This window comes from Melopsittacus undulatus, chromosome 6, assembly GCF_012275295.1.
Source record: "Melopsittacus undulatus isolate bMelUnd1 chromosome 6, bMelUnd1.mat.Z, whole genome shotgun sequence".
NCBI classification, from domain to species: domain Eukaryota; kingdom Metazoa; phylum Chordata; class Aves; order Psittaciformes; family Psittaculidae; genus Melopsittacus; species Melopsittacus undulatus.
Window position 1 is genome coordinate 68,770,052 of NC_047532.1, and position 125,153 is coordinate 68,895,204.

The 125,153-nt window shown below is 43.6% G+C and overlaps 4 protein-coding genes across 11 annotated transcripts; 2 read left to right on the plus strand and 2 right to left on the minus strand.

The window, feature by feature from the left end:
• Window positions 1–12,497: 12,497 nt before the first annotated feature.
• On the plus strand, window positions 12,498–37,247 carry KLHL24 (kelch like family member 24). 4 transcript variants are annotated; one of them, XM_031053074.2, is made up of 8 exons: window positions 12,498–12,646; window positions 16,868–16,980; window positions 21,011–21,998; window positions 26,863–27,047; window positions 28,239–28,357; window positions 29,115–29,303; window positions 29,724–29,912; window positions 31,095–37,247. In XM_031053074.2, exons 3-8 carry the CDS (start codon window positions 21,079–21,081, stop codon window positions 31,293–31,295), a joined length of 1,803 nt encoding a protein of 600 aa, XP_030908934.1. In that variant the 5' UTR covers window positions 12,498–12,646; window positions 16,868–16,980; window positions 21,011–21,078; the 3' UTR covers window positions 31,296–37,247. The 4 variants fall into 4 exon arrangements, with proteins under 4 accessions (XP_030908934.1, XP_005154010.1, XP_033919525.1 ...); XM_034063634.1 differs by lacking the exon at window positions 12,498–12,646 and adding an exon at window positions 14,527–14,718; XM_005153953.4 differs by lacking the exons at window positions 12,498–12,646; window positions 16,868–16,980 and adding an exon at window positions 13,467–14,192.
• A 2,635-nt stretch (window positions 37,248–39,882) lies between these two features.
• YEATS2 (YEATS domain containing 2) lies at window positions 39,883–89,589 on the plus strand. 5 transcript variants are annotated; one of them, XM_034063699.1, is made up of 31 exons: window positions 39,883–39,898; window positions 40,916–41,025; window positions 44,060–44,157; window positions 44,273–44,365; window positions 46,974–47,216; window positions 49,399–49,514; window positions 50,537–50,698; window positions 52,332–52,443; window positions 53,870–53,914; window positions 54,932–55,118; window positions 56,755–56,994; window positions 58,817–58,975; window positions 61,350–61,453; window positions 63,353–63,460; window positions 64,478–64,651; window positions 65,858–66,116; window positions 66,852–67,013; window positions 68,560–68,672; window positions 69,734–69,889; window positions 70,558–70,731; window positions 72,045–72,243; window positions 74,829–74,960; window positions 75,220–75,309; window positions 76,294–76,405; window positions 77,570–77,643; window positions 78,312–78,391; window positions 79,366–79,567; window positions 82,181–82,407; window positions 83,545–83,619; window positions 85,043–85,116; window positions 86,494–89,589. In XM_034063699.1, exons 2-31 carry the CDS (start codon window positions 40,926–40,928, stop codon window positions 86,600–86,602), a joined length of 4,179 nt encoding a protein of 1,392 aa, XP_033919590.1. In that variant the 5' UTR covers window positions 39,883–39,898; window positions 40,916–40,925; the 3' UTR covers window positions 86,603–89,589. The 5 variants fall into 5 exon arrangements, 4 of the variants coding, with proteins under 4 accessions (XP_033919590.1, XP_033919591.1, XP_033919593.1 ...); XM_034063700.1 differs by having other exon boundaries at window positions 63,356–63,460; XM_031053127.2 differs by lacking the exons at window positions 39,883–39,898; window positions 40,916–41,025 and adding an exon at window positions 42,211–42,230.
• A 2,904-nt stretch (window positions 89,590–92,493) lies between these two features.
• Window positions 92,494–103,137, minus strand: MAP6D1 (MAP6 domain containing 1). The gene is made up of 3 exons (XM_034064130.1): window positions 102,653–103,137; window positions 95,838–95,955; window positions 92,494–93,416 (listed from the first exon to the last, which is right to left on the minus strand). The coding sequence occupies exons 1-3, from the start codon at window positions 103,135–103,137 to the stop codon at window positions 93,339–93,341; spliced, it is 681 nt and encodes a 226-aa protein (XP_033920021.1). The 3' UTR covers window positions 92,494–93,338.
• Window positions 103,138–108,008: 4,871 nt separating this feature from the next.
• On the minus strand, window positions 108,009–120,201 carry PARL (presenilin associated rhomboid like). Its single transcript, XM_005153950.3, has 10 exons — window positions 120,002–120,201; window positions 119,723–119,921; window positions 119,444–119,584; window positions 117,355–117,403; window positions 115,342–115,437; window positions 113,812–113,961; window positions 113,298–113,368; window positions 112,067–112,168; window positions 110,139–110,236; window positions 108,009–108,386 (listed from the first exon to the last, which is right to left on the minus strand). The coding sequence occupies exons 1-10, from the start codon at window positions 120,046–120,048 to the stop codon at window positions 108,269–108,271; spliced, it is 1,071 nt and encodes a 356-aa protein (XP_005154007.2). The 5' UTR covers window positions 120,049–120,201; the 3' UTR covers window positions 108,009–108,268.
• Between the last annotated feature and the right edge of the window lie 4,952 nt (window positions 120,202–125,153).

Genomic DNA, 125,153 nt, shown 5'->3' on the forward strand with positions numbered 1-125,153 from the left:
CACCATTAACTCTGGCTAATAGTGGAAGCTAAAGGAGAGAGCTTAGGGAATGCTGGGGATGCTGCAGGGGTGGACCCTGCAGCATGACAGGAGCATACAGAGCACAGGGCTGAAGGCTTTGCTGTCACCTGAGACTGAACAGGCTCTACTTGGACCTCACCTAGATGAGAAGCTGACCCAAACTGACTGAGATAATAACCCACACAGCCTATTGAAAGTAACAGAGTAGATCCCCTGGCTTGCTTAGGAAACTCTCATGCTGCAGAATTAGAGAAGCACACCCCCTCTCTCCCCTTGAGAGGAACACAGGGCTAACCTCTAACCTTGGTAGCTTGAGTGCTAACCAACCTTGCCCTTGTGATACTTCTTGGAATCCTCATTTGGCCAGTCCTCATTGGTTTATAGTGTGTTTGGTTTGCTTTTGTCTCCAGCTTGCGTAGCTGAACTCACAGTGTTATGGGAAACTTGCCTTAGACGAGGGAGGTGAAAGCAGCATTCAGAGAGAGACAGATTTAAAGGTGTTTTGTATAGGATAGGATGATCAAGGAGAAGGAAAGCAAAAATTCCTCCTCCTGCTTTCTGCCACCTCCTTGTAATGGGTTTTTCCTCAATTTGTGTAGTCTGTTCAGCACTTTGGCTTCTTCCTTTCCCAGCTGATGTGTTCCTGCTACCTTTTATGCTAGCTTTTGCTAATGGATGTTTCCTTTTTGAAAGCCAGTCCCACCTTTCCACCAAGGAATGCCATCAGAAAATGAAGAAACCCCCTCAAAAATATCAGGTGTGCTTTTAAAATCACAATATTTTAACCTTATCTTGGGTCAGGTTCTCCTTGTTTATATTGTTATGACTTTTGACCTTGGGGAATTCATCTTATCAGGCTTTTCTCTGATGGTGAGAAGCTTCATATTTGCTTTGTCTGTTTAAGTGAAAGCTGAGATTCAGCAGCGATCACTTGATTGCAGTTACTGCCGCTTTAAACAAAGCATTAATAGTTGCAAAAGCTGAAGTAAGGTTATACTGGCTGTGAGTGCTGGGAACGGAAGTCCTGCAGTAACTAGGTCGGTTGGTAGCTGTGGTATTGTCAGCCTGCTACCCATTAACTGCACTGTAAAAAGGACCTCAGTGGCTCAAGCAAGTGTTGACTACTAGTAGCAGTGATCACTATCTGCAGTCTGCCTCCTTCTGTGCTGTTGCCAACCCATATGATGTGGTTTTAACCCTTTTCCTGCCAAGCACCTCTCCTCCTTTCTTCTTTTGTTGGTCTGTTTTTATTGGGCTGCTTAGTATTTACAGAATGCCTTGCTCAGGGTTGAATCTCCAAATGTAGTAGTTAGTTTCATTATCCAGGCAAGTACCAGGCCAGTGCTGAGCTGAATATTGGGTCTTTGCAAGTATAAGGGAACAAACCCAATATCAGGGAGCTGCTTCTTTGAGCTGCTCCATCACCCAAGACTGCAGCAGCAATGTTATTCAACTCTGGGGTGAATCCAGCTTGTTACTTCATGGGAGCAGCTTCCAAATACATTCTTCTTTTTGGTCTTTAGAAACTTGTCCTGGCTGCACTTCTACTGTTTTCGTTATAGAAATGAACCACTCAATCTGGTAAGAGCTGAAGGCTTGTCTGTTCATGACCTCTTCATCTCTTGTCTTTAGCATATACATACTGCATCGATCTAATGTGGATTCTGTACCAGCTTGAGATAACTGGCTGGAATTACGAGCTATATAATGTATGTACACCACTTCTGTGACATAGTAAGTTTACATAGCTGTGTAACATCACAGACTACTGCTGGTACATGTGTCTTGTTGATGTTTGGTAAGCTGAATTCAGAAACTTCTTTGCATCTTGCCCTGACCTTGTTACCGCTGCATCCATTGGTCATGCTCCACACTTAAATGTTGATCTGTAGCAAACACCAGGTCAATTTCAAATGTCTGTTCTTGGAACCAGCGTTTCATCACTGAGGCATTTCAGTACTGTAAAACTTGACGATGCCCAGGCTGGCCAGACGTCCTGGTTCTCATCTCAGAGAGTGAAAGATTCAGGCAGTCCCTTGAAAGAGTCATGGAAATAGGGCCATGATTAAAAGGAGGGCCAAAAGACATCACACCTGGGACACCCACCAACACTGGAGCAAGGGCAAGGGCCTGAAGTATTCTTAAAACAAAGGCAGAAACATAGAAATCTGTTTCTGACAGTTTTGTCAGTTGTTTGGCTTCCCACAGTCCTGGTGCTTTAGCTAACAGAGTCCTTATGAATTGAGTGAGTCTGAGAGGGACCAGAAAAGAAACATGGGAGCAGGTACCTGCCTCAAGGAAGGAGGGTTTACAAACTGAGAAAGAAGATGCTGAGCCAGCCTGGCATCACATTGGGATCTGGAAACTTACTGGAGTAATTTGCTGAACTTGCAGATGGCAATGACTTCGTATTTCTGACCTGGAAGGAAACTCTCCCGTGAGAGTCCTGTCACTACAGATCTCCCACAGCATGCCTCCTTGCTGTCTTCTTCCTCTCATTCCAGACCATGTCCATTTTACAACCACTTATGTGTGATCCATGACCAAACAGCTGCTGCTGGCCATTCCACCTTATACTACCCTCAGTGCTGCAAAAATCATCACCAGAGCTACCTAGGGGCAAGCAGATAAATTGCAAAGCTGATGCCACCCAGCAACAAGTGGACAGCTACATCTTCAGACCTCAGCACACTTCAAGGCAGTGATGGAAGGGAGCATTCTTTTGTGGCCTGCTTAAAGGTGATAGCTTCCAACAGGAGGAGGACACAACAGCAGGAGTCTTGGGAAGTTTCTTAGGTCTACCTGAAGTCGCAACACTGCTGTCACTTCCACTGTGCAACTCAATAAATGCTGCAGAAAAAGCCCTACAATGCAGAGGACTCTGCTGGGGGGCACAGCCAACTGCTCAATTCAGAGGTGGTTCCTTTTTGTGGAAACAGATGGAGACAGAGTTGGGGAAGTAGAGAGCTGGGAATAGAAATAGGGACAGCTGAACACATGGACTCACCTAACCATGAGCTATTTTCTAGCATCATGCAAAGTAAGATAGCTTAGACCCAAGGTAATCTTGACAACCCTGGAAAGCTGCTGGATTTTCATCTGCGTTTTCAGTACATTGTGATAATATTCACTAGCTCAAAATAGCATATTCTTATTTTAGCTATGGGGGAAACAAATGGGATTTTTGTTTTTGAAAATACATCCAGAATTTGTGGATCAGATTTTCAATGAATTACAAATTGCCACATTTGTTTCATCCCAGTTGTGCTCCCTCTTCTGAACCAGCACCACCTTCCATTTCAAAAACTACTCCTTGAGTTCTCTTATATCCCTCCCTCTGGGTAGCTGCAGTTGTTCAAAGTCATCAAGCAACCATGATCACTCTGCTAGTGCTGCGTTTATTGTCTTCCCCACTTTGCTCTCAGACTGTTTTTACTTGTATTTCAAGTCACTGGTGTATTTCTGGAATAACTGCTGCTTCCGTGTATTGTTTTATAGGGGTAGTGAGATAGGCAGGCATGCTAACAATCCAGATGGGTGACTCCAAACTGTGCTTTCACCTTATATAAAAGAGAGATCCCAGCTGACCAAACTGTAAATGACAGATTATTTGGGTTCCGTATTCAAAGTCCGGTTGTTATGCTAATCCTATTACTCCCATGTGTGTTATTGGCTATAGAGGTCAGTGAGCTTTAAACCTGACATGTGAATGGGCCAGTTGAGCTTGAGAAATCTTTGATCCCCTGCTCATAGGCTTTTGAGGGAGTGGTGGAGGAAGACTACTATTTAAATAAGTGTTTATTCTATTTGAAGAAGCTGAATTGCAGTCTGGGGGTGCAGTAGGGTCACTCCCAAAGCTGCAGGCAGAACAAGCTGAGACATCCCTTACTGCTGTATTTTAAGACATTAGAGCCGAAGATGAGATGCACCCAAATGAAACTGGATGGACTGAAGCCTAGGGGTGGGGCTGAAAGTAAAACCCCTAAGAAATGTGGTAGGTGCAGGCCATGGTAGTGGATGAGCTCTGTTCCCCATTCAGAATAGTCTTTCCTTCTCCATCCACATCTTACATTACTACAGTTTCTTCCTGACAGTTTACTTCATGAGATCAGACAAGCACTTCCCCTTTTGCCCCCTCAAGATGGTCAGCTTTTGAAACAAAATAGCAGCAGTTATTTCCTTTCCCTGATGTACACAAACAGGAAAGGAAATGTGATTCGGAATGTTAAGTTTCTCCTAGGAGAGAAGTGCCCCATTTTCTTGTAACTTAGTCCTGAATTGCTCTCCCAAGAGATTTTGCCAATGTTACTCACAAAGGGGTTTTGTCATCAGCATCAGACTCCCTCCTGCTTCAGTTTATGTAAGTAACAAGATGCTTGGGTCACTTGTCTAGCACTGGCTGCTGTGCCACCCATTTGAATTTAAAAGCATCTTCTCAGTATTATTAGTTAATGGCTGTTTATGCACAAATAATTCTTCCTCTAAGTAAATTATACCTCTGATCTCATAAGTGGACACAAAAAAACAGGCCCATGCTAGAAGAAGTAAAGCCTGTTGTCCTCAGTGATATTTTAATCTTGCATTCTTTGTGCACCTCCATCTTCTGCTGCAGGCAGGCTCTGGTGTCCAGCATGCCAAAGTAAGAAACACAGCCTCGGTAAGAGGCAGCAGTGCTATAGTTCAGGCACCTGTTGCAAGGTCTGATAAAACATGAACCACCACGGTAGCTCCTGAAATGAAGGAGAGCTGTTCTGCTCGGCAAGAGCTGAGAAATGGAGAAGACTGCCCTTTATAGTGAATTAGGTTGAGTTCTGTGCTTTAGTGGATGCTTGATGTTAGTGGGCGGTAGGGACACGGTTGGACCAAAACTTCAGTTCTTGAGTTTGTTCATATGGGTAGTATCCCTGTGCAATGCTGGCAGAGTGACACCAAACCATGAGAAATAAATCTCCTCTCAGATCTTACTGAATGTAAGGCAATGCTGACTTCTATTTTTCATTGAGGCTTGTTGATCTCCGCCAGTTCTGTGCACATACCTGACAGATGAGTTCACACTCCAACTGACGCTCAGAGCTGTGACTGAATTTTGCTTTGGTTTCTGGACTGCCCAAAGCTTAGAAATGCTGTCCCCAGGATAAGTGTGCTCCTTACATTCCTTGTGATGGGCATTTGCTAGTTTGCAACACAGATTTCCTTCTCGGGTTGTAAAGACGCTCCACCTATCACTTGGGAAGGCCAGAAGAAGAAAAGCCAATACATTCATCCATGTGCTCTGTATCCACACTACTTGATGACTATGTTCCCAGTTCCTTTGTTTTCTTCTCTTCAGGACCAGGTCTATCAGATTAGAAACCCTCACTGGACCCACAGCAACAGAAAATGTTCAAGTGAAGCCCTGTCTAAACAGGCTGAAGCCAAATAAGGTTTTATTGTAACAGGGGAAGGAAGCAGAACACTTAACAAAAGGGAGCTAACGTGTGTGGTGCATGCAGAGCATCAGTCAGTTCTTTGGACCACTGTGCGAGATGGTTCCTGCTGCTGGCTGATGTGGGGTCATTTACCAGCTTGTCTAATCATCCGAAAAACAAGGATGCCATTGGCAAATATTGCTGTTCTTGGAACTCGAGTTTTTCACTGGAAAACCCCAAATGGATGGAATTAATGCTTGTGTATCCCTTTCTGACAGCACAGAACCAGTCAGCTCCTCCTGACAGGCAACTCTGAAAGCTCAGCCTTGCTCGGTCTGGGAGAAAGAAGCAAACCAGATAGAAGCAGTGGTGTGTGCTTTCAGTAAGTGTATATGAGAAATACAGCAGAAATGCAGCAGAAATGTGTATGTTTTCAATAAATAAATGCATAACTCGGTTTTGATGGCGAGAAGAATGGCGGATGTCTGACGAACCTGAATGTTAGCTTGAGAAAACAGATTACAGTGTGCAGCTGGTTCCACCTCACGGTTACAGCAGCTGAAGTCTCAGCAAGTTTTAACATACAGTTAGATATAAAATACAGTGTACTTAAAATACAGAGCTTCTGCAGGGTGTCTTCATTGTCTCTTTTGCAAGAAATCTAAACCTACGTGAAACTGGTCTTTAGCCCATTGGACATAAGTTAGATAGGAAGAGTCTTTAACCTTAACTCTGTACAGTGTGAGCCAGGAACATGAATGAGCCCAAATCCACAGCTTCCAGTTACCTGCAGCCCATGGAGGATTTAGATTGAACAGTTTGTTAGCAAAGTAGCTGAGCAGGTGGGAAGGTACCAATCTAAGCAGAGATTCTGCTGCAGAAATGTACATGTTGTCCATTATTGCCAGTAGTAAAAACTGTCATTGCATTTTACATCACTGAATCATGAATGACCTAAAGTTGGGAACGGTGTAGGTGAGTTGTTAATAGCCTTATGCAAATAAAGGTATTGTGTGAAGTGCAATGATTTAAAACAGAAAAAGAGGAAGTGCTGAAGAAGTTGTAGTATTTCCTCTTGAGGAAGGGAAATTATCTGAGTGTGCTTTAACTGCCTGTGTACCAAACCTGAAGGTGTTCTGCTCTTGGGAGCCTGTGCCTTTGCTAGTTGAGTTTTTAAGCTGATCAGAGGAAGTCTAACACAGCCATAGCTTTCTGTCTATGGAGATAGCAGGTTCCTAGCAGCTGTGGCCAGGAAAGCTTATTATAATTTTGGAGGTGAGCCCTCATTTTCCCATGGGATGTAGGCCAGGCAGCACCACACTCCATACGGATCCATGCACCAGGCTCTGCTCTGCCCAGGCTCCTGGGGAGCACCCATGCTGGTGTCCCTGCAGTCTCCCACTGACCACACTGCGGGTGGGTGCTCAGGGGTGCCCAAAGGCTCTTCAGATGGATGCAACAAGACCTGCTCACATCCACTTCAGCTTCACTTGCCAGCAGGCAGCCCGCATCAGGAGTATGTGGAGCCAGCCCCGGCCCTGCCATGCGGTGGTTTCCCAAGGAGAGCAGCGTGCAGGGAAAGGCTCACTCTCAATACTGACATTCCCCGAGAGGATAAAGCATGGCTGAGGCAGAGCTTGGCGCTGGCAGGCGGTGCTGTGAAAGCTCCTCGGTAGCTGTCAGGTCCGGGGCTGTGCAATCCGTCAGGGAAGCTGTCTGGAATGTAGGGCATTGGGACAGCTGCACCAGGTCAGGCCAGGAGCTCGGGAACACCGCAACGCTCAGAGTTTGGAAAGGGTGACAGATACGTGTGCTGGCTGGTACCAGAGCCAGGAGGTGGAGCCCAGCCGCATGGCTGCCTTAAGGGTTACCCAGTATAACCAGAGAGAGGTGCATCTGACCATGTGTGGAACGTTGGAGTGCAAAACCGGAGAAAGAGGGGACCAAAGGCATCCTAAGACTTGAGAAAGCAGGTAACTTAAGAGTTCATCACTTCTCACGTTAGAGTTTGATCTTTGGGAATGATACTTTATTTCTTCTGTCAATTGGTATCAATTTTCCTATGAAAAAGAGAAAGGGGGAATTTTAATATTCTGGTGTAATTCCTGTATCTTCCCTGGAGAAAAATAGAAGAGCTTCAGAATGTTGTACTCGTGTTAGTATGATCATGTGTTAGAAAAAGAGATGGGCACTATTAGGTATATCTAATTTTAAGGGAAAAAATAGGGATAATAGAAATATAGAAAAATATAAAGAAATGAGACCTGTATTTGCCTTTTTATTGTTTCCTGTCTACAATAACAACCTGGTCCTCATTTCAGTTCTCCCCCTTTAAGAATGCAAAATAATGTTTCCTATACATAAAAATGTTAATGAAAACAGCCAAGGAAGCCCATTATACCATATGTAATACATGTTCCATTTTTAGCTCAAGGTTTGGTACCATATTGATGGATGCCAGGGAAGTCTAATAACCAGCTTTGGCAGGACAAAGCTATATGTTTGTTATAAGAAGCTAACCAGTATTAGTTTTAAAGTCATTTCTATCTAGTGATACAGGTCATGATACTATAGGGAAGGCTGAGCATCAAAAAGTAAGCTGCAGATTTCACATTGCTTTCTTGGCAATGTGTTGATTTAGCTACTGCATTGGAACCTGCAAACCTCCATTAAGTGTGTGTTCCTGGGATTACTTTAGTACCGTTTTCTCTCCTGGATTCCTATGACAAATCTCTGTTCAGTACCACGGATCTGAAGTTGCTTTAGTCTGGTTTAGCATTTCAATAGAGCCAAGACCTTTCCTTAGAGAAGCATGCAACTCTTTTCCATAGGGGTATTTCAGGCCCAGAAACATTCCCATTTTAGACCACACAGCAGGTGCTCAAAAGCTGTTTACAGTGGACAGGGTGTCGGGGTTGTTGTGCTGGGATGGGGTTCTGGGAGCTGCTCCAGAGCAGCTGTATTGGCACAGCAGCTGCTTCCAATTCCCTTCCTGACTCTCCATGCCCAAGGCAGTGACCACTTTTGGACAAGGCAGCAGCATGCAGGCTGGGAACACTGGGCTGCTGAGTCCCATCAGTAATTTCTGGATAGCAGAGAGCTTTTTTTGCCAGCTGTCCTTATGGCATCCCATGATTTCTCCATCATTTGTAAGCTAGGTCCTGCTTTGTACTGCAGTGCTGGTAGTGGAGGAGCAGCTGCATGTGTCTTAGGGTGTTGGTACTGTGATACTCAACGTATCTGGTTCAAGCAGCAGAGGAGGAAGAAACCATGGAACTACTCCTGGATTAACTTTACCTGATGAAGCTTTGCTGATGACCAAAGGGAAAGGGTAGCCAAAATCACAGTGGTAAAAGTCATCTGGAGATTTGGCCAAGCATCACCCCAAAGGCAGGAGACCAGTGTGAGGACCTCCCTGGCATGCAGGATGGCATTCCTGCAGCTGGAAGCTTGCTGTCCCACAGCCACTACTAGGGATAGCAAGGATACTAGTCATGGAATCCCAGACTGCTTTGGATTGGAAGGGACCTTAAAGCTCATCCAGTTCCAATCCCCTGCCATAGGCAGGACACCACAGGGTTGCTCCAAGCCCCTGTGTCCAACCTGGTCCTTGAACACTGCCAGGGATGGGGCAGCCACAGCTTCTTTGGGCAACCATTCCTCAGCCTGTTGCCATAGGGGTGTGTACTGCACAGGTGTGTAGCTGGTAGCACGAATCTGCAAGCCTGGAGGTCACTGCAGCTTTGCAAGTCTTGAGATTCCCAAAACTGGGAGTGTGACATGCACATGCAGTTCAGAACAGCATTTGTCTGAAACCTGCCTTGTTCTCTGCTGCACTGGGAGACAGTCCCTTGAGTTGGAGGAAGGATTTATTTAGCTTGTGAAATGCCTGAAGGTCTCAGAGGTGAAGAGGAGGAATGCTCCTGCCTATTAATTGGTGCTGGCATTGGCAGACTGAGGAGAGAGCTATTAAGTGTGGCTGAAGGGCAGAGCTGGAGCTCTGCAGTAGTGAGGCACTGAGGGAAGGCCTGTGGTGTAGGTGTGTGTGAGAGCACACTGTTGTGAGAGAACACTTAATGCGAGCAGTGGTGGGGCTGCGGTTGGGCTTGAGGTTACAGGGCTGTGTGGGAACAGGGTGATAACACCACGTAGGCTCAGGGAGCTGTTTTTACAGGTACCTGCCTCACTCTTCTGCTCAGTTACTGATGGCATGTGTGCTCTGCCTGCCATCCCGCAAGAACAGCTCCCTTCAAGGCTTTGCCTCTGGCCAAGAGCTCAAACAACTTACAGTTCTTTATTTCTTGTTTCTCCCCAAAGAGAATCAGAATCCCAGACTGGTTTGGGTTGGAAGGTACCTTAAAGCTCATCCAGTTCCAACCCCTGCCACATGCACAGACACCTTCCACTGGAGCAGGTTGCTCCAAGCCCCTGTGTCCAACCTGGCCTTGAACACTACCAGGGATAGAAGAATCAGACAAACATCAGCAGGCTCCGTCTCTATGTCCCCTGCCCCAGTGTTTAGGCATTGTTTTCATGGTGTCTCCATACTGTGAGTGCTGTGAAAAAAGAAACAGTTCAGTGTTTATAGCAGCAGTGATGCAATGTTCATTCCTCTCAGCTCTGCAATTACACTCCCAGAGTTGTCTCCCAGGCCTGGGAGATGGGAGATACTGGGTGGAAAAACTGAACATGTGCTTTCTGCACAGGAGCACTATTGGCATGGGCCTTGTTTTGAGGAGCTAACAGTGGTGAATGGCTACTGGGATGAGTGGGATTTGTATGGGCTAGGAACATGGGCTGGCCAAGCGAGGACTGCGGTGTACAGGAGGATCTGCAATGCTGATTGCAGGGCTGAATTAACAAACAGGTTATTGGTGTTTGCCAGGTGGCTTCTGTGCATACTGTTATCCCAGGGTCTCCCCAGTGGAGCAGGAGTGAGCAGGGAGCATGGAGGTAGCACAGCACCCAGCCTGGAACTGGGCATGTAAGACTAGTGTGGTGACTGGCTACAGAGGATGCCCCATGTCACTGCCCATGGCAGGGGCTGCACTCATCCTTGCTGCCTCACTGCTGCAGACAGGAACCCACTACTGGCCTGAGCAAAGGGTTAGGATGTGCAGCATGTGGGGCCACAGGAAAGAGGATCTACACAGTCTGGCCAGGAGGCAGTGGGCATAGAAGAGGTTGTACTGGTTTGCCAAGTCCCTTTGCTATGCAAGTGCCCGCGCAGCAATCTGTGTTGCAGATGACATTTCCTGGTGTGGTTCCCATTTCAAACAGGTGATGGGAAGAAGAGAGGCTGAAAGGGACGGGCCCTGGAAAAGTGCCTCAACCCTAAATGCTTGTACCTGCTGATTATCCCAGCAGAGCAGCTGAAGACAAGGTGACCCACAGGGCTTTTGGCAGGATGATGGTGAAAGTCTGTTCGGGTTTTAGCAAGTTTGGATGTGTTCTCAGTATTTCATCACATGAAGAGGCTTTGCTCTACTTTCATCCTCATCTAAATCCAGCCTCTCCTTTCTAATGCTATTTCCATAAGACCTCTTCCTTTTCACTTACTGTACCTCAGCATTTTCCTGGCATACTCAAAAAGCAAATTCCTCAACTGTTCTTCCTCACAATTTTCACCACTCCGTACTCACTATTCTTTGTAATCCTGCTGAATGGCTTCTGTCACTATGCTCTGTGCTTGCTTGCATCAGGACAGGGCTTGGAGCAACCTGCTCTAGTGGAAGGTGTCTCTGCCCATGGCACGGGGTTGGAACTGGGTGAGCTTTAAGGTCTCTTCCAACCAGGACCATTCAATGACTCTGATTCTATGTTGTCACTCAACAACACCTCTTTCTTTTTGGAGCTTTCTGACCATTAACACCTTTGCTAGCAGCTTCACAAGCTGTTCTCCCTCCTTGTGCTGAGGATTTGTCTCATCTCTGCTCCATTCCTTGCACAGCTTTTCATGATATTCCTTATGTTGCTCATTCATTGTCAGCCATTAGCCTCCACTCATCCTTGCCTTGACTCACGTGTCTAAATTCCCTCTTTTACCTGGCAATACAATCCCTGTGTTCCATTCGGGATTTCTGATGCTGCTCACTGTTTAATGCTGCTCTCTCTGATCAGCCACCAGGGTAAGGGACTTGGTGCTCAGCCATCCTCTCCCTTTGTATTCTTCTTCACCTTCCTGCTCTTGGTTCTGCAGTTCACCCCCAGCTCTTCCTTCAGCTCTGAGCCCTTCCCTGGGCTGGTTAGGGTAGGTGTAATAGCTACTAAACCAAATCATGGACTTGCTCTGTTTCCTGTGTGTGTGAACTACTTGAAACTCGTTTGGGTTTCATTAAAGTGCAGTAAGGGGTTACAACGCTGCACAACTCCCCGGAGCACATTGGCACATGGCTTCCTGAAACAGTGGATGTGTGTCTCTGAAGGAGCGCAGTGCACACTGCACCGCTGATGAGAAGCACCCGACGTGGTGCTCAAACTCAGCACCACCAGAAGCACATGCACTGGCACCGGTGGGTGCATGCCAATGTCTTCACACAGGCTGCTAATTTTAGGGTTTAGCCTTTCCAGTGCCCCGGAGATGCTTCCAAACCCTCCAGAACCACTGACCTCTTCAGAAAACATTGGCCTAAATGCTTTACAAGTGCTTTACATTGTTAAAAAAGCATTAATGAAGCTTTATGGAAATGAGTAATCTTTAATAATCGGCTTCGGCTTCTCGGGCAGCGCACAACTGCTTATTTTGGGAGAAATGCTTGGTGCAGCTTGAGAACCAACAGCCAATCCCCCTGCCAGCAGGGGAATGAACACCAGAAGGATGTAGTAGCTCCTCAAGTATCCCTAATTTCAGACATCCTCGGTGACGCTGGCTTTCTGAACTGGAAGTGCCTGGCTGTGACTGCACGCGTACATGTGCACCTTATGAAACAATTGATTGCTCAATGAGCATTTCTAATGAGTGTTTTCCTTTTAAATGCTCCATTTGCCCTCTTCACAGGAGGCATTTTTGCCATGTGCAGTTTTTATTGGGGTAAACATAGTCCCTTCAGGTAGCTCCCTCAAGCCTACTTCAGAGGTATCCTGCCCCTCTTCTCACGTTCTCCCTTCCCAGGACTCATTCCTTGAATCCCTTATGTTTTCTGAAGTGAAATCTATAGTCATATTGACCCCAAGGGTTACAGGCTCAAAGGACCAGGGCAGAGGAGAGAATGTATCAGGTAAGAGGTCTATTTTAAGCACAACGTTTTTTCTTAGGCCATATACTGACCAGATTTAATGTCTTTGTAACAATCAAGACTTCAGCTTATTAATCATGCTTATATTGAGTTATCGCAGCACAGCTGCACCACAGGATGTCAAGGGTTTATCTTTGCTGCTGATGTTGTTTGGGGTCCTTCTTGCTTTCCCAGGCAGAGGATGAAAAATGGACTGAATGGTGTCACCTCTAAATCTGTGAAGTTTTGAGTCTTCACTTGGCAGGAGAATGGTTGAAGGTTCCGATTGTTTATGATCTTTGTGGAAATAATTCACATTCCAAAACCAACTGACATTTCCAGTCTGTTTCCAGAAACTTTGCCTTTTAATTGCTAATTCTGACTGTTTTGTGAAGCTGGAATTTACCTGACCCCAGGGACAGGCAGAGCTGGTTTAGACTAGGAAAATCTGAGACTGGTTTGCTCCAGAAAGGATCAATCCTGCAGTCCTGAGCACCTCTGGAAGTGTTCACAAGCTGTGTAGACAAGGCCCTCAGTGGCTTGGGTTAGTGGTGGCCTTGGCAGTGCTGAGGCAAGGTTGGACTTTATGCTCTTAAAGGTCTTTTCCAACCTCATTGATTCTATGATTCTTGATATACTACTACACAATGTAAAGAGCAATGTGACCTACTGCACAGAGCACAAGGCTGTGCATGCTTCCCAGGGAGGGCCTAAGGAGGCAAAAGGAGGAACATCCCGAGGCCAGAAGACTGTGTGGGTTAATGGAATCATGGAACAGTTTGGGGTGGAAGGGGCCTCCAAAGGTTATCCAGTCCAACTCCCTGCAATGATCAGGGACATCTTCAACTAGATCAGGTTGCTCAGAACCACATCCAGTCTGGCCCTGAATGTCTTCAGGGGTGGCACATCTAAAAAGTGAGGATATATCATGCCTGGGATTGATACCTAACACTTAGGAGAGCGAAGTAGGTGGTGGATAATAAGGAATTGGCGGTTCCTCCTTTCCCTCAGCAGTAAGGCGCAGGAGGGAGAGTCATCCTTCTAGGAAGGAGAATGCTGCTGGTTACCTGCCTACCCGAGCTCCACGACACTGAACAAGGCCTCATTTAGCACCCGGTAATGAAGTTAATTCCAGCAGGCACGTCCGTGCCCTCTCCACGCTGCCCCTCGTTATGGACTCGCGAGTTTGCTGGTGCTAAAGGGCAGAGCAGAAATAAATTTCCATACTGCAGGCATGTTCCACCAGCCCGTGCCGGAGCGCGGGCTGGCGTCCAAGTGCTTTGGGTATGAAGTGAATCTGAGCTCCGGGACAGGCTCAGACCTGCTCTTCAGATTGCACCGCGATGACAACAGGGTCCTGCTTTTCCATGCGCAGTTGACCGGCTGCCACCGCTGCGACCTGCACCCTGAGCACCCCGGCTGGAGCTAACGTTGGCTGCCTGTGTTTGGCAGGGACGGGGGAGCTCCACTTTGTGCTGCTGCTGAACAGAAGCTGGCAAAGGTTTGTTGGTTGGGAGCTCGATACAAACCAGGGGAAGCCGTGGCTCAGGTAGGTAACGATGCTCTTGCGAATGGTGTTTTTGTGTGCAATAGTTCCCTAGTTCCGGTCAGACAGACTGAACAGCTGCACAGCGACACGACGCATTATTTACTGTAGGGCACAGGTCTGGCGGGGAGGGTTCGGTTGGGCGCACCAAGGGGGTGGTGTTACCGCTGTAGCTGCCACCGCAGCGCACGGCCCCCTCCTCACGCTAAGCCCCTGGAGTGCACGGTGAGGAACGCAGGCTGCCTCCTCCGTGAGTGCCCGGTTCCGGGCCGCCCCGGGCGGGACTACAGCTCCCAGCGCCGCGCGGAGCCGCCGTGACATCATGTGCTGTGGCTCGGCGGTCACATGCCCCGCCGGCCGCTTTGTTTTGAGCGGCGCTGGCAGCGCGACCGGCCGCGGCGGAGAGGCCTGAGCGCACCGCACCGGATCGCTCCGCTCCGCTCTCCCACCGACGCGACGCGACCTGACCCGACCCGACCCCCGGGCGGAGGCTGCTGCGGGCGCAGCGCGGAGGGGTCCGTTCCCGGCTGTGAGTGCGGGGCTGGGCCAGCAGCACCGCGGGGAGGGGCGCGGGGCTCCGCCGAGGCGCGGCTGTTGTGGGGCTGGCTGGGACCGTTACGTGCCGCGGTGGGGACGGCGCGTCCCTGCCGGACAGCGCGGGGCGACCGCTGCCGCGGCGGGGAAGGGCGGTTGGTAGCGCCGGTGCCCCGGAACCTGTCGGCTGATGTTGTGCATCCCCCCACTGCGTTCGAGCAGCGGGGCACAGCGCGGCGCTCCGGCCGGTCCCGGCCGAGCGGGGCTGGGGGTGCCGGTACCGGTGGCGCCGGTACCAGTGGCCGTGCCCCCCCCCCCCCCCCGTCCCGCGGCGGTTTCGTAACACGGCGCTACCCCGTGCCCCTTCGGTCCCCCCCCCCGGACGGCGGCATTGGGGGCCCTGCGGGCGCGGATTGGTTGGGGCGGTGCGGGGAGGCGGGGCCGCGGCTCGGCACCGCCCGGGGATTGGGCAGGGCGGGGGCGGGGGGGCTGCTGTCGCTAGGGCGGCTCGGGGTGAAGGTGAGCTGGAGGGCGCGCGTGCGCGCGGAGGCACCGGGCCCGGAGCCGGTGGCACTGCGCATGTGCGCTCTCTAATCGAGGGGGGGACATCCCCGGGAGAGGGGGTGTCGTATTAGTGCGCTGGGTTCGAATCCGGGTCCCGTCCTGGTGCGGCCTCCGGCCTCTGTCCCGTGGGTGCGGAGCGCCCGGGTTCGTCCTTGTGGTGGCTGTGAGGCTGTGGTGCTGCAGCACCGGGTACGGCCCGGCCTCGGCGGTGCCCGCGGTGCAGTCGGTGTGTGCCGTGTACGGTGTTTCCCCCGGCTGCGAGCCGCGACCCGCCGGTGCGGCCGCTTCCAGCCTCGCCACTAGCGGAGCGGGAAAGGGGCGGGCAGTACCCTCCGAGCTGGTCGGGGTCGCTGGTTTGGCCTGGGGAGTGCTTTGGGATTGTATTTAGTTTGGATGAGGCGTTGTTCCCTTATATAGCAGAAAGGGGCAGCAGCATGCTGGGAATGCTTTGGGATAAAGCTGTAGGAATAGGACCCTTGGGGAGGCTCCCACATGGCTACATGTCCAGAACCCCATTCCTTTAGGCAGAGGCAATGTCCCGGGGTCGGGCCGCCAGCCTGACCTATGAGGTCTGTGTTCTGCCTTTCGTGAGTGCGTGTAGAGCTGACAGCGATGTCCCCTCCGCACAGCACAAGGACGGCACGCAGGGCTCGTGCGCTTTCCCCTCGAGTGCGGGCACAACCTTTCCACTTGCAGGGAAGTCACCTACGGGCTTGTACACAGTTTAGAGCTGGTCTTTTTGCTGCTGTTTTTGTGTGGTTTTACATCATAATCATGAGTATCACTTCCGAATCAGTTCCTGTTTTTGCGGGGTGGCTTTTTGAGGGCTTTTTCTGTGTGTCATTAACTCGATTACTGCTGAATTTTGGCATTCAGTTTGTTTGTTTGTTCTAATCGTAGTGTTGTTAAACGTTAAACAGCTTCTACAATGCAATGAACTCCTTATTGTGTCAGTCACCTTAGTCGTTTTGATTTCTTGTTTCCCAGTTAATATTCTTAAAGACTTCATCTTAAAGGCATTCAAATCCTCAATTTCTATTGTAAATCTGGACCATCTCTTTAAAACCAACAACTTTATGGTCTTTTTTTTTCCTATCACAACAAAAGGAGAAGTAAAGGCTGTGCTTGTGGCTGGTGGAGGGAAAGGTTATGGGAGATTTTCCTCCTCCCCTCTCTTTAAAAGAAAACAACAAGAGCACGTGTTGTGGTTCAGCCAGTGCATTGCAGTAGATACAACTGGGAGTTTGTTTTCGCTGACTCTTGCGGTAACCCAGACATCTGAGATGAAGCACATCTGCAGACCCTGTTATCTGAAATCACACCAGAATTACTTAGAATAGGCTAAACCTGAGCTGCAGTTCCCACGCTTCAGAATGAGAATACCCTTTATTTAGTAAGTTCAGGTGTGTTATCTTGGGGGTGCTGTTATGGATATCGTACAGCTAATAGATTTGACTGCTCTGCAGGCCCCGCCATGCCAGCGGTGTCCCTGGTGCCATGAGGGTGCTGGGTTTTGCCAGTGGCTCCTGCCCTTTCCGGGGCAGCGGTCTGTTCTAGCACCTTCTTTTCTCCCTTTGCAGACAGTCAGCAGTGCGGCCACACCACACAACTGCCTGTGCTGACGTGACGTGGCAGCGGGCACGGGGTGGAAGCTACCTCCACTGGCAGCAGCAGAAGCCCAGCTCAGCCTCAGGTATCACAGAATGGTTTGGGTTGAAAGGGACCTTAAAGCTCATCTGGTTCCAACCCCCTGCCACAGGGAGGGACACCTCCCACTAGAGCAGGTTGCTCCAAGCCCCTGTGTCCAACCTGGCCTTGAACACTGCCAGGGATGGGGCAGCCACAGCTTCTCTGGGTACCCTGTGCCAGCGCCTCAGCACCCTCCCAGGGAAGAATTTACTGTCTAATTTTAATCTACCCTCTGTCAAGTTAAAGCCATTCCCTCTTTTCCTATCACCACCTGCCCTTGTCAAAAGCCCCTCTCCAGGTTTCCTGTAGCCCCTTTAGGCACTGGTCATACTCTTAAGGTCTCCCCTTCAGGAGCCTTCTCTTCTCCAGGCTGACCCAGCCCAGCTCTCTCAGCCTGGCTCCAGAGCAGAGCTGCTCCAGGCCTCGGCAGCACTTCCATGGCCTCCTCTGGACTTGCTCCAGCAGCTCCACGTCCCCCTTGTGTTGTCCCTCAGCTGGATGCAGGACTGCAGCTGGGGGGGCCTCAGCAGAGTGGGGTAGAGGAGGAGAATCCCCTCCTTCAACCTGCTGCTGGTCACGCTCCGGGGATGCAGCCTGGCTTGTACTTGTGAGACTACCCCCTGAGGGTGAGCTTTACAGTGGAGCTCTGTGCACCTGATGACTCCTGCACAACCTGATAGCCAATGGTCTTGCCCTGACCCTGGTTGTGTGTTTCCTCTGCTGCTTTCCAAGAGTTCTGCTAACAGGCCAGAGGAGTTCTGTGGCATGCAAGTGACAGGAAAACAGCTTTACCAGAAAGCTGCTAGCTGTGTCCAGAGCTGTGGATGATAGGAGAGGGGTAAGATACATGAGGATGTTGTAGGAGGAGGAAGGAGGAATTTAGAGTACATAAACGTAAATTGCATAGGTTTTACTGATGGAAGGAGATAGAGCAGGTATTTTACAGATCTCATTTACTGGCCTGTGAACTGGGCTCTTAGGTTATTTCTGAGGAACATCTTGAGCAGACAAGCCTACAACAGTATAGATTAAGGACATGGAGGAACCTGATCTTCTGGTGCGTACAGCTTAGTTTTGAGATGTGTAGGTAATGTTGGAGTTGTGTCTGCATTTGTAAATAAGTGTTAAAACCTGTTGATAGAAAGTGTGTTTTGCTTTTTCTTCCCAGTTTTTTGTTTGCATGGGGAGACTCTCTGATTTGTATAAGGTCTGTCCTTGCTGACCTTCTCTCAGGCAAGTGATCCAGTGCACTTTGTGGGGTTTTGATATAATAATTCCCATTAGTTGTTTGGGGGGAAAACCTGACTGTTTCTCTTTCGCTTCATTTAATTTACTGATGAGATCTCAAATGTGAGAGTGTCTGATTGATGCTCTATAGTGCAGACCTGTTGGCGTGTGTAAGCACCTTCAGATGCACACAGAGAAGGCGCAGGCAGGTACATCTTCCTCTGTGTGTTTCCTTCCTTTACACTCTAAACATTCGACTTCAGGCACAGATTGCCCTCTGCCTTTCCAGAGTTGAGGCTGAACCATGGGGCAGGCAGCTGGCAGTGGCTGCCAGAGCAAGGTTTGCCAGAAGGCCCTATCACATGTATGTCTGATAGAGCCAAACGTGCAGTGGTGTTACTGATTTTTTTACCAGTTACTTTGGTCCAGCAAACCTACAGAAGTAATTTATTGTAGACAGAAACCAAAGCATCGTATATTCAAAAGCAGTAATTTTTGTGGTAGAGTGTGATTCTTTTTCCTTTCCACTCTCTGCTTTGTGAATTTGCAGTATTTATCCTCTTGATCTGTTTTTTCTGTGGATTTTTTTAGTTCCCCATTTCTTTAATCCTTTGGGAGATTAAAAAAATAAAAAAATCACTTGCTGACCACTGATTTTGTGCTGTTCCAAGCACCAAGAGACTTTGCTTTCTTCAGTGAGCAGGCTTAAGCCAGAGCCTTTATTTCTGTTTATTAGTGATTGCATCATGTTGTGTCTTCTCAAGTCTTAACATCTCACATAATAAGAAAGATCTCATGTTGAAGGCCTTTATTTTTCACTTGGTTGCTGTGTTTTGCCCTTTTATGCAACATGTCAGCATCTTGTTTCTGATTTCAGGCTAACTTTGCTTTGGAAAAGCTCCATTAGTTTTAATGGCATTCTTCTGATTTAAATCTGTGACACTGGAATCAAGCCTTTAGTGTTTATATTTTCATTATTATATTTCCCTCTTCTACTGCTGGTGCTCTGTTTCTGCCAAGTAGTGTGGAATTAAATTGCAGATAAAGTTCACCGTAAGGGTTAGAGTGTTGAAGCTGGTGAGGAGGTGGTGGTTGTTGTTGTTGGTTTTGGTTTTCGTCTAGCTTGCGTCATTCCAGGATAGAATGGTTGTGAAATGCGCTGGATAGAGTATCAGCTACTGATAGACTGTCTATTTCTGCCTCTTTAAAATCTCTCTTAAGCAATCAGTTATTAGATAGGCTCATTGCAGCAGTGTTTTCCAGGCATCCAAGTGACAACTGATCTGTTTTAATGACAGTTAAGTATTTTGTAGGGTAAATGAGCCATACCAAACACCTACCTTGTAAATATGCTTAAGGAAATTTATATGGAAAATGATGGCTTTAAACCCTCTTTTCTCAATGAGTAAATGTACAGCACACACGCTGTTCTCTTGCTCTTGATTAAGATGGTGCCTTTTAAAGCTGCTGTGTAAAAAACCTGTTTAAAAAAAGCCTGCTCATTGTGTTCTATATTAAGCGATGATGTAGGCAGACTTGGATGGGATAATTGCAGACCTAAAGATGCTAGCACGTCAGGAAATGGCATTGCTGAGAGGAGCTGATGTTTACTGACTGTATAAGTGGGGAATGAGGGAAATTGAACACAGCTTTGCAGAAGCATGACAAAAACTTCCATAAACTTTAAAGCAATTCCGTGCATGTCCTTCTAAGACACACAAATAAATATGACTTGCATCTGGAATGATACCTGTGTCAGCCTCACTGTATTTTGGTGGATGTCCATTTTAAAGCTCAGGAGAGGTAAAAAGCCCTGTTGCTGCTAGATTGGTGGCTCACATCTCCACTAACATGCACTCTCTGCCAAGTCAGCTGCATTTCCTTCACTTATGGACTTCAATATCAGCATGTGCTAACATTTGAGTACTTGATTTTGGCAGTGTCAGTGCTCTGATAAATGTAAACATGTCTTTGTGTGCAGGGGAGAACATTGTACACTTGTATGTGAAACTGTAAAGTGTTTGAGCAAACCTTCTGCCAGTAATTATTTGCTAGTAATACTGTGGAAAACAGAAACTTTTCCTGTCCTCAGTAAGTTGCCTTTGGTTCTTATTTCCAGTAGTTTTACACAGACAAATGCAATTCTTCTTTCATTCTGTTTTGGGCGCTAGCAGTTTACATTAACCTTTCATTGAATTTTAGGCTATTGGGGAACTCATTTTTAGATGCTGGGATGAACAGGTGAAAACTTAGACAAGGTTATTAATTGAGATAACTGAATGTTACTGAACACTTAACATTGTAACCTTTCATATTTATATATATTGGAAGCGGTGATTTTTGTTATACCTGAACTTTTACTTTGGAGGTTTCGGTCTCCTGTTCCTTTCCCCCTTTTGGAGTAGTGCTGTTACACTTGTACTTAAAGGCTCCAGCCGAAATTTTCTCATTTGGAAAGAGAAAAACCCAACCTCTCGTTCTTTATCCAGGAAATCCTTGGCTTCTGTCAGTTAGGTGACCTCCCGGAGTGGAGATCACAGTTGGGTTTTTATCTTGAACACTAATCAAGTAGTGCAGGGACATTCAGAACTCGCCATCCAGAACACGTGTTCTATGGGTATCCTTTGCGATTAACGTGTAGCTGAACATTGTCCTGTGCAAGGTCATTTTCCCTGTGATACAGTGTCAGCTCTAATAAAGGCCAAAAATAGTCACAGCTCATAGTGACCAAACGAGTGTTTTGTCTAATTCTCATGATGAAATTAAGGCTGTACCAGACTGAGTACTGAAGTGTTTTAATTTTTCAGACCGTAGCACTGTGAAGGAGAAGCTCTGCAAATATTTCTCAATGACTCTATAGCCAACTGATGTAACAATGGTACTAATATTGGGACGCAGACTGAATAGAGAGGATAGTGGGATACGAGATTCCCCTGCCACCAAGCGGAAAGTGTTTGAAATGGACCCAAAGTCGTTGTCAGGCCCTGAGTTTTTCGACTTCTCCTCGGGATCATCCCATGCCGAAAGCATTCTCCAGATCTTCAATGAATTCCGAGACAGCCGGTTGTTCACAGATGTTATTATCTGCGTGGAAGGAAGGGAGTTTCCCTGCCACCGAGCCGTTCTCTCAGCCTGCAGCAGTTACTTCAGAGCTATGTTCTGCAATGACCACAGGGAGAGCAGGGAGATGCTGGTGGAGATAAATGGCATTCTTGCTGAAGCTATGGATTGCTTTTTGCAGTATGTATACACGGGCAAGGTGAAAATCACTACAGAGAACGTGCAGTATCTCTTTGAAACATCAAGTCTCTTTCAGATCAGCGTTCTGCGTGACGCCTGCGCCAAGTTCCTGGAAGAACAGCTGGATCCTTGCAATTGCCTGGGCATCCAGCGCTTTGCAGATGCACACTCGCTCAAGACTCTGTTCACCAAGTGCAGAAACTTTGCCCTTCAGACATTTGAGGATGTGTCCCAGCATGAAGAATTCCTCGAGCTGGGGAAGGATGAGCTTATCGATTACATTTGCAGCGATGAATTGGTGATCAGTAAGGAGGAGATGGTGTTTGAAGCTGTCATGCGCTGGGTGTACCGGGCGGTCGAGTTGCGAAGGCCAGTGTTACATGAACTTCTGACGCATGTCAGGCTCCCGTTGTTACACCCAAACTACTTTGTTCAGACTGTGGAAGTGGACCAGCTGATTCAGAACTCCCCAGAGTGCTATCAGCTGCTGCATGAAGCCAGGCGATACCATATCCTTGGAAATGAGATGATGTCTCCCAGAACTAGGCCACGCAGGTGAGGAATTTTCTCTCTCTCCCTTATTTCTGTAGCAGAAGGAAGTAGTTTGCTGTACAGATGTTTGATAGATACACACCCAGAAACAAAAATCTCTTGCAAATGATCCGGAGCCACTGCAGTTACACTTCTGTACGTGAGTGTTTTTGCACAGATTATTGCCATGAAATAAAAGACTGTTTGGGTAAGTGAACTCATATTGCCTTGCACATAAAATACTCTCTAAAGGTTCTTGTTTGCTAGGTGAGATCTGAAGGTAGTTTGTACAACTGCAGTGACTTGAAAATAACTGACTGTGCTATAGCAGGTAAACATCCCATTGTCAAACCTTCTTTTTATAACAAAGTCATGGAAGTATACAGCGTGCTATAAAGGATGGGGATAGATAGAGCATTCACTTGCTACATCACAGACACCTTACAAATGGAATAGTACAGGGATTTGTAATAGAAAACAGACAGCAGAACAACAGGTTCTTTGCTGAAGAAACTAAATCTTGCATTTTTACAGAATTACAGAACAGTTCCTGCAATTTCATGCTTATTCTATGACATTTTAATAATTCAGAATTGCTGCGACTTAATAACGTGTTACACAAATGGGTGTCTGAGGTTGTAAGAAGAAACGAGGAAGAGTCCATTAGTGGCATTTATGAGGAATGGTGGTTGCAATTCATTTCTTCTCCTGGAAATGTCTTCCCCCAGCCTTACCTTTCCCAGCCTGTCATGAAGGCTGACATGAGAGCTGGTTTATTGTTAACTCCAGCTGATTTGAGCTGTAGTTATAAAATCATGTGTTACACTAAGGTGATGCAATGAACTGAGACAGACAGATTGTGTTAAGAGTTACTCTTTGTTTACTCTTAGTCATGTGTGGTTGCTGTACAGTCACTGTGCAGGGAACCTTTATTTTTTTTGGCATGTGTTAAAGGCTTGCTTATAGGGGGAAAAAAATTACTTGGTGAGCATTTGCCCCATTAGTGGCTTTCCAGTCTTAAGTCCTGCTGTGAGAGAGGTTCTCAAGCTCCTTGCAGCCCGGCTGCCAGGTTCTCTAAGCTGTACGCTGCCATGGAGGGTCTTTGGAAACTTGTGGTTCATGGCAGTTTGGTACACTGGTAGTTTTGAAGAACATTTCATACCCTGAGTGTGGGCCTTGGGGAGGGAGTTCAGACCAAAGACCTCCTTGTTTTATGAGCAATGGGAGGGGGGCTGTATCTTGTGTGGGCATCTCATGTGGTGCTTGTTCTATGCATATTACTCTGTGATAAAGAAAGCAAATCCTCTAAGACCTAACAGCTTTGTCCAAGTGCATGGTGTGTGTGTACTTGAGAATCTCAGCAGCCTCAGGGTAGTGTTCTAGGTTGTAGATTAAGTACCTTGCCTAATGCAGGGGATTTCTGAAGCTGGGGAGGGGAGGAGTTGGTTTCAGAGTTTGTGGGGTTTGTTTGCTTTACTGCCAAGCTTATTAAACTGCACTGTGATTCCAGTAGGCAGGAACAAGAGAAGTAATTTACAAAGAGAAAAACTGGCTGACCTCCCAGCAGGAATTTTTTCCCCTTTCTATATTACATTCATTGAATAGTTGTTTGTCATTTGTTTCTGTTGCCTGGTTGTTTCTGTTGCCTATAGCAAAAGAGATCGTGTTTTAAAATAGTTACCAGGTCCCCTTCCCCCATATTGTCCTCAAGCCTTTCCTAGGCATTTCTGGGGGGCTATGGGGAGGAGCAGACACTCAAGCTCTTTTCCTTCTTTCTTGCCTTCCTTAATTTCTTTTTGTATATAAACTGTTGCTAAAAGGAGTCAGGCTGCAGGATCAGGAATTCCCACACCAGTGGTTTTACTGTTTCAATTGTGATTGCCTGTGTGAGTATGTGCGTACCTCCAGGTGAAACAGGTTCTAACCAATTGCTTCAGAAGAACAGTGTGGAATGCAATTTGTAGTTGGTTTTTATTTTGTTTTTCCTTTCTGAAGCTGGTGAAGAATTCCCTGAAGTAAATCAACGTTTAAAATGCATTTCAAAGGTTGCCTGCTTTCTCTCTTCCCACTAGGCATGTCTGTCTGAAAGACCTTTTCATTTACTTACAATGACTTAGTGACATCTTGAGGTTGTCTCTCATGCGCCTTTTAAGTCTGTCTTGTCCCCTGCTGCTTGTATTGCATGGCACATCTCCAAGCTGAGATCAAGCAGTGAGCAATAACACATTTCCATACACAAAACAAAATAAGCTCTTCCTACTGTGTGCTTTGAATTATCTCCAGATTTTCATGTACCTGTGAATTCTTCAGTCACACAGTTTCTGTTAAGCTGTCTGGTAACAATATGTGAGTGTTCTCTTCAGTTAATTAGAAGTTACTACATTTATTCATTCTAATGCATCCTTTTCTGTTATAATGTAGCCCCTTGGCTTTAATGTAGTCCCTTATTCCCCCCTCCCCCCAAGGCGATGAGTGTTTATTTCACTTTATAATCTGTCTTTACTCCATTTCTCCATTTACTGCCCAAAAGTGACCTAAAAAATAGTAGTGATTTACCAGAGTTCCTGAAATTTGTCTCCCAGATTTAAAATGTTTTTGAATGCAATGTGTCTGAACTATACTGCAAGTACTTCTGTCCAGCTGACACTGTGCTGGCTGGCATTCTCACCTCCTCTGTAGGTCTGCATGTAACTCAGGACCCCGTGGAAACCTGCTCTTAGGAGTGCAGGGGATTATATGGTATTGTGGGTTGTCTTCCACCCCACCCCCCTTTTCTATTTTGTGCATCTTTTACTGAGAGGAGAGTGTCTCCTGGAATCTGTCTGGTGCCTGTTTTAGCTCACCTCTGTTATTCTGTTCACACCATTTCTTTGGAGGGCTGCAAGGAGGACTTTTATTATGCACCCTCTGTTGTTCACAAACAATGCTTTGAAATTAACCTTAAACCCTGCAGAGTGCAAGGCTCCTTCAAGGAAACCTAACAGAGAAAATGTTTCTTAACGATACAGTTAGATAGGGACAAAAATGATGCGGAAAAGTTTTGGTTTTCTGTGGCTTTGAAGTACTGTACTAAATGAATATTTTCTTTAAAGAGCAAAACTCCCTCATAGCAATGAATGGAGCTGTCTCCAGTCAAAGATTTTGGGTTAATTTAGTGTTAAAATACAGGTTGATAATCTGGTACAGTAAGCTTTTCCATAAGCAATGGAGGCTTTGATTCTAATCTAGAAAGGAATAAACAGTTTTCCTCCATACATACAGTTAGCTGACATATCTGGGCTTGCTTTTAAGGCAAATTGAGATGACTACCTTGCTTTTAAGGAAATTCTTTTCCTGAGTGATGCTTTCTGGCACAGGAACTTCCCGTCTCTTATCCTTTGAGAGATTCTTTTCAGAGTTGTTCCTCACAAAAGCAAAAACCAGTAACAGTAAAGACATAGAAACCAGGAAGGAGCATGACTTGAGAGCTGAGCAGCTGAAGAGAGTGTTTCTTCTGACTAGTTCAGGCACGTGAGTATGCTTCCTCGATTACCTGTCTTCGTTTGTGTAAGCTTACATTGTCATTTAGCATAGCCTTTGCCTATTTAAAATACTTTGAGTAGAAATAGATATGGTATATTTAAATCATGGTAGTGACCAGGAGATACAGAAGGGCTAACTGGTTTTATTCCTGATGTTTCAAACCAGGGAAATATCATCGGGATTTGTAAGTTAATATGTGCATTAGCTCCCATTAGGAAATTTGAGGATGGATCGTGCAACTTTTACAACAAATGCTGTCATAATTTCGGTTTGGTTTGCGGTTGGGTTTGGGTTTGTTGGGAGTTTTTTTGGGTGAAGGGGAGTGGGGAGAGAACCGCAGTACTTAGCAATATGATGAATAAGATCATACACTGGAATCAAAGTTGAAGCAGAACACAACAAAAAGGTTTACCAAAAATAAGATTAATCTTGCATTCAGTTTTACTTAATTTCAAGCAGTCCTTGAAATAGCTGTATCAGTGCAAAATCCTTTCTGCTGAATGCCCTAAAAAGACAGGATTTTGACAAACGGTTGCTAGACATTATAAATTTGAGAGGAGGAATGAAAGTTGGTCATAGTTTGATTGCATGTCAAAGATGATTAATTCTCTACATTCAAATGGGGATTAACATAATGAGTTCTGTTATTGCTGTGAATACAGATTATGTATAATGCAGAAGCATCGAGTTACTAGAAGGAGACTGAGTGTGGAATATAATTTAAAGGCTTATTTTTGTACATTGCAGACTAATGCTTAATTTTTTCATACAGAGTTTTAGGGTTTGTTTTAGGCTTAAATTCTTATTTCAGCTTTCCTTAATGTTTTCTTCTGTCACTGCACTTTTTCACCTTTTTAACTGTGCATTGGCTCTAAAGTCTCTTTTCCCTTATTTTGGTTATTAAATGCCTTTTTTTTCAGCCAGTAAAGAACTTAAACCTTTTAAAACTGAATATTTAAGCAATGTAAAGCCCTATGAACTATGTGATTGAGAAGGGTTCATGGGGACTGGTTTCATTGTGACTGCTCACCTCGCCTCACTCTCTGGCCTCACTTGAACTCTGTTTCTGGTACCTCTAGGTACACAGTCAAAGGAAAAGTATTTCTAGAGTAAGGGTTTTCTGTAATTATTTGATTTTCACACAGGATGTTGTGCAATGCAATTCCACCACTTACAGCACCTTTCTGTGTGGTAACCTGCTGTGTAATGAGACAGCTGGAAACAGTCAAAACCTCTCTTTGCTAAATAACTCTTTTTTTGCTGTAGAAGTTAATTCTAAATAATAAGCTTTCCAAACAGTGGTGTTTGGCCTCCATGTACTACTAAATATCCTCTACATCTGGGTTTTCTGTGTTCACTTTTCTAGATCAACCGGTTATTCTGAGGTGATAGTTGTTGTTGGAGGCTGTGAACGAGTTGGAGGGTTCAATTTGCCATATACTGAGTGCTACGACCCTGTAACAGGAGAGTGGAAGTCACTGGCTAAACTTCCAGAGTTTACCAAGTCTGAGTATGCAGTGTGTGCCCTGCGGAATGATATTCTTGTTTCAGGTGAATAATCCTAAAAACATTCAAGGCTTTGTCTTTTCTTTGCTACATCTTTTGTTTTGTTATCTCTTTGTAAATAGTGTTACAGATCTTTGTAATATGAGCTTCCAGCAGCTCGACTGAAAGTCACTTTGTCAGTGGTGAGCACCAGCCCCAAACCAAACTCTCTATATACTATCTGTAGACTATAAACCGTGTTTTCTGGGACTTTTGCTTGGTATTAATTGACAGGTTTTAGAGCTGATTCCAGGATACCAACTGTATTTAAGGAGACAAGTTTCTGCTCCTTAACTGCACTGCTTTAAAATATACTAACAGCCTGTTTGCAACAACAGTTGGAAAAATCTGAAGCCACAAATCCCAAGCAGTCTTTTCCCAGCAGCATTCTCTTTGGTACAAAACATGTTGGATTCTGGTTAAACCACCAGGTGTCTGGGAACAGCACAGCAGTGGTATGTTCCTGCTGATTTGCTTCTATCATATGTATTCCCAGACTCCAAAATTAAAACAGTTTAAGCTTCTTCTCATGGTGGGAATGTAAAATGGAGTTGGGGATCATTTATACCAGCCTTTTAGGGTGAAATGAGCAATAGCTGTAGTTTTTAAACATCTCTCATCCTGCCTTTTGGCTAGGGTAAATTTATAGGGTTTAGCTGATGGTTTACACACCAAGCTCCATGTGTCAAACAGAGAAATTGTCTCCTCAGATGTGTAGTACCTGTGTCATTTGAACAAACTGTAAAACCATGGAGATCACAGAATCATAGAGTCATAGAATAGTTAGAGTTGGAAAAGACCTCAAGATCATCTAGTTCCAATCCCCCTGCCATGGGCAGGGACACCTCACACTAAACCAAGATGTACACATGAACCAAATAGAGGAACAGATGGGGTTATGGACGTGCCATGAGGCAACACAAACAGTTAAAGAATTCCGATCTCAAGAAATAATCAGAAGGGATCTTAGCATGTTTCTGGGAGAGGCACACATGAGTAAAATAACTTGCTGTATGTTCTCATGTTTAAAATCCACTGAAACTGAATTTTTTCAATCAGTTTTATGAACATAGATCTTTATTTTACATAAAAAAGACATGAAGTTTTCATTGCCTGATCTACAGAGGTATGTTAATAGTTAAAATATCTCATTCAATAGTGAATTTACTGAAATTGGTATATTTTTTGTTTTCCAAGGTGGAAGAATCAACAGCCGGGATGTTTGGATTTATAACTCTCAACTTAACATTTGGATCAGAGTTGCCTCCTTAAATAAAGGCAGATGGCGTCATAAAATGGCTGTTCTTCTTGGTAAAGTAAGTGTATTAATAATGGTTTTATAGTGGGGATGTTTGTATGTAACAAAACAGTGGAGCAAACATATATATGTATTCAGCACTACTTAGTATGACTGTGTCTTGACATAAAACCACTAGCTGGGATCAGCTGCCCATGGGATTCTGTTAATGAAAGTTAGGGAAGATGTGGTAACCCTTGCTATGTGTGGTTAGGGAAGCCTGTGGTATCCCTTGGACTTCTGAAAGGTGAGACTTGCAGCTGATGCAAACAAAGGGAAGAAGGTAAAAAAAATAAGGTCTGCTTCTTGAATATGAGAGAAGCAACAGGAAAGTAAAGTTTGCAGACCGAAAGGAAGAAATAGTCCTCTGAGCAAGTAAGAAAAAGGCAAAACTCAGAAAGGCAGAGGTAAATTCAGATGGATTCTTGCTGTTGCTGAATTTAATACATAAAAGAGAAATGCAGAGAAGTGCCTTTTTTAACAAGTGGCATTCGAATAGGAAGTTTCTAGCTCACTATTAAAAGTACTTTGGACATGTGTTTGCAATGCCATTGCACACATGACTGAATGGAACTCTCCAGAGAGTCTTTACCTATTATTTTTAGACAATACCCTTCATCCTTCTCCTGTGTATAAATTAAAAATAAGAGGAAAGTGTTCCTTCACAAACCTAGAAACATTAATGGTTCTTGCAGCTTTAAATTTAATTAAATTTCATCTTTAAATGTAATAACTACTCTAAAAATGAAATTATAATTTTCACAATTTTTCATTAGGTGTATGTTGTTGGAGGATATGATGGGCAAAACCGCCTCAGCAGTGTGGAGTGTTATGATTCGTTTTCTAATCGATGGACAGAGGTGGCTCCCCTTAAAGAAGCTGTGAGCTCTCCAGCTGTCACCAGCTGTGTTGGCAAACTCTTTGTGATTGGGGGTGGTCCCGATGACAACACGTGTTCTGACAAGGTGAGTTAACTGTTTTATTGCTACTTTTATCTATGGTAAACAGTATTGCTGGTTTAAAAACATATCAGAGAGAGATCTAACTTTTCTGTTGAATGAGTATGGAACTACAGTGATACAAAAAACAACAGTAGAAAATGTTAACTCAGTAGGGTGCTTCTACTGTGGTCTTCCTCATGGGTACTCTCATTGGCTGCACCAGTTCTGTGAATTTTTAAACTTGAATGTTAGGAAAATAATGTTGAACATAGTGCGTGTGTAGATGTTATTGATATATAGACCTATATTTATATTACCTTGATTTTCATGGGGGGATATTGCCCACCAGCTATCACTGCTTTGGGCCTCCTTGTATAACTCTGGGTTTGCCAGGTCAGTTTTTGAGTTCTGGTTTTAATCTGAAATGCATGTATTTACTTTCAGGTTCAGTCTTATGATCCTGATACTAATACTTGGTTGCTCCGTGCAACTATCCCCATTGCAAAAAGATGTATTACGGCTGTGTCTTTAAACAATCTGATCTATGTTGCTGGTGGGCTTACCAAAGCAATATACTGCTATGATCCAATTGAGGACTACTGGATGCATGTACAGAATACATTCAGCAGACAGGTAATTAACACTAAAGGCCTGCAGACATCTGAAAGGTATTTTTTTACATAAGTATCTTGGCATGAAATGAGTATACTTGTTTAACTCTATTAAAATGGCATCTGATTCCATTCTTGCTATACCTCATCTATGTAATTGAAGCCCATGCAGAAGAGGAAGTTTCTAAACTAGCAGCATTCAGCTGGCTGTCACTGTTAGCAAGTCCAGGCTTCTTGTTTGAGAGCTGTTACTGTTGGAGAACAGTGTAATGGATGACATTTTAATTGTATAAAATCCCTCTCTGTCAAGTTCTACTGCATGTTTTAGTTTAGACTGAGGATAGTAATGTCCATATAATCGACTAGAGCCTTTCATGCAAAAAGTACTGAGGCTGTTTTTACAGTGTGAGGAAAACCCCACTATATAGCACAGAGTGTCTGACTTCAGTAGCAAGAGCAGTATCACTTCCACACATGGAACACTGAGTAGAATTTAAAGCTGTGTCCCCATGGTAGTGAAGTGTGTACCTAGCTAGTTTTCCTGATATTTTTAAAACATCTATCCCATGCTCTATGGTGTCCACCTTAACAGAAAGGCCTTCTTGCTGGCCATCCCTCTATTTCTCTGGTTTGGTTTGTGTTCTGTATTTAACAGAAGATTTTTCCATGCCTGCTTTTAAGGAAGAAACAAAATCCTATCTCTTTGCTTCAAGCAAGACATAGGGCTGTCTTTTTCTTATGCACTCTTTTCTTAGTCATAACTCTTTTCCTCTCCCGTGTTTGCATCCCTCTTCGTTATCTGTTACTTCTCTGAGGTACCTCTCCTTATTACCATTTTTTGCATTAATACTACTTACCGTGGTCTCTCTTTTGAAAACTTTTGTTCTCTTTTCCTTTCCTTTTCTCAAATGTTTTAACTGGTAAATGCAGAGTTCAGCTGTATTCCATTGTATCTCTTGTCTGAGCTATGTGTAGTGAAGGTCTAGACATGAAATAGTCTTTTCTGAGGAACTGTGCTTCTGATCTCCCCAATTACTGCAGAAAAATAGGATTTTCTGCATTGCCCCTTCCAGGAGGGAACAGTATAGGCCAGTCTGTTTACAAATGTAGTCACAATGCAGTCCTTCTGCACTGGGGTAGACATGCAGGGATTGAGGTCTTGCTGTTTAAATAATCATGTATTTCTTTGTGTATTTTGAAACAGGAGAACTGTGGCATGTCTGTGTGTAACGGAAAAATCTATATCCTTGGTGGAAGACGAGAAAATGGTGAAGCCACAGACACTATTCTTTGTTATGACCCTGCGACGGGCATTATCACAGGAGTAGCAGCCATGCCCAGGCCAGTATCGTATCATGGCTGTGTGACGATTCATAGATATAATGAAAAAGGCTTTAAACTGTAGTTTTTTTTTCTTGGAAAAGAAGAAGATGGCACGAATTAAAACAGTGGTCTGCTGCAAGACAGACTTTTTAAAGATTCCTGGAGTGGGAGAATGTCCTTTCCCTGCCTAAGTGTCATACGAAAATTATATCCTGTGCCTTTAGAAAAAGAGTTAATGTAACTTGCAAAACAAGTCTGCAAATCTATCCTGTAACCAGAGTTCAGTTACATCTACTGTGGGCTCTGATGCAAGAGCAGTAACAATACATTGTACTAATGTTCAGAAAGCTTGCCTTATGTGTGCTTAGTAATTAAAATCTTGGAAGCTTTTTGGGGAAAGTGCCTTCACAAGCATTTGTGCCTGTGTCCTAAGAAGTGTTATCTGCAAGGTGTTTCAGGTTCTGCTAATTGGAAAAATACACAGGCAAGTAAATTCCAAAGAATCATCTAAGATAACTACCTACAATTTAAAAACTTATGTAATTATTGTTCATATGCACAGCATTCTTACAAGCAGATCACTTGTCTTAACTGAGTAGATTTTATGTCAGGTCATGCATGGTTTGGAATTTAAACAAACAAAACCAAACGGTGTGGGACAGAATCTTTGAGGAATGCATTTTTTCGAAGAAGAAGCTGGTTGTTTAGTAAGCCACTGCAACTTACTGCAGTAACAGTCATGTACCTAGCACTATGGTCCTTATTTGTTGTGTTACTAAGCATTCATCAGAACTACAAGGCTACATGACATGGAAAACTAGTGACCGTTGGGGTGTAGGCACACATCTGTGCAGCAAGTCTGGAATCCCAGTTTTTAACTTTCTGAATAGTAATGGCTGAAGTCTGAAAGTTACTGGGTTTGCTCTTGGCTCACTGCAAAGTGTCTCTAAACTATTCAAGAAATAAAGGATCATGACCTCTGGATTCTACTACTTTTTTGAATCATATTGTAAATTGCCTCATGATAGACGTAGGGAATGGGGTTGCATCCTACAGCTTACAAATTGGTCTTTCGGATAGCTCATCTGCTGAGATGGCAGAGTACCTGCCAAATATTTCTTGGCCTTTCTTCAGACAATCACTCTAGCACAGGTAAACTATTGTATAAGCTGCTTGGCCACAGATAAAGAAGTTCTGGCAAGGTCCCTCCTGTCACCAGAAAAAATATCTGTGGACATGTCCACATAGCCATATGAGGAAACTCCCACATAACATGTTTTGGGTAATTTTGAAGCTTCAGAAGTGCCTGTATTTTGACATGCACACACACACACCCTTTTTTTTAAGTAAATGTTTTTGGTTCTTTTTAAGTCCTCCCTAGGTTTCTGTACTAGGTCTCTTTATTTCCAGTACACAGTTGTGTAGTTGAGGCACAAGTTCATAAAAACTGAAATAGCACTTGAGAGTTGGAAAATGAATAGGATTGTCTGTGTACCAATTTCCTGTTAATCACCAAAATCCTCAGGAACTGCTTTTCAAAGGAATTCTGAGGACACCAGCCAGTAGGGAAGAGTTGGTCAGTGCCAGGGCAGAAGGCAAACATAAGGTCCTTGCAGAGACAGCCCTAGCCTCAGGGTTCTGGTCTCCATGCTTGCTCAGGATGGTGAAAACAAGCACCATCTCTGGAACGTTGTTTGTTCCACTGGACTATCCTCATCTGTTTGTTCAGAGTATTTCTTCATGAGATGGAAATTCTGATCCTCAGTGAAGCTGTGCCAAACTGGGAGTCATCACTTTGAGTAACATATGGCCGTGACTTTTAAAGAGCACTGGGAACTGCACTTAGTGATGCATTAACTTGTAACCTCAGGAAAGGACACAAACTTCAGTTTCTGGCTGAATACCAAATGTTGCTTTGTATATGTTAAGAATACTGATAAAATACAAATCTCTGCGTATCAGTGATGTAATTAGGAATTCAGTCTCTGAGCATGTACATTCACATTGCCCTAAAAAGAAAGTCCCTTGGGAATATAAGACAAATGAATCTGATTAATTAATCTTTTTCTAGATTTCTTGTGTTTCTGCTCACCAAATGTTACTTTGAAAAGGTAATTTCACTACCTGTGAATAAGGTCCGTTGATAGCAATGGTAATTGCCCAGTAACTGATACTGTATACTAACACTGTATATAACTTGTGCCATCATTGTAAATGAACACGTAAAAAATTACAGGAGCACTTAATTAGAGATGCAATTTGAAAAATGCTCTCCTTTGATTCTCATCTTGTTTGTATTAAGACTTGTGATGTTGATTGTCATGCTACTGTTTTGAAACATTCTTTATTCTGTAGGTGTAGAACAATGTCATTTATGTATAGGTATCTTTCAGTTAATCTTGTTTATAATACTGCACTACTCTGTAAATAGCAAGATACTGCTTTCCATGGGTTTTAAGATTTATAGTTTAGTTGCCTATTCTTAACAATTTATATACCATTACCTATTATTTTGAAAATGATAGTGTTTAATGAACCAGCAAATGCAGAAATGTAGCTGTAGAAGAAAACTTTGCTTAGAATTCTTGAGAACCTGTATTCAATGCTGAACAGTTAGATGTGTGGAGCATTGCTAAAGTGGCAGTTATTCATGCAATGATTTCTTTGCTTGTTAACTCTGTAAATAATTTGCACTTACAGCCTGCTGTGTTAGAAAAGTTATTTTTAGAGGCACTAGAAAAGAACAATTCACCTTTGGTGTAATGAAAATGTACCATTTTTCTAAGAAGGATGCGTTAATTTGGGAGTTGCATTCCTGAGCCACCCATTTTCTAATGCATTTCACTTGGATAGAGATTAATTCAAAGATTTAAACTCTCACTGTTGTGCATATCTAACTGCTTAAAGTTCATGGGCTTGAGCAGCAAGTTGTGTGGTTTCTGGTTGTGGGTTTTGGGGTGGGGTTTTTTTTTGTTTTGCCTAGGAGAGAAACTTATTAATGCCATCTAGTATAATCAAAAGATTTTCATCATAAATGGTAATAGGTTTGGTATCTATGAAGTAGAGATACCTGCACAAAGATGTAACTTCAGTCTAACTATACATGGGCTCAAGTATCTCCAAAGTCACACCCAAAAATTACCTCTTAAGCATTTCACTCTGTAAAAGAAATGAGAGTAAATGTTTTTCTTCTCCATTTTGATGTGCACTTCATGAATTACATCCTTCTGTTCCTAGCAGTATGATGTTAATTGAAAAGAAAGTTGATGCTTCCTTGCAGCATGACTTTTAGAAGGTTCTGAATAGATAACTTCAGGACTGTATTACAATGCAGTGTATAGCCGCCTGCTTTTAGATATACCATGTATTCCCTCATTTTACAGCCATCAAGCGTGTAACATTGCTTGGTAATCATTTAGTTTTCCCTGTAGGCTCCCTTCTTGGTAATGCTTCAGTAGACATAACTTGTGGAATCTCTTCCACTTGTACCATCAGATGATCAATTTTATACTATGTGCCTGGTATGCATTTTGAGGATTAGGCACTGTGCTTGCCACTATAGCACCAAAGGTCCAGAGCTGTAGCATTTGTTTTGTTTTAGTTGGCACCAATGCAGTTCCTGTCAAAGATTGCTTTTGTTTCTACTCTCTGCAGCAGATACCTTTAATGCAGATTGTTGACATGGACCCTTACTATAGTCAAACTTTCTAATGATATTTTTAGCACTGCAAATTTTTGAGAGAGATTGATGTAGGAAGAGGAGGAGCTCACCTTGACAGAGATTCAGAGGAAGCTATGGTCACCTGTGCTTGATACCAAGGACACTGCTGACTGCTCCAGCTTCTTCCTCAAAATAGTTGAGCTCACCACGTTATCTTAGATTATCTCAGATTATCTCAATTTATCCTGCTTTTGTTTCATTTGAGCTGCAAGGACAAAACAAGATGCAGTCCCACTCCCTGTGACCTCAGGTTTCCCTCCTGCCCAAGGCACAGTGGTGAGCTGGAGCTGTTGCTCTCAGTGGGTAGGCAGAGCTGTGAACTTAGTTCAGGTCCGAAGAGAGACGCAAAAGAGAAACTCATTGGGGTGGGATGAGATATGACACTGTGTGTCTGGGCTTTGTGCATTTGGCTGGGCTTGCTGAAACCAAGATGTTCTGGATGCTCGGAAGTCTGCAATTCCAATTTGAAACTCAGGTGGTAAAAATACTTCATATTGTCTACACTGAACTAAGTTGAAGCAATAAAGGTACATATATGTTCATGGTCTTCTAGTGACAATGTTAAGGAAAGGCAGAGGTTAATTTTTCCTAATTGTCCAACTAGGGAAGTATATGTGGATTTGTTGGTTTGTTGTTATTTTCTACCACTGAAGATGGCAAAAGCCAATTCTAGAGCATTAAGAAACTCACAAGACTTTGCACTGTGAGGCAAAATGAGTATTTTCATCTGAATGTAGTCTCATGCACACAAGAAAGTACAAATGAAATGGTTTGTTGTGCCTGGTTAAAGAAATCTGAGCAACATATGCTCATAAAAGGCGTCTACAATGCAAGATGAGATTTTTAAGCAGAAATGTGCTATCTGATTGGAGGCCAGGCAGTAATTTTAACACGCCTAGCACACAAGTTTCCTCTGTGTTGCATTATTTCAGGTGACATTAATAAAAATGCATCTGACTGTCAGTTCATTATGACCGTGTCAGTGTTGTTGAGCATTGCCACAACAGTCAACAGCCTCCTACCAACCTCAGACCAGATGTTCTTTGCTCACTGGCTGTCTTCCCTAACTAACATTACACATAAAGTATACAGTCCTTACTTAAGGACTTGTATTTACAGGGACATTTCTTTTTTTCTACGGTAATGCTCTAGTCCATGATCATATGTTTATGTGTGACTATCTGTGCATATGAATAATTCTGACATCCTTTTCTGATAGTGCTGTTATAAGTAATGCACATAAATGCTCCTCTGTACAGCATGTTGATAATGTAATTATGGCTTACTTTATATTATTAGTTCCAAAGAAAATACTGTGTGTTAATTTTGAAAAGACCTGTGCCTTGAATTCACCTTCTATTTTTATCTATTGTGAAAAAGAGCTTGGATTACTTCTCCCAATTTTTGTTGTCATTACTAGGATCAGTCTTACTGTCCAGACTCTCAGTGTCCTTCTAAGAGAAATAAATCTTACCATTTGCTAACCGTAATAGTTAAAACCTCTTGTTTAGAATGTGCCTAGAATGCTTCCATTATTACAGGCTGTGGCAGATTTAGACTAGGGAAATCAGTGTTTGTCTCTTCCTATTCTTTGTTTTCAGTTGCAGAGGATTGAAGTTTAGTCTTTGACTTCCTGTCCTTAACATGTACAGTTTCTTGTTTTAGTCAGCAGCCTCTACACTCTTTCTGAACACTCTGACTTGTTGAACCTCTTGTTCAATACACATAATATGAAGCAATAATATGGTGCAGCATGACAATAAGGAAATCAAGAGACTTGAATGTAATGTATTATTACCAATTTCATCTGTGTAAATGCTGGACCTGTGAGTCATTCTCCTCATGGCGCACCTGTGCAATTTGGAGTTGGATTAATAGGAGCTACTTGGACATGGAAAGAGAGTTTACCTCCTGAACTGTTACTCCTATGATATCTTCACCTGAAATCATTTTTTGATTTTCCTTTTTGCTGAGGAAAACAGCATTTTGTTATTCCTTGACAGTTCCTTTATTTAATGAAACATAAAAGGCATAGTTCTTCAAAGAGCTGATACTGTCTTCAAGAGCAACCTGGTGCAGCACAAAGGACATTTGAATAAAAAAAGTGCAGACCACTTACTGTGTGCCAGATTCAGTGTAACGTTATCTCACATATAACATTAAGGTCTTCAGATTGTGCTGTCAGTAGGAAAGTGATTTTGTAATGTAGCACAATTGCATTAACACCTGTTATATTTAAATATATTTCTTGCATAAATCTTTGAAAGTTTTTTAAAGTTCAGTGTACCTAATAAACATTTGCCTTTTGAATAGTTCACTGTGGTTTTTTTTAGGTTATGAGGAGTTCCAGAGTGGGGCTTGGTGATGCAAGGAAGAAACTGTTTCCTCTGGATCATTTAACTTGCTGGATCCTGCCCCATTGCAGTCTCTGTATCTGCCCATTCTTCTGTCTCACAGTCAAGGTGTTTTCCCTGCTCATCTTTCTGTCCTCGGCATGGAACTTACTATTGATATGACTAAAGGCCAGCTAGAGGCTGTGAGGTGGCAGAATGAACTGATAAGGAAAACGGGAAAAGTGATAAAGCAGGGAAGTGGGATGTGAAATACTGGCTAGGCCTGGGTAGTAGGATGGGAAAAGGATGTGAATGGACTTGAAAGACAAAACTGGTGTGGGAAATCAGGAAAAGGTAACATAAAACTAGGAAGGTTACTGGCAACAATACAGGTTGGGAAGAATCCTATACAACATCCCCCTAAATTTTGGTACTTGGCCATCTTGAGTTTCTACTTGCTGACAGCAGAGTAAGGGTTCAGACTGTGATGGCGTGATACTACCACAGTTGAACTGATGGAAAAAAAGTATTTGGTTTAATACCCCATTTTTAGAGATTACATCCATCCTTCATGTATTTTTCTAGCTGTACTCCTGGCTAGTAAGCAAGAGTACTTGCTTGTAATGTGTGTTCTGCATCTCAGACTCAGAATTTGCCCTTCACATAATCCTAGTCTTGCCTTCTTCCCCAAAACATTTCTTTTAGATACTATTCAATACAGCCTCCATAGCTTTGCCCTGTAGCCCACTGAAATGTGATCTGTATTACAAGTCTACTCCCCATGTGAGGTATTCAGCCATGGGGTGTTCTGGGTATACCAAAATAAAACAAGACCCTGATATTCAGTATAGTGTTTTTCTCTCTGACAAAAAAGAAATTGGTACAAGGAAAGAGCAGCTCTTAATAGAAATGGTACCAGGCATTCTTCATTTTAATATAACTTAAATGGACATTATGATCCTGCGTCATGTTCCATGTTCTGCAGCTTTGAGATGCAGAAAACTGAAGTAGCTTCACTAGTTTCAACAGTTTGAAACCTACCCCCAGAGAGATGAGAGTCTGTATGCTGTACTTCTGAGATGAGAGTCTGTATGCTGTACTTCTGAGATGAGAGTCTGTATGCTGTACTTCTGAGATGAGAGTCTGTATGCTGTACTTCTGAGATCTGTGGTGTTTTTCAAATACCTTCTATCATGAAATAAAATTTGGCAAGCCAAGTGTCTGCTGCAGTTCTACAGTGTGGCCAGGCTCATTTACAGCAACCAAGCAGCTCTTGCTGCAGTGCCCCAAGTATGTTATGACCAAGTTCAGTGCTTACAGAAGTTCATTTTCCTGAAAGAAGTAATATTGCCTAAAAGGGAATCCACAGACTGCAAAGCAATGGAAATAGTTTTGAGGGCTGGAAGCCCACCTTAAGGTATTTTAAGTTTTAAACATAGTCAACTGGCAGTATATTTTAACAATGAACAGCCTCTTTGCATTAAACAGGAAAAGGGAAGAAAAATTGAACTATATTGTATACGTACTTTTTCTGATGAGCATGATACAAATATGAATACAGGAAGAGCCTCCATCAATTTTCCATAGTTCATGTTTGTTGCCTGGTAAGAAGTCAGAAACCTGTTGTAGTTGTCCTGAAATTGGAACAAAAAGAAGACTTTAAGATCTAAGCCTTGAACATTCAGCATACACTTGCTAATTAGTGGCTTCATAGTAAGTTTGCAAATACATGTAAGAGCAGGACTTTAATTTATACTGGTTGGCAGCTCACTGTATGAACCGTGGGACTACTTGCCATTAGCCACACCTCAGAGAGGTATTACAGCCTGGCCAAAACCAAACACAAACTGCAGGATACAGATGCCAATATGGACAATTACAGCTCCGATTTGAGACTCTATGAAATAGAGTGAGTAAGAAGCTGCTATAAGATTTTTCTAGAGGCCTATCTTCAGTGGGATCAGTGCAAAACCTCCTTTGCATGGATTTGGTGTGCGCAAGGCAAGGGCAGGCTGGAGCCACCATCCCAGCCGAGGTGACACTTGCAGGCTGTTGGTACCAGCACCTGAATAATTTCTTAGGGGTATTTTGTGGTTTTTTATGGATAATCACCATCCTTCCGCTGAACTAAAATGTCCTCCTTAACTTTTATTACTTACTCAAACAAAATTGTTTCACCCGGCGAGTCAGTATTAGACCGATACATCAACGTATCTAAACGGAAACACCACAGGGCCGCAGACCTCGGGCTGAAGGCAAACTGCTGCCCACAAACCCTTCGCTACCTCAGCGGCACGGCTGCGGCGCGGAGCACCGCGAACGGCCTCCACCGAGGCCCCTCCCCGCTCCTCTCACCCGCACTCCCCTCAGGCGACCGCCGGCAGCTTCGCCGTCCCCACCCCGCACCCCGGGGCGGTCTGCGGGCCCGCCCCGCCCCTCCGCCGCTGTCCGCCTGCGCGGGCCCCGCCCCAGCCGTGACGGGCAGCCCGGCGCACGGCCCTGGCTCATGGCGGCGGCGGCGCTGGCGGCGGGACGCGGCGGTGGGGGCTGGCGCTGAGCGGCTGCAGGGCAGCGGGGCGGCAGCGGCCGGTGCAGGCGGCGGCGGCGGCGGGGCCGGGCGGCTGCGCGCGGGTGAGGAGCGGCGGCGGTGGGAGGGGGAGAGAGGGAGGAGCGCGCGGCCGCGGCGGCTTTGTGTGCGCGGGCGGGGGGAGGGGAGCGGCACGTGGGCCTGGCCGCGCGGGCTCTGCCCCGCCCACAGCGACCCCCGGTACCGGACACCCCTAGGGCCGTGGCCTCCGCCTCACCCCGCGCTGCGGGGCCGAGACTCCCGCCTCAGGGGGGCTGCGGGACGCGCTGCCCATTCCCGCACAGCTCCGCGGTTGAACCTGCCTGTCCCGTTGGTGAAGGGGTAGTGCTCGGGCGCCTTCGCCCGCCCGGCTTGGAAGCTCGCGTCTGCCTGCGCTGGTGGGCTCCCTGCTGAGGTAAACCCGGTGCTGAGGTAAACCCGGCTCAGCGGTGCTGGGTGCTGAGGTAAACCCGGTGCTGAGGTAAACCCGGCTCAGCGGTGCTGGGTGCTGAGGTAAACCCGGTGCTGAGGTAAACCCGGCTCAGCGGTGCTGGGTGCTGAGGTAAACCCGGCTCAGCGGTGCTGGGTGCTGAGGTAAACCCGGTGCTGAGGTAAACCCGGCTCAGTGGTGCTGGGTGCTGAGGTAAACCCGGCTCAGCGGTGCTGGGTGCTGAGGTAAACCCGGTGCTGAGGTAAACCCGGCTCAGTGGTGCTGGGTGCTGAGGTAAACCCGGCTCAGTGGTGCTGGGTGCTGAGGTAAACCCGGTGCTGAGGTAAACCCGGCTCAGCGGTGCTGACGTAACCCCGGCTCTCTCCAGTTCACCCATAGGGTCCCAGTGCAGGGCACGCTGGCAGTGGGGCTCAGGGGGCCCTTTCCTGCAGCAGGCAGCAGTTTGCCATTGCAACACACAGGCTGCAATGAGCTCCTATTGTTTGTGAGGGAGTTGAAGCTCCTGGACCAGTACTGAGATATGGGGTTAACCTGTAGTGCCAGGGGAAGGAGGTGTCTCCTGTGGTGAGAGGTTGAAGCTTGCCCAGAAGGTCACTGTGAGTGAAGTTAATGCTTTTATTTTTCCTCTCAGTGAAGAGAACATGTCTGGGATGAAGAGAGTGATCGTGGAGAAGGACCCCGACTATGAGGACATCACCATCACGCATCCCAGCAAGCGCCATAAGGCAGCTGAACAGTCAGGTAGGAGCTCTGAGCTGAAGGGGTCTTCCCGGTGGGATTAGGAATGCTGTGGATGGTGCATACTGTTGAGGGCAGGTCAGAGAAGGACTAGGGTGGGAGCTAAGGGGTCAAATGGCAGACGCTGAGCAAGGAAGCTGGTAGTGCCTCTATATGGCCAAAGGAAGATGTGATTGTTATACATGGAGCCATTCCTGCCTGCTAGTGGAGCTGTAAGTAAGGCATGAGGAAGCAGGCTTTGGTGCATGATAGCAGCCAGAGCACGAGCTCTCCAGGGCCCCACCTGTACTTTCATTCTTGTTTGCTGAAGTAATTATCAGTGCATTTTCTCAGCAGGTATCCACTCTGAGGTGTGCTCCATCTTGTGCATTTGTTTTGTATGTTTTGCAATTGAAATCTGCTTCCAGAAAGATTGGCAGTTTACATTTTGGGGGATATGGGTTGCAGTACAGCATGGCTGAAGGGGCGTCCACGAGCCTGCAGTAGATAGCCTGTCCCCTAAGGATGGCAAGTGTTTGCAGAAATAGGCAGATAAAATGAAATGGAGCAGTGTAGAAGGGGATAAGTTAGGGAGAAGAAAAGGATTTTAAAAGTTGCAAGGGAGGAGGAGGAAGAGCAGCAGCTACCTGACTGAAAGGAAGGTGGATAAAGAAGTGTAGTGGAGAGAGTAGTTGGATGAGTAGGTTTGCATCTGACATGCTCTGATATGCTTGCTTTGGGAACTAGCCTGTTGGCAGGGTGCCTGGGACAGGTTGCAGTCAACTCTCGACAAATGAGAGTAGAGCTTCTTGCCCTTGGGACAGGGAGTAGGGTAATGATTTTTGGCATAGCATAGCTATGTAAGAGGATCGTGATGGGAAGAGCTGACAAACAGGGAGGTGAGAAAACTGAAACTGGCTGTGGGATCTGAAGATGATCCAGGAACAGAGCAGGATGCCAGAGCTGCTGATTGGAGAGGGACAGATGATGGCTTCATAGATGATGCTTTGGAGGGTGGTGTACAGCTGGACAAGTCTGAGGAGGCTGAACTCTGGGTTGAATGTGTTGCTGGGCAGATCCTGTCTTCTGGATTGTGTAGGGACCCTGACAATGGAGCTCTGCTGGAGCTGGCTTTGGCAGAAGAGCGTCACCACTCCCAGCTGCCTGCCCTGCCTGGCTGCCAGAAGTCACCACCATCCCTGGTGGAGTGTCCCAGGGACTGCGGACAGGTTTTTAATCCACTTTTTGTGAAGCAACTTTTCAGAAGGTCTTAATAATTAGCAGGCAAAGTCTCGTGCCTTGGAAAACTGTCAAAAACAGAGCAAGCTTTCTGTTCAGGTGATTTCTCTGAATTGGCTTCTATTCTTCCTCTTACGGATGGTCTCCAATACAGGAATTCCTTAAGTATACAAATTTCACTAACGTGATCTTAATTAGGGTACGTGGTTGATGCTAAGCTGGGAAAAATATGAAAATAAAGTGTTCTTAAAAGCCTCAGTAATATAACCACAAACACTAAAGTGCTGTAATTGTCATAATACTGGTGTTGCATGGCATCAGTCTTGGGAAGAGATGTAGTTGGCCTTGTCTGAACTGTACATCTCATACCTTAATCCGTTTAGGGTTATTTGGAATATAGTCTTACATGTGAATTTCCTAGGCAAGGTGTTCATTACTGGAGGAAAATTATATCCCTCCTTGTTTTTAATTTTGCATTACTAGTACAAATTCAAACACAGTTCTGTTTTAATGTAGGCTTAGAGCTACTTCTGGCCCTAGAATATCTATATACAGGTATCTGGAAATAAGTAAAAATATTTAGGAGACCTCTCTTGCATATAGATGCATCAGTTGCTTTACCATTGTTGCAGGTACCTGATTAGACAGTAAAATCATGTATGCTAGCTGGAACATACCAGCAAAGTTTTGACTTGCTTTTGATTTCTTTATTATTTCTCTTGGGATATTAAAAACCTCTTCAAACACATATGTACCCTTTAGTAAAACAAATGCTTATTCTGAAGTTCAAAACAGAGTCTAGGTGCTGTTGCCTTCTGTTCCACGTAGAAACGACGTGACATTTTTTCAGAGGAAGCCAGGCTGTTTCTGTGATCTGCTTTGCATTGAGGTGACTCTACTTTGGCCACAGGCTGGAGAACCTTTTCCAGGCTTTCTTTTAGAAGTGCAGTTACTGCTTTTTGAAGTTCTTGCTTAGAACTTTATAAAAACAGATGTTTGAACCTGCTTGATATAATGGAGGTGACTTAAAGGAAGGGCAATATTAAAGTCTGCTGTAGGTGTAGACCAAAAAAAATTGTTCTTATGTTTATACACATTGTAGAAAAACACAAGAAGATGCCAATTTCCTTAGCAGCTGGTTTGCCATAAGGTATTCACACAGTTTGCAATACTAAACTACATGCTTTCCACCAAAGTCAATAATCTCCTGCTGAAAGTCTAACAATTTTTGACTGCTGTGCTGGATTTTGTAAGAGGTACACCAGCTTTCGATAATGTAGTTTCCGTTGTGGGTAATAAAAGGCTTGTAGGTACTCCAGAGAAGGCTGCACCACATTGAATATATAAAGTATTAGTTGGCCCTATTATTGCTGCAATATGTGGTATTGATTTCCTGGATGTGAATCAGGCAAGAGAGAGCAGAAGAATGTACATGGTGTTCCAGCGTACTCCTGCGCAACCACAGTGGTAACTGCATTTTGCCATAGCACACTTGAGTTTTCCTTTTACTTTTTACAGCTTTACTGAGACAGAAGTAAACAGACTGGTCTTGTTCTTCCCATCTTCTGTTATTTATCATCTCAGCTCTAAAAAGAAAAAAATAACTTTCCACATAAGCCAGCTTTTAAAGATACACGTGTTTTTTGTTAAGACAAATAACTTCTGCAGAAAAATGATCCTTCCTTTTTTTTGTGTGTGTTATTATCACTTCACTCCTCATTCCAAAACAATTTTTGATCTTTATGTTTTCAAATATAGCCTCACAAATAGGAATTCAAATACTTCCTTTTTCTTTGTTTCCATGTGTGGCCTTGTACAGCTAGAGATGTTGCTGTGCAGAAGATTGAGACAATTATAAAAGAACAGTTTGCTGTTGAAATGAAGAGTAAAGAACACGAAATTGAAGTTATAGATCAGGTATAAAAGTTTTATTCTTAAAAATCCATATGATCCTTGTGTAACAGGGTTTGTGTGGGGAAGATTGCTTCATTGGTTATCTGTTACCATTTGTTGTTACCTCTTCTTTTTGTAGCGCCTGATTGAAGCAAGAAGGATGATGGATAAGCTGCGTGCCTGTATTGTGGCTAACTATTACGCATCAGCTGGTCTCCTTAAAGCTGGAGAGGTAAAAATTACTTTGGAAATAATAAGACTTTAGGGGGTGTTTGCAAAGGAGTAGTTGTAGTTCACTGGCTATTCAGCTGATGTGTGATTTTTGAGATGTTGATTTCTGAAGTGGTGGGAATACAAACTGCAAATGGGGTGGCAGTGGGAAAGAAGACCTGTGCATTACTAGCTGGGCCTTGCGTACTTGGCAAGGAGCAGTTGAGAAGTCCTTGAACAGCCCTTGGTTCTGGTTTCTGAAATACCCTGCTTTAAAAAGAAAACCAACCAAACCCTATTTGTTAAACCCCAGTTCTGAGCGCTCTGCCCCTAATGGGCTGGTGGTTACAGGGTTTTCATAACTCATGCAGGCTCCCCATTGACATGTAGTTCACTGCCAGGGTCAGTATTCAGTTATCTTCTCAAGTTAGGGGTTGATCTTATTTCCAGTAAAGACCTGAGCTGATTTTTGGAAGCTGGGTGCTGCAAACCCGAATTTTACTCTGTTCCCATGGGAACTTCTCTTCCAAGCAGTGGCTTACACTACGACTCCTGGTTTTCCTGTTGTGATTTCCAGAAGACTTGGAATGGCGCAGGACCAAAAAGGTCCAGCTTGTTTTACTCTCATCAAACTTGAGTCGAGCGACTGAAGTTGAAAATGTTATGGTAGTACTGGGAGGCTTGGAGATCTTTCTTCCTCCTTAATTTTTGTGTAGGCCACTGAAGAATGTCATCTAGGTTGTGATCTTGGAAAGTGTCTTTTTTTCAATGTCATCATGTGTCAGGAGGAGCTGTGCTGTCCCTGTTCTTTACTTGTTCTGCCATGCAGGCTGTTTGGTTTTATCCTTGCTGATTTTCACACTTGCCAGAAATAACAACTTTTGTAATTTTTTCAAAGTATTCACAAAACTTCCTGGTGCATCCTTCCTTTGTTTAGTTTTCCTGTAGTTTTTATGAGCTTATGGTTAGTGTAGCTGTATCTTTGATTGCATTTTTAATTTTCTCTAATTTGCATGTAGGCTACATCAGTTCTCTTTTGAAATCATTACTGGTTTCAATTTTCTTTGTTGTCTATTTTTAATGTGTGGTTAACAGGGAGTCTTTGTAGTCCAATTCAGAACTTCTGGGAGGACGATTTGCAAATACCTAACCTGTTCTCATAAGCATAAATAGTTCTTCAATGCAGTGCTGCTGGATTTTAAGGCTTATGATTCTGTATGATTACAGTTCATTACATTTTCCCACAAATTAGCGGACAAAGGGCTGGTGGCTTTACTTGACTAGAGGTAAAAAAAAGAAGAAGGTTCTTGGTGCTTTAGGTTTTTTTGTGTGGGTTTTTTGTGTCATATTGTGTGTATGTCCCTGCTGTTGGATATATAGATATAACTTTAAGTGTGTAATTGAGAGTTGGCAGTTGCTTTGCTCAGGTGCCTAATGGACAATCGTAAAGAGAGCTCTCAAATGAACTGTCAAAGTCCAACTGGGACAGTGTTTAACTCCACTCCTGCTACCATCTCTTAGGAGCAGTTCTGCAGCTCCAGTAGTAGTGCTGGTGTCTGTCCCCCATGCCACCCCCTCTATCATGTTGGCAGATTTTTAGAACAGGGAATTTACACAGATTAAAGATAACCCTGGGAAGGAAAAAAAGCAAACAAACAAAAATATCCCAAATCAATTTCTTCATTTGTTTTTCTTTGTGATGTGCCCTGTCCCCATGAATCATTGTGCCAACCTGGCTGACCTGGGTGCTTTGGGCAGGGAAGAAGAAAGCCTCTTTCAGCTGGTACTGCGCACAGGAAAAATGTCAGTGCAACTCCAGTGGGAGTCTGTGGCTTCGGGAGCTGGAGCGAGCCTGTCTTTCAGAACTGTGCTGCTGACAGAGGTGTTTCTGCTGACTTGATTCATCATCAAACCAAGGTGTCTGGGAGGAGAAGTGGACAAAGAACACTTGCTTTGAGTTACCGGTGTTTTCCTTGCTACTTCTGAGGTTAAAGGCAAATGCAGGAGGGGAAAAAAAAAAGATGAGGTGAGGGCTTTGTCACAGTCATGGGAAAAAAAAAATCCCAAAGAAATTTAAACACTTCCACACCCTATCCACCCTTTTGCAGGTTTAGGAGAATCTAAGATTAGCTCTGAGATGTCCATTTTGAGGAAAATTTGCAAGCATGCCTGTGCACATTATTCTTTATCCTCCATTAAGCTTTGGGAACAGACAGGGAGCTAATGTGTAGCTTGCCTCATAGGCATTGACAGGGCTGCCAGTGAGTATCAAAACTGAAGAGCTTGATGCATTTGTGGCCTTTCTGTGTATAGTAAAAGACCTTGGGTATCTACAGAGGAAAGAAGATGTTATTTTCAAAGGGACTTTGAATAGGTATTTGAGTAGGCTGCAGTCCTCCTTTCCAAAGCCAGGTGGGTTTCTGAAATCAAAAGGTGTAAAGAAACAGATTCAATTAGTGGTGATGTTTTTGTAGAACTAATTTAAGCTTTTATCTTCTGCAGCATGTGTTTTTACCCTGGGGCAGCTGATTAAATATTTGCACTTTCTTCATACATTGACTTTTCTTGCACAGTTTTTGTCTGGGCTGCAGGTAAATAGTGACTGGATTTGCCTGACCTCTTTGTTGCAGGGGACCAGGTCATGTGATGCAACAATTCTTAATCACCCTTCAATCAAGAAATTCTTGGAATCACCCTCTAGATCATCATCTCCAGCTAACCAGGGCTCAGACACTCCATCTGCCAACCACTCCGAGAGCGACTCGCTCTCTCAGCACAATGACTTTCTCCTGGACAAAGACAATGGCAACTTGGATGCAGACGAGCGGCTGACAAACAGCCTGGACCAGAGACAGAGCAGAAATACTGGCCGGGTAAAGTAAAACTCAAGTGGTGGTCAAGTTGTTGGAGGTGTGTGCTCTGTCTGGACTCAGTGCTGGCACCAGGAGTTCTTCATGTTTTCACCTACCTTGCTGAAGATCTGTTTCTTACCCTCTCCAACTGCTTGCTCCCAGTGTCTCAGCCTGGCTTTGCTGTAAGGCTAACTGAACTCTATGCAACTTGGTTAACTTAACTCAGTTTTGCCCAACAGAGGGGCTAGCTAGGCAGCAGTGATAGTGTTTGTGTTAGCACAGCTGTCTGCTGCTGTCTTTGTTGGTAGCCTCTGGAGAAGAAGGTGTTTCATAGGTTGAGCAAAGGGGTTTGCTGTGCAGATGGAAGTCAGGTCAGGAAGGGAGAGAAGAGCAAGATATGTCATTCCCAGCAGTGTTGTTAAGAAGTAATGCTTCTGCCTGACTGTGAGTGCCCATGGGGACTGCATTGGTTAGAGTGGTTGAACCACAGGAGTTTGGGGTTTGTCCTCCTCAGCAGCCTGTGGTGAAAACACAGAGACAGCAGTGGATTAGCTCTTGGGAGCATGAGCTAGTATAGCCTGGGTGTGTAGTTTGAGTTGTTTTTGTCTTGGTGGTGCTACTTGCTGTTGTGCTAATTTCACTGTTTGCTTAAACTGAACCACACTCACCCAGGTTAAAAGTACCTTCTTTCATTGTACCCCTATACTTTTTTTCTGGGTTATTTCTGGCTTGGCTCCATTTCCTTTATGGCATGCTGTGCAGCTACAGAAATGCTTTCTTTACCTGTTGGCTGCAGTTAGCTGCACTGAGGAGGCTCTCTCACTGGCTGCAGGTGAAATGTGCCTTTGTAGGTCAGACTAAATTCTTCAGTTTTCTTTCAGTTCCTTTAAGCTGTCAGGCCTGCTAGAGGAGTACAGCCTCCAACCCAAACCAGGGATTGGTATATCTCATTGCCTGTGACTGCATTCTGCAACTGCAGAAAGATCAGTAATTCTACCTCTCTTGAACAGCATGACACCTTTCACAAAAGGAGCTGCAGTTTACTGAAATCCTGCCTGTGGTCTGCAGCAGAAGGCAGATAAACAATATGTAATGTGGACCCACCTGTATCATAAGCCACCAGACCAATATAACTTTGTTTCTGCACTGGGGACTTTGATGGAGCAGTTGTATTGCTTGGGTGTAGCGTGTTGGTACATCTTCAACTAATACAGCCCTTGCCCCAGAGGTGACTAAGAGAGTGAAGAGGAGCAGAAGTCATCTCAGGCTTGTGTGGCTGCTTGCTCCGGTTGGGGGCATCACTGATTTAAAAGAGGAGGTTCAGTGGTTCCTAGAGAATCCACTGCTCCCCACACTGACCCTCATCTGATGAGTGCTCAGTGGATTACACTTCAGGAAGCTGCAGCACCAACTCTGTTGATAATGAAAGGATGGAAGTCCCTTACTCTCTGGACAGTGGCTTTATCCGACAGTCATAGCAAAGCCTCTCATTCCTGTGCATATGACAATGCAGCCTGCATTGGCACTGTGAATGGTCATGTCATCATTTTGTGAGGAGTCTTGGCCACTGCTTGATGGCTGAGTTTCTGTTAAAAATTTGCTGGATTTGTTATGGCCAAGTATTGCAGAGGATGATATAGATGTCAGTGGTATGCTGTGGCTAATTGCTCTCCCTCTTAAGTTGGAGCTGAGCTCTTGCCTCAAGCCCAGCCTTGGTTCTTCACTGTAAAGCAGTGCTGGAGTCCCTCAAAGCAGCAGAGGCTGGAAACGAGAAAGATGCAGATTTTCAGAAGCTACTAAGTGGAGATGTAGCTTTGTTTCTGATTAATGACCACCAATGTGATGCCACTCGAGCTGCCATTCTAGCAGTGGTTGATTTTTTTCAGGTAAGGCAGTGTCAGTGCTTTTGAAACCCAAGCTGAAATGGCTCAGATCCATTGTATGTTGCATGACGTATGCTCAGCTAAGCCATGCATCATACACTTGGCTAGGTAGTATATCATTGTTGTGTGCCTGAGTTGCTTAAATGTGCCTAGATAGCAATTTAAGTATGTTTAGGGATGACTCGTTGTTGAACTCATTTAACTGTGCAGGTTTACTTTTTCTTTTACCGCCCCTTTAGTTTTCTAGTGCCAGACAAAGTGATGTTTAAGAAGAATGCTTGGTTTTTTGTTTGTCTGTTTTTTTCTTCCCCTACCCTCAGGACAGTTCAGGTGTTTCAAGCTCTCAAAAACCAGGACAACGAAATGCTGGACTGTCAAATGATGAAACTTCACGGCTTTATGTGAAGAAAACCATTGTGGTTGGCAACGTTTCCAAGTTAGTATCCAGAGTCTAAGGGATGGTCCTTTATTTCAGGATTGAATGGGAAAGGAGGTTAAAATTAGGAGACAAAATTGCTAGGCTGTCATGTATGAAGTATTTATTGCCCTTGAGTAATCACTGGGCCCAAGGCTGCCCTCTTGGAGTGTGTGCATGAAGTTTTTTGTGGCAGGAACTGATGTTTTAGTAGTTGTTTTCTTTATATATGGATAGATAGTGTGTGTATAAATATATATGGAGGTTTAAAGATCTGTTCCTCTGAAGGTGAGTGTTACAGCCTTTTCTGACCAGTTGGAAATCCCAAGTTTTTCTGTGAAGACTTGAAAAACAAGTTGTCCTGATGGGTAATTCAGTGTGTCAGGGACAATGTGCTTTTTAAACAACAAAAATACCTAACACCAGACCACCAGAATGAGGAGAATTGTGAAAGTCCAGCATAACCTGAAGAATTTAATTCGTATAGGTTTTGTTTATACTACTCAAATCAGTCTTTTCCTCTTACATAGAAAGTAGCAAACATTTCATGATGAAACTTATGTGTTAGAATTGCATCTAGAAAATCTACTGAAGCCTAGCCCCAGAACCAAGTACTGACTGTGGAGTTTCTTAAAAATTGATAGGAAGAGTTCTTACTCTTATGTTTATGATAGCAGAGTTGCTGGTGATATGTTTTGACGCCTTTTTTCCTTCCTACTATCTTAGAATAAGATGGGGAAGGAGATATGGCAGTGGTAGAATGTTAATATTTATTAAGTGTACCTAATTAGGAGCTAAATTTCATATGGCAGTTGTGCACTAAAATAGAGGAAATTTGTTAGAAGCACGCAGAAGATTGTGGAACCTTTGTTTGTTTCCAGATGAATTGTCAAGGAGTAATAAGCAGAACTGTACAGGGGGCATGGTTTACGTTGGAGTTTTACCATCCCCATTTTTTTTGCCTATCTTTCCCCAGATACTTTTCATGGTATTCATCTATTTGGGATTTTTATCTTGTGTTTGTTTTTTAATTTCTTTGTCAGGTACATTCCCCCTGACAAGAGAGAAGAAAACGATCAGTCAACCCATAAATGGATGGTGTATGTCCGAGGCTCTCGGAGAGAACCCAGCATAAATCATTTTGTCAAGAAAGTTTGGTTCTTTCTGCATCCCAGTTACAAGCCAAATGATCTGGTAGAAGTGAGGTAATAAGGAATAATTGCAGTCACTATTCCAGTCTTTGTGCTTGCCAGGCTTACAATGACAGGTTTCTTACTAAGTTAGCAGCTTCTTTTCCTGGTTTAATATTCCATGTCTGTCTTTAACATGTTGCTTGGCTTGATTTACTACAAAAAATAAATTAGATTTTATGTAGCAAATGTATCAAGGTTTTTTTCATTTCCTACTTAGAAAAAGCATTCATTAGTTGCATTTCATGTTATTCATGCCAGTTTGTGCATCTCCTGTATGTGTTACACTGTCTCTTGCGCAGGTTAGCCTTCTGTTGCTAGAAGGGATGTTTTCTACCTCCCATCCATTCCAGTGTGGAAAAGAAAGAGGAGTCTCAGAACACTGTTTTGCCCATAGTTTTCATGATAGATGTGAGGTTGGGCAAGAAGTTGTATCCGTCTCCCAAATATTTCTCCATTGTAGTTACATCAGTGGCATTGGCTTCATGCTTCAAGGAGTTTCCTGTCAGTGTAATGGTGCTGGTGCTGCAGAAACAGCAGCTTCTTTGTCCCCTCCCAAACCTGTATTCAAAGCTGTGACTCTGAGATGAGTGGGCTCAGTTCTCTGTTGACTGCTGCAGGCAAATGTCCTGCCAGTCTTGCTCTTTTGGACAAGACAGTGGAACGTCAGCTGCCTCCTGCAGGAGGGTGGGGAGACTGCCTAGGTACAGGATAGCAGCTTAATTCTGGCAAAATTAAACCAATGAATGGCAGCTTCAGAAAGACTTCTCTGAGATAAGCAATGTAGGTATTGCTCAGTAATGTTTCTGAGCAGGCAACCCTGAGCAGGACAAAAACCAAAATCCCTTTATATTTCTTGTATCACATACTAAATTACACTTGACTGCTGTCTTTTTGTGCCTTTCTTGGTTTCTGGTATCTGATGTCAGTGCTTTTTGTCTTCTGTTTTAATCCTGTCTGGTTAATTGTTTTCTTGTTGCGTAGTCCCAGTCATTGTAGTGAACATAAATGTTCCGGAGTAAAAATAGCCTTTAAACCTCTTATGTTTTGTTCTGTTGCAAAACTACATTTGGGATTTACAATAGCAACAGGCTGAAATACAAACAGAGTAATAGTAAATATTATAAATAAAAACATCTGTTTTTTCCAGCATAGAGAATGAAAGTGATTGAGTTAGCATTTTCTTATTGCCTGTATGTTGTTCACTTAGCCTTATATGAAGCATGTGCCTTCTTGCTACTAGAGAGGGAATAGCAGAAAGTGATGGCAGAATGCTACATTAAAACTCAACTTGCAGCTGTGTCCGGAGAGCTGCTTTGGGGTTTTTTAAGCAAGTATTTTTATTTTTTCTTTTCATTTGGCATTACCCAGACTTCTCTGCTTTAAAGATGCTTATCTTCTGTGTTCCCTCATCCAACAGTGCTTTATCGTTTTTTCCCTGTTCCTTTGTGCAGAATAAAAGTGCGTTTTCAGCTGTCCAAAGCCATAAAATCCTCATTTCTGTAATTGCATTCTCTGTAGTAAATAACAGACCTGAAGATGGCTTTAGTTGTCATCTAGAAGAGCAGTCTTTGGCTTTCTGAAAAGGAGGTAGGTAAAAGCTATGCCACTTCTACATCCAAAATGTGAATCACCATTTTGTTTTTAGAGAACCTCCGTTTCACCTGACCAGGAGAGGCTGGGGAGAATTTCCTGTGAGAGTCCAGATACACTTCAAGGATAACCAGAACAAGAGGATTGATATAATACACAATTTGAAGGTATTTGAACAAAATATTTGAGTGAAAGGCAGTTAAATGAGTTCTCGTGCATAATCTCTAAGAGGCTCTGTTTGTGTATGTGCTTCTGCTTCTCTGTTATGTGTATGTCTTGCTTGTTATTTGCACATGAGTAATAGAGCTGGAGAATCAAAAAAGATCCATGGAAGCCTCTTACCTTGGCTATATTTGAGTCACTGCAGTAAACAAGGAACCTAGCTTTGCAGAAGCTGGAACTGATTCTGCTGAGAGCAGCAAAGCATTTACCTGTTGTTTCCTGACAGTGTGGGATTTTTATTATCCTTTCACTGGCTTTAGCTTGACAGGGTACTGCAGAGCTGTCTCTCTGTTGGTAGAGTGATTGCTGTATCTGTTTTATTCCTTCAACACTTACATGTATTGCCTAGAGATTATCTCTATTGTCGGAGTGGACAGAGAGAGGCTGAGATTTCCTGTTAGTTCTTTGTCCCTTTTGAAGAGAGCCTCCTTTTTCAACTCATTCACCTGTCCTGCAGCACTCAATAGGATTTACACTATGCAGCAGTCCTGGAAAACTAGGCCATTGCTGTTGTTTTCCTTTTAATTAGTAGCCCCTAGTGTTAGTGGAATTAAATCCTGAGCTGGTTTAGTTTCCTGTTTCTCTGAGCAGCCTGATTAGTTGCATTACTTAAACCCTGACTGCATGAATGATTTTCATGCTAATACAGATACCTCATTGCAACCCCAAACACAGACAGTAGAAAAGGTTGGAAATGTTCCCCTGGCACTTGGGGACATTTCATGCAGATTATGAGTAAATTATATTTAGAGAGATATAACTTGGGAAGAAATTGGTAACAGTGTGATGGATGCTGTGCAGCCAAGGAAACCCAGCTTACAGAAGAAAACTGACATAGCCTGTGGCACACAATAACTCAAATTTGCAAATCTTTGCTGTTTGCATACTGATCCCGTGGCTGCTGTGAGGTGATAGGAGTGAGCTGAGCCCTCCTCTGTGGCTGGCAGCCTCTTTGAGGTATGTTATTAGATGCCTCTGGGATTTTCTGCTGATGCTCAGTATGACCGGTTAATTAGTCAAAAATTACAGTGTAAGCATAGCCTTTGTGCTGGTCAGTTTTCCTTATATTGACATCAGGAATAAAAAAGGATACTCCTCTAAAACTCCTCTTAGACTGCAGTAATATTTCCCCAGCATTCTCATTACTTTCAGCTTTTTGCTCCTTTGTACTTTAGCATGGGCTTTGGGTTGACTTTTTTGCAGAAGAGAGGGTACTTAACAAAGCAGTGCAGATTTCAGACCCTGTGGCCTCAAAAAATTTGATGTACTGCTGCTCAACTTACATATTTGAAAGGGGTTGAAACTAGTATTGTAAATTCTAGCTAATATATTGCTTTGCCCAGATCAACATAAATGTATTGTTTTATCCAGTTGGACAGGACGTACACAGGCCTGCAGACACTCGGTGCAGAAACGGTGAGTCAACAGATCGTGCAACGGGTGTTGTATTTTGATTCCTTAAAGATGTTTAAAAAGGAAAAGATACATGGGACTTAGCACAGAGTCAGACCCATCTGATTTCACAATTTGTAGAATGTATATTTTGCTCTCTTGTTAGATGAAATTATTGTGACACCTTGTCAGTATTCATGACAACAGTCATTTTTTCCCCGTTCTAGTTAAGGGGAGACCGTTTCTAGCTCTTTCCTACACAAGCTAACCTGTCCTGCAGTTAAAATTTTCATTTTTGTGGATCTTGAGGTATTAAATGTCTTGATTTGCATTCTGATGTGTTGCAGATCTCATACATAAAGAATTTAAGTTAAAGGGATCACCTAGCTATCCTGCTGAAATTTTGCAGTATATTAAGTACTTTTAAGTTTCTGCATCTGTCAGGATTCAGTATCTTCATGGAAAATGAACTCTTAAAAGTTAAAATATATAATTAATAACTCATAGTCCGTTGTATCCCTGAAGGATTGTTAGTGTTATTTTGCCTGTGTTGTACTGTAGTGAATAGAAATTTTTATGGTGAAATTGCATTACTTCAGCTTTTCAGTCTGTGGAGAATTAATGTGAGATGTCTGCTGTTATTAAAGAGCACTTCTGAAGAGTAGATAATGTATGTTTCTCAAGGCCTTATCAAAAAAGGCAAGCTGCAGTTTTGTGCCTGTCCCTAAGGGGGTATGCAGCACTTTCCTTAGTGATATGCTTGGAGCTGGGTTCTGTATTCCTTTCAGTGTTCACTATTCAGATTTCCCCATGGACTGAGAGATGTGCTATTTTACTGTGAGGGTTAAATGTTGCAAGATTTTTGTCTTGAATCAAGTGCTGCTGGACCTCTGGGAATTGTCCTTGAAATGAATGGAAACGTTATACAGAGGTGGGGGAGGAGAAGTTTCTAGACTTAAAATAAAAAGGCATAGTTGTTCTCACTTTTTCTATCTTTACATAGCTACCAAATAGTAATGTGCTTTCTCCTGTTTGTGGAAGGTAGTGGATGTGGAGCTACATAGGCATTCCCTTGGTGAGGAGTATCTCTTCTCCCAGTCTTCAGAGTCTGACCTTTCTGATGTTCCTACATCTTTACCCCTGCCACTGAGCATCCCAGCACCAGTCAAAGCTTCTTCACCAATTAAACAGTTGCGAGACTCCAGTCCAGATGCTTCAGTGGACAAAGGTAAAACAATTGGGTGTTAGTGAAATTTGAGTTCTTGGAATTTCAGCTGTTCTGGATACCTCCTCTTAATTGCTTTGTGCCTTCAAGGTTGCCAGTGCTACTTGCTCCTTGCTCACCCTAGATGACGATTTTTTCAGTGTACTCTGAAAAGTGATTCAGAAATAGTTATGGTTTATTTGGGTTTTGTTTGATTTGAGGGGAGTGGTTTTGTTTGTTTTTAACATGGAGTTTGTTGAGTAGGCTGTTTTGCTAAACATAGTGAAGATGGACCTTTATGCAGCAGATGTAGTTGATAAAAAAAGTTGTTGAATAGCACTTGTAGCTTTATTCTTGGCAGACTGGTTTCAGAGGGTATTTTTAGTTTTCTTAATATTTTTGGGCCTGTATATACATTTAAGTAATTGGTCTAATGATGTGATCAGATATATACGTTGGTGCCTAACATGAACTGATTGTGGGGGAACAAAAAGTACTACATAACTCTGGTGCTGAAAACAGAGAGTGAAAAAGATGTGTATAGTTGTATGAGGGATGGCATCTGTGCCAGTCATGGTCTCATTCTCACCTGCCCCTGTAAGATCAAGACATGCAGCACCTGTTGCAGTGGGACAGCAGTTGGTGCTTTAAGATCATTGGAATTGTGTGAAGCAGGCTGGTGCTGGCCCATGGGCACACTGTTCTGATCTTTAGTTTGTGTGAATTAGGAAAAGCTGTGCATCTGTTAAGAGTTTGGCTTCATTTTCTGAAATAGAGAGTGTCAAGATTACATGACAGACCTTGCTTAACTGGGCTGAGGAACAAGGGTGTCTTTTATGGTTTGTGTGAGAAACTGGCTGGAAAAAGCAGCTGTATGTTTCAAAATACGGGTGCTAGCAACATGGTCTGCCTTTCTTGATTTATCCTGCGTTCAAAGATTGGCTTTAAGCTGGTGTCCAGCATGGTGCACTTTCTGGTAGGTGCCGTGATGCCACTGGCAGTGTTCTGGCTCAGCAGGAGGAATGTCCACTGTGTGAATGCAGTGGGTTTTGTGGTCAAAGAAGGAGAAATGCAACCAAATTTTAAATGCACAGGCTTTTTATTTATACAGGAAGATACACAGCACTTATAGACGAGCAATGCTACAGCCAACAGGAGGGAAATAAACCTGCCTCTTTCTTACGCTGACAGGCAGTGGCTTCTCTCATCAACAACAGGTTAATGGATGCCCTCGTACATCAGATAAGGTGGATTCTTTAACCCAGGTCAAAGGCAGTAGGAGGTCTTCTTGTGCCCTTACTCCAAAAACCACACTGTGAGATTCTCTGTGAAGGAGATCCAGCCTTACTCCTGTGGAGCCCTGAGGATTCATGAAACTACCAGCAGCTTTTGGTCAATGGGTCATTCCAAGAAAATGTGTGAGAAGCAGCTGGTCACCAGCACAGCTGAACAGCATCTTCTGCTCAGAGACAAAAAAACGCTTGCATGGGAGGAACTCTCTACCCTGTTTTCTTCCCATTCAGTGCTGCCCACCAATTTCTTTTCCTTCCTTCAAGAGTGTGTTTGTTTTACCTGGGTTTTGTTTGTGTAGAGAAGCACGGTAAGGAATTAGATGCCTCAGCCTAAGAACTATTTCTCTTCTTTTCCCTGTTTTAATCAGGATTCCCCGGGAATGCTGAAACTGAAAGACATGCCACGTTTTATTCCCTGCCATCTGCAATAGAACGGACTCCCACCAAGTTAGCCACACAGAAAGTTGCCTTTGGCTCTCATGGAAATTCAGCCTTTCAACCCATTGCAGCTAGCTGTAAAATAGTGCCTCAAGGTCAGAGTCCGAGCCCTGCAGAGTCACCAGGAAAATCCTTCCAGCCTATCACCATGAGTTGCAAGATTGTATCAGGTGAATGTTAGTTTGCTTATCCCAGTGGAAAACAAGAGAGCAAACCAGTTGGACCTGTTCTGAGTCCTTCCCCTGATTTCCTGACAAGTTTTCAACTAGGCAGTAGGAAACTCTAGAAAAGGAGCTAAACGCAATTCTTATTGATCAAGGACAAAAATCCAGATCCACATCAGATCAAAAGCAGGATAAGAACTGTTCTCATCCTGTTCTTGAATGCTTTTAAAAGGTAGTCTTTAACTGGACTACTACCCACAGGAAGGCCCAGTCAAGGGCCCATCTTCCATGTGGGGTATTTGGATGTGGGAAGAAGCTATTCTTCTCCTTCCTGCTTTCAGACAAGAAGAAATTGTTTTCTAATTTTTGGGCAAATTAATTAGATTCAACCTTGTAGACTCAAATGGTCCCTCTTGTACTTGCAATATCTCTTCAGATGGAACAGCTTTGGTCTTCCTCTTCCAAAAGTCCACCCTCTGTTGGATTAAGTTATCAGCTGACTACAGTGAGAAATGTGATACTCTTTTGATAGCTTCTGAACCAGACAGGGTCAAGGTGCTGTTTATTCACTTGACTTACAGTCACTTCCCTGCCTGGGCATGATGCCATCCACTGGATGATATTTTACATCAGAAAGTTTTAATGTGCAGCTCACCATGTCGCATGTTGTGAAACTGAAAAATGACCTGTTACATTCCTTCATTTTCTGATGTTCAGGGTAGAGAGGATAAAGCACCAGCCGTCAATATATGTGATTTCTGATGATCTGCTCCCAGATAATTTTCCTCAAGAGTGTCTGGTTTGTTGGGTTTTTAATCAAATTTCAGTGTTCCTTGACATCTTAAAACTGTACTCAGGCTGATTTACATTTGAACCTCTGCCAAGTACTTTCTTCCTTCTTAATAAGCTCTGCTGTTCATCTTCTTTTCCCAAGGCTTTCCAGAAAGCAAAGGGCCATCCTGTCTTTCTTAAAATCCTTGGACTGTTCTCTGTTGATCTTTGCTATTTAAATCTTTCCCTGCTAAATATTTTTCCAAGGCTCTGCTGTCTATCAAAAAGTGTCACCCCTTTCAGATTTCAAAAGCAGTTTAGAAGACTTGGGGATTTTATTAGTTCAGCATTTATGTTGTATTTTAATTGTCCATCACTGCCAAGAAAGCAGACTAACAGTCAGTTGAAGCTTAGTGTGCTTGCTGCTGTCTCTTCTCTCTGATCACTTCCTTGCCTGTCCTTTTCTCTGCATTTTTTGTTTACCCTCATGCAGCTCTTTTCTTTAGTTTTTCTCTCTCCTGGTCCTGTTACCTAGAAGTTGCACATTTTACAGTCTGCTTTCCAGTCTGGCTTCTGCTGTAGTTAGAGCAGTGAAGAGACGATACCGTCCATGCTGGTCTGATGGCTGTTGCATCACACAACCTTTTTACATGATCTGCTCAGTTTCTGCTTCTGAATGCCTGTACCATGGGCTCCACAAGGGAAAGAGAGCACTTAGTAAGGAGCTCAGCTCTCTTTCTTCATCTCCTTGAATGGACTGGTCTTGGCAGTGAGAATGATTTAAGTAATGTCTCTCAGGATGTTGCTTTCTCAAGGTTCCTTTGAACCCTGCTGTCCTGTTAGGCAGAGAATGTCCAGGGTAGGTGGGAGCCATAATGCTCTACATACCTTTTCTTTTCCTTCTGTCTTCTCTTTCCTTCTCCATCTCACTCAGGCTGGGAAATGCATCCTCACAAAATGTTCCTTCTCTAAGCCATTGTGCAAAGTACAACTACTGCTGTATTTTTATGTTCTTACAACATTTACAAGATGGAAGCATTGGACTTTTTTTCTTAAGGTTCTCCAATATCGACCCCTAGTCCATCTCCGCTACCTCGTACCCCAACCTCCACTCCGGTGCACATGAAGCAAGGCTCTTCTAGCTCAGTCATTAATAACCCGTATGTTATTGTGGACAAGCCTGGACAGATGGTTGGAGCAGCAACCACAAGCACAGGTGTGTAGTGTGACCACAGAAGGCAGTGGCTAAGTCTTTCCCATTCAAGTTTATTCTCTCTGTAGAATGGTTAGTATAACATCAGGATATGAGCTTGTGAAGATGCAAAAATACTCTGCAAAGAAAAAAGGAGGTATTAGTTTGCGCAGCTGGCCTGTATAGCATGGTTAAGGGTATCTCAGACTAACATAATTCCTTTAGGAAACAGCACGTAATGTAAGGCTAAATTGAGCTCACAGACGCCTCTTCAAAGAGAGCCTGTTCTTTGCAGACGAAAAGGGGAGAAGTAGACTGTGGTGCACAGAAATTCAGACAGAAGCAGTGCTCAGGTGGTTGGGTGAGAACTGTGTCATGGATGTAAGCTAAAAGCATGGAGGCATTGCGGCAACCGGCAGATCAGTCTTAGGTCCCAGTGTGTGGGCTCTGGATATGTAGGATATGTGTAGACCCAGGGTGCCCAGAGAGCAGCTATGCTGGGTTTTGTTGCTGCTCTTGACTTCTAGCTGGCCCAGTTCCAGCCAGTTTGTATTCTTCTAATTAGATTCCCTTGGTGCTTCAGTGGTGACGTAAGCCTGAGGTCAGTGGGGAGGACTGAACTGCAGAAGACAGGTGATGGGTACAGATGTCATTTGGTAATCTTTGTGTTGTGGCTGGGGGGAAGGTCATTCAAAAGTGATTGATTAGTTGTGACTTGCAGCCAAGAACCACTGTCTGTTTAAAAACACACTTGTTTGTGTATTGTGGGTGCTTGCCAGCATCTCGAAGGATACTCAGAGCTATGTGGTGAAGTGTAGCATCCATGTAACACACAAACTGTTTGCTGGGCATGGTTGGAAAGGGCAGAAATTTCCTTCATAATGGTTCTTCCTTTTATCTGAGGGAATCCAGTTGTTATGTTCATTTTAACTTCATCACAGATGGAATTGGTAGGGGCAGCATAGTCATAACGGAATTTTTTTTAAGTATGTTTCTTAGCTTTCTTGGTAACACTGAAGCTGTTTTACCAATAGGAGTTTGGGTTTTTTTTGGTGGTGGTGGTGATTGTTTGGTTGAGGGTTTTCTGCCCTTTTTGTTTTCTGGTTATTCTTTATCTTCAGCCTGTCTGTCAGCTCTGCATATGTGGTGTATCATTGTTTGGGTGACTTCTGTGATCTCCTAGTAGAGATTTGTACATGGAGGGTAGGATCTGAAGATGCACCAGATGGCTTGGATATACAGGTCTTAACACCATTAAAGGTGCAGTTCCCCATCATGTGGTTGTAATTTAAGTACAGACTGGCCTGGAAGAAAGTGCCTGCTGCCTCTCCCTCCCCTGCACTCCTGCCAGCTGTATCCTGCATGAGTCAGGTCAGATCAGTGGCAGAGCAGAAGATTAATACCCTCCCCAAATTGAGCTTTGTTGCCAGGCAGCCTCAGCACCAGACCCTGTGTGCGAAAGGGAATTTGGAACTGGCTTGTTGGCAGCAGCAGCCATGCTGAAGTCAGTGCAATGTGGTGCTACAGGCAAAGTAACTGGGATATTTTTTTATAAGACTGTAGACCATCTTGAAAAAGAAGGTTGAGATCATTATGCTTTCTGAAAGCCAGCCTTCCCAGACCCCATTATTTCAATCGCTGCTCATTTACTTTGAAATTTAAGTACAGACTGTAGTGCAACTGTATGGGAGACTATTACTGTGTTTTTGTGTGTAATCCATGGCTTTGGCATATCTTGAACAAATGAAATTTAACAATCCAACCCAACAGCAGTAAGAAAACTGTTGCCTGAGCAACACTGTTGCATATACACTGTGATAATGCAGGGTAAGTTTAGCACTGAACCCCCATCCATCTCAAAGGTCAGGAGAATGCTTGTTTCTGTTTCTTCCTTTACCCTGCTTATTCTGTCCCTTCCTCTTGTTACTCCTCACTTTCCTCCCCTGCTTTTTCTGGCCTTCCTTTCCCTTCCCATTCCAACCTTGTGTAAAGCTTCTCCCATACCAGTGTCTGAGGTTAGTGTAGGTTCACAGGGCTTCAGGGTAGTGGAGGATGTTACATCTGCAGCAGGAAGTTGCAACTGGCAGCTCATTTACTGTCCTAATTTCACATATTTGTATCTCTACCCAATATTTTCAGCCAGCCAGGAAGGTACCTGGCCATTTGCTTGCAGCACACAGAGGTCTGGGTGAAGACCGTCTTCTCTCGAGCATGGATTCTGCAGGTGGAAATTCAGTAGTGGATTTGTTTTGTGCCCATGCCAGTTCCACTGACACACCTCATGGAGAATCCAGACTTAAAATGAAATGCCATATTACTTGTTAGAAGAGGTTTCATGTGTTTGGTGTCACCACTCCTGGGCCTTCATCCCACATCTGCTTTATTTCCCAATACACAGGAAGTCCAACCAGCAAACTGAGCAGTGCTTGTCAGGTCTCTCATGGAACTGGATCTCCTGTATCAAAGACCCATGGGAGCAGTTTTGTCACATCAGCTGTCAAGGTAATGTTCTCATTAGGTGTGTACTTTCCATTTAAAATCCAGATTCCTGTTAAATAGGGTTTTTTAGTATTATAACTTCTGCATTTTGGGCAAGTTCTTTCGGTTGTCATTTCATATGAAGGTTTACTGTGTTTAACAGATGGATCCATATGAGAACGTGGTGGTTATACAAGATGATAGTGTCACTTCCTGCAGCTCTAATTAGACTTGCCTACACCTCTGTTAAGGGCATATTTCTGTAAGGAAATCCATAGAGGGCATAACTCTCAAAATGTTTTATCTTTCAAAAATGCTCTTGTATAGCTGACTTTGATCTTCTTCACTTTGCTAGTGAAGGTATGTGATTAAACCAGAGGTGCCTGGTTCACTCTGCTTGTTATTTTTATACAGCAGCTGCTCCTAGCAGTTTGAAAGTAGCTCATCGAGTGGTTTTACAACTGCCTGCATATAGAAAAATGTTTGTGTAAACAAACAGCAATAGAGTTCATGCTTCTGATCGGCAAAGCTCAAAAGGTACAGAGCTGAACTAACATAAAATCTCCCACATCTTGTGCTAGGAATATTTCTGTCAGGAAACTGGCATCAGTGAGGCTCTTTCTGGAATCAGCTGGTGGGTGTGCTGCTGAAAACAGGACCATTTCCTGTCTCTAAGTCACAAGAACATTAATGTAGGATTCGGGATGGGGTGGGGGGGGCAGTGGGGAGGCTTGCCAGTCAGCCTGCAGAGAGCAGATACTCTGCATTTGGAGCTGAAATGCTTCCAGTGTCTGTTGGGGAAAAAGTGTTGAAGATTGCTGTCTGAAGCAATTTGTTTGGAGTAGCATTTTATGTGTCAGGTATGCAGCTGGCTGTTCAGCTTTTAAACGCCTGTCTGCTCAGATGGAACTCACTTAACTAGGCTGAAAACCATTCATTAGTCTTCGCTTGTCACCGATTTGGGAAGGCTCTTTCTGAAAGGTCTTCAATGAGTCACAGTAGGCACATGTCATTAGTAACGGTTGAATCCTGTATATCCAGGGCAATATTAAAAACTGGAGATACCTCCTTTAAAATGTGTAGAAATCATAGCTCTGTAAACAGAAATATATTTTGATCTATGTCTTCTGGTTGGTGGAAAAGCTGTAATTTTATGGTTTCTTTAAAGAGGACAGCGTGCCTAATAATTCAGTGTGATGTTGCAGATTAGGTTTAACTCATTACTTTTCATGTCTTTGCTATGTTCTAGTTTTCTCTTCATTTTTCTTAATGACTCCAGGCTATGTTTCTAGAGCTACTTTAAAATTACTGGTAGGCTGTGTGCCATCATATCTTCCAAGTTACAGGAGAGCAAAAATTCATCTGAAAGATTTTTGCTTGCAGACTTAAATTGAACATATTTTTTTCCCTGTCTTCTTAGATTATCTTCTCTCTTTGAGATTGTGAATAGAATCACAGAACGGTTGAGGTTGGCAGGGGCCTCTGGAGGTCATAGAATCATGGAGTGGTTTAGTTTGGAAGGGACCTTCAGAGGTCATCTAGTTCCAGCCCCCTGCAATGAGCAGGGACATCTTCATTTGTGTGTTGTTAGGCTTGATCTTCTCTACACTTTCCTGTCAGGTATTCATATGCATTGGTAAGATCCCTCCCTCAGCTTACTTGAACTTTACAGCTCTGAAAAGCTTTGTGTAAAAAGCTGGTCAGGTAACATGAGTTCTTTCACCTGTGTAGGATATGGTAAGAAACAGGTGTTGGAGGTGTAACTCTCCAAATAACTTTTGCCTTGTGGGGTTGTGTGCAATATTGACTGAGGGAAGTTTAGTCTGCCCAGATGGCCCGTGCTACCCTTTGTTAGTAGTCACTTGGTTTATTTCTTGTATTGGACACTTCTCTGATTATTGCACCATGTCCTCCTATTTGCAGCAGGAGGATTCTCTGTTTGCCACTATGCCACCCCTTTGTCCTATTGGGAGTCATTCCAAGGTGCAAAGCCCCAAATCGGTCACGGGAGGACTTGGAGCTTTTACAAAGGTATTTCTCTTAGCTGTTGTGCCTGGACAAGGAGCCCAGTAGTGCCATTTCATGCTGACTTGTGCTACAAATCATCTAACTTCCAGTGCATGTAAAACTGTTACTGGAACCAATGTGTTTTGCTGTTCCCCTGGGGCTCTACTGAACCTATGATCTTTTTATTATCTCCTTTTCCATCCTTTCTTGTTTTTCTTTGAATCATTATTGCATTGAGACTAGTATTTTAAAAGCTATTGGTAGTGTGATACAGTAAAAGTAAACTGCAGTAGATCTGTCAGGAGCTTCTGAAAAATTGATACTGTTATTTCTGAATCTCAAATGCTACTTCTGAATATGTATCCTCAAATGCTACCATCTGGAACTTAAACTTGTCTCTGGCAAGATTAGGTGATCCAAGTAAAAGGTGGAAATATGGTTCCTACCAGTTTCAGTACTTACTGCAAAGTAAAGCAAAAAAAAACCCTAGCCTTTCTGGAGTCACTCCTCTTAAGGATTAGATTTAGGGCCTGTCCCAGAGGAACATAAAACATATATGCAAGAGAATAATGTCGTCAATAATAATACACAATATCTGTAGCTATAATATCACTTGTAATTTGGCAGGGTAGAAGAGAATACTGAGGTTTAGAACGTGTTCTGAGCAGGAAGGTCCTTAGGAAATTAAAACCTTAAAGTGTTGTGGCTTTGTGCCTAGATGCAGGGCCTGAAGAAGTCAGGTGTAGCCAAATCTGTTGTTAGTAGGACTAGTAGTTGTAACATTACTAGCAATATCTTTGATTCCCTCATTTTTTATAAGCATGTCTCAAATCTGGAATGCTTTCTAGAGCAACCACACACACATACTTGTGTGTTGGAAGTAGCTCTCATCTTGGACCTGAGTTAGAGTCCATCTGGTGGTAAGAATCATGTCTGAGTTTACTGACTGTTGTATGCCTTTCTTGTGGACAGATTGCTCCAGAAATGATCCTCAGTAATTTAAGGTGTTTGCTTTTCTTACTATTTCTTTCTATTTAATAGGTGATAATAAAGCAGGAGCCAGGAGAGCTGCCCCAGCAACCCCAACTACCGGTGACAGGGACAGCCACGCAGTCCTCTGTGCAGCAGTATGTCACTGTCAAAGGGAGCCACATGTTAGCCTTGTCACCACAGAAGCCAGTTGTGAGCACGGGTGAGGGGACAGTGCAGTCTAAGGTATGAGATGCTTGGGTATCTTTATGTGGTGTAAGCTATCTGTCTTGTGGTTTTATTGCAGCACTTCATGGTTTTTTTCAGGGGTTGTATGATTGCTTCTGTCTTGGACCCAGGCAGCACCACCATAGTTAGCTGGTTTCCCCATGTGCACAGAGAGGCTCATATCAGGCTTACCTGTAGATCTTCAAAAGGGAGCAGGGACTGTTGCATTGCATTGTGTACAGGGAACATCTCCCATTTTTGTCTAACCTTTTGCAACAGTGGGATTGGGGTGGTTTTGAACTGGAGCTTGTTGACCCACAAAGTTGGCTGCCATCAGTAGCTCTTGCTGAAATTCACCCAGATCTTTTTGTAAGAGGAGGCAAATTCTTTCCTTGGACTGTAGGCCTACAACAAAAAAAGACAGAACAAATAGGGAGTGGGGTGGAGGCTGAGCCAGAACTAGTATTAGGTGGAAGGTGTCCTGCTTGAGTGGCCACTCAAGCATTTTACTGTAGGAGTCTTTGCCAATGCAGTGCTGCTGTGACAGGAGTGACACAGCTTCTGAGAAGGTGCAGTACCCATGCAGTGACAAGATGATGTGTCAGAAATTATCACCATTCTTGCCTGTTTCCATTGTAGATAGAGCCAAATCAAATGGCAAACATAAGAAACTACATATGGAGCTTTCACTTTTGCATAAGCAAATATGTATTTACACTTGCAGCAGTTTATTGTCCTTTTTACTGCCTTATTTGTTTATTCAAGCAGGTATGCAAAGTCATGTTTCCCTGAAATTATTGTCAACACATAAAACTGAAGCACTCTGTGGGCTCTGCTTTGAGGCCATAGCTTTCCCAGGGAGTCTGTTCCCATAAATATGTTGAAATTCAGTTTCTGGATCTCTGTGCTCTGCCAAGGCAAGCTTTATCTTCAGCTGGAATTAAGCCATTGCTTATATCTGAGAAAAATGCAAGTGCTCTATAATTTGAATGTACTTAATCTCTTGTGGGTGCTCTGAAATCCTGGTTGTGTTTAACAGTTGATCTTTCTACTTGAGATTAGTCTCTTGCCAATTTAATTTTGTATCTGAATGAAGAGATTTTATACATGACTTAGACATGTATGAAGTATCCTGAAATGTCTAGAAGTGGAGGTAGTGTCCCAGCTAGAATTCACATGCTTGCTCTTGCCAGCAGTAAATCATCCAGTATTTATTTGTTGCAGGTTGTTGGTGTGCCAGTTGGCTCTTCTTTACAGTCAACAATGAAACAAGCAGTGGCTATAAGTGGTGGCCAGATACTTGTGGCAAAATCCAGCTCTTCAGTAGCAAAGACTGTTGGTCCGAAGCAGGTTGTGACTCAAGGTGTAGCCAAAGCCATCGTAAGCGGAGGTGGGGGGACAATTGTTGCTCAGCCTGTGCAGACTATCACGAAAGCGCAAGTTTCTTCCACAGGTGCTCAGAAAAGTACCTCTCAAGGTTCAGGTAATTTTCCACCTTGTTAATAGTTCATGATGGGTAGATTTTGAGACTTTATAATGATTTCTTTAACTGCAAAATAACTATGTGTGATATGAAAAAGTTCAAAGTGAGTAGAGAAGTCTGTAGGGAAATTCAGGCTGAGATCAGTAAAGAAAATGTCAACTCATTATCTGTAAGGGGGAAGAGGGAGTGCAAGTACTGTAAAACATGCAGTATTCTGAGTGGGGATCAGACAGATATGCTGGAGAATGTGCTAATAGACTTTCATGGAGCCATGTCTCTCTCTTTTGCTCAGCATTGTGTCCCTTAGGTGCTCAAAGTGCCCCACATAAATCCAACCAACAAGAGCCAAACTGTCTTCATTGCATCTTCACATCTTCCTGAGTGTTTACAGTTACAGGAGTAATTGTCCTGCTTGCTTCTGCACACAGCGTGTTAGCTCAGGCTCTGGACTGATTGCAAGGTGTTGTGACCTTGTAGAGTAAGCCTGTAGGTCCCATGGCTGTGCTGCTTCAGCCTGCAGCCATAAGTGGTGCTACGTGCAGAGAAGTCTTTTCAGGCCTATTCCAAGTAGAGTCTATACATCACTGGAGGAGTTAATCTCCAGTTAGGCCAGCTAAGTATGGATTATCAAAGGCTAGCTGCATGTCACTCCTAGTACTGTCATGCTGTGCAGATTTCAATGCATACTGCTTTCTGCAAGCAGTACTTATATTCCTTTTTATTCTTTCTTTCTAGTGATGGCTACACTGCAGTTACCAGCCACCAACCTGGCGAACTTGGCAAACTTACCACCAGGCACCAAACTGTACCTCACCACCAACAGCAAGAATCCTTCTGGAAAAGGAAAACTGCTTCTGATACCCCAAGGAGCCATCTTGCGAGCCACAAATAATGCTAGTTAGTCTTGCAGGGAAATCTAATGAGTTAAATAATGTAATCACTGCATAATTAATACATTTGGTATTTTTGCTATAAAGCATCCTGGTACTGTGGAAGTCAGTAATAGGATGGGGTTTCTTTGATCACAGCAACACAGTATGTGGTGCTTTTTAAGACTGAGATCTCACAGGTGTCTTCCGTTTTCAATGAAACTGCTTTTCATGCAGTGCTCTCAATGTCTGTCTCTGCTGAAGGCAGACAGTCCAATTTTCCTCAGAATTCTGGGAAGGGTTGTCTTTAACTCTTCCTTTGTGATGTAGACCTGAGATGGATTTGAATGTAGTTGAAAAAGCAATTAATAGCTAATGCAGTAATTCCCTGGAGAAACCAGAAACATAAGAAGCTGACTTTGAAAAGGATGAGATACTGTATCTGGAATGAGGGAAAGAAGTTGTTCTGAATATTGGTAAAAGGTTTGGTCCCAAGCTGTAGAGAGCAGCAGAAACACTTAGGTTTTGTAAATGGCCTTGTGAATCAAACTTGCTGGGGAATAACCTGAAGAGCAACATTGCTAAAATAGTTCTGATGGGCAATACTTTGTTTATAGTTTGCTGTTGCCATAGGGAAAGAATAATGCAGGTTTGGACTGTGTAGATGAAGTTTTGTTGTGAGCCTTCTGCAGAATGCTCCTTTTGAGGCTGGAGGTTGGGATGGGAAATGGATTGGTGTAAACTTTCTGCTCCCAGTCCTGATACTGGCAGTGAGGAAGAGGTATTACTCAGTTTAACATATAAGGCTGTAAATATTAGCAACATAGCAATAGAGTGGATGTCACTGAAAAAGTAGATACCCATGGTAAAGGTATTTTAGGGCTGCAGGACTTGTGAAGGGAGCCCCATTGCTTGAGATTTAGAGAGGCAGCTGGGGCAGTCCAACTTTGACAAGGAAATAATCTCCCAGGTGTCAAGGAAGAGCAAATACTTGAGATTTTTATGACAGAGCCATAAGTATTTTTTTTACTCTTAATAAGAGACTGCAAAAAAGACAGTGTTCAGGCTGTTCCTTCTGGTGGTAGAGCAATAGCTGTGTGTCACTGCAAGTTACTACTGCTTGGTATCGGTGATCTCATATTCTGTTAACAAAATTGTATTGAAACAGACAATGAAAGTAAAATTAATAAGCCAGTGGGACTTTTGTTTCTAGGACTTTTGCTGCAGATTAATAACCTGCAAAAGACTGATGAAAAGACTATTCATCTGTTTGTTAGACAGCATTTTCTTTTGACAGAAAATGCAAAACTGCCTGAAATGAGCTTTGCTTAGCCACCAGTTGTCCTTATTTCACCCGTAACTCCTTTCATTCATGGTGTTCGCTGAGCTATAAGAAAGCACAGCAGTACATCTGAACAGTACTGGGTACTGTACTGGGTAATAATGTTACTCAGTAGCAAAACATGACAGCAAATGTCTTGCAAAGTGTTTTCAATTACTTGTATATACAGGGGTGCTTTAACAGCTGACGGTGTCTGGTTACCGAATGGTCAGGCCTATTCTTCTGGTTACAGGTCTCCAGTCTGGTTCTTCCACGAATAGTGGAGGAGGAGGAACCCAAAGCACAAGCAGTAACTTGTCACAGCATCTCACTTATACGTCCTACATCCTGAAGCAAACACCCCAGGTCAGTGGCATAAGCATCTCAGTTGAAGTAGATTAACATTTCAGGCTGCAGTGGTGTTAGGTGGATATCCTTTGGTTCTGTAGTAAGTGAAACATACTTGGACTATGGAACCTAGATCCTCTCTGACAGCCTTTGCACCTTATCCTTCTGCCAGCCACCTGCTTTACCACTAGCTGTTGCTATTGGCACATCTCTGCCCCTCACTTCCCCTTGCAGGTCATACCCTCATGATCCCTTGCAAGCTGAGAAAGCAGCACTGAATAAGGCCAGGGTAACCAGTGGAGGGAGAAGCAATGAGAGTGCCTGGTGGTAGGGCTGTAAAGTTCACTGAAACAAGACGTGATGTGGCAGAGCTATCTTACACAGTTAAGTTTTGTAAAGAGTTGGAGGACAGCATGAAAAAGAATAAAGGAGTTATTGGAGTGAAACAGCAAGGCTAAGAAAGAGAAATAAGGACACAAAAGATTGTGAAGGGATCCATACGTGACAGTGGGTGAATAAAGCCTCTGAAGGGTAACAATTGAATAGTGAAGTGAAGCAGGAAGGTTGCCAAGGTCCAAGGTGATAGATTATAGAGTGCGCACCTCCAGGTGTCACTGTCATTTCTGCATGCTGAGCTCTGAGTATATAGTTTTTGTGGGGGAACTAAATACATTTTCAAGTGAAAGCCTGACAGAATGTCTCGATTTCTCTCATTTCCTTTTGCCTAGCCCAGCAGCAGCCTTTGATTTTGCCTGCTAAGCAGCATTTGTCACAAAGAGTAAACCTGAATAGCATAAAGTGCTAAATTGCAGTGGATGCCTCTGACAATACAGGAAACTGATTTTGGCTTTTTCACCCTTCCCTTGCATCAGGAAGCATTCTTCTGTACCAATAAGAGAAGGCTGTGTCTAGCTCTTACTACGGAAGCATTCAGTGTAATTAACAGTGCCTTGTTTTAGAAGATTAAATACTGTTGCATTATAGTTACAGGCTTTTATATTGTATTGACGTGCATAGATTTCTGTTGACTCTTAATTGTATTTCCAAATGCTGACCTCCTTAACTTATATGTGGAATAGGGTACCTTTCTGGTTGGCCAACCTTCTCCTCAGAGTTCTGGGAAGCAGCTGACTCCAGCTTCAGTTGTTCAGGGCAGTGTAGGAGTTGGAGCATCTTCCACACAAGGACAAGCCCTGAAAGTGATAACTGGACAGAAAACAGCTCTATTTACACAGGTAATGTGCAAATGATGTGGATAGGGACCATAGCCACCCATTATGAGCCTTTTGTAGTTGCTTGGGTTTTGTACATTTATGATGCTGGCTGTACTATGATGAGGAAAACACATAAAGGCTTACTTACATATACAGATACTGGACCACGGTTTTTCAGCTTTATTCCTGTTCTTGGAGTAGGTGAAATTTAAGGCTGGGTTGCTAGTTTGTAAATGTGCTCTGGGATTTCTTAGTGAAATGGAATTAGAGAAGTGAACACAGTCATGTACAAAAATGTGCTTAAATATTTGAGTCTTAGAGATGGGTCTCCTGCTAATGCTCTTAAAAAATTTTGGGGTTTGGTATCCAGCAAAGGTCCTTCTTTTCAAAACTACAAAGTGGTCCCAATGAAATTCAAACTCCACAAGAATGCATGTAATTGATTATTCAAAATTCAAGATTGATAGGCATATTTTTGCAAAGTCAGCAGCTTGATAAAGTCGATTCCTGAGGTGATAAATTTGTTACAGCTGTTATTGTACATTTTGCCTGTTTGAAAAGTCCTTTGAAGATATTTTTCAGTAATGTAAAAAGCATTTGTCCTATTTGTTGCTGATGAGCTTTAAGGAGTTTCTAAAAATTCCAAACAAATACAGCTTTTTCTCTTATGCTGAATTCTTTTTCCAAAGGCTGCAGCCAGTGGACAGACATCACTGGTGAAAATATCGGATGGGTCTATAAAATCAGTGCCTGCTTCATCCCAGCTCTCCAAACCTGGCACCACTGTGTTGAGAGTATCAGGAGGTGTCATCACCACGGCTGCTGCTCCTGCCATGGCCCTTCCCACAAACGGGGTGGCCCAGGTGAGAAAGAACATCACCAATGTTCTGTGATACAGTGTTTGCTCTTTAGCCAGTATAATCCCCAGAAAAGGAATTCTGCTCCTCCCCCCTTCAAATCCTCCATTGGTATTCTTGTCAGTCAGCATTACTGGTGGGTCTGCTCTTACTTGTCTACCAACATGGTGCATGCAACTGGTTCTCAGCTGGGTTGTTTGCTGTTTGGCATAAAGTACTTTCTGTGAAGAAACAAAGGAAGAAGCAAAACTGAAACTTGCACTTTCTTGCTTTTAATGTTGTTAAAATTCAGGTTGGCAGGGAAAGCTTTATATGAAACAGGTTTTGCAATCATAGAGATCAGATTTTTGGGGCTACACAGCTTTCAAACACCACATCTGCTGCTGGCACAGGAATTTGAAGAAGAATGTGGAATGCCTGAAGCCAGCAAGCCAGTGAAAGCCAGCAGTAACTAGACTGTGGATCTCTCCTCTCAGGTCACAGACTCTCCACAGTGCTTAGTGCCCCATCTCCTATCAGCAGTTTTCATTGGCAGTGGCCAGAGTTCCTGATCCTTTAGTGCTGACTGTGTTCAAAGGATGCCACTCCTCAGCACCCCAAGGGAGTCTTAAGAGTGCAGCCTCAGAACAAGGTGCTTCAGCAGAGAGTGAGCTTGGCAGCAAAATGTTTTCATTCCTAGAGCAAATGCTCTTGCACGTTGATGCAGGTTGTCTGCCTGATGTGGGGTTGGAGTTGACGGGATGGGGAGGAAGCAGCACAGAGTTCACTCAGAGGGTTCCCCTAGCCTCGCTGCTTTTGCCTGTGGGGAGGCAAAGATTAAACAAGAGAGCTGATGCCATGCTGTCATCAGAGGGCTGAATGCTGGAACACGCAGCATGTATAGGTGAAGATACTAAAATTTGTGTTAAATGCTATTCAGTGTTTGTACAACTCTTGGTGAAGCTGCAGAGAGAAAAGTTTTCCATGCAACCAACCTCCTTATCCCAAATTTCTTTTCTGTTTGTCTACTGATACTTCCGGACTTCTAGGCAGCAGGGCAATATGAAACATTCCTGGGTCAAATTTATCATCTGGAGTTCTACCTGCTTGCTGCTGTTAAGGGACGGTGGCTGTAGATGCTGTCAAAGCACTTGTGGTAGTAGTTTCTGAGCATGCTGTTTCTGCTCAAAACAGCCTCTATTCTGTATGTGCTCTCGTTGTATATGGGCTTTTGTATATGTTGCTTTAGAACCTCTTGCTTCTTAATGATTGAAAGATAAACATTTAGTTTTGCTACTTGTAAGTATTGCTTTTTTGTGCTTATTGCCTCCTTGATACAGCAAATAGATAATGCAGGTTCCAGTTCATTATCTTCTGGAACTCCTGCAGCAAAGACATCTGGACAGCAGCATCAAATCTGTATAAGCCAGAGCCAGTCTACTTCATCAGTAGTGAATAAGACAGCTACTTCCACTGTTGTAAGTGTTGCTTCTCTGATGACTACACCAACGCCTGTAACTGGAAAAGCTGCAGTATCAGGTATTAAAAGCTTTATATGCCTTTCCTATAGGAAGTTAAAATCCAGGTGCGAGTTCTTCAGATGCCATTTGCAGATGACTCTATAATCTTCCATTTACAGCATTTGTGAATTTGTTAAGTCATGCTTTCAAAAGCATATCTTATTAGCATAACTTTTGGCTTAGCCAGAGAGATGTCTAAATAATTTGGCATCCTGTCAAGTCAGTGCATTGACTCTATCTGTTACAAATAACAGCACAAGTTGCTCATTGGTATTGGAGAGGGATTGTAGTTTTCTTGCCAAGTTCTCATTATAAGATGCAGTCTGCCTGTTCAAGAGCACAATGTGCCACTGAATGCTGAAACTATCCAGGTACCAGCAATGCTGCAGACTTGATTATTGTAAAAGTGAAATTCCACTGAAGTTGAAGAAGGTGCATGAGTGGAAATTGGCTCTGAGGTTTTGCATCTGCTCTCCTTTGGCCTGGAGAGAGATGTTGGTTAGGGGGAACTGAAGACTTTGAAGTCAAAATCAGTAAGTACACAGGGGTGGGCTGGATCTTCAGTGTTTCAAGTTAATGAAGATAGATTACTTTTATGTGGAGGGGAGTTTTTCTTACTCAGTTTTATTGTCTTCCACTGTCTTTTGTGTCATGAAGAGCAAATACAGCAGGTTTGAGTCTTACAGGTTAAAATGGTAAATTTTAATTTTGACTAGCTGCTGGTATGTGCTGTTCACTTGAAGTGGCCTCTTACTGAGTGGAAACAGGGTAAAAATACAGAGAAGAGAAAATAAGTGACACTGAGCTCATTTGACAGTGGTTTTTTTTTTGAATGGGCTCTTCTTAGTTCCTGTGTACACAGTCTTCCAAATGCCTCCTTTTTCATCACTCTTGTTTTGAGTTTCAAGTTGAGTGTTTTCTTCTTTGCAAACAAAGCAGCAAGGTTTTTTTCTGTGGAAAATATACCATTCTGCCTATCTTTTGGATTAAAACTCCCATGTAGATATAAAAATGTTATCTGGATTTTGGGGTGGTTTTTGTAACCTGACTTCATAATGAAAAATTGTTTCTTAAAGAATCCTGAAAGAAGCACTGTGGCTGTAAAACATGTTATTTCTGTGTAAAAAAAGAAAAAAAAACCAAACAAAAAACCAGCAAATCAAACAACCAAAATACCCAAACAACAACAACAAAACTGTGTTAAATTTCTGAAGCTTTATTATTAAAGGCAGCTCTTCAAAAAGAATCTCATCTTTTCCCTTGTTTTGCAACAAGCCATGTCTCCCACCCATCAGGTTAATAGGGTCTGTGGAAAATGTCCCTTCTTGCTTGCCTGCTGTTTGGGTCCCTTGCTGTCCTATCCTGACACATCTGTGCATCACACCCAAATAAATTGGGAATGCTGCGTTAGCTTTCTTTCCTGGAGGTGAAAGTCTGAATGATAAGTGCTGTGCATCTTTCAAACCCAAGAGACATCTTTGGCAGACCTGGCATGTCTCATACTTGGAAGGCAGCTGTGTTTCTTAAACACAGCTAATAATAAAATAATAATAAAGAGAATGGGAACTTTATTGCAAAACAAATCGTGAGTATAAAATTGCCATCATGAAACTAAGAAGTCTAGTGTTCTAAAATAGACACCTATTAAATTTCCACAATCTCAAGAAGAGTTAGGTATAGACTGAATACAGTAACAGTGAAAATAGTCAGTTTACCAATAGGAAAGGGTGGGCGTAAGCCCGAATCACTGTATTTTAGAGTGTTGACTGTGGTGGCTTGGGATGTTACCGCTATGGAGGAGAGAGCTGGTGGACAGGCGATGAGGACTACTCGCATATGGCAATGTGGCACAGCTTGGAGCTGTGCTGATACCCACTGAAGTCACTGAGCACTGACATTGATAATGCTGTTAGTAGTTGAATGTCCTGCTTGTTCTCTAGCCTGGGCTTAAAATCATTCCCCACTTTAATATGCCTCATAGCTTGGTTAGCCATCCTTATGAATGAATGTTACAGAAAGACACAGGATGCTCAGTTCAGGTGTGTCCTTCATCAGCCTTGCTGTGCAGCCTTGGGCTTTTCTCTTGTTTAAAACATGGTTGAGTGTGCTCTGCTGACTACAGTGGATGCTGCTGAGCTGAACTGCAGAGGTATGTGCAGCACATGGATACCTCGGTGAGAGTGGCCATAAGTGCAGTGGTGCTGTAGTTCACTGGCTTAGCAGACCCTTGAGCATAAGGTCTTGTTCTGACGAGATTATTCCACTCTGTGCTGAGCCTGCTTCTGTTGAAAGGTTTGTGTTACACCAAGTTTTGCTTAAGATTACTCAGGTCATTAGGAAACTTGATTCACAAATATCAGAGTACTGTGCAGCATGTAATACTGTGCACACTGTGGTGCACACATACCCCCCACTCCCCCCCCAGTATTTTAGCAATCATTTGTGTCAGTAAAACCTTGTCTGACAGTTCACTGAACTGTAGCATGTTAAGAGGGTGACAGTGCTAGCTTACGTGCCACCCTGGTTCAGGCAGAGAGGGAAGTAGCTGGAGAAAAACTAAAAGGTGTGTTTCATTTAACATTTTGTCTTCCGTTCTTCTTGCAGGGTTGCTAAAAATCCACTCAAATCAGTCTAGTCCACAGCAGGCTGTTCTGACAGTTCCCAGCCAGCTTAAACAGCTCGGTGTAAACACAGCTTCTGGAGGTGTTCAGACAATACTCATGCCTATGAACAAAGGTAAAGGGCAGAGGAGGATGACAGATGGTGTTTGAAACTCCCCTTTGGCACAGGGTAGCTCTTGATCATTGTTGGCATACATGGTCCAAAGTTAGAGATAGAAGAAAATGTAGCAAGGAAATTCATCCCTAAACTTTGTGCTGCAAAAACTCTGTGTTGCTTCTGAACATGGTTATTTGTCAAAGTGTATGAAATTTTGAAATTTGATATTTCTTTCTCTTCTTTGTTGTCTTTTTTTTCCCTTGTTTTTCCTCTTCAGTGATACAGTCACTTACCACCAGCAAAGTTTCAGCTGTCACAGCAGCAAGCACACTTGTCCCTAGTACCACTACAGCGTCAGTTACTAAAGGTAACAAGGAATTTCTCAGTAAGATAACCAGTAGAAATTAGCTGGTGCTGCTTTATGCAAGTGGCCTGACTAAGAACGTAGACCCTGTGACTGTGAGTTCCTTTATTTCCATTACTAGTAGGGTTTAAATTGAGTAAAAATGGCACCTGTGAACTAGGAAATTAACAGTGACTTCCCCCTCCACAAATCCCAAAGCATAGGCAAATACAGGGAGAAATTAGGATATTTTAGGAAGCTACCATGAGTATCTTAAACATTCATTGTTTCAATCTATATTTGCAAAGATGCATAGAGCAGCCTGTGTTTAATCACAGTTACTGCTGTCCTCAGAATAGTACTATGGTACCGGAGAATGCTTTCCAGCAGCACTAGATGCAGACAGCATGTGTGTATGCTCATACATAGGGTTAAGATGCACATACAGTACTTCCCAGAAGAATGCACAGTCCAGAGCTGAGAGACTCAAAAGTCAGCTCTTGCAGAACCGTCATGCATCTCATCCTAGATGGATGACCAGACTGCCTCACCGTTCCAGGTTCGGAATGTGTCTCTGTCACTGCTCCTGTCTCACCAGAGTTCTGTCCTAGATGTAAGAAAGTTCACTGATGTCAAAATCAGTGATGTTTCAAAAAAGTTCTCGCTTTGGAATGTCACTTCTTGCAAAGACTTAATGTGATGTCAGCTCTTTGCTTACAAAGAGACAGCAGTTTCAATGAGGCAGTCATACACAAAACATCAGCAATTTATTGTGCAGATTTTTTAAACAGGATGAGATGTGAGTGTGTTGAGATTTGGAGAGGGGGAACATGTTCTGGTGGCTTTCTTTCAGTAGAACTGAAAGTCAAATTTGTCCGTGCTTAATAGTGCAGACAACAAATGAAGTAATGTTATCTAAGACCCTTAGTCTTATTGGAGTCTCACAAGACACTGTTTATCAAGCTGACTGGTACTTTTTGTCTTAAAATGTGTTCTGTTTCTTTGAAGTTAAGATGGAGCCTGATTCAACAGGACAAAACTGCAGTTCTGTGGGTACCCAAGAAGGCCAAGCAGCAGTAAAAACAGAAGAGAGCTCTGAACTTGGGAACTACGTTATCAAGTAATTGTTCATTTCTTTATAAGGATTTCTGGTGTTTGAATAGCCAGGGGGAGTGGAGGAGATTCCGGGGATATGTGCAGTAATGTTAAGCTTGACCTAGAAATACATTATAAAATCTTCTGTCCCATATGCTGCTGTATCAGTACTAATCCTATTGGGTGGCATTTGTTGCAGGCAGTGTTGTAATATTTTCTTTGTCAGTGGACTTGCATGCAGGGCTCATGAAATATTGAAGATTTGCAGTTGTTTTGGTTTTGTTACAATCTGTTATCATCCATTGCTTGTGTAATTCCCGTTGGCATTGTGTGTCCTTACTAAGGTCAAACTGCCCAGTGAAATGCAGGTCAGAAAAGGGGCATCTGAAATAAGTAGAATTGTCTCTCTGCTTGCCTCTCTAGTCTTCTTACTTCTGTGATTACTGAGTATGAGGGCTGCCTTGGTTCAGAGTTGCAAATAAATGGAGTAGAATTGGAATTAAATGGAGTATTTTTTCACTGGATGCTATGAAATCGGGTGCCTTGTTTGTGATGCTCTTGCAAGTACTAGTTAGTGTGTTTTAACCAGAACTCAGTTTGCAACATTACCTCTGCATATCTCTTGTAATGTGTAGGCTGTTTCTTCTGCTCTTGATTCCTCCAGTGGCTGACTTTCCTGTCTCCATGTTTTGAAAAGTTTGGTTATCCTGACGTACCCTTGCAGACATTACCCTAATGGAGAGTGTGTGTAGGAGACAGGGATAAATCTGAAGTCACTACACACTGGAGATTGTCTTAGTTATGAAATAACTAATGGAAAATGCAGCTCTTGCCAGTTAATTACAGTATGTCAGGCTAACTAAAATTTACCCAAACTGCAGTATCCCATTTTCTTACAAGACCAGCCTGCGCCAATAGCTGTGTCTTATCCCTCAAAGTAGTGTTGCAGCTTGTGAGGTGATGTAGGGTTTTCTTCCAAGATGCAGCTTCAGATGTGGACAGTTTGGCAAGGGGAAGGGCTGTTTGAAATACCTTCTGGATTGGGGCATAACAGTTTATCCTCACACTGCTATTGCTATAGTGCCTTGGGGCTAGGGACTTCCTACCATGCAGTGATCTTGAAGCCTTTTGCATCTGATTCATTGCTTCCAATGATATTGTTCATTGTGATTCTTTTTATCCCTTGCAGCATAGAATATTTGGAGAACGTCCAGCAGCTTTTAACAGCAATAGTGAAGAAGGTTCCCTTAATTGCTGAAAAAAGTAAGCAGTAAATGAACAGGCTTTATTTTCTATTTTTGGTGTATCAACAGAAAGCTTTGCATACTCTATAGACTCAAAAATTGTTAAGAGTTGAAATGAAATGCAGCCATTCTCCTAGAGAGCTTACTGCAGGGGTTATTCTAAAGATGCTTAGAATTAGATTCTTCCAGTAAAGCCAAGTATGTTGCCAGCAGTTATTAACTTTCATCTGGTTTTGGTAGAAATAGATTTTATTTCCTCACTTAATGGCTGCAGGAAGGTTGTTTTTTTTTCCCTGGTTTGTCCTTAATGGATGTGTTTTTTCTTTCTCTTTGACCAGTAAGACAGACTTACAGGTCTATGTAATAACAGATTTTCTGGGGGAAAAAGAGGCTTAAAACAACCTATAGCTGCAGATAGTTGTGTATGTGGCCAATAGGGATGCTGATTTTGAATCAAAAACCAGGGAGTCTGCTGCACATACCTGTGCTGTGCTCAGAGAGAGCATAGCATTTGTGAAAGTGTAGAGAGTTACAGTCCTTGATCCTGTGAGCATGAAATGCATTGCTCTCTTTCTCTCCACTAAGTAACATTAAAACCAGAATTCATCTTAACTTAAAATGTAAGATGAATTCAACTTCCTTCACTTACTCAAAATGTAATACCGGTTTTGACTTTGTGTTTTCTAGGTGAAGATGCAAGCTCTTTTTGTGCCAGTTCCGTGGAACAGTATTACAGCTGGAATATTGGGAAGAGGAGGGCAGCTGAGGTAATCCTCTTCTCCTGTGTTTCATAAGCAGCCATTATGGACACAAGAAGGATTTCTGAATTACGGAACCTTCATTGTTCTTGGCTGATTTGTTTTCTGAAATGGTCTGTCACATCATAAATGGAAGCATTTCTTACTGCAGGATGCACTGACTTGTGTGTAGATAGTGATCCAGTTTATTGTGCAGAGACTTTCTCAAGCAGAAGGGTCTCTGAAGGTAATTTTTCAGTTGAATCAAAGCAAGATGTTTTTGAAGCGTTTTTAAAAATCTGAATTTTTGCAAACTGTCCTAATAGCACTTTATCCTCATCGCTCCTCTGTGGTGTATTACAGTCATTGGAATTTCACCCAACATACTTTGTCTATCTTATCATATGATTGTGTCTGCTTCCTTCAGGAAGAGAACTGAGGGGTCTGACGTAAGTATTACAGGTGCTGAAATAGGTTTTCAGTTCACCCAAGATGAATATTTCAGTTCATCTAGAGCTCTTTGCATTGTGGTTATGTTTCCCTCTATTTCTTCCTGATTTTGTCATCTTGCTGTGGAGTTTCAGGGGAAATATGTTGAAACTAATGAGACTCTCTGCTGTTGCCAACTTAAATGATTAAAGAGTTTAACCAAAATTTGGAGAAGCCTAGTGGATTTCTTGCAGTATACCATCATATGTGTTACTTTGGAGATGTGGCATTTCAAGGCAAGATGTGCCTGGGCCTCTGTAAATGCGTGTGTCTCTTTCTTGAGGTTTTCTTTGCGTGACAAAGCAAAGTTTAAATGACCTGCCTACAGCTGCCTAATATCAGGATTTAGACCATCTTCCACATTTGTTTTTCCTTGCCCTTCTGACTTCTGAGAAAATCATGTTCCTTTTGTTTTTCTTGCAACCTGGATTATTTCTTGCAACCTGGTTCAGGGAAATAGTCTAGCCTTAAGCATTTTAGCCAGTGTGCTAACCTTTCCTTTTGCTTTGTCACAGTGGCAACGGGCAATGACAGTGAAAAAGATCCTACAAGAAATCATAGAGAAGCACCCCAGGTTTCACAACATTACACCCCTGAAAACAAAGCACGTGGTGCACTGGTGTCGATGCCATGGCTACACTCCACCTGACCCTGAGACGTTGCAAAACGATGAGGACTCAATTGAAGACGTGCTGACACAGATAGACAGTGAGCCAGGTGAGTAGGGAGGGACAGAAAGCTCCTTGCTACCAAAGATGCTGTTTATTAAATGGCTCAAGGCTCCGCGTGCTCACACTTGTTGCTTCTCCAAGAGAAGGGGATTTGGGGATTCATTCTTTGCTTTTAACTTAGCTCACTCTGGAATGACAAAAGTTGGAGATTATAAGGGCAAGCCTACAATTGAGGTTGTCCCTCAGTCCTGGTGTTCTCTGCAGCCTCTTTTGGGTTTTATTGAGCCTTGGGGCCCATGGAGGCCAAGCATAGATAAACCTTGAGAGAGATGATTCTTGTCCCACAGTGTAGTAATTTCTAAGTGGGTACACAAACTAAGCATAGAAGTAATTACATTTCTGTCCTTGGGTAAGCATAGCCTCACTTAAGATATAACATGCAAACAGTGTGAGTAAGTTCAGGTGCAAAAAAGGAAAGGGAAAATAACCAACAAAACTGGCAGCGGTGGTGTGGAGCTCAGTGGGGGTTAATTTACTTCCAAAGGTGAGGAGAACTGGCCTGTGTGAATCATAGAATAGTTAGGGTTGGAAAGGACCTTAAGATCATCAAGTTCCAAACCCCCTGCCATGGACAGGGACATCTCACACTAAACTATGCCACCCAAGGCTTTGTCCAACCTGGCCATGAACACTGCCAGGGATGGAGCATTCACAACCTCCCTGGGCAACCCATTTTAGTACCTCACCACCCTAACAGTAAAGAATTTCTTCCTTATATCCAGTCTAAACCTCTGCTGTTTAAGTTTCAACCCAATACCCCTTGTCCTATCACTACAGTCCCTAATGAATAGTCCCTCACCAGCAACTTTGTAGGCCCCCTTCAGATACTGGAAGGCTGCTATGAGGTCTCCACGCAGCCTTCTCTTGTGCAGGCTGAACAGCCCCAACTTTCTCAGCCTGTCTTCATACGAGAGGTGCTCCAGTCCCCTGATCATCCTTGTGGCCCTCCTCTGGACTTGTTCTGACAGTTCCATGTCCTTTTTATGTTGAGGACACCAACATAACAGAACTGCACACAATACTCCAGGTGAGGTCTCACAAGAGCAGAGTAGAGGGGCAGGATCACCTCCTTCGACTTGCTGGTCACGCTCCTTTTGATGCAGCCCAGGATACAGTTGGCTTTCTGGGCTGCAAGCCCACACTGAAGCCGGCTCATGTTCATTTTCTCATCGACCAACACCCCCAAGTCCTTCTCTGCAGGACTGCTCTGAATCTCTTCTCTGCCCAACCTGTAGCTGTGCCTGGGATTGCTAAGACCCAGGTGTAGGACCTTGCACTTGTCATGGTTAAACTTCATGAGGTTGGCATCAGCCAAGCATGTCGAGGTCCCTCTGGATGGCATTCCTTCCTTCCAGCGTATCAACAGAACCACACAGCTTGGTGTCATCAGCAAACTTGCTGAGGGCACACTCAATTCCATTGTCCATGTCACCGACAAAGATGTTGAGCAAGACCGGTCCCAACATCGATCCCTGAGGGACACCACTCATTACTGGTCTCCAGCCAGACATTGAACCGTTGACCACAACTCTTTGCATGCACCCATCCAGCCAGTTCTTTATCCACTGAGTGGTCCACCTATCAAACTGATGTCTCTCCAATTTAGAGACAAGGATGTTGTGTGGGACAGTGTCAAACGCTTTGCACAAGTCCAGGTAGATGACATCAACTGCTCCACCCCTGTCCACCATTTCTGTAGCCCCATCATAGAAGGCCACCAAATTGGTCAGGCAGGATTTCCCCCTAGTGAAGCCATGCTGGCTGTCACCAAGCACCTTGTTGTTTTTCATGTGCCCTAGCATGCCTTCCAGGAGAATCTGCTCCCAGATTTTGCCAGGCACAGAGGTGAGACTGACTGGTCTGTAATTCCCTGGGTCATCCATTTTCCCCTTCTTGAAAATGGTGAAGCGTCACATTTTATTATTACAGCTGCTACATTATTCCTCTAGGCATAGCTCAGGAATTTCCACAGTCCATTTTAGTGTGTATTAAACATACATATGTAATCTATTCTTCACAGTTAAGTTCCCTTGTTTCACCTTCAGATAATACCTTTCCCAAAGCTGAATGTTTTTCTGTTCTGATCATGCAGGAATTTGGGTGACATGGTCTAGAGTGAGGCATCCCTGCCCGTGGCAGGGGGTTGGAACTGTATGATCTTAAGGTCCTTTCCAATCCAAACCATTCTGTGATTTTATGATTTAAGGTATTTCTCAGAAGTGTACGTATTTGCTTGTTCTTTGCAAAGTCTGGCCGTGCAGTACAATCGCTAAAGGTGGAAAGAAAGCCTACATCCACCTTTTAATATTTTTATCTACCCAACTAGGTTTGTGTTTGTCTTTGAAAAAAAGAATTTGCTTATTGCATAGTTTTCCACTGTAGGTTTTAGTAGCTCATGTTGAGCATGCAGAGAAGAGGTTACTCTTTCTTAATTCCACTGCAGATCTGTCAGTCAGTGATTGTTTGCATTTCTGCTTATCCTTATGTTTGGTAGGAACTACAAAAATAACTTCCAATTACATTAATTTCTTGCTATATTTTGAGAGTGCATCTGTTTATAAACACCTATCATGTGTTTAATTGATTGCTTCTATTTCAGAATGCCCTTCATCGTACAGCAGTGGTGAGGAGCTGTGCCGAAAACTAGAGGAACTACAGCAGTTTCTGAAACGAGAACCAGAACATGAAGAGGAAGTAGATGTTCTCAACTTCAGTGAGCCTTTAAAAATAAACATTAAGAAAGAACAGGAGGAGAAACAAGAGGAGATGAAGTTCTACTTGGGTTCCTTGCCTGCATCAGAGTTTGTGAGGGATGCTGCGGAGAAGGTAAGAAGTGAATCATAAATCTAGTAAGAGCTGTTGTTAAACTAGTTGTAGTCTTAGATTTATTTAGTTGCCTTTCCTTCATCTATATGGGCCTCTGGATGCTTTATGGAAATCTTTGTAAATGCCCTGGAAATACTGGACCTTCTGATTCATGACACTAAGCTGGCCACTGCTGGGAGGAGGAAGTGAAGCTTGCCAGCCAGGTCTTTTTAGAGTACATGTATTACAGGGCTTAGTATCAGAAAAGTCATCCTGTCAGGCTAGAAGCAGAGGGAAATGAGGGAAGGAGGAGGACTGATACCTCATTCTTCTGTCTCACCATGTGAAAGACTGGGACTTGTTCCTTGGACCAGTGCTGTTTAATAGCAGCTCCTGAAAAAGGACTCACAGTACAGCTTAGACCACAGCAAACTTCTCTACTTCTTGGATTTCTTCTGCTTTTCAAATTAGAGTAAAAGAAAGGGAGAGGGGGGGTCTTCTTTCACAGCAGCAGTAAGGACAGGGAGGAGACTGGCTCAGCTTGTGGGAAGGAGGCAGGAGGAGCAGAAGGAGTTTGCGGCTGTTCTGAGGGAAAAAAAAGGTCTCCCTCTCCACGTGAAATGCTAACATTAAGGGACAACATTTTGGTTCTGCTTTGTATCTGGTCTATTAGAATCATAGGTGACAAGAACACACGCATTATGAGAGTGAGACTAGGGGATGAAACACTCTTTCAATGTGGATCTTTAGTGCCAGGAGTACTGTTTAAAGTGTTTTCAGTTGCCATGGGTGCAGGGAAGATGATGAACAGATGGGCTGAATATATGTACAGTATTGAGTTTCCATTCTCAATTCAGAGGTGCCCAATGCAGCCTGGTTTTTGTGTGGACTTTCTGAAACAAAAGTTAAAACCTGTTTTTGTTTCTTTTGTGTTTTAAAGGCATTTCTGCAGGCTCTTTAAAAATGAAGCCTGGGTTTACAGTGCTTGAAAGTCCTGAACTGTTTGCTTGCTTATTTAACTACCATTTATAATAGACTTTTTTAGTTAATCTCATTCTCATCTAATCTAGTAACATTCTCATCTAATCTAAACACAGTACAACATGAGTTTTGTGATATTTGACATACTGCTTTTTTTTCCTCTCTCCCGTTTTATAGATAGGGATTTCTTTTCAGCCTGCTGAGGTACAAAAGAATGTTTATGCATCAGTAATAGAAGATATGATTTTAAAGGTAAGAAATAACAATAAGAACATTTCTGTAAGTGTGTTAACCCAGCAATGTAGGATTAAAACAATACAAAGTGTACTTACTAATATACATTTATGAAATCAGGGGATGCAGAGTCTGATAATTCTCTTTGTGCATGTATCAGAAGATGTATAGCTGGCCAGAGAGAGTTGCATGCTTCTGTGTGTGTTTCCAGCTTTCTACCTGATTTGTTGGCTTGGACACAGAATAGAGATTTGCAGATTCTCCCTACCAGTAAGATACTGACTCATTCTGTAACTTAGAACAAAGGAAGGGGGACTTTCTACCTTTCCAAACTGGGGGGCAAAGGAGGGGTGGGGAATCTGCCAGAGTTCTATAAGGCTTGATTGTTCTATACAAGTTTAGCTATTTTTTTCCTGAATACTGTTTGCTTCTTTTTTGCCTGGGTTGTCTGTAGCAGGAGATTGATGAACTCCTGCAGACAGTAGCAATTCTGCCTCATTTGAGAAACCACTTTTCTATCTTAATCACTTTTGGAAAAACAGAGATTGGTTCTTACCAAAGCTTTGAACATCATGGAGATGGGGGCTAGCACAGATTGTTTTTAGCAGTGCTCTGCTGTATTTGAAGCCAAAGACAATTTCTGGGGTTGTTTATACAGGCTGCTGTTGTATCAGAAGAAGGGTTTTACAAAAGCTGGTTGATTGCAGGTTGCACACGTACTCATATGCACACATCTGCTGGGCTCTCTGTTACTTACCATAGTGGAACTCGGATACATCCATTTGTAGACAGATTGATACCATCAGATTGCACCATTATGATTGTAGAGTTGTGCCAGCTTTCCCGACAGAACGTCCCAGAAACCTCTGCTGTAGTCTTGATACAGGCACAGAAAGCCAAGAATCTTAATTAGCTTTTGAGTGAACCTTGATTAAGCCAAGTGTGTAGGGCATACGGCTGCCATCTGCTGCTTGTCCAGGCTGGGAGGTGTTTGTGAAAGTGTCTTGACATAAGCTGGTGACCACAGGGAGTGGTATGTGCTAACAAGGATATACCAGCTCCCAGGAGAATATCTGGAATTTGCCATGTACAAAACAAGCTCTGGTCTGTGAGGGGATGGGCCCTAAACTGCTCTTCGAAGTGCAGGCTCTGGAACATCAGATCCACCCTGCTGTGTGCATACTGCTCTGCAGGTCTGGAGGAAAACCAGACCGGGCAGTTCCAGTCAGCTCTGTGCCTCTGTAGGTCTATTTCTTTTTGTTAAATATACTCGGCTATTATTACTGTGCTAATAAAACTTACTTGGGTATCTGGAACTTCCCCTGCTGGTGGAATACAGGATTGAGTTGACCCAGAATTTCAGCTGCTCTTGCACTGATGCTCAAATATGTTGCTTTCCTTGTTTCGTAGTGCTGTTTCCTAATGTTGTCTTTTGTCACAGGCCACTGAACAGCTTATGAGTGATATCCTACGGCAAGCACTTGCTGTGGCATACCAGACAGCACCTCACAACAGGTACAGCACCTTGTTTCCTCTTGGGCCACTTATGCCAGCACTAAGGCCTGAGTTGCTTGAGAAGTTTAGTCAGATTTTGCGTGGTCAGACCATGTGAGGGAGGGAATTTATGAACTATATTCTGTGAGAAGATCCAGGCGTTGTGAGGGGGTTTGTCATCTCATAGCTCCATAGTGGCAAAGAATGGAAACATAAGCAGCATTAAAAACTGAAGCAGGAGTCTCTGCTGTTACCATGCTCAAAGGATGACCAGAGCCATGCTGGAAGGACCTTCTCACTCCTGTCCATCTCATGTTACCATGTAGACAAGTTACCCATGGCCCACCAGAACTTAAAACTACCTAAAATATTCTTTATTTTCTCTTTTCTAGCTCAGATACTGAGTGATGTTTATGGTAATGTTAGGCCACATTTTGACTTCTGTTCAGCAGCAATACTCACCTGGAGTATTGTGTGCAGTTCTGGTGTCCTCAACGTAAAAAGGGCATGGAACTGTTGGAACAAGTCCAGAGGAGGGCCACGAGGATGATCAGGGGACTGGAGCACCTCCTGTATGAAGACAGGCTGAGAAAGTTGGGGCTGTTTAGCTTGGAGAAGAGAAGGCTGAATGGAGACCTCATAGCAGCCTTCCAGTATCTGAAGGGGGCCTAAAGGGATGCTGGGGAGAGACTATTCATTAGGGACTGTAGTGACAGGACAAGGGGTAACAGGTTAAAACATAAACAGGGGAAGCTTAGACCAGATATAAGGAAGAAGTTCTTTCCTGTTAGGATGGTGAGGCACTGGAATGGGTTGCCCAGGGAGGTTGTGAATGCTCCATCCCTGGCAGTGTTCATGGCCAGGTTGGACAAAGCCTTGGGTGGCATAGTTTAGTGTGAGATGTCCCTGTCCATGGCAGGGGGTTTGGAACTTGATGATCTTAAGGTCCTTTCCAACCCTAACTATTCTATGATTTGAGATAGCTGGGAATTGAGAGAAAAAAGAAGTAACACTATAAGAAAATGCTTAGATTAAATATTTACTCATGCGACATATAAATATTTATATAATATATATTAAACATATGTATTTATGTTATATAGAGAAAAATATACACAGTCTGTGCTACAGAAGTTCAAGGATTAATACTTAAGCACTGGATTTTCCTGTTCTGGTGCCCAAGATGTTTCCCTCAGTCATTTGAGTGGCTTTTTTGTGCTGTACATTTTAATGCTTGTTGCTGTAACACTTAATCTTTTGGTTTGGTTTGGATTTATGTAATGGGTCTTCTTTCTTTTTCTTTCATTTGTTTTTCCCTAGTAGTTTTCTTAACTGGCTCTTTTCTGGACACCTGTCTTTTTATGTATTATAATACCATCTCTGATGCATTCCCTGCAGGACTCCAAGAGAGATCACAGTGATGAATATTCACAAAGCCATCTGTAATATTCCCTTTCTTGACTTCCTCACAAACAAACACATGAAGATATTAAATGAGGAACAATGAAATAGAGCAAAGGAGATGCTACAGGAAAGGTGGATTTATGACTGAATTTGGTTTGACAAATCCAGTATTTCTGTAGGACACTTATATACGTTTATAACATTGGGCTACTAGATTGTTACCTCCAATTAAAGATGCACCTTAATGCAACAAAATGATGCTCTGTTCCAAATCAAGTTGTTAAATGTCAGTGTTTACTTGGTAAGTGTATGTTCAGTGGCTGAACAAACATCGTCAGTTTGCATCGAGTTGCTAGCTGTGAGAGACTCCACAGACCTGGTCCCTCTGAGACAGCTGTTTTGATGAGATTGAACATTTTTTTCTTAGGAAAGAAATTACACTTTTTGATGCAGTCTACATAGGAGTTGTTCTTCCCATGCAGTGGGCAGAACAGTTGCTTTGGCACTCTGAATATGAGAAAAGTCAAAGACAGCTTTTAAAGCTGGTTACTTGAGTAGGTGGGGGAGTTGGTCAGGTAGGGTTTAGGTGTGGGTGAGCAGGAGGCTGCAACAAATTCTGGCATTCCTGCTCCGGCATATGATGTATGTGACTAAGCACACATCAGTAAGGTGGGCAGGCTTATTGTCAGCTTTTTCAGCAAAGTGAATAACCAAATTCCTTGCCTCTCTAGAAGAGGTGCCAGGGGCTGCCTTTCTTAGTCATCTCAGAAGGGTAGACTGGCACATGCTCAATCACCATGAAGGAACCATAGTCAGGCTTGGTAAAACTTGACTGACCACTTGTCCTGCATAGGAAAGGAGTGGGGAAAGTATTTGTAGCTTTTGACTGGCTGAAACTCTTTGCTTACCCAACGAGTGCCTCCCCAGGCTGCTTAAAGGTTTGGAGTGTGCTGGGGGACAGGTGACAAGCTGTGTTGTAAGGTCATAATGTCTGGATAGCACTGATTTATGATCAGCTTGGATTGTGAAGTGCTAGGGGAGCAGCAGCACTTTGGCTGAAGTTCTCAACACAGGGAGGCCTGATAGGATCAAAAGATCAGAGATTGCTGCTTGTAGGGATCTCCTCTGTCTTGACTGCAGGAAAAAGTTCTGCTACTAACCTTGACACTTAACTGTCTAGGAACATCTCTGATGTAGGAGATGGGTCTGCAGCCTGGCTATGAACACTTCACTGAAGAAGGCTTCACTGACAACATTCTGACCACCCCTTTGTCCTGCCCCATGGGTGCTTGTTAGTAGTGTGAATAAGCCATTGTGAAATTGGTGGGATAACTGTTTGACTGTCATGCTTTCAGGTGCTTGTTTTGTGAGGCAGTGCTGTCATGTGGTGGAGCATGGGTCAAGCAGCCAGGACCTCCAATGCACTGATCTCAGCTGGGTCTGTGATCTGTTGCATGGCCTTTGATATAATCACTCCGTGCCTCAGTTTCCCCATCTCTGAGCATGGGGAGCAGGATACTACCTCAAAGGTGTGTACTGAGGCCTCACTCTTGTTGGTGCCGTGCTTTGACAATACAAAGCCTTTTATAACCATTAAACCACAGTTATCTTTCCTCATCTGGGACAGGAACAGAAGTCTTCAAAATGCTATTTTTTGGTGCTTTTTTTTGAGCTAGAAGACAGGTGATGATAACATGTAGTACAGATCGTAATGTCCAGTGTGCAGGAACTGTGGGAGAGGGTGGTTTCAGGCTTCCAAGGACAGTAGCATAGATTTGATGCAGTTCTTAAACTGAAGAAAGTACCATGTGCCTCAGATGAGATACTGTCTGTCTTCAGCACCATAAGTAAAACTAGGGTCTGCAGGAGGGCCCCTGTTAGTTCATTAAAATTAACAGAGTTACAGTTCACTTGAATATATGAGTGGCAGAACCTGACCTGTGAATGTAGGAGATGGGACCAGTGGATGAAATTCAAACAGCATTCAGAGGAGGACTTAAATGCCCCCTATACAGGGCACTTCATACGCTCTGGATTCAGAAGATAATCCTGGCTTAGTTGGGTGAGCTGAATGCAGGATTACCTGCACAAGTAAAGTACCCTGACACTGGTTTTTCAGCTGAGGTCAGTGTGAAGGATTGGAGCAGTGGTGACTATAGTTGAGCTCAGTGTTGGGAGTCGGGAGGAATCCAGGTAGCTGTGGAGCTGCGGGCCCCACACTTTGCTTGTAGGCTGTAGTGAACTCCAAATCCATAGTGCTGTTGGGCACCCCTGTACACAACCTTCACAAGAGAGAAGGGCATTTTCATGATACCTATCACTATTGCAGCCTGCAGGTTGTGTGGGAACAGCCCTTTGGGCTGACTCAGTCATGCTACGATCTTGTGCAATGGCACATGCATTTCCAGCCCCAGTCTCCTGTGGATTTTGATATGCCCAGAGCAGCTCTTGAGGATGCAGGAGATTGTCTTCCAGCATCTGTTTGCAAATCGTGGCTTCCTTTGCCTGTGTCCTGCTTTACTGTGAGGAATGGAGTTGCAGAGTGCGTCCTGAGCCTGGCCCTGAAGCAGGCAAGTAAATACCCCTTGTTCTTAATGGGGTTCTTGCAGTGCAGATCTGTTGCTACGTTTCTGAGCAACCACAGGTTATTCTCCTAGGGGATGCTATATTAATATATAAAGTTTGCTGAAGAAAAATGAACTGTTAAAAGCAGCTAGAAAATAACACATCTGTGTAGTCCTTCAGACACAGGAAACATTTGCAACAAGTTCTTTGAATTTTGAAAAAGGGTGGGAGAAAAATTTGTCCTTGAAGTTCCTGTTGGAATTGCTTGGAGATGAGTTTAGAGGTTGTGGAATTTCATGCACCCGCTCAGGTGTATGTGTGGAATGCTACAGATGGTCCAGTGTGTTGAGATGTTACAATATATTTCTCTGGCTTTCTAAAGAGTCTTGATGCAAGTTAAAAATCTCTTTACGAATATTGCCCCTGTTTGTAATGCTGAGTGTTTAAATCCTTCATGTTATCTGTATTATACTGTATAATTGTGTAAGATACATATGTTTACAATAAATTCTTTTATTAGCTGTGCTAAGGTTGTCTTCACTGTCAGCTTTCTCTTGAATTTCTTCAAATCCACAGATTTTTGTGTGCTTTGTATATTCTGAATGTCCTAGTTGTGGATTAAAATGGGCAGTTGTGGAATTGAGCTGAAGGAAAAGGTAGTTTTTTTCCCTTTTCTGGTTCCTATAAAAAGCTCTTGGGTTTGGCGGCTGGGGGAAGGGAAGCACAGAGCTCAACAAGCTTAACTCCTCCACCACAGCAAGTAATAGGTTGGTGTGGAAGATTGAAAAGCATGGTGGGTTGACATTGGCTGGCTGCTGGACACCCACCCTGCTGCTCTTGCTCCCCTTCAGCAGAGCAGGTGTAGAAAATAAGGCTTGTGGGTCAGGATAAAAATGGGGACATCTACCAGTTACCATCACAGACAAAACAGCATGTGGAAGTGCAGGTGTTCACAGCTCTCAGGCATAGTGCATGCAGGAGGCACAAAACTCACTGTCAGCATCCCAACAAGCCTGTGTCAGCAAGTTGGAACGAAACAAGCAGGTTCAGTGTGCCCCTAAAGATAGTAAATTCTAATGTTCCAAGTTTAAAACCTCCGCTGTAAGGGATGTTTCTTTTTGTGTCAAATAACACCCTTGTTTGTAGTGTGATTCACAGTTGCAAAGCCTTGATGGAGTTGGGTGTGAACCCAGAGCAACTGGGAAGAAATGCTAGTGAGAGAGCAGCATTGAAAGCAGTCCTAGTGTTCTGACTCCTTGGAGTCTGCAAAACCTGTGTAGATTTGCCCCTTCAGAGGAACTTGGTGTGATACCTTTCAGTTTGGCCAAGACAGGTGCAAAATCAGCTGTGTTGCAGACTGCAGTAGCCAGTTGCATCACTCTGTCCCTTGTAATGGTAATACCTGATTGACCTTCCCTCCCTTCATCCCTCCTGTAGTTAGAGCCAGTATGTGAGCCTTTGGCTTTGTCCTGGAAGTGTTCTGAGGCCTAGTTAAAACAGCAGGTATCACACTGTCTAGGGAAGCTTGTTGTACCTTCAGTACCTTTTGCTCACTAACACATTCTTGGGAACAACTGTAAAGCGATCGTCTCTCTTAAGGTTCAAAGCTAGCACCATTTCCCCATGATTTGTGTGACATGGCAGACTGAAACCAAGGTGAAATTTCTTCCCTGTGAAGGTGCTGAGGCACTGGGTGCCCAGAGAAGCTGTGGCTGCATCATCCCTGACAGCGTTCAAGGCTGGGTTGGATGGGGCTTGGAGCAACCTGCTCTAGTGGAAGGTGTCCCTGCCCATGGCAGGGGGTTGGAACTGGATGAGCTTGAAGGTCCCTTCCAACCCAGACCATTCTGTGATTCTATGAAATGCAAGTTGCTTCTCCCTTTGTGTTGACAGGGCACACTGTGGGCATCGCTGAAAGGGGATCTTGAGAGCATTGCACCTGTGTCAGAGCAGATTTAGCCCCTGTGTGTTCAGTAGTGATTGCAGGAAATTGATATCATTGGTTCATCCCCTTTTCCCCTTCATGTTGATGGACTGCTTGCTGAAGAGTTTGCTTTCCCTTTGAAAATGTTCAGGGAAAATCCCACAAGTGATTATGAATTCTGCAGAGCAACAGCTTTCCTTTGGAAGACACGAGTGCTTTCAAATCAGCAATTGGACCACAGCTCGAAATGTACCTTGGGAACCTTTCTTGGTGCAGAGTCTGTGCCTGCAGATAAGCTTGAGGAGTAAGGAATATATTGCTGATGGCTGTGACTGCAGTCAGGCATCTCCTCACACCTTAATTGGTGTCTTGTGTGCCCTGCTGTCCTGCACATGCTGCTACCTAAGAGAAATGCAGGGATCTGCAAGGTTCAATACCCAAGGGTTACATTTTACAGCAAAAAAAAATGTTTGGGGAAAGAACCAATAGCCAAAATACATTTTAATTTATTAAATCCAGTCATTTTGATAAAATACAAGCTTATTGTATTACCAGTTTGTTTACAACTGCATTGATTTCTTTTTCTTTTAAGAAATACAATGAATTAAGAAGTAAGACTGAATAGACAATTTATCCTCTTTTTGCTGTTATTAAAGTCCAGAATTGAAACAAACTTAAATTGTTTGAACAAAACTGTAATAAATGTTACAAAGAGATTAAACAAGCAGATTGAATTCTTAGAAACATCTAACATGCAAAACCTTTGTACAGTTTGAATGTTTCCAATGGATTTCCTGAAAAAAAATGAGTCTCCTGAAAAATTGTTTTGGCAAGCACTGGCGTTACTGTAGGTTCCTCTGGGTTTGGGGATGAGTGTGGGAAGTTCCATCCCAAGGCCAGGTTGGACAGGGCTTGCAGCAATCTGGGTTATTGGAAGGTGTCTCTGCCCATGGCAGGGAGTTGGAACTGAAGAGCTTTAAGGTCCCTTCCAACCCAAACCATTTTGTGATTCTGTGATTATGATTTCTTTGTATTTGTTACAGATAAATGAGTATCTGATCACTGTTCAAGGCTGAGGATAGTTTCCTTTGATTCTAGTCAACACATTTGTGTGTTGTAAACTATATATATAGATGAACTATAAGTTTTTCAATTTCCCCCCCCAGAAAATAAATTAGGAAAACCATGAAATGCGCAGTATACTATTCCGGTTGCATAAGTCATTGAGACAGAAACTGTAAACCCACTACAGTCCTGATGAACAAAGGCTAAATAATAGTTTCTTATAACACATGGACCTCAGCAAAAGTTCAGTGCAGACCAGTGTAAAAAAAGTCAGCTTTAGAACAATGACACTTAATGGCCTGTCTTCAAAATCAAGGATGTCTGACATTCTATGTTAAGAAGAGTTTCTAAGTAACATTCATTTCTGGTTGTTCCTAGCATTAGCATTACCAATACACAGGCAATAATTTAGGAATTTCAAGGCAATATTTCCCACCTTGCATATGCAAAGACTTAACATTTATTAAAAGTATAAGCATGTCCTTTTCATTAAAGGATCACAAATTGGTTCAGGTAAAATCCATATACAGTATTTACACTCCCCCTAACAGCTATACAAATTACATATGTATCTCAGCTCCTCTGGAGCCTGGCAGGTGCCTGACAGTCCATGTAATCCTCTCCAAACCAGGCTGGCGCATTGCTCTCAGGGCTGTCCCCTGAAGTTTGGTCCCCTCTTGCTCCTGTGTGAACCCACCAGCCCTGGAAACATCCAGCTTTCCAGCCTTGAAGCCCCAAGACACTGCATATGCCAGATGCATTTTGGAGAACAACCCTGGAAGTTCACACCAGCCCTTTTGGTGCTGTTTTCTGGTGCAGCCATTTCAGGTCCTGTTTCCAAAACCCCTCAAGAAGCTCAGAAGTCAGCCAGATGCTCCCTGTCTTTCACTTGTTTACTTAGAGGATGCTGCTAAATTAAACTCTTTTTGGTTTTAATTATCCATCCCATTTGTGACTGCTTTCCCCTCCCACCCTGTGTATTTGAGCACAGGGATGTTGCCTGCTATACTTGGTGCCTGAAGTCAATCTCCTAATGTGAGGCCAGCTGGCAGAGTAATGAACCTGCTCCCGCGTAAAACTAGGTCACTCCTCACAGCATGGTTTGCCAGCTCTGAACCAAGCGCTTTGTGGTTTGTTGTGTTAACAGAAAGTTTGTGTGCATGCCATTAATCACTGGGGCTGCTGTTGGTAACACCGGCTCTTTGATCTTAACGCTCCTCATGAAAATTGCATAGATACATCTAACTCCGTGTCTGAGCTGCCTGGGTGTGAGGAGGGTCCGGGTTCACACGTTGAGGATCCGTGATGGCGCCTGGAAAACAGCAGAAGGGTTGGGGGAGAACCTCGTCTTCACCTCTGGGATCTAGTGGGGTGAGGGGGGAGAGAAATGTTAGTGTGACACAGGGTGCAACCGGACTGCCTAGGGAGTCTGAGGGGTCTGGGGTGTTGTGACAATCTGCTCTCCCCTGTAACATGCAACCAGTAGTTCTTGTCTGGGCATCAATCATAGAATCCTAGAACCGTAGAAGAGTTTGGGTTGGAAGGGACCTTCAAAGCGCATCCAGTTCCAACCCCCTGCAATGAGCAGGGACATCTTCAACTAGACCAGGTTGGTCAGAGCCACATCCAGCCTGGCCTTTCATGTCTCCAGGGATGGTGCATCCACCACCTCTCTGGGCAACCTCTGCCAGGATTTTACCACCCTCACTGTAAAGCATTTCTTCCTCACGTCCAGCCTGAATCTCCCCTCTTAGTTTAAAACCATCACCCCTTGTCCTGTTGCAACAGGCCCTGCTAAAAAGTGTCTCCTCATCTTTCTTATAGACCCCTTTTAAGTACTGAAAGGCTGGAATGAGATCTCCCCAGAATCTTCTCTCCTCCAGGCTGAACAACCCCAACTCTCTCAGCTTTTCCTTGGTACACTCTGAGTGTACTGAGCCTTTCTGCAGCCTTTGTACACTCGATGGGACTGGCTTTGGTGTACAATGCTTATTGTGGGGCTTTGTTGTAACCCAGCCCTTGCACCTTGAGGTGTGTGGTTTGATGGGGACAACCATGGCTGGGTGGGCCTTGAACCAGCCTCTGCAAGATAGACCTGGAGTACCTGAAGGATAAAAAGCAGTTACTGGCCGAGCCAGGCTGTGAAACTCCAAGGGCTTTGATAAGGATGTTAACTCCTCAGGCCTGGAGGGAAAGGTAGAGATAACAGAGGCTGCACTTTCTGATGTCTGTGGAGTCAGAATTTCATGCAGTATGTGGCTGTTGTGGTTGTACTGAGGCATGAGGGACACCTGATTCTTGTGTCTCCCCTAATGCTTAAAGGATTTGAAATAGGACTGGCCATAGTTGTGATTCCAGCCCAGGATTCTGGGTGAATCTGGCTGTAAAACATGAAAGAATGGAAAGTTTTGCTGGGTGCTGAGCGTTCTGATGGCACCATCTGAGCAGAGAAAACAGAGCAAGACCACAGGCAAAGAGAGTACAGGGAAAGCTATCGATCTGGTGGTTGTTTCATTGTTCCGATTTTTTCCATTCCTCTGGGGATGCAGCTGACACACTAAGGAACAAGAGGAGTGTGGCAAACAGCCTGTGCACAGCTCAGTAGCAAAGCAGGCAGTCGGGACACAGCATAACCCTGATTCCTCCATGGGAGCAAAACCACAGGTTTCACGCAAGAGGGAAAATCTAAATGGCCAAGTGTGAACCAGAGAGAGTCCAACTTCTCTTTGAACTGGTGGCTCCTTGGCACTGTCTTTATTCCACACTACCCCTTTCCCATACTGTCTGCAGGAGAGGCTGTGGTGGTGCACTGGGGCTCCTGGAGATGGGACATCTGGACACTCTGGAGTGCTGTGTCCTCAGTGGCATGTGTTTGTGTCTGGGATTTCCCTTCTTTGAGAACTGGGATAGTGACTCTGAGGGGCTCATCTAGACCCCACTCCTTTGTATCCTATCTGCCAAATAGGAAGACACTGTATTTTGCCCTTTTGGGGTAAAAATATAAAGGTTAAGGCTTAAATAACCTCTGTTCTCATTGCTGAACCTCAGTAATCACCCCAGACTTCAGAGAAAGGAAGCAATTTCAGTGAGGTTTGCAGATTCTGTTTTGCCTGAGGTTACTGTCCCACTTTTAGTGAAGCTTACCCATCCTGTGCCTTGTGTGCCATGTAACAGCAGTGTGCCAGCAATCCTCTGTGGAGGGGACACTTGGCTGTCTGCTGATCAAACACTTCCTCTTTTCCAAGGCTAAGGTTTACTTTCTTACATGTGGCCCTAGGGCAGCTGCTATTACCTCTAACCCCATGGCACGCTGTGGCCAGGGAATTCAGCCCCAGCCTCTTTCTGCTTTCCCAGTCTCTCAGTGTTGCCAGTGAATAGCTTTTAGGGTTGGTTGTGAAGTGCCATTCTCTTTGGTGGTCTGCTGCAATAAGCAGCTAAACCAGAGCCTTGCTGGGGCACATTTTTCTTCTTCATGGGGATGGGGAATGTGGGGAGCCCTGCCAAAGAAAATGTTGAGTACAAAGAGACGTTTTCCTGTAGGATTTTTAGTAGTGCTTCAATGTATTTCACCAAGAAAATAAGCTGGTATATAGAGAGTTGGAGAAACTCAAGAAAATCCCAAGGAAGGGATGGCCACATTACCTAAGGGGCTGTGATGAAAGACTGGTCAGTGAGGGCATGGTTTTATTCTACGTGCACCCTACTGGTAAAAAATGAGGAGTTCCTAATGTGCACTTTGGGCTTTACTCGTATCAACTGTGGGATTTTAACAAATGTCAGTTACCTTAAAGTCTGCCTTGTAGCTTGTCTCTTTAACAAAATGGTCTTCTGGGATAATGAAGCCTTGCTTTGTCTTTATAGGCTTGGATGGTTTTACTCCAGTCCATGGGCGATACTCTTGCCTGAAATGAGATTAAGACAGAAGAAGCAACAAAACACAACATATTCACAAGGTACATCTGCTCAGAGTAGCTGCAAAGGCTAATGGCCTTTACTAGCTGCTTATACACAGGATCAAGGGGTAAGACTGAGTCCTGAGCCATGACCTGGCTAGGGAAATAGGCAGTGTTTTAATGTGCTGAGCTTAGCTTTGATCATAGTCTTTCTGATTTTCATGTTGTTCAGCCTGGAGAACAGAAGACACCAGGGAGACCTTATAACAGCCTTCCAGTACCTAAAGGGGCCAGTAAGAAATCTGGAGAGGGACTTTTGATAAGGACATGCAGTGACAGGACAAGAGGGAATGGCTTTAAGCTAAAAAGGGTAGATTTATATTAGATACTAGGAAGAAATTCTTCCCTGTGAGGGTGGTGAGGCCCTGGCACAGGTTGCCAGGGAAGCTGTGGCTGCCTCATTCCCTGGCAGTGCTCAAGGCCAGGTTGGAGCAACCTGGTCTAATGAAAGGTGTCCCTGCCTGTGGCAGTGGGTTGGAACTGGATGAGCTTTATGGTGCCTTACAACCCAAACCATTCTATAATACTATGATTATGACTTTCCCAAGCATGCTGTTTACTATTTTGATAGTAGCTGCAAGTTCCTCTTTTTAAAATCTTATTTAAGGTGTTTAGGTGTGGGGTATTACTTGATAATGTGTAGCCTGGTCTCAATCTATGATTCTATGAATCAATTCTATGATTCTATGAATCCTTTTAGTATATTACCAAAATACCTACTGCCTGGTTTATGCTTGGTTTCTAATCATAGATTCAGCCTTAAAGCGCTGTCCCTTTTCTTGGTTGATTTCTAGGCACAGGGTACAACTCTGGGCTATATTTTAGCCAATGAGAAGCCAGAATGCTACCAAAATTAATTCCAAACAGTTAAGTAACTGTTTTTTGACTGAGTAAGCTACTGGCCCTGGCCTCCTATCAGGATGGATGAGTTTGTGTGCAGGCACAAGGAAATGGGCAGGACCCTGCAGCTGGGTCTGACAGCAGTTTGTCAGCTTGAGTGAAGGTGGAAGTGAGTTCTTAAATCCACTCAGTTGGTAACAAATATTCCTCTTTGGAAGAGCTTCCTGCTGTCAGAAAGCAAACCCAAGCCCCTGTCAGGCCTGTCTATGTGCACTGCAGATCTTGTCTCTGAGTAGTTTACTCTTGCTGTTCTGAGCCTTCACTTCCTGCCTTCTCTACATCTTGCTGCTCAGCCTATGCAGCTCTTGGGGTGCTGATGATGAGGTTCCTGCTGCTTTAGCACCTGAGGAGGATAAGGAAGCACCTTTGCAGAAAGACAATTTTGGCCAAGCAGTGCCCCAAGAAAGCAACCTTTCAGCAGGGAATCCCAGCCACATGTGAATGCAGAGTTACAATCTGAGCTTTACAGTGCTGTGCAGCCAGAGATAGGACACACAGCTACTGGGCAAAACACCAGCAAAATGGTACAAAGCCATCAATTACATCCCAGCAGTTTCCAGGAACTGGAGCCTGCTGCTCCACATAAAGCCAGCTAGCCTCAAGGATGCTGGTGCCATTGATTTCTAACCATTCATCCTTGTGCTGGCTGCTCTCCCTGCTGCATTACGCTGCAATGGAGTGCATACCCGGCTTTCCATGAATGACTGTGCTGCCTGTCTCTGCAGCCAGCTCTGTCTGGCTGCTTTGTACAGATCATTTGCTGATTTGGCAGACCCCCAAACACAGCCCTTTTGGATCACAGGACCCTCATTTTGGCTGGAAGTCAAACTGTTCCCCTCTCAGCCAGGGTAGCCAAGACTATTTTCAAGGCACCTACAAACAACAGAGGAAAGGTTCTGCCTTCACCCATAGAAACAGAAGTGTGAGGGCAGATACAGCCATGGCTTAGACCCACAACAGCAGCATTTCTTTCTTGTAGTCACCATTTTACCTGGGTGAATCCAGGACTCTGAGCTGCAGGGAAGGGCTGGGCAAAACAGAGATGATTGATCTCTGGCATGAGCCCTCCTGGATAATGGACCCATTGAACTGCTTTTCCTCTGAGATAGATCTGACATGTGCTGGAGCCCCTTCCAGGTCTTGGACACAAGAGCAGGTTGTGCCCATTCTCCTGTCTGGCCAAAGAGCACAGCACAAGGACAGAAATGGGGGAAAGGAAAAGCTGATGGAAGGAAAAACCTATAAGGGTAGAGAGACAAGCACACAGGAATTAGAGAGGAGGAAAGCAGAAGACACTTGGCTGCTTTCTGTCTCAGCTCTTGCCAGCAGCAAGGTAATGCAGTATTTCGAGCTTCTCATAACTCACAGGAAGGAAGCAACAGCAAAAGACTGGACTGAAAGGTCAGGAAAAATCTGTAAGCCTCAAAATGTTGCCTTAGGGTGAGTTTTAGGAGCTTGCCCTCCTCACAGACATCCCTGAGGAAGGAGTACTTACAGTGGTGTGATAGGACAGGCAGCTGTGTGAATGAGGGGCTGTGCGCAGGTCTTAGGAGCTTGTCTTTTGTCATTAGCTGACTTCCCATTCTTTCCCCTTTAATGTAAGTTTGGGTGTACTTTGAGTGGAAGAAATTCTTCCAACCTTTATGCAGCAGCTTTGAATCTTTCACATTTCAGATCTGCAGTGTACTTGGCATATCAGATATCCTCTCTTGAGCCACTATTTCCACCTCTCTTCCTCTCTCCTCCAATGGCTCTGTCCCCCTTCAAGCCCTCCCTTCCCCCAGCCAGTCTATGGAGTGCACAGTGGGTCCCTTTGGATCCATCCCAATGCCTGCACCAAGCAAGCTTACTTCTTAAATAGTGTAAAAATCAGGGGCTTCAGTATTAATTTCCCCAAGCAGCAAGATACTTAAGAATGTAAAGATAACTGTAAGCCTTGATTATAAAAGCTTTACTCCTATTATTAAGGATAAGCATGCATTTAAGTATCTTGTTGGATCAAGGATGGAGCTCCTCATAGACAATACTGTTAATCCTGCCAGCTCAGGTATGTGCAACGATCCCACACACTGCTGAACACAAGTGCAGGTATTTTCTCTGTATTCTTCTGCACAGCTGAAATAAGGTGCTTTTCAACATGAAGCAGTCACCACAGTTCATGTTGCATTTCTGCACACTGTCTGAAGGGGGGTGGCTAGTATGGACAGCCAGGTAACATGCTCTGTGATTGCATCCATAGTTATGGGAAAAGTGTCTTCCTCTCCAATCTATGGTATCAGCCCTGGTGTGAGAGATGTCTGCTCCATAGGCACAAGTGCAATGAACCTCAAGTGTTGAGTACTCACACAAGAAGGTGGAAATTCAGTTTGCTGAGGGATCTTCACCCTGCTATTCCCAAAATCATCATCAATGCTACATCTCCTTAATGACCTCAGCTCTTCAAACATTTTCTTTTCATCAGAGCAAAACTTGCTCCCCCATGGTGCACAGGAAACCCTGCTGATCTCAAGTCTGGTCTGCTTTACAGCTGTGCCTCCCACCTGCAAACAAGTCAGGTGTTATGACTCTCACTCCTGCTCAAAACACCTGTGGTGTGGAAACACCAGCTGCAGTGATGAAGCTCTGCTTGGGGCTGGAGCTGTGCATGTGTACAGAAACAGCCATTCCCTCATTCCCCGAGCGCTAATACAAGTAAAGGTGATGGGTGGGGGAAGAAGAGGCAGAACAATTGCTCACAGCTCTGTGTAGATGTGAAAGCACATCTGAAGTGCTTTCCTAAAGCTGGCATGTTACTGAAGGGGAAACTGAAGTCTGAAGTGACTTAAAGTACAGCTGAGCCTTGCACAGGGTTCTCCTCCCAGCAATACCAGCCCTGGCAGAGAGGTTGTGCCTGGGTCCACATTGCCTTCTAGTAAAGTGAGATGATGCTATCCAGAGAACAGAGCCAGCTGAAGATACCTGCCAAAAGCTTCTCACATCCACTGCAGAAGGGAGGTAAGTAAAGCACTCACCTGCTTCCAGCATGTCTGGAAATGCAGTCAAGACCTAGTGCTATGACTAATTGTGTGCAAAGCCAGAAATACACAGCACCTGCAACTTTCTGCTGAAAGGGAGAAGGCACTTCCATGACCCCAAAGGACAAACCTTTGGGAAGGTGCAGCAGTGAGTGCTCAGCATTTCCTTCCACCTCCTCCAGCCTCAGCAAGAAATAATCCACCTCAACTCTCTGCAGTCCCCGGGTTCTTTTCACAGTTGGAGCACATCCCATTCTAGCCTTTCAAGTGCAGCTTATATAGATCTGCCTCAGCCTGTGTGCCTGAGCTCCCTCCCTGTAGCCCAGTTGGGGTTTGACTTCATTCAGATCCTGCAGAACTCCAGCCCAAATCCAGGGACTGGAAGCAGGAGCAGTCCCATAGATCCCATAGTATGGAGGTCAGGCAGCTAAGCTGTTTTTCCACCATTTATATAGGATTTGTCTTTCAAAATGAAGAACATCTTTGCTTCCTCAGAGCACACTCTAAAGGCATTACATGGTTCACCAATGTTCTGCTCAGGGCCCAGCACCCTCCAGCTCCTGCCTTTAACAGCACCCCGCTGCTCTGCCTCTTCCAAAGGTGACCTGTATTTTTTCCTTTCCCATTTGCCTCCTTGCCTCTGGGTGCATGCACCCTACAGGAAGAGACAGGGCAGATCCCTGCTACTAGAGGATAGTGGAGTTGTGTGTGGTTACCAAGGCATAGCATAGTCCACAGGCCTTTGCCAGAGAGCAAGCTGGAGAACAGCAACCCTTGAGGAAAGATTAATGTCTGTGGACTGTAATGCTACCTTTGGAAATACTAAGGTAAGAGGAAAAGAGAACTGAAGTATAGTGACATTAGTGGAAATGTGGTTAAGTGCTCAGCTTGCAGAACAAGGCAACAAATCTAAATCAAAATAGATTTTTGCAGATTGTGAAGTTATTGTGGGCTTTTTTCCTGCTGCTTGTTGTGACTCCTGCGTGCTCAGTGGTCTGGGGGGTTCTTATATTTGCAATGTTGTACTGAGTGATCATTCAAAGAAACTGTGGGAATTACTGGAATAAGATAAAAGTGGTTTGACTTGTGTATTCCTACCTGTATTAGTTGTGCTGCACAGCCTCCAAACAGCTTAAAGGTTTTATGTGAGAACTTTGCCCAGCCTTGTGCCTCCATCCTCACCCTGCCCTGCTCCTCCTGAAGCTACCTTGAAGTATTGCATGTTGTAAAGTTTGGTTTGATTTGCATGTTATTGCCTCACTCCAGACAGCACTTTGTTGTGTGATCTGTAAACTTCTTGCTCTTCCATGAAAGTAGTTGAGAGCCCTGTGTAAGAGCAGACAAGTCAGATGGAAGAAAGGTGTGAGAAGTGACTCTTTGAGCGTTAGAATGGCTGTAGAAAAGAAAGTTCTAATGTAGGCTAATATACCCTTCCTTTGGGGTCAGGCTGGAGAACCAGAGGAGGCGTCAACAACAGCGTGGAGATGGATGTGTTTCTGAAAGATGCCCCTTGCTGGTCTTGTTCTAGGAAGATTTCTCTAAAGTTAATTATTGTGCTGCTTTGAAATTTGAAAGTGCTTTTCCTCAAAACCAATCATCACCCTGTGACTGTCCTCTGAGAAGTGGAAAATGATAGAACAGTGCATAAATTCAAGCACTGCAGTTATCCTTCCAGAATCCATATGGCAGCTGCGCTAGTACCAGGGCAGCTGTCTGTATGAGGAGGAGTGGGATAAGCAATGCACTTTCCTCTGCTGGCCTGTAATCTTTGCAGGGCCCCAGTGTGTTTGTCTTAAAAGTGCTGTGATAAATAACATAATGAATTGCACTTAAAAAGAAAAATGTCTCCTAGGTGTGTAATAGATAACAAGTATCTAAATACTTGGGATTCTACTGGAGTAAAAATAGTTACTCTCGGTGTACCTCATAGGTATATTAAAGCCTGCCAAATATCATTCTGAGGAAGTGTGTGGTAACAATGTGAAACTGGTACCATATTCAACAGCAGCCTTTGTAGGGACTGAAATCCCCTCTCCTGCCATGGTGGATGTCAGTGAGAACAAGGGTTGGATTTATGTGCATCCTGCCTGACTACTTGTTCCAGAAAATAAGCATTTGTAATTGGTTGTCCTGATCACTGGGAAAGGAAGGCATTGATAATGTAAAAGTCACGTAATAATTTTACAGACTCTTTGGGAAAGGTGGTTTATGGTGTTTTTTCCCATCACCCATTAGATGGCATGTCTGGGAGGATATATCCCTTGTGTCTGCATCTGACTAATCTTTGAGGCAATCATTTGGGTTGCCTTGAACATGGCATTACAGGAGTTCTATAGAGAAGAAGATAATAGCCCTAGCAGGTTCGGGGAGTGTGACTGCTGAGTGCAGCCGTGTCCTGTGCAGCTCCAGCCATCCCCAGCTCCGTGTCTCCCAGTAGCCGTTAGGTGCAGAGCTGCTGGCTGGGGATGGCATCATGGATCCTACCCGGCTTTTACCCCTTATCCGCGGCAGGGGGGAGGGAGCGCAGGGCGGCCCAGCCGAGCAGTCTCTGCTGCAAAGGCACCCGAGGACCAAGCGACGCTTTGCGGGACCGCACCTCCGAAAGCAAACGCGTCTTTGGCACAGGCTGAGGCGGCAGTCCCTGTCCTCCCCCGTTCCCTTGCTCACAGCCCCCCTTCTCTGCGCTGCGGAGGAGCATCCCTGGTTCGGGGCGGGGAGCGGGCCCCGCTTACCTGTAGGAGGTGGTGTGTCCGCCGTCCGCCTGCGGCCGCGGCCGGAGCTGCTCGGGGCCGCCGCTGCCGGGCAGGGCGCAGGCGGCGCGGCCCGGGGCGGGCTGGGGGGCGGCCCCGTCCCTCCCGCCGCTGCTGGCGCTGACCCAGGGGCAGGCGTCCTCCCGCCGCGGCAGGGGCCACGCTCGGAAGTCCCGCCGGTACTGGGTCTCCGCTGCGAAGGGCTCCCCGGCGGCGGACGCGCGGCTCTTCCTGCGCCCGCCCGGCTTGCCGGTGGCGGCGGTGGGGTCCCGCGGGCGGGGGGTCGGGGCGGGCGGGCGAGTGCTGCCGCGCGGAGGGGCTCCGCCGCGCTGGTGGTGGGGGCCGTCCTCCTGCTCCTCGATGTCCGAGTAGTTGTGGATGGTGAGCGGCACCGAGAGGTCGGACTTGTCCAGCTGGCTCCAGAAGCGGGCCAGGCAGCACACGCGGCTGATGCAGGGCCAGGCCATGGCCGCAGCGGCTCCCGCAGCCGGCCGCGCACCCGGCTTCAGCCCTCATGGGCGGCAGCCCCTCCTCCCGCCGCCCCCCTTCCCGGTAACGACACCCCCTCGCCGGGATTACGGACCGCGCACGTGACCCGGGCTGCCGGCGGTGCAGGAGCAGCCGCCGAGACCGGAGCAGGCGGCGGGAGGCTCGCGGGGGAGCCCCGGTGCGGCCCCGGCTGCTGCCTGCGGTGGCTTCCGAGGGTGCCGGCTCCCGCTCCCCCTGCGCCTCCGAGTCGGGTTTTGCCTTCGGTGCGCCGGGAGCTCCGCAGCGTATCCAGGCACAGGCAGGGAGCACTGCTCTGCTCTATCTGGGGAGCACTGCTTAGTTATCATAGAACCCCAGGCTGGTTTGGGCTGGAAGGGATCTTAAAGCTCATCCAGTTCCAACCCCTGCCATGGGCAGGGACACCTTCCACTAGAGCAGGTTGCTCCAAGCCCCTGTTCCAACCTGGCCTTGAACACTGCCAGGGATGGGGCAGCCACAGCTTCTCTGGGCACCCTGTGCCAGTGCCTCAGCACCCTCACAGGGAAGAATTTCTTCCCAATGTCTCATCTAAATCTACCATAGGTCTGTCAGGTTAAAGCCATTCATTCCCCCTTGTCCTGTCACTACAGACTGTAAAATACCAATAATTATAATTTCAAGTTATCCATCAGCATCTCTGATTAGCGAAATCATTTGTATGTGAAAGCAAATATTTATAAAATAAGTGATCTGGATGAGAAATAGCAGCTTTGCAATGTTAATTTCCAACAGCTGTCTACAACCCCCCATCTCTCACAACACCCCACCTCTTCCTCAGTTTACATTAACAGTTTAACCACTTCACTTTTAAAATACTACCTACTGACCAAACCCCAAGCATTTGTTGTGTACCTTAATGCACAGTTCACATCATTTACTGTTTTCCAGAGGATGGAAATTGCAGCTTTTCTTTTGTACACTGAGGTTCATACCCAAACAGACCCAGCACAAACCACCAAAGCTGACAGAATTACACTGGGGATAAGTCTGAAATTTGAAACCTAGCATCTTGCATAGTAAGTGGCTACAGGCCATAATGCTCCTCCCCAGTTCACCATTCAGTGGGTTACTGCGGAAGAAGCTGGATCTGAATGGATCACTATAGGCTGTAAAAGAGTGCAGATAAACTGAGATGCCACGTATTAGAGCATCATCTATTTAACTTGACAGGTACTTTATTTTGGAATGGAATAATCTAGTTGCAAGTGGCTGTCTGATGAGATCTAATATGAAATTAATTAGGCAGTGGAACTTGAAAAGCTGAGATTTACTGCTCTGTTTCAGCTGATCAGCCTGTTACCTGTCTTTGTATTTGCACCTCAGGCTTCAGGCTAGGATTGCACTTACCCCTGGTGGGGAGGAGGGCTGGAAATGCAGGTATTAGTCTGAGGCAGAACCTCTCCTTGTCTGTTTGACCTCTCTTTGAAACACAGTTGTCAAAGGATAGAAAGAAACTCCTTTAGCAGATGATGCTGATGTCCTAAGTATCTGATCTGGCACTTGCTGGTGCTGCTGGTGGTTCTGATTCCCCCTACTCCCAGTGCCTGCTGGCTAGGTTAGGGAGAGTCAGAAATCCCAGGTAACACTTCTGGTCCCACACCGAAGTCTTGACACAGTAACATATGGGGTATTGGATGCTTCTTTTCAGTTGTTGTCTGAAAAGTCCACAGACATAGTGTTGCTTTTAAGGATACTCAGGGAGACATTTCTTAATGTTCTGCTGCATTTTGGTTTTTTTTTTCTTTTTTTCTGGAACTATTCTGCTCCATATAGCAATTCTTAAAAATAAATCAGATTTGAGAGAAATGCAGAATGCTTCAGAAATGAACTTCACAGCCATGGGAGAAAACAGAACATCCGCTTTATCATCGCTGTCACTGGCACAGTACAAATGATGCTCTGATCCTTGCTCCTAGGCCTGACTTAGCAAAATACATTGGAGGATAAATCGGATGTCTCTGCACTCCCTGTGCCTGCTGCTTCCTAGTACTGAGTTCAGCTCTGGTGCTGCATGTCTCAGAGCCCACCTACAGCAGCACCAGTGAGTGCTTTGAGCTGCTGCTCATTGTAGCTGGTAGGATGAAGCTGGCACAAGGCTACCTTGGATAGGGGATCCAGGAGACACCGGGTGAGATTAGAAACTTGTCTGCATTTAGAAGAGATTTATCGTGATTAAAAGCTGGGGGAGGGAGTAGGAATACTGCAACAGCAAGACTAAGGAAAGCCATCAAATCAGACAGCAAAGCAGCTGTTGCTGCTAGGAATGGGGGCTGAAACCTCCCGCAGACAGTTTGTTCTAATAATAAAATGAAATTCCAATAGAGCAGTTCCCTACACAGAAACAAAATACCCCTTAAACATGGCAAGGCCACAGCAGACATTCTTAGGGATTAAAAAAGGGCAAAGTATTGCATCTCTACACAATTAACCATGACTTTACACTTACTATTTCCCTTTGCAAACACTGGCTGCTGTCTCTGCCAAGTCTGCATAATCACTACATTGTATTCTTATGCACAATAACAAGCTCTTTGAAAAAGGGGAGAAAAGTCTCTTCATGTGGTTAGTTTTGTTTTAGGTGACTGGATCTTTCTGTTACTGGGTTTTATTTCTGGGTTTGTTTTTTTTTTAATTCTTCTCATTTCTTTGTTATTCAAAGGTGTGACTTAATACTGATGCCAGATTTTGCAAGAAGGGTATTTGCTTGCCAGGAATGTATTTTGTACTCTAGTGAGCTGTCACAACTCCAGGCTATTCCCTGTCTGAGTGAGTGTTGACTTCCCTATTGCAGTTTTAAAGTCATTTTGGAGCAGAGAAGATGGTTTACCTTCATACGTATGTTAAATGCCTCTAGAGTTCCTATAAATAAGGAAGATTCAGCTATCAAACAGCCTTTACAAGGTTATTAGGTCTAAAGTTAAGCTTATGCATCAGAAGTCCAGCAGAAATGCAGGAATTGCCTCTGAAGGGACAGCCTGAAAATGTGGTGTTTACCTGCACCCTTCCTGGCTTAGCAAGTCTAACAGACCACAAGTGGGGCTCCAGCCTCTGCAAGCAATACAGGGGCATGACTTTTGAAGTCTGAGGTAGGCACTGACTACTATGGTGAAGAACTTAATTGTAACCTTGGCTTATTTTTCCAGACCTGTAAAATGTAATGTCATTCAAGCTTTATGTACTGTTTCCTACATTATTATTCCCTGCTGCTTTCAACCAGGATCTCTTTAAAAAACACCCTCAGCAAACAGAGAAATGTTGAATAGACTAGGTAAGCTGTTGAGTGCATGAGAGGTAACGCAAGGAAGAAGTGGGGGGGGAATAAAAGGAAGTGAGCAAAGACAACAGATAGATAAACATTAAACAGGTCTGAGATCAACATGCAGATATTGTGAGCTATGGCTTTTGAGCTTCTTTGGAATTAAATATTCCCTTATGATAAGCCTGTTCAGTGGCTATCTTATACTGCTGAGGTGGCTGCTGTTACTGCTGCTGGCAGCAGCTTGCTGCAGGTTCGGCTGCCCTCTCTCTGCTGCAGGCAGGGCTGCACTGTGGCCGAAGCTGTAAAAACTGGCATGCTGGTCCTGAGGATTGGCTGGGTAACAGGTTACAAACAGCTAGGCAGCTTTTGGAGCGGAGCAAAGGTCTATCAGAGATTCAGACTCCTTCATTTTTCAACTGTTTAAGTCGATGGGCACTTAAGGAACAAATCCTCAAGGGCCTCATTTTTCCAAGGGGGGAAAGAAATGAGACTTGAACACTGGCCTGTGACAGTAATTGAGCTTACAGCAATTTTGTACTCCATCATTTATTCAGACTGGTGCCTTTTGCATTCTGTATTCTTTGCCCCTACAGGAAATTATTTTCTGCAAGGTACTGTTATCAAGCAGAAAGTCACAACTTGGCTTCCTACAGAAGCAACATGTTCTTTGGCAAGTCAGTCTACCTGGAATGACTAATTTGGTCTATAGGAAGGAGCTGAGGGTTTGAATGCACCAGCTCGGATCTGGGCAGACTCCTCAGCCCTTTGTAAGGGGTTTGGTAGTCATCTTTAAAAGACAAGCACAGGGTAGCAACATACCCAAAACCCAATTGTTTTTATACGTACAGTAGGAACATTGGTCAGGGTACTAACCTTTACTAGGGCACCTAATCTATTTTTGTTGTAGCTGCTTATTTAATAGACCTAGCACATTCTTAACCAGATATTAAGGTTTAAAAGTACTTAGAAAACCCTTAAAATTAGCAACATAGAATAACACTTAAAACAAAACCAAACCCAGAAAGTAACGCAGTGAAAGAATATAGAAAGCACTAGCAGTATAACTCACAGTAAAACATTCAAAACCACAGTACAAGACATTCTTCCACTGCATGTAATTATGAAAAAGATATGACTGTAGTAAATTCTAACAAGATTTGACAGCATCTTGGAAGCAGACAGAAATGAAAACCCCAAGTTGAATAAGCTGCAGCTAATAAATAGAATCATAGAATGAATAAGGCTGTACCATTAACCAGTATGTAAGCTTTGGCAAACAATCCAGTATTGTTTCATGTACTTCACGTTTAAAATCAATAGAGACCATTGGCTTATCTTAGTTAATCTTGTGAATAAGGACCACTGGACTTTACCACATTACCCTTATGTTGAGTCCAGGCTGCCTACAGCATGCCTTCCAGGAAAACACCTTATAGTGTTCAGTGGACATTAGGGAGATGCATGATTCATAAGTAAGGAAGTGAATTTTACTAAGTATTAACCAGTTGTGCCCCAGATTGAAGCTTTGTGGACAGATGATTTGGTTACTTCATTGGAAAGCCTTTTTTTAATATATATTTCTCCTTTAAAAATGTAACACAGACTATTACCTCAGAAAGCAACAGGATAAAAAGCTTTATTGTTCCACCTTTGTCAGAGTTCATTTTCTGTTGATATGCATCTTTGTAACTGAAATTTACATTAGAAACTTCAGCTCCTTAGAGGCTTCATGTGGAGTAGCAGAAAACCAATTCAATCCCACGTCTTCAAGTAATATACCACTTGGGCACAAGGAATCTCTAGGATTGGAATCAGTCAGATCTTCCACCTCCTCCCTTTCCTGTGTTCTTTGTCCTCATTTCATGCCAAGCTTTCACCAGTGGTTCTCTGTTCTTCCATATGAGCTCATGGCCATAAGTCACGTACCACCTGAGAAAAAGAAAATACTAGTTAAAACTAACAGCAACGTTTCTGTGTATCTGAGGAACAGGCTGATCACTGAAATCAGGTAACTGAAATGCCTGTAGGCATTTCTAATTCTAGAAAATACAGGAGACAAGAAAAACCAAGGCAGAAAGAGCACCACTCTTGGAAAGTGGCAGTGGCAGGTAAGCCACTTGTTCTCACGACTCATAATAATTAACTTTTGTGTTCTTGCTTGTCTCAGTCCTGAGAATGACTGGTTTTCATGCCTTTAATTTCATGCTCTCATGATTTCTACTTAAGAGACTGTCAACACAGTCTCTGTTGCTTATGCTAATATTTACTGACAACACCAAGTAAATTTTTCTCACATGTAAATACAACTACCCCGTAATTAACAGCCACATTTCATTCAAAACATTTTCTTCTATACAAATCTAAATGAGGACTTAATCTATCCAAGTGTTTTAGCTTGACTGATATTCATAGAGAATTATATATCTTGATATATGAATAGCAACATAAGTGATTCAGCAAGGGAGGTTATGGTGGAGAGGAGAGGTGGGAGGGGAAGCAACTGCATGGAAATAGGTTGAAGGTTCTTCCACAAGTCTAACTTCACATCCGAGTTTTGAATATCAATTTTCCATCAGCCAGTACTGGGTAAACAGGCCATTCCTATAAATCATGTATCTTCTTTCCAAAGCAGACAGTTGTCTGTGAGGTGATGTATAAAAAATACTTTGTCTATTCAACATACATGCTAAATAGAAGCCCTGATTTAGGATGAAGAAACCAAAATGATCACGGAGTAGAACATATAGGTAAAATATGTCTTGTCTTCCTCACCTTGTTGACTCAAGACAATTTTTATTGCAACTGCTATCCTAATATGTGAATCTACAAGCTGATACAGATATATCATGGCAGAAAGTAGTTATGGATCAGCAAGACAACATCAGATGCAGTTGTGATGCCAGAGAAGGGGAGAAAAGGTGACTGCAGCACAACTCAATAGCAAAGAAATGCAAAACAGTTTGCGGACTAAAATGAAGTGTTCCCCACCTGTTCTTTGCCTGGCCTAGTTAAACCTCAGGTAGGCTTTTAAAATGTCTACATAAATGTTTAAAAATGCTCTTAGCTACAAGTGTGCAAATTAAGACAACACTGCAATCAGGCAGAAGGAAAAACTCATTAGGTAATGTAGTTCAAACATGGAACAATGCAGAACTGTTTCCTACAAGCTTGTTTCTGACAGTTCTTCCCAATTTGGAAGGCTCCACACAAAGACAATGCAGCAACACTGAGAGGCTGCTCAGAGGAATTTGGCCTGAGCTTATAGCAACTCTGGAGCTCTAAATTGGTAATTAAAGGAAAAAGACTTGGACAAAATTTTTTTCTAGTTCTTTAATTCTGAAGTTATTTTAATTTGTCCATGCTGTGTTTTGTGAGAATCTTTTCTGCCTTGTGACTCTCTTCAATGTGCTGGGGAGAGCAGGACAGAGGCAACCAGGCCAGGTTACGGTGACAGGACAATCTGACATCTAATCTACCATTCTAAGTCAGTTCAGCTCAATGCTTTCAGTTCTATGCATCAACTGACAGCATTTTCTACACTATTCTATAATACTCAAGGATAACAGCGAGTTGTCTTCAATGCTGCTTAAGACAATCTTCAAAGAAAGAGAGAAAAGAAGAAGGAGAAAAAATAGGATGAATTTAAATATGAAACAAACAGAAGATAGTAAATAGACTTACATCCCAAAGAGGGCTCCCCCAAGATGTGCAGCATGGTCAAAAAGTCTCCAGCCTAGAGCAAGTCCTGCAGAGTCAAATGCTATTATGGCTTTCAGTGCCTGGAAAGGAACAGAACGTGGTATGGACAGATCAGTCACAGTATAAAATGGGCACTGATTAACAGAATTTCCTATTTGGCATAGCAAAAATTTGGGACCAAAAAACATTCCATGAATTTTATATCAAAGCAATTACTGTAAAAAAACACCTTCCCTCTCTTCCCCTTCACCCAACAAAACCTAAACCAAATTGTTTTAAAACAGACTCAGTTCTTAGCTGTACGGTCCTGTCAAAATACAGACATGAGTGGCTGCAGAACAGTACCAGGTAGGAATGTGCCCTTTCAAATACTCTGTCTCTTCCAATCTTCACTTCTAAAGCTATGCATACATTCCAAACTCAAGTCAGAAGTTACTTAATTACTTGAAAGACAGCACAACCACAAAATACATAATAGCAGCATCCTCATTCACCAGTTCTGACATAGCTTAGATTTATATGCATCTGATCTCCCAAACACAACCCTTCAGTGGACAGAACATATGGGGCAGCATCCCTGTCATCTAATATAAACTGGTCATCACACTTTCGTAATGACAAACCTCTTGGAAGGTAGAAAATGAGGATGACTTTGAACAACTCTGTAGCCAGAAAGAGCATAAGCAATGGTGCAGCATCCTCAGGAGACATAAACCACCGTAACTGTAATTATGCAAAATTTTACTAAGTGCCTCATTCCAAAAAGACCAACAGATTTAATGTTACGATGAGATGTCACTTTAAGCAGGATTTCTTTCCTTAAGTGTGTGTCTTAGAATAGCAGCTCTATTGCTACATTGGCTTATTTTAAAAACCAATTACAGTATATGTGAGGTAGCCCGAGTATCTAAACCTAGTACGTAAGGTTTCCAAAATGCAATTATATAGTAAGGCTAAAATCATTCCAACATTTACACTGCAGCAGCCAATGCTGCTCTTGTTTTACTGTTGCAGTAAGTACTTCCTCATGGCAATGTTCTCTATGGCTCTGCCAATATTTCTATCCTGGCCATCTTTCTAAGGACAGATGCAACTAAAAGATAGCAGCAAAATTCCCAGGTCCTCTCAAGCAGATGTGCAAGAAAACCAGGAAGACTGCATCTAAGAACACTTGTTTAAATCTGTAAGCTTCACTTCCCCAAAATACTAAATCGCACTATCTTGAAACAACAAAGTTTTAACTGCTTTAAGTACAACAGCAGAACAACTTTAAGCAGTGGATCAAAGGTGATTAACTCATTAAAGCAGCTCAAGATGCACATGAGCAGCTTTTCTTAAATGGGGCAGTGGATGTGCTTGAAAGAATTTAATGAAACAAACGGGTCCTAGTGTTACACATGAAGAAAAGCCTCAACAGTGTACCAAACCATTCTAGGAAAAGATGGTACCCAAATGAGGAGGCAGGTATTCCTCCAGGATTGGAATGCTTTTTCCCTTGAGAAGTGACATTCTGTTTCTCCCATCCTGATATTCTTTCTTCAAAAAGAGCGTATCAGTATTGGATTACCTGTAAAAAGTGCTGCTATAAAAATGTGTATGCAGATGTATGCACACCTCCTCAGACAGGTGAACCAAGTCCCTCCTTAATTCTTTCACCTCTTTGTATCAGATTTAAAACACACCTATGGAGGGTGGAATTTAGGGCAATTCTCAAGTCACTACACACTTGTGCAATGATTGTGCTAGACTGCAACAATTCAGTCTCCAGGACTTCCATGACCTGTATTCGCTTTGAAAACAAATTTAACAGCTTAGAAACACAAATGACAGACACATGTGCAGAGGAGATAGAGAGGATATGGGGAAAAGGTTTTAAGAGCAGAAATGATTTAAAGTTCAAAGGAACTTACGCTTCCTGCTGTAAATGTGAACATTGGAAGAAATATGATGGCAAGTTTTGCTTCTGGCATCTTTGTACATACGGCTGCAAGGACAGTCATTATAGCTCCTGACTGCAAATACATTAAAATACATGACACTAAGCAGAGATGTTACATAAGGAAAAATTTCTCTATTTTCCCTTGGGCTTTTATTTTCAAATGCAGCCCAATTTTTAAGATAACAAATTATGTTAATGTGCTTTTTCTCCCAGTAAAGCCTAGAAATTTAACACATATTAATCAAACACAGATATCTCGAATGAAGGGAATCATTCTGAAGCTTGTACCAAAACAAGGAAAATAACAGATGGACAGGGACAAAAAAGCTTTTGTCAATGAAATGAGTAATTCCCTGGTCTCTACTAAACTGACCATGGGCTTTTTGTATCCATGAAATATCTCAATGGAAAGGCTGTGAATACAGTAAAGTAATGCAATGTGTAGCAATTTCAGTAAGTTCAGATCAGTAAAACTAATGTGACGTTAACTTGCTCCAGATATAGCTTATTCATAAGATAAAGGGACAATGCACAGACAGCACTGCCAAAATTCTAACTCTGTGACAGTTCAACACCTGTTTTTCCATTCCCATTGAAAAATAAGATCGACTTGTGGCTTTTATCAACATTATTTAGTAAAGTAAGTTAAGAAGCCTTTAAGACTTGGCAAATAGCTAGGTTCACCTCAAACTTATAGCGAGTTAATACTTGTAAAGAACAGACAACCACAACACCTCCTCAGCCTGTCTCATTTCTGTGAGACTTTTGGCAGGAGTGCTGCCCTTTCTGTATAGCATGTCTGACAGCTTCCACTATCAACACATGCTGATTTTGACTGTCTGATTACATTGTCTCTGTTTTCAATTAGAGAAGAATGATACACAATTAATGAAATAATACTTATGAAATAAGTTAATAAAACTGAACTACCTGCTCAGTGACAAGAAGTCCTGCTGCTAAGTACTCATTTACAAGCATTAAGTGGCATTAGTTCTGGGCTTCTGCTGCAACAGTTAACATATTTGAAGAACTGGCACGTTCTTGCACAGGAATCACTGCCTGGTTACTTGGTTTTGGTAAACCTTCCTAGTTTCTATTATCCCAAATATATTCTTGGGTTTTAAGCAGGTTAAAGAATACAGCAGGCTTTGAAAGTGGCTTCAGAAACCATTATAAGGTCTCCCATATGCTGAGATACTTACAGCTCCAAGTGATGGTTCAAACCTTCCAGTGGCCATTTTAGCAACATAACTGACAAAAGTGGAGATAACCCCTAGAAAGGAAAAATTACTGTTGGAAACAATGCAAGCAATGCAGGCAAGCATCAGAAAGTACAACAATATTACCCCAACACCTCCCTAAAGAAGCTAGTGTAGGTGATGCGGGATTCCTTGTTTGGTGGTGGTGGCTGTTTTGTTTTTTAAAACATCAATTGTCATCTTTTCCCACTAAACTCTCATAAGTCTGTATTAAGCTATTTTATTTTGGTAGCTAAGGATGAATTAAAACCAGCTACCTGTATTTTCATGGTATCTTAAATCTAAATATCCTAACCCATCAAAATTCTGTATCACAGCAGATAAGTAGCACTGTTAGTATAAAGCAATATGTGGGACTGAACAATAGCCAACTATCATACATCTGTTACCACGCACACACTTCAGTTGCATGAATACATATTTAAAGTGTTGTGAATATATATCTATTTAACATTACCAGCAGAAAGATATACTGCAATGAACTGCTCGCATCCCAGAAGAGAGACAATGCTGCTGGAAAAGCTCCATAAAACATACATATTTGCTGCCATGTGGAACAGAGAAAAGTGACTAAATGTAGAAAGCAGCATGGGAGAACACAGGGCTCCTACAAGAGAAAAAACAATGCAAGAAAAAGTCAGGGTTTTAATATGCTTCAACTTACATGTCATACAGAATAGACTTTTATCAAGACATACTACAGGCTAATAATGCTTTGAATTCTCAAATACATCCTATGTAACAAACCCAGAAATGTAAAATATTTCAAACTCCACGTAATACCTCTGAAAGGGACAACACGTACCCCAGAGATGTACAAACTGTACGAACAGCTCCTTTAGAAAGTCTTTATTACTTACTGGGGAATGTTTCATATAAAACATTTACCTTATGACACATCTCCTATGCTTTGGAAAGAAGAAATTTTTATATATGTATATAGCGAAAGACTTTCAATGTCTTTTATGAGCAACTACCTAAACTTATTTTGCTACAGAGATGGGCTCGAAGAAAAGCCAGTTTTCCTCTGAAAACAAGCTACTAGCTCTCCTCACTGAAACAGCAGCCTTGAAAGTGCAACAAAGTGACAATTAGCAGGTCTGAAGGTCAGCATTATTTAAAATAGGAGTGTTTAGAGTGACTGATGCTCAGCTCTGGATACCAGCTTTTAGCTTTGGGATGTCTGTGGGGAATTGGCTGAGTTTCCACTTTTTCAGCAGAAATTTAGAGGACAACTAAGCAGAAAGTACTCTCCTAATGCATACCTGTCTCATCCTTTTCATTCTGTTCTCTACCAACTAATTGTTCTACATTAAATACCAGTAACTTACTTTCCTTAACCTGTTACAAATATTTCACATACAGTGAAAGCCAAATTTGCAAGTTTGTTAGGGTTTTGTTATGTGACTCAAAGCACAGCTTTGAAACAAGGACTCTGTACATGACATACAGACTAACACTTGTCTATTGATGGAAGTGCACATGCATGTGACTGACGACTTCTATCTGCATCCCACAGAATATTAAAGGGCTGTGGGGATTACACTTGAGTCTATTTTTTGAATGGCATTGCATAGTACAATTTATTTTGCTCCTTCCCAAAGAGTGGCATGATTTGCATTCTGTTGTACAGCTTGACATCACTGGGAGAAGTGCTGTATCTATATCCTATCTTCACCTTTACAAAGACAGGAGCTGCATCCTACTAAACGCAGCAAAAGGCCAGACAGCAGGCAACAGTTTTGACATTACAATATTTAGAAAAGCACCAGTGTTTTCTTTGTTGTTAAAAATGAGATGTATTACTTCTTTTTTCCCCTCAAACCATGTCCTGTGTAGACAGAATGATGTGTTTGGGCATGACTGAGATGGTTTGTGGGTGGTGGAGCTACAAGTAAGCCATGCACCAGCTGAAGCTTCCGCAGTACGATTGGAGGTTCTATTACAGCACAGTGTAGAAAAGTCACCCAAATTACTATTCACTTACTGGAGGATGGATCTGAGGTGAAGTATGTAAACATAAAACGTCGCATACCAGGCAGCCTCCATAAACAGAATACAAAGACATTTGCAGCTATAATACCTATTAAGAGGAGGGGAAGAAAAGTATAAAGCAAATGATGAGTGTAATACACCATAATGCTGACTGTAAGCAAGCATTCAAAAGTACACTTACAAGAAACATACTTTTTCTTCACTATTCCATTTAAAGCAGTATCCACTTCTTAACTTTAGAAAAGGCAAATTCTGAAAGCTACGTTTATCAAGTGGAAGTCTTTTAGAAATATGACACTTAATTGCAACTGTTTAAACATACAGTGTAATGAATACATCAGTCCAGAAAATCTGTACTGGAGACACACAAGTTACAACTTCAAATACAGAGCCCAAGAAACAAGAGCCAGATTAAGAGGTCCCATTTCTTGCCTCTCTGGTGGCATTTGGACATAAGCAGCTAATCTGCTGCACAGCAGGATGCAGATTTAACCACACACAGAGGGAAAAAGACTAGGGGAGCCACAGAAACATGCAGTATACATCCCATCCAATTTGGGGGAAGCTTTGTTTTGAGGGAATTGTAAAAATACTGTTTAAAGATCAAGCATAAGAAGTTGAGTTGGTATTTCTAAGGCAGATAGTTTTTTACTACACAGATATTTATTGTGATCTTTATTTTAAATAAAAACGTAAATTATTAGAAACATAATGATACAAATTCATTGTTTCTTGGTTAAAGTACCTTCTCTATGTCTATCCAAGTGTTTAGGTATTTAAAATGTTTTGTAACTGCTAGAAACATTAAAGGGGAACATAGTAATAATGCTTTTACATAATGGTAAATGTCACATCATTATTATATTTGAAGCTTGCAACAAACTGTAGGAACTGTGAAAAACTGTAAGTCCTAGAACCAAAACGTCAATAGATCTCTGATTTTGCTACTCTGTCCTATTATGCCACACTCTTCTTAGAGGAAGTGTTTTCCCTGCATGCTAAACCAAGGTGTTACAGTACTGTCAACTATTTCAGGATAGCAAGCCAAATCTTGCTATAGTAATCAAGGGTAAGTGTCTGAACGGGTTAGAATCCACCAACTTAAATTTGTATTGCTTGTTAGATCACCCAGAACTACTCTAGAAACTACAGAATGGTATCTTCACCAACCCTGCCCCAGTAAGTATTTGTATCTGTATCCTGACTTGCACATTGAAAAACATTTCAAAACATCATACAAAACTTGTGACAGCACTTACTAATTGAGGGCCTGGGATTATTTTTGCCCAAGACATTCAGCACTTACGCGATCTGTTCTTAGGCTGGGCATCAACTCTGCAAAGAGTTAGTAAGTTGTCTGAATATTTTTTTTCTACAATGTTTTTATCGAAAAGTAAATGACACAGATATAGCATTTAAGTAGCCTTATGCTAACAAGTAAATACAGTAAATACTTAGTAGAATATGTAACAATGGATATGGCTCAGCTACTTTACTGGCCTTTGAATCAAGTTCTTGTCAATTTCTCACCACACATGACATTTACCTTGGGGATTTCAAGCGCTGTTAGGCCAAGCAATCAAAACTACATCATAACCAAAGGAAAGCGCACAAGGTGTTTTTTGTTATTTTACATGCATCATGCTGCAAACAAGAAACAACTATTATGGAATTTTATTTCTACATATCAGTGGAATATATACGTCCTTTCCATCTAAAAACATCTGTTGTTTTTCACAGTTCCTGAGAAAAATGTTGTCGGCAGAGAATTCCAGCTAATCCTCCGCACTCTCACACTGATGCATAGGAATTTTTTTAATGCATCCAAAAAATAGGTTGTGTGAAGGAAGTGTAGCAGACATAGTGTGTGTGCAGGTGTAAGTTTACACATGCTTTGTGCCTAACAACCTAAACATGGCGTGAAAGGCACCTATTTTAACATACTGTACCTGTTTGCCACATTTCTCTTCCTGCGAATGTCTAATACCTGTAAGCTAACACAAACCTGTCACAGTCCGCTGACCCTCAGTCAGGCTATTCCACCAGCTGTTAACCTGAAACAGAACCATTGTACATCAGTGCCACTGTGAACTACTTGCCATTTCAAAACCAGTCATTAAGGTTCTACTTTGTTAAGAACGGAATGTATTTGCTTGAAATCTGTTAGGTAAATCAGTTTCAAACTTTACTTCTGATTGGTTCAGCTTTTCAAGTTGGCATTTCCTTGCTCATCTATACTCCTCATAAAACAACTCGTCGTAGCTGAAGGGTTTCTTCAAAAAGAAAGAAGTTATATCCTTTTCCACAACTCTGGGGGTTTACCTCTGCTTGTACTCAATTCGGATCTAGCCCATAATGCTTACTTTAGCAGATTAGCCAAAGTTAGCATAAATCCTGCCTTAACCTCACCCAAATGCTGACTAACATCATACCACCCACCTTTGAGAGATCCCACTTTTGTGCCAGGTCACTTTTGCAGAGGTGGCTCACAAGATGTGGAATCCATTCCCCCTTGCGTCCAGCTCACCCAGCCCTCCTCCAAGTTTAAAACCCCTGAAAAAGTTTATTTTGAGCGCAGTCAGCCCACAGACAAGTTTCATCCCCCTTTCCCTTCCTCAGCTTTCAGAATCATTGTTGGACAAATACTGATAGCTCAGTGACGTTCCAACCATATTGATGGGGATGTCATATAAACTATCTGTAGGTTGGAGGGATTGGGAAATAATGCTGTATGAAACAATTCATTATTTGATATCAAAGTAGCAATTTCATTGCATTTTTATGTTTGATTCTCTCACCCAGGATAGAGATTCCCATATTTCCTACAAAGTTCTTGTGTTTAAAAACACTAAACAAACATGCTTTTTCTAAAACACTGGAAATATATGCCCTTAGAAGCTATTGGGAGATCCTGAGCTTTTAGAAGTAGGACTTCCCAGCTGAAGATGGGGACTGGGAATTTAAGCCTATTAACAACAGGGCAGTTTTGATTTATTTTTTGGATAGCTAATCACATCTTCCCCTTCAGGTTTTACAATTCTTAATATTTTAAGTGGCAATCACAATTTCACCTGCAGTTGATACATATACACCAAGCAACACAGCATGCTGCGCTAGGATTGGCTAGGATATAAGTTCATTTTCTTTACAGCAGCTTATACATAGTGCTGTGTTTTAGGTTTTTGACCAAAATGGTCCTGATAACACATTAACGTTTTCCCTTTTGCTAACAGTGTTTGCACAGCACCAAAACCTTTTCCATTTCTCATTCTGCCCCTGCAGTGAATATACTGGGAATGCACAACAGGCTGGGAAGGGGCACAACCAGGCAGATGACCCGAACTGACCAAAGTGATATTCCCTAACATATAATGTCATGCTCATAAAAAAACCCAACATATGTATATTTTCTTTAGTTTTAAATACACTCAATTCAAAACTAAACGACTGATATTTTCAGGATGTCAGCTAAATTTGTAACAAGTCTCACAGCACACATGATGTTCTTAATGCCCAAACTCCAAAGTATTTGCATGTAAATGTCAGTTGTTATAAAGGAAAAAAAGCCCTCTAAACCCTCACATTTGTGAAGCAAAGGCTGAAAATATAAATGCATTTCCGAAGCCAGAGCATTCAAAAGAAATCTTATGCTTAAGGTTCAGAATTTAGCTCTGTCCGCTTTGGGAACTCGTGTTCACTTTTGAGAATACTCAGACACAGAGTAATTCTTTTATACAGTGAAAAAATACAAGTTTTACCTAGTTTAGACATACAAACTATTACTCCGAACCTCTCCACCCCACATTTCAGGGTGAAGATGGCATTTTTCTCCAAGAGCACTTGCTGAAGTGGTACTGTGTGTTACAGTGGGTTATAGTGTCCCAGAGCTAATTCCATCAGTTTTTCGTGTAAGGAAATGTATCTCCTGTAATTTGACAAGAACCTACTATTTCCCCAAGTGACTTGTCCTGTTTGTCCCCATCTGCATGTGCTGTACAAACGGTGCTGCAGATGCGCCTACACCGGAGGGCTGTGCTCTGTGCTGCGGCCGGGACCCACCTGCGTGCGGCCAGGTACCTGTAGGTACCGCGTACCTGCTTCCTGAAGTCGCCCCTCTTCTGCGGCCGCATTCTATCGAGCCAGTCTGCTCGGGCTCCCTCAAAATAGTTCTGGACCCGCGACCTGAGCGACTCATACTGCCAGATGGCGGCGGATCCGAAGGCAGAGCCTGTGAACTGGGCGATAAAGTCCGAATGAACGCACCGTCCCGTGGCTTCGCCCCGAGCAATGGGAACGAAGGCACGGCGAACACAGGGCACCCAGCCGCTCCGGCTCCCCGAACACGGCACCCCCGGCCCGGAGCTGCCACTCACCCCCACGGCGAACAGGAACGGCTTGACGAGGCGGCGTGCAGAGGGGTGTCCGGCGCGGGACGGCGGCGGCGGCGGGCAGAGGCTGCGGCGGCGGGCCGGCGGGCCTGGCCGCGCCTCGGCGGCGGTGACAGCCGGGGGCTCCTCGGGCCGCGGCCTCTCCCGGCGGAAGCCCTGCCGCTGCTCCAGCAGCACCGTTAGCCTGCGGGGCAAAAGACGCGGACCATCAGCACCGCCGCGACCGCCCGCCCCGCTCCGCTCCCCGGCCCGGCCTGCGGGTACCTGTGCGGCCGCGGGCCCCAGGCGTGGGCCCAACACCGCCACGCCATGTTGGGCGCCTCCAGCCCGCCAAGCTGTTCCGGCGCAAGCGGAAGCTATGTTGAGGCTCTGTGCTGGGTGCCCGGCAGGACAGCCGCTCGGTCAGCTCCCGGGACCGGTGCGCACGGTGGGTACCGTGCCCTGGGGGCATGCCCGGCAGCGCTGCTGCTGCTGACAGCCGGGACGGGAGTGCCCACGTCCTGCCCCGCCCGCCATGTCGGGAGGGTCGCCCGGCTCTGCCTTGCCATAGCGGGCGTGGCGCTGAGGCCGCCATGATGCGTGTGGCAGCTGCTTTACCTCCTGGGTCTCCTTGGCGAGCACTGTGCGCTTGAGCCCAGAAACCACCCGTGTGCTGGGCTGCATCCACAGAGCGGGAGCAGCAGCAGGTTAAGGGAGGGGATTCTTCCCCTCTGGCTCACTCTGGTGAGACCTCCCCCTGCAGTCCTGATCCAGATCTGGGGCAACAGCACAACAGGGACGTGGAGCTGCGGGAGCGAGTCCAGAGGAGGCCATGGAGATGCTGTGAGGGCTGGTGCAGCTCTGCTCTGGAGCCAGGCTGAGAGAGCTGGGCTGGGTCAGCCTGGAGAAGAGAAGGCTGCTGAAGGGGAGACCTTAGAGCAGCTCCAGTGCCTAAAGGGGCTACAGGAAACCTGGAGAGGGGCTTTTGACAAGGGCAGGTGGTGATAGGAAAAGAGGGAATGGCTTTAACTTGACAGAGGGGAGATTAAAATTAGACAGTAAATTCTTCCCTGTGAGGGTGGTGAGGCGCTAGCACAGGGTGCCCAGAGAAGCTGTGGCTGCCCCATCCCTGGCAGTGTTCAAGGCCAGCTTGGACACGGGCTTGGAGCAACCTGCTCTAGTGTGAGGTGTCCCTGCCTGTGGCAGGGGTTGGAACTGGATGAGCTTCAAGGTCCCTTCCAGCCCAAACCATTCTATGACCCAATCTCTTCTTGCCAACCATTAAACTTTGTTCTGTGCACTTGAGAGGGTGTTATGCTTTCTGACTCGTATCAATGTACCAATGGTAAAGTGATCCACCAACTGGGGCAGGCAGCTCCTGGCCATCAGCAATTTCAGACTTCATCTGTGTCTTGTGAGGCAGACGAATACACTGTGACTCACCATTGCTATGGATATTGCTGCACACTGATGATGGAAACTGTGCTGGCTGTTTCCTGTGTCCAAACATCTCCTTTTTTTCAGTCCTGCAGTGAACATTTAGAATCATAAAGCTTAAATTAACATTTGGTATTTTTATTTACTAATTTTTTAAACCAGGGTGAAGAACTGAATTAGGCATTCTTACTTTGTTTTAATGGAACATCAGAGGAAAACCAAGCATATTCCCTTTTGTCTAGATAGAAACAGCCGTGTTTGCTGTTGGGTGCTTTCTCATTTTGGTAGAGGATTGTGGTTTAACAAAGTACTAAAGCTCATCCCCTAAATCATATTCGAACTATCAAACAAAAGTAAGTTTCAGAAAAAAAGAGAGGGCATGCTTTCCCCCTTGCTATCAAAATACTCATATTTATCACCAAGACTTCAGAATAGATCTTAACTCACTGATTTATACCAAACGTGACCAAAGCCTGTCTTCAAGTACAGGTAAAAAGCAATTACTTTTTTAGTCCTCAAAGGAGAAACTGTTCTATCAGGTGCATCTCAGCTGTTTCCAAGTTAATTCCTTTAAAATTGTTCTGTCTCTAGAGGCGTGTGACAAAGATTTTATAGGCTAATGATCAGTTAAATACTGTACCTTTCAAATGCCATTTTATACTCTACAAAACTAAGAAAGAAAACGCTATCTCTGACTGACTGAACCAAGAGAACAGCAGTTAAGTGTTAACCTGTGATTTGATCTCTTCCTGTAAGATAGGTCATCAGGACTTAAGCCAGTCCTTGATAAATATGGCTGAGACGTCTTTAGTACATCTGACTGGGATGTCAGATAATATAGTTGCCATGTTTCATGATGTTGTTGCAGTAGCCTTGACAGATACAAAAGTGCAACACCATTGTTATCCTGAATATTAAAACATGAAAGTCAGGGCAGGTGGGATGGATGCCTGGTAGTATTGTTCATTATATGTTATATCCTATGCTTTTAATGTGGGACCTTCCTGGCTTTAGAATACATACTTCTGTGGCGAAATTTTCATTGAGGCTTTAGGTATTAAAGGAACCTTTTGATAACTTGGTGACTGGAGATGATTAATATGAATGATTTATGGGGAAGCAAATTCGTGGGTGGTAAACAGCTTTATTGTGAGATGTGGGAAATGGGAATAACTCTTCCTCATCGTTTCCCTCTGCTCGTAAAACTGGGAAGCTATATGCTAAAGAAAACTACTTCAAAAGCAATTAGAAAGTGATCAGCCATTGAGGTTTGCACTTCAGCATTTGAAGGTACCAGGCCCTACTGAAACCAGCTCTCTTTAAGCAATGCTCCCTACAGCCATTGTAAAGCATGGGCATCCATATTAATCAATCTGCTAAACTTTCTTCCTCAGTTTCTAAAACCAGATGCTGTTTTGAACGAAGATATTTGCCCAGCTGAAGCACAGAATGATAATATCTGTCATGATGTCTGTCTTGCTGGTAGGCCAGGTTGTAACTCACACTACGTCTATGACAGCTTTTTCTAAGCAGTGTTCCACGTTTTTCTCTTTCAGGATGGCAGACTAGCAAGCAGCGGTGGTTTCCTGTGTTTGGGAATGTTAACGTCAGCACCACTTGTAATCAGCAGACAGCTGTGGCTAAATGTGAAAATGAAAGCTCTCTGTGCATCATAAACCAAAAAACTAGGAATCATCCAGCTATGAGTATTTCAGACAGTTGAGGTTTCAGGAGGCAGTTCTGTTGCTCTATCTGATACACAAGTCTGCCTAAAGACAGCCCTCTTTATAGTAATAGGTGAGTAAAGAATCACACACTGGGTTGATTTTAGGTTAATTTTTGCACAAATTACATTCTGTATTCATACAAAACCAGCGTAACTCTTCTGACAAACTGTACATGTAGGAACAGGTTTCTGTCTGGAGGTGAACTGAAATCTGTGGAAGTGCTCCATGCCTCGTTTCACTTAAAAAAAATCCCAGCTCTTCACAAAACCAAGCTGGTAAAAGAAGGGAGGAAAACAAGGGTGGAGAGGACAGAACAGAAAGCCAGCTACAGCGCTGCCCCTAGCAGAAGCTGACTGATGTAGGAAAAGACCCCTGTCTTGTTAGGAGCTAATGCACATTCAGTTATCCCAGTTAAAGAATCCAGGTTTGTGGTGTTGCAGGTTACTTTATGAGTCCAGAGTAGCAATCCATTTAAATATTGTCCAGGAAGGACTGGGTGTGACCCAGTCAAAGCCTCTTCTATCGGCCCCTTCCACTACCCCTGGATGATCCTCTTCTCGACTGAGCAGAGTTCATGTTACTTCCTCTTCCCCAGTTACTTCCACTCCTTCCTCCTCGAGAAGGGTTATTGCCTCCTGCAGGGCCTCCACCAAAAGCTTCATCTCTGTGGAATCCATCATGATGGTCTCCATCTAAAGAACTGGATCTCCCAGATATTGATGCTCTCTGTGAACTTCCTCGTCCTAAAAAAGAAGCACAGTCAGTTACTGGTGTTCAACTCTAAGCAATGCCTCTTCTCAGCCATAGCATACATTTAGCTAGCTCCTTTGTGGAAAGAACTGTGGGATACTCATTTGCAGACCAAACATAGTTGAGACTTGTAATTTTATGCCTTCTCCCCCCTCTGCAAAATTTTTCTTACACAGATTTAGTGTCTCCATTACAGTCCATAAGATGTATGGCAATCAGACAATTCCTTGGGAATTAAGGCAGTTTATAGCTGATACAGTCAGCAATCACTTAAATGAATTAGAACAGTGATAGTCACGGTGTTCTCAGAACTATGTCTTGGTTTTCTTATAGTAAAACAGTGACAGCAAACATATAAGGTACAGGAAGAAGAGGTGATTTTTAAAACTATTTTGGTAATTGGTGATATCGTAGAAGTCTACAGTTATCTGAAACAAACCTCACTAGTTTTTACCTGGTTCTCTCTTTCCATCCCAGGATTCTGGTTTCCACCCTCCTTCGAAGTGTGGAAATTCATCTGGAGTAGGAAGTAAACTCTTCCAGCCTCCTGCACAGTAAGAGATGCAGTGGACAGGAGACATTGGATTCATGACGATACAGAAATTTGCCCCAGAAGTGTCTTATCCTGGCCACGAGGATGATCAGGGGACTGGAGCACCTTTCCTATGAAGACAGGCTGAGAAAGTTGGGGCTGTTCAGCCTGGAGAAGAGAAGGCTGCGTGGAGACCTCATAGCAGCCTTGCAGTATCTGAAGGGGGCCTACAGGGTTGCTGGAGAGGGACTCTTCATTAGGGACTGTAGTGAGTATTGGGTTGAAACTTAAACAGGGGAGGTTTAGAGTGGATATAAGGAAGAAATTCTTTACTGTTAGGGTGGTGAGGCATTGGAATGGGTTGCCCAGGGAGGTTGTGAATGCTCCAACCCTGGCAGTGTTCAAGGCCAGGCTGGATGAAGCCTTGGGTGATATGATTTAGTGTGAGGTGTCCCTGCCCATGGCAGGGGGGTTGGAACTAGATGATCTTAAGGTCCTTTCCAACCCTAACTATTCTATGATATGATTTCAGTATGGGAGAATGTTCCCCTCACCTCTCAAAGCACCACGACCTCGGCCCCGAGCACCATGGTCCCTTCCTCTTGAGTTTTCATCTGGAGAGTCAAAAGCATCATCTGGCCCAAAATCTTCAGGTCCAGGAAAGCCATCTCTCCCCCTGGTTCCCCAGCCCTCGTGTCTTGAGTTTCCTCCTCTTCTGAAGCTGCAAGAAAGAACATGGTACAAATGTGGGGTTTAGACAGAATTTAGACTGAGAAACTTCAGTCAGCTTCAGTTTAATCATCAACTCATTTCTGAACTGTTTTACTTAATATAGCACATACAGTTACTAGAATAGGATTTGTAGGTGGAAAAGTGCTCATTTTTTGCCTTTGATCACTTTGCTTATTCATTTTTGTAGTTTCCCCTCATTTTCTTCTGCTGATTGTTTCAGTTTTTCAAACAAGAAAAATACTTTCAAATATACTGTGTT

Coding starts and splice junctions, on each gene's coding strand:
- MAP6D1 (XM_034064130.1), bottom strand. CDS start 103,137: ATGGCCTGGCCCTGCATCAGCCGCGTGTGCTGCCTGGCCCGCTTCTGG. Junction 95,956..102,652: donor GGACACACCACCTCCTACAG/GTAAGCGGGGCC, acceptor ATCTCATTTCAG/GCAAGAGTATCGCCCATGGA. Junction 93,417..95,837: donor GCTACAAGGCAGACTTTAAG/GTAACTGACATT, acceptor TCACCCCACTAG/ATCCCAGAGGTGAAGACGAG.
- PARL (XM_005153950.3), bottom strand. CDS start 120,048: ATGGCGTGGCGGTGTTGGGCCCACGCCTGGGGCCCGCGGCCGCACAG. Junction 119,585..119,722: donor CGTTCCTGTTCGCCGTGGGG/GTGAGTGGCAGC, acceptor TTTATCGCCCAG/TTCACAGGCTCTGCCTTCGG. Junction 117,404..119,443: donor GGGGCGACTTCAGGAAGCAG/GTACGCGGTACC, acceptor GTTCTGTTTCAG/GTTAACAGCTGGTGGAATAG.
- YEATS2 (XM_034063699.1), top strand. CDS start 40,926: ATGTCTGGGATGAAGAGAGTGATCGTGGAGAAGGACCCCGACTATGAG. Junction 55,119..56,754: donor AGATGCTTCAGTGGACAAAG/GTAAAACAATTG, acceptor TGTTTTAATCAG/GATTCCCCGGGAATGCTGAA. Junction 58,976..61,349: donor AGCAGCAACCACAAGCACAG/GTGTGTAGTGTG, acceptor CCCAATACACAG/GAAGTCCAACCAGCAAACTG.
- KLHL24 (XM_031053074.2), top strand. CDS start 21,079: ATGGTACTAATATTGGGACGCAGACTGAATAGAGAGGATAGTGGGATA. Junction 21,999..26,862: donor CCCAGAACTAGGCCACGCAG/GTGAGGAATTTT, acceptor TCACTTTTCTAG/ATCAACCGGTTATTCTGAGG. Junction 28,358..29,114: donor TGGCTGTTCTTCTTGGTAAA/GTAAGTGTATTA, acceptor ATTTTTCATTAG/GTGTATGTTGTTGGAGGATA.